The sequence below is a fragment of the Gekko japonicus genome, unplaced genomic scaffold (genome assembly GCF_001447785.1).
Source record: "Gekko japonicus isolate JY-2015 unplaced genomic scaffold, Gekko_japonicus_V1.1 scaffold933, whole genome shotgun sequence".
NCBI classification, from domain to species: Eukaryota; Metazoa; Chordata; class Lepidosauria; order Squamata; family Gekkonidae; genus Gekko; species Gekko japonicus.
In genome coordinates, this window is record NW_015165264.1 from 494,174 (window position 1) to 612,881 (window position 118,708).

The 118,708-nt window shown below is 44.9% G+C and overlaps 1 protein-coding gene across 1 annotated transcript; it reads right to left on the reverse strand.

Moving 5' to 3' along the window:
• Positions 1-15,281: 15,281 nt before the first annotated feature.
• On the reverse strand, positions 15,282-99,944 carry MYH9 (myosin, heavy chain 9, non-muscle). Its single transcript, XM_015410200.1, has 41 exons — positions 99,796-99,944; positions 75,991-76,343; positions 68,553-68,709; positions 61,278-61,305; positions 60,793-60,886; positions 54,448-54,540; positions 54,054-54,117; positions 52,555-52,653; positions 51,441-51,584; positions 48,297-48,392; positions 47,046-47,164; positions 46,046-46,198; positions 42,859-43,032; positions 41,173-41,346; positions 40,218-40,332; positions 37,456-37,649; positions 37,054-37,175; positions 35,806-35,875; positions 33,814-33,974; positions 33,255-33,363; positions 32,765-32,896; positions 31,228-31,434; positions 30,568-30,705; positions 29,270-29,393; positions 28,302-28,473; positions 27,586-27,798; positions 27,020-27,164; positions 26,223-26,429; positions 25,552-25,656; positions 24,331-24,483; positions 23,690-23,938; positions 22,989-23,201; positions 22,097-22,309; positions 21,740-21,901; positions 21,310-21,438; positions 19,495-19,583; positions 19,243-19,366; positions 18,297-18,505; positions 17,376-17,484; positions 16,811-16,983; positions 15,282-16,680 (listed from the first exon to the last, which is right to left on the reverse strand). The coding sequence occupies exons 2-41, from the start codon at positions 76,321-76,323 to the stop codon at positions 16,566-16,568; spliced, it is 5,880 nt and encodes a 1,959-aa protein (XP_015265686.1). The 5' UTR covers positions 76,324-76,343; positions 99,796-99,944; the 3' UTR covers positions 15,282-16,565.
• Between the last annotated feature and the right edge of the window lie 18,764 nt (positions 99,945-118,708).

Sequence of the window (118,708 nt, forward strand, 5' to 3'; positions counted from 1 at the left end):
GCCTTGCAGCTCCACTGCCGAGCCCCATGAGGGGCCTGACAGTGGACCTGCAAGGCCGGCGGGAGTGCAAGGAAGCCCCGCGAAGGCCCTCCCTGGCCCCAGGCAGGCAGGGGTGGGGAGAGGCAGGGAGGAAGCAACTTACCCTCCCTCTTCTCCTGCCTCCTCCTGGCTGAATGAGGGCCGGAAGCGGGGCAGCCGGAAGCAGGGGGCGGGGCTTCATCATGTGCCCCGCCCCCTGTACCTCACCAGGGGGAACTGCGATTCCCCGCGATCCCCCCCGAAATGACCTCTGGTGCTTAGTATTTTTTCTATTCTGTGCATCTTGGTGGATGCTGAAGATATCTGTAACCAGTAGTATCCTGAAGATTCATTGCTATGAAGTAATAGCAACCAACCAGGAATGAATGAGGATTTATATGAAAACCTCCATGCTTTGTTTATATAAAGAGTTTATTTTAAATGTTAAAGTGCTTTGGTTGTATTGCCTCTCTTATGTCTGTGTTTAAGTATACGTGTAGTTGCAGCAGTTACACATTCTTAATAACCATAGGTGGGAGTTCTGCTGTCAGAACCAACTGAACCTGCCCACTCTCCCTGCAGATATTAGGACCTTAGTGGGTCACAATAGCACAGTGGGTGCAGCCCACAGACTCGTAGCTACAAAATGGCTGCTGGAACTTACCTTCAGCCACACAGTGAAGATTCTTGTGCTGTGGTGTCAGCTACGGCCAAAGCTATGTTTTAAAAAAAAAAAATAGACACAGCCAATCAAATCTCTAGTGGCCACTCAGGAGCCACACCCACTTTCTAAAAACACTTGGCAGGCACCAGGAAAAGTGTTGGTGCATGCCCAGGGTTGCCAGGTCCCTCCTCATCACCAGAGAGGGATGGAGGAGTAGGGTTGCCATATCTAGGTTGGGAAAGTTCTGGAGATTTGGGGATGGTGCCTGGGGAAGACAGGGACCTCAGTGGATTACAATGCCATAGATAGGGTTGCTAAGTGGCACTTACCCTTCCGGCGGGGGACTCCATTTTGGCTCCCGGCATGTGCGCGCACGCCACGTGCACGTCAGAGGGAAGTGATGTCATGACGCCGGGCACGCTGGGGGCGGTGTCATGACCATACAAGGGAAAACCATAGAGTTTTCCCTTGTATGGCCATGGCCCCGCCCCCAGCATGCCCGCCGTCGTAACGTCACTTCCCTGTGACATGCACGCTGGGGCAGGGTTCCCCCCGGGGCCTGATTCCCCGGCGGCGGGGAACGGGCCTCTGGGGCGGGGGTTTTCCGCCCCCCGGGGGGATTTGGCAGCCCTAGCCAGGGAGTCCACCCTCCAAAGCATCCATTTTCTCCAGGGGAGCTAATCTCTGTAGTCCGGAGATGAGCTGTAATTCCGGGGGATCCCCAGGTCCCACCTGGAGGCTGGCACCCCTATGGGTGTCATGGCACCCTTGGGCACCACATTGGGGATGCCTGCCCTAAACATTTGTACGGGTGTCTGTGAAAGGGGAGCAAACATTTTTGCAAAGGATGGAAGCCACTTGGGCAAGCAAGAATGCACACTGCGGGGCAGGCACAAATAGGGAGGATACCTGTAGGTACTTAACCTGTCCGTTGAGAACCATCTTCAAAATCTCTCCTCTATCTGAACACTCATCCCAAGTACCCTGCTGCAGAACACCTGTATTACTCATCTGTCCCTTCAACTTTGTTGCTGACCTGTTATTACTTCAAGGGGAGCATGGGACCTTATTATTTGTTCAAAGTTCTTCCTTTTACCAAGTTCTCTATCCCCAAGGTTTGCAATTGTGTACTTGTTCTTCCCTGGATGTGACGGCAGAATTATTTGGCCGCATACAACACATCTTGATATTTGAACTGTGTTCTCTTGCTAGTGCGCTGTGTTTAGGCCCTGGTTTGGTGAGAATCAATGAGATTGGGCTAGTGGAACCCAGGGCAGGACATCGGCTTCACAGTAGACTGTAACATGAATGTTTCTGTTGGTATTGTATAACATTATGCCAAGTCTGGGGTCTGCTCTGTGGCTGAATCCTCTCACTCCAGGGGCCCCCGTGTCTGTGACACATACAGATAACTTATGTGGCAATGAGAATCTTTTAGTACTTATAGGAAACTCAGATCCATTGTGCATGTGTGAATTGCCGGAGGTGTTCCATCTAGATTGTTTTCCAGGTACAATAAGTGAGGAAGAGCCAGTTGTATTTGTCATCTTGCATTTTACCCTTCCTCCAAAAACTGAAAGTAGCATATTTATCCTCATGACAAATCTCTGTGTGAGACGATAGACTGAAAAGCAGCGCCTTGCCTAAGGCCACCCATAGTACATCAAGGCTCTCTCTCCCCCCTATGGGCAATCAAAGCTATATTCAGTGTAGCACACACCTAGAGTGTAGCTTATCCAGGGAATGGCTTGACCATGACTGGAAAGTATGAGAAGCAGAAGATCAACTTCTTTCAAAATGACAGTACATACCTGAATGTTGTTAGTAGCGCGTTGGGTTATGGCTGCAGTCTTGGCGTGTGAGTGATTCAAATACATTACCAGGACATCCCATGTTTGATGACTGCAGAAAAGCCATGTCTACGGTGGAAGGGAGTGTATTTTTTCCCTCTGCTTCCCCACAGCATTGTGGTACATGTGTGGGCCAGCCCCCCACAGTGTTTGTCTTTTCTCCAGTCTTTCCCAAAACTTCGCAGCAAAGCGAGTTTGGGAGAGATCTCAGGAAAGCCTGAATGGCTGGTGTGCGGGTGGGAAAGCTTGACATTTCCCAGCCCCCACCTACGGGGCAGCAGCCATTTTCTCCCTACCACCAGCAGGGGCCTTTAAAAAAATCAGTATTTGGATATCATAACAATATGACTCTTTGTATCTGGTTCTCTAAATTCCCAGCTTTCATTTTTTTAAAAAGCAAAAAAGAAAGGCTAGAGATTTACTTCTTTAAAAAAAATGGCTGCTAGTCATGATGGATAGCTATACCCTCCAGTACCAGAGGCAAGTATGCCTTTTTATAGCAATTGCTTGGGTCCACGGGCAGAAGGATATTGTTGCAGTCTTCCTCTTTGTGGGCTTCCTAGAGGTAGCTGGTTGGCCACAATGTGAACAGAATGCTGGACCAGATGGGCCTTTGGTCTGATCCAGCACGGCTCTTTATAAGGGGCTGTGAATTCAGAGTACCTGATACAGAGCTTGTTATATCATTAAAAACAATAACATTTGATTTTTTTTTTAAAAAAAACAGCCTTGGTGGCATTGGGGTGTGTGTGTGTGAGAGAGAATGGCAGCTGCTGAGGTCCTGGAGCAAGGAAACGGTGGGGGAAACTGCCATGTGGAAATGCAGTGCCACTGCTCTTGCTCAGCAGCCGAAGGTAAAATACCCAAACCTGTCCCCATGTGGAAAATACCAATCACCTTGCAGTAGGTGGGGAGACACAGTTGCCTATCTCCATCCTCAACTCCAGCGTCTGAAAGGAATTTGTGGCTTTCTTTTCAGAAGTGACCACATTCTTTTTAAAGCGATGCAGTATGGAACCTAAGTAGCGTTCAGTTCCATTTCTCAGTTGCTCATTTTGCTTGGAAACCTGGAAGTTAATCCTATAGCTTAGTTTAAACAACAGTTGTAGAAATAAAGTCATCCAAGCCTTCTATCCAGAATTCTAACTGTCTTGTAACATTTGATTGGCAGTCACATATTTTTGTAGCCAGACATTATGTCCAAATTGCAGAGCTTTTGCCAAGAACCGCCAGACAGGAAAGCTTTTTAATTTTCTTTTTCAGTGTCTCTCAAGCCTACGTAGAATGGCATGCACCCAGAGGAACCATACATACAATTTCTGTCTGCTGAAATATCAAGGTCAAACAATTGTTCCTGTCTCCTTTATTAAATTCCATTACCTAGCAGGGAATACTTATGACAAACCTGTTACAATGGCCCACATATTAGCTACTACCCGTGTGCTGAGCACATTTGGTTTCAGGAGACAGCATCCCCCCCCCCCTTCTCCAAGCATAACTGTTAACCGTGAAGGGAGCAGTGGGTTTAGGAGCTGTGCTCAAACCACGGTCATCTCCCTGGGTGGCCCTTAAACCACCATTGAAAGGGATCATGATTGTCAGGAGCATCACATCTGTCATCCCCTTATGTGCACCATATTGAATGGCTTAACCATGTCAAACAACCTGAATAGCCCAGCTTAGGCAAACTCATTCCAGCTTGGAAGCTAAGCAGGGCTGACCACCGTATCTACTTATTATGGGACAGATCAAGATGGGTAGCCATGTTAGTTTGACTGTAGCAGTAGAAAAGAGCAGGAGTCCAGTAGCACCTTAAAGACTAAAAAAAATTGTGGCAGGGGATGAGCTTTTGTGAGTCACCGCTCACTTCTACAGCTAGAGGTAGTGAGCAGTGACTCATGAAAGCTCATCCCCTGCCACAAATTTTGTTAGTCTTTAAGGTGCTACTGGACTCTTGCTCTTTTCTACTTCTTATATGGGAGACCACCAAGGAAGACATGGGCTACTATGCAGCTGAAGGCAATAGTAAACCACCTTGGTTCATCTCTTGCCTGGAACACCCTGTGGATGAGGTCACCATGAGTCAGTTGTGATTCAAGAGCATGTTTTTCTTTTTACCCATGAGAACCGCATTTTGCATTCACATATGTGTGGTGGTCCCACTCTGTCTTTGAGGGCCATGTGACTCAGTCTTTATTATTGGAGAGCCCATCTACACAAATGTTTTAAAAAACTCCCACCGCCTTCCTTTATTTGGGAAAAGGAATCTAGAGAACTACAGGTATAGGCCTGAGACTAGCATGAACGGGCCATTGGTACTTACTGTGAAGGGTCCTCCTCTGAGATGAAGGAGGACATCTTGCTGGGTGTTTTCCACCCTATCCTTAGGGAGGCAGGAACCAAACTTTCATTTCCTGTCCTCTTGGTGGGACACGCCCCTGAATTCAGTTAGGAACTCCAAGAAGCAGTAACTAGCTAAATAACTGGAAAATTCAACCACCATAATACAAACTTGAAAAACTATCAAGAGAACAGGAAAGTTGAGGTTAGCACTGAAAGAAATAGAATGGACAAAGATGACGATGAGATGGGAGGGCCCAAGATGTCCTCCTTCATCTCAGAGGAGAAGGACCCTTCACGGTAAATACCAATGGCCCATTCTCCCTCTGAGAGGAGGACACCTTGCTGGGACCTCCTAGAGCAGTGTCCGTAATCTTCGGGTGGGTCGTCTACTCTGTCATGACCAATGCTCCCTCTAAGCTATGGAGTCCCGTGAGCAAAAATTCTACTTTGTGAGCTACTGCCATTAAAGTTCTGAGCGAGCAATTGGGCTACTACATAAATGAGTTTGCTCTGGAGCCATACTTCCTGAGCTAAGACAAAAAATGTGTGAGCCGGAAGCTAAAAAACTGTGAGCTAGCTCACACTAACTCAGTTTAGAGGGAACACTGGTCATGACCTGTTGCAAAACTCGCCGGCTGAAAGCAGCGTCCACTGAATCAAAGACATTGATCCTGTAGTGTTTAATGAAGGTCGAAACCGAGGACCATGTGGCAGCCTTGCAGATTTCCTCCACCGAAGCTCTGTTTGAGAAGGCTGCGCTGGTGGCCACACTACGAATCGAGTGAGCGGTGATACCCGTCGGAGGAACCGGCTTTTTTGCTCACTAGGCTTCAGCAATGCATAGCTTGAGTACAGAAGTGATGGAAGAACTAGACATCTTGCACCCCTTATTGGGTGGAGATACTGAAATGAACAAGGACTCTGATTTTCTAACGTTGCTGGTACGATGAAGGAACGCCTTTAGGGCTCGGCGGACATCTAAAGAATGCCAGATGCGTTCCTGTGAATGGGAAGGATTTGGACAAAACGAGGGAAGACATATCTTCTGAGATCGGTGGAACTTGGAACTGACCTTAGGTCGAAAGGTAGGGTCAGGAACCAAGACAACTTTGTCCTTGGGGAACACACAAAGGTGTGGGTTAGCTGAAAGGGCTCCCAACTCCGAGACTCTACGAGCGGAGGTCACCGCTACTAAAAACTGGGTTTTCATACGGAGCCACTTGAGGGGAATGCCCTTGATTGGTTCAAAGGGCAGCTTGGTTAGCGCATCGAGGACCAGGTTAAGTCTCCAGGTAGGGAATCTGTGTGAGACAGGCGGGTCCGTAGAGGATGCCCCCTTTAAAAAACGCTTAATGTGTGGATGCCTGGAGAGAGACCAACCTTTGAAGTGTAGAACCGTAGACAAGGCCGTGACCTGTCTTTAAAGAGTAGAAGCTCAAAGACCAGAATCATGACCGTCCTGGAGGAAGGCGAGTAGGTTCCTGAAGTGTGGTTTCAGTGGGTCTATCGACTTCCTTTTGGCCCATCACACAAAGGCCTTCCAGGTGTAGTGGTTAAGTGTGCGGACTCTAATCTGGGAAAACCGGGTTTGATTCCCCACTCCTCCACTTGCACCTGCTGATGTGACCTTGGGTCAGTCACAAGCTCTGGCACACCTGTCCTTGGAAAAGAGCAGTTTGTGTCAGAGTTCTCTCAGCCCCACCCACCTCACAGGGTGTCTGTTGTGGGGAGGGGAAGGGAAAGGAGTTTGTAAGCCGCTCTGAGACTCCAAGTGAAGGGCGGGGTATAAATCCAATCTCTTCTCTTCTTCTTCAGGTGGTATTATAAATTCTGCATGTGGACTGTTTTCAAGCCGCCAGTATCGTGTTGGTTACCTTCTCTGAGTAGCCGAGGTTGAGAAGTCCTTCCTGTTCAAGCGCCAGGCGGTCAGACGAAGCCAGCCCGGATCCGGATGCCATACTGGTCCCTGAGACAGCATGTTGGGAGTTACTGGAAGGTAGAGGTGAGGTTGAATCGATAGGCACTGTATTTCCGAGAACCACGGCCTTCGTGGCCAATAAGGAGCTATCAGAATGGCCTCCGCTCTCTGTTCATTCAGTTTCCTGAGGAACCTTGGGATGACTGGAGTAGGAGGAAACGCAAACATCAATCCCGGTGGCCATAGAGACGTCAAGGCATCTGTCACCTCCACTTTGCGATGGTAAAACCTGGTGAAGTACCTGGTTACCTGGAAATTGAGGGTAGAGGCGAACAGGTGCACATCCGGGTGGCCAAAACTCTCCACTATCAGAAGGAACAGTTCCCATTTCAGGGACCACTCCGATTCCTGTAATTGGCAACGGCTGAGCCAGTCGGCTTGAGAATTCAGGGTTCCCTTGATATGTTCTGCCTTGATGGAGGCAACATTGATCTCTGCCCACTGAAAGAGTTTTAACGCCTCCTGACGAAGACAGGCCGATTTGGATCCCCCTTGGCGGTTTATGTAGGATTTTGTCGTGATATTGTCCATTCTGATCAAGACATGACTGCCCAAGACCTGGTGGTGGAAACGAGTCAGAGCTAGCCTGACGGCCCTCAGTTCCAAGACATTTATTGGCAGTTTGCTCTCCTGCAGGAACCAGAGACCCTGTGTAAGAGTGTTGAAATGAGTGGCACCCCAGCCTAGGAGGCTGGCATCTGTCACCACTTGCTTCCATTCTGTCACATAGAATGTGAGTCCCTTCTGAAGGTTCGACAATCTTATCCACCAGGTGAGGCTGTAACGCACCACAGGAGGGATGACGACAGGGATATCCTCCCAGCGCATGACCTTGTGTTGAAAAGGCCTCATCAATTGTTGAAGAGGTCTCGAGTGAAGGTGAGCCCAAGGGACTGTGTCTATACAGGATACAAAGAGGCCCATCGGTCTGGCTAGGATCATGAGTGAAGTTCTCCTGCTTCTGGCAACCTGCTGGCAAAGGCGGCAGATGGCGTCCACTTTGGGTCTGAGTAGAAACATCTTGTTTTGCACTGTGTCCAAAATTACTCCCAAGTGTTCTATGGTTTGAGATGGGGTGAGACAGCTCTTCTGAAGGTTCACCAGGAAACCACGCTCCTGAAGGCACTGTACCATTGCCACTGTATCTTGAACAGACGTCACTTGAGAGGCTGAGCAGATCAGAAGGTCGTCGAAGTACGGATGGACATGAACATCTTGTTCCCTCAAGAGCACGACTGGATGGATCAGCATCTTGGAAAAGACCCTGGGGGCTGTGGATAGACCGAAAGGCAGGGCCCTGAACTGCCAGTGCTATCCTTGGACACAAAACTGTAGAAAGCGTCAGTGACTTTCTATGATTGGCACATGAAAATAAGCCTCCTGAAGATCGACAGAAGTGAAGAACTCTCCCGGCTGGAGTGCCTCTGCAATCAAGCGAAGGGTCTCCATGCAGAAGTGTCTCAAACGTAAGAACCTGTTTAGGTACTTTAGATCTAGGATGGCCCTCCAGTTTCCGTTTCTTTTGGTCACGGTGAAGAAGATGGAATACACACCCTGTCCCCTTTGGGGGAGGGGAACAGGTTCGATGGTGAGAATGCTGGATAGATGCTGTACTGCATCCAGAGTTCTTTGTAGTGTTGATGTACTAAGACATAAGCTGTTCCAGATCATATGCATCTGCCTGACAGATGACAGCTCCTAATTAACAGATAAGACTGGAGCAAACTAGTTTTAGCCAGTGCTGGAGAACTGGAGTCAGAATGACTCGGCACAAGGACACCGTGTGGACAGTAGACTTATTTGGACTGGACTCTCTATTGCTATATCGATGCAGGCATTCAACACACTATCCTAACATGTAGCTTGATTGGGTTCTTTAAAGTTGGTGAGAGGACAAAGCGATCTGGAGGTCTGCACAGGAATTCGATGGAATATCCCTTTCTTGTGACCTCCTGAGACCAGGCATCTGCATGGGACTCGACCCACTTGCAATGGAATAGTAGCAGCCGCCCTCCCACCGGAGCCACTGCATAGTCCATGCACTGGGGTTTTTGTTGCCTCTTTCGAACTTGTCATCTCTGGAAGAGAAGAAACTGTGTGACCTGTTTTGGAAGGAGCCGCGTCTGAAGTTCTGTCTGGAGGTTCCCCAAGAGGGACGTCTGCCATCACGGTTGAATCTGAAAGATGATCTGGAGCCTCGAAAGGAAAAATTGCCAGGGCCCCTCCTGTCGCTTCTGCCCAGGGAACGCGGCATTGTTTTCTTTTTGTTCTTTTTTGTAAGTATTTTGTCCAAAGAGTCACCAAAAAGGCGGTCGCCTTGGAAGGGATACGCTGTCACAATCCCTTTGGCGTGTAGGTCAGCTTGCCCGGCCCAGAGCCATAGGGTTCTTCTGGCTGCTACTGTGAAAGCCAGGGCCCTAGAAGAGAAAATCATGGCATCGAGGGTGGCGTCTGCAGAGAAGGAAGAGGCCTGAAGGAGTCTATTCGCTCCCTCAGCCAGGCGCTTGTTAGAATCCGCAATCAGTTGGGACATCTTTTTGGACCAGGCAATAGAAGCTCTAGCTACCACCATGGCCGTGGCGGTAGCTCTGATGGCCATGGCTGTAGCTTCATGGGCTTTGCATAAGGCAACTTCGGCTTTCCTGTCTCTTACCATGCCTTCGCCATCTTCAGAAAGCAGACCTGAGGTCTGAAGAGCAGTAATAGGAGCGTCCACTAGAGGGACCTGCAAGAATTTATCAGTGAAGTTAGGCAAAGCATACAGTTTCTTAATATTAGGAGGGCAACTTTTATTAGCCATGGGTTTGGCCCACTCCTTAACCAGCTGTTTCTCTAAAAATTCGGGAAATGGAAAAACTTTTTCGAACCCCAGGGTTCTTGGGAAATAGTCCTTACTCCCTCTAGGTCTAGACCCATCTGCAGAATCAGTGTTAGAGAGGTCATCTGGTTTGGGTTTAGGGATCAATTCTAAGGCAGACATGGTCTTCTTAAGCAGGTACATATAGTCCTCTGATTTGAAAAATCACATGGATGGTTCAGGAACCTACATTTCCTCTTTTTCTTCATCTGAGAAGAACTCTCCTTCCTCCCTCTCTCAAATCTCACTATCCTCAGCTTGTGAGAGGTCCCACTGAGGGTCTGTCTGCATATGGTAAATGAGACTTCCTAGCAGCTTTGGTTGGCCAGTGTGGTCTTTCTTCCTCTAAACAACCAGAGACCATTTTCCCCTGAGGACTATGGCTGGGGAATGCATGGGGAGTATCCTGAAACCTATCTTCTAATTGGGGAGCCCTGTGTAGGTTAGTGAGCTCTTCCCTCACCATGTCTTTAAAGAATTTTATTACTTCGGGCGTTAGAGGCATGTTACCGCTCCTGACGGGGTTACTCACAAGTAGACCTGGCCGAGTCAAATAGTCTCCGCAGTTGGTTGGCACCTGGGCGTTTGGAATTTCGGGGACGTCGTCCGCGTCCATAATATGGCTTGTGGAAGCAGCAACAGCCGCCCCCGCAGCCTCCCAGTCCCTCCTCTGGGGATTTGTGCTTGGCCGCTAATTCCAATTCCAGGGCCGGAGAGCGGGGCCACTTTTTGGCACCTTTATCTTTTGGTGCTGCGGAGCCCGCCACGGCAGCGGAGGTGGAAGCCATGCCTTGCTTTTGCTTAGAGGCTCTTTGGGCTGATAGCAATGCCTCTCCCAACTCAGTCTTCGGAGAAAAATCCGTCTGAGTCGTCTCTCTCCGACATGCCCCGGCCGGGGTGTCGGGGGGTGGGGGGAGGAAGGGAGAAGACAGGGTAGAAGAAAAGTAAGCCAGTAAAGTCGGCAAAGGAAAAAAAGGGGAGGGGAATAGGAGACCAGGAAAGCAAGAATTAGAAAATGAGAGAAGAGTTGGAGGAAAAAGGCTGCGAATAAGAAAAAGGTTGCTAAACAGGCACGAGTGCTAACAGAGTGCTGCTCTCCCTATTGAGGCAGGAACGAAACTGGATTCAAGGGCGTGTCCCACCAAGAAGACAGGAAATGAAAGTTTTGTTCCTGCCTCCCTAAGGATAGGGTGGGAAACACCCAGCAAGATGTCCTCCTCTCAGAGGGAGAACTTAGTGCTCACCATTACAAACATTTTCACAGAAGTACCCCTCCTTATTATACCCCTAGTCCCACATGGCTTTTGTCCATGCAAACCCCATGGTCCTCAGCATTGCCTTTTAGGTGGTCAGGGGGGACCACAGCCTTCCCTTTTCACCAACAGAAAAACTAGTTGGATCCAACCACTCTTACAAACCTACTCGTGCTGGTTGGAGACAAGACACCCCGAATGCATCTCCCTGTCTTCTGGAGATTGGTGGTGTGGTGTCCAGTGTTCCCTCTAAGCTGAGTTAGTGTGAGCTAGCTCACAGTTTTTTAGCCCCCGGCTCACACATTTTTGTCTTAGCTCAGGAAGGATGGCTCCAGAGCAAACTAATATATGCAGTAGCCAAAGTGCTCACTCACAACATTATTGGCAGTAGCTCACAAAGTAGAATTCTTGCACACACACAGGACTCCACAACTTAGAGGGAGCATTGGTGGTGTCTAACACATATGTTGGCAGGGCTGTGACTACTCATGAAGCAGATTTATTAAAAATGACAAATGTCTTTTCATTATGTTAGACTGCAACTAATAGTGTTTATTTGTTTCCATTTTAAGTAATCTATTAACTTTTTTTTTGCAGACAGGGAGGACAGAGGCTAAGAAGAGATTCGCACTCCACGAAGCTTGCTCTGGGGTAGTCACCACAGCTGTTCTGCACAAACTGGGAACTTTCTGGCTCAAATAGAGGGGCTTTGGTGGGTCACTCCAGACCTGCCTCTAAAAACATATTCTGATGATAGGCATTGCTGCAGCAACTCAGTGATTTAGGGAACAGAAGGTGTGAGAATGTGCTTCTCTTTCAAGCCATTTCAGGGTTTTTCTGACTGTAGGGAATGAAGCTGGCAACTTGCATCCATCCCAAACTCAACATATATCCCCTTTACTATATAGAGTTCTAGGACTGGACACATTCCCTGTGTGATTAATTGCTCTTTAGTACCAAAAAAGGGGGGGGGGAAATGTCTGCCTACATCTAACAAGCATCTTAGTCTTCCATATATGGAGTGAGTGGCTAGTAGTCTAGTGAAAAAATACGCAAAGGTATGTCTATATTCCTTTTCCATATAGTTCAAAGCTTATTTATGAGCATTGTAGCTATGAAAGAAAACAACCTAATACTGTTCATGGTGCCATGGGCCACTAGAAACCGGGAATGCCCATGGTTCATGTCCTACCACAGGTAAGAATTTGCCGTGGAGCCCCAGCAGAGCCCCTTTGGACAGGGATTTAGCCACTCCTAAGAGTTTTGTGTACTTCTGCATCAGCCCAATTGAATGCAATACACATCCTAGAGACATATTTGTCAGGTAGCTGTGGATGGTGTAAATTCCCTGTTAAGCATGTACCTTGTGGTAAACTTGGACTAGCTTCTACATAATAAGCAAACTGACATACAGCCACCCACCTGTAGTAATGTGTATATTAGTGTAAGGCCCTGGTTGAGGAGCAGTGGTACGTGAAGTATCTCAGGGAACAATCTTTGAGAGCTCTTAAAGACCAATGCCAAGTTCAGGATTCCCCATAAGCTGTTAGGAGTGATAGTTCTCCAAAGGCCATGTAACAATGTCCACAGGAAACTGCCCCCCACCCCATTTTTTCATATTGCATGGGCTGTGAAAGGGGGGGGGGGAAGACTGTCCCCCAGGCTGTACCCCCACAATAGGGGGTTTCCTGTTTCCACTTAGCTAGTATCAGCTGTGCAAAATTTTAGGCATGCTAACAGAGCCTGGCAAGTAAGATGTACATACACTTTATCCTTCATCAGTTCATATTTACACAATTTTTTTCTCCTTTACTTGGTGAACGAACAGATATTAATAGAGGAAACCTTTTCACTCTCATCAGTCTAACCTTCTGGAAATTTCAGAGGCAGGGCAGATTTAATCTGGAACTACTGACAGAGGAAAACCTAGATCATGGAAAACGAGAAATCCTGCTTGAATAAGAGACCTGCTTTCCTCTGCCTTTTGATACAGACATGGTTGAGTGTCAACCTTGGTTAATAAATAGCTTTATCTTAGTCCAATTACTGAATGCCAAATTTCGTGTACAGATGGAGACAGCCTGATAGATTTATATGCATCCAGTTAGAATTACAAATTAATTGCCTTCACAGTACAAGATGGGAGAGGGAGGAAGGAAGACTTGGCTTCAGTGTTTGTTCTTGAGTGCACAGCATTCATTAATGTTGCTCATGATTCAGTTAGATGCTGGATATCCGTGAAGCCTTGGCTACAGGTCCAGTTGCATCCATAAGTGTCACAACAGCAAGTAGCATAAAACCAAACATGTAGTTTGCATTACGAGTGGAACTATGTATTTGTTAGATGGTCGTCCAAGGTCCCTGGGAATGCCAGATCATGTCTAGACTGCTTTCTGGTTTAGGCAAATGAGACCCTGATCAGCATTTATCACCATCAGGCTATTGCCAAATACAGCAGGTAGCCAATACAGAAAATGTTTAAAGCTATAATACCATACCAAAGCTTATCTCTAAGCATGCTTGTATTAAAAGCTTGATAATATGCCAAGCAGCTAATGTGAAACTAACGTGATTGCTTGTACGTGGTGCTACCGAAAGGATAACAGCACTTCATTCTTGCTCCTGCCCCAATTCCAATGATTTTTATAGCTGTTATCATAACTGTTTACCTACACTGCCTTAATAGACTTCCATATAGCACACCAGGGCCAGACTTGGGTTTTGGTAACAACCATGTGGCCTATGGACTGCTCGGATTCTCTCAGTGCCTGTTTTTATCCACATTGATTATCCAAGGATAAGTGGGACACAGTAAAGACAACTGGGAATAGCTTGCCTGGGGGCTTGCTATAGGATGCTGTGAGACTAGACAGGCCATGTATTTAACAAAAGCAGACATTAAGAAATATATTTCTGGTGGTAAAATAGTATGTGCAGAATTCAATAAGGCACCAATAGTAGTGGAAAGGGCAATGGACACAGCAATGGTAGAGAATTCCTGGTACCTGGAAATTCTTCCTAACTCATTTTCTACCTAGTTACCTGGCCTACGAGGAGATTTATATATATAAAGCTATTATTCCAGAGTTCTGAAGTTGCTGATACGATCCAATCCATAATTGCAGCCATAAACTTGGATGTGTAGAGGACTTTTTCCTGAAGCGTTTTAAGTACCATGTATCCCTTACCTCTCTCTCTCCAAGCTGGACTGCTTCAGTGCAACCTCTGACCCCAACAACTGCACGAAGCAGGCACACCAAGGCCATTGGTAGTAACTTTACCATTTTAAAAAATAGGTTTCTGAGAGAGATTCTCTGCTAATATACCACAGGAAAGGCTTTCAAAATTAGTATTGCAAGTTACGATTTTCAAATAACAATTCTTGATTTGCAATACATTTGGTGCATTTTTTTAAAAAAATAAGGAAATGGCATAGCCATAATCAGATTAGTCTCTGGCAGACACACCTTCAAATTGACATGTGCCACCTAGTGTTGAATGAAAAGTATTGCACTTCAGAATTGGTGCTATTCAATTGAACGCACATGAAGCTGCCTTACATCGAATCAGACCCTTGGTCCATCACAGTCAGTACTGTCTACTCACACTGGCAGTGGCTCTCCAGGGTCTTATGCAGAGGTCTTTCACATCACCTACTGCCTGATCCTTTTTGAACTGGAGATGCTGGAGATTGAACTTGGGACCTTCTGCATGCTAAACATGCTGTACCACTGAGCTATGGACCTTCCCCAATTCCACTGCACTGAATACTTATACAGAAATTCAGAATGCAGGCTACTCCATTAAATGTGAAATCTTTTTCACCATCTGCTGGTAAAAGATACAAAAACCCTGTCTGGCAACTCTTCTGGACCAGAAGATGTATTCCAACAAGAACCAAACCTGAATATTCATCTTTCTTAGAGCATAGTTACATGTTCTGAGCAATCCCATAATATAACCCCTTGGGACTGTACTAATTTAGTGTACAGGCAAGGTATTTCACAACTGAATACTCCTCTCACAGACACTCCGTGCTCAGAGAAAACTAACATACTTGCCTTCCAGGATCACTCCATCCCCAATAGACCAAAAACATTTATAAGTCACCAACAATTCACTTGCACCATAGAAAGGGGTGCTTCCAGTCAACCTACAGTAAACCACATGGCTTCCACATGCCTTAGGCATTCATATTCAACTTACCTGTGCTTAACAGGCAATCTCATTGTGTGCCCAAGACAGCAGCTTCCCTGCCTCTTCTCTTGCATTCAGGAATACGGAACATCCTCATAAGCACACACAGAAGACTGCAGCACATGGATAAACTTTATTGTTATCAGTGGAGCACCGGTAATCCATTACTGATTGTAGTGGAGACACAGCTGAGGCACATGCTAAGGCACTTATTATATTAAAAAAAGTTTGCAAATTTATTGGTGACAGCAACTTGGACAGGAGGCTCCCCAAACGAGAGCGCTAACCACATGGTATAGAGCTTCCATATTTTAATTTGTCATTTGCTCAGAAGTCTAAATGCAGCATATACAATATGGTTAAGTATACAAGTAAATCCAGCAACCAGTGTACAGTGTAGAAAAGTAAAGACTATCTATATAACCGCAGTCCCCATAGAAAGGCAGTGATAAAGACCTTTATTTTTCTTACTTATTACTTATAAACGAAAGATACAAAGGCCTTCAAACATATAATCTGTGCAGATTAAAAGGGGTTTTCTTCTTCTTTTCATATACTCTTAGTCACTGTGCAGAATAACTAAACCCATCCCCTGATTACAGAGAGCTAGAGGCCTGGACATGACAATAAAGGACTTCCTTGCCCACACTCCAGTCAAACCCACTAGGATTCTGTCGGTTACCATTAAATATATTTGGTCCCAAAGAGATTCTCCAATGAGCACATGAAAACTTTCTGCTTCCTTGGCCTGTCACTCACCACTGGTCCACACTACCTTAGACACAAGCCAGAGACACCAGACAGACACCATTGCACTTCAGATGTCCAGATGTTAGCCAACAGGAGGGATCTTCCAGGAGGAGCTCGGTCCCCTTGCTCTCTACCCAAAGACTTTTGGGAGCCACGGGATAGTCATCCCCTCCTGCTCAACATTACTCCCAAACTGGGCAGACAGAAGAGGACTAGAGTGTGAGGTCACTGAACATGATTGCCAAAAGCAAACAAGAGGGGGGGTGGGGAAGGGGTGGACCCTGCATCTATCAAACTCATTAATGGAAGAAAATAGTTGATTTAACAGCAACAGAAGGAGTCGCGCTCTCAACCTGTCACACCCCAAACTATGTAAAATTCACCAGGAGCCAAGGAAAGGACTATGCTACAGGCATCTGTAGCTCCCAGACTCTGATTGGACTGCAGAGTCACAACTCTTTGGCATTCAACGCAAGAGTTTGCAAGCTGGGCAGGATGACGCTAATGTCCGATGGCTCCAGGTATTCCAGGGAACAGTTTGACAGATGTGCTCCACTGTCCCTGGCAGGTTTTAGAAAGGGTGTGCAGAGGTCCACTGGGCAAAGGGAAGGTGGATCACTCCTCCAACACGTGCAGCCTGGACCAAGAAGCTGCTCTATTCAGTCGCTTTGGTATCACCAGCATCTGCCTTGCCGTCCACTTCATCATCCGACATCTCTCCTGCGCCCTTCCTGGCAATCCGGCGTGGCACAAATGGCAAATCCCCTCGCCTGTTTGGTGAGAAGAGAATGCAGAAATAAAGTGATGCACTAAGAAGAAAAAGACGTACTTTGAACACCCAGTGCCCAGACGCAGACATGGCCTAGAGATGGGCAGGGCTGGCCCTCGCCTCTATCTTACCTGAGTTTGCTCTTGAGGGAGCTGACCTCTCGGTTCATGGCATCGGCAGTTTCAGTGACATCCTCCAGCTCCCGCTGCAGCTTCCTGCGTGCTGCGTTGGATCGCTGCGCCTCCTCCTCTGCCTCCTCCAGCTGGCGTTTGAGCTGCTTCAAGCGCACGTTCACCTTGTCTGCCTAGAGAGGGTAAAGAACAACAGCTGTCACAGCACTGTTCTTTTTTTACATATAAACCTGCATCACCAACTGGAAAATCTTTTCTCTGCAGTACAGAGGTTATGTAGGCATCCAAGTAAACCAGAAAGTCTGCTCCTAAAATCTTCCTAGACGTGGATTTAAAAAGTTTCTCACTGTGATGTTTATGCTCATCTGACAGCCTACTTTTCTTATGCAACACACAGCCTCTCTATCGTGAATATCCCACAAACCAGCCTTTAGGAATCAAACGCCTTGGATGTTTTAAGGCCAAGCTAGAGCATTTCCATGAGCAGACAGGCTGAGCGCAGAGGAACAGCCTCCGATCACAAGGCCCTGCCACCAAGAGCCACCTCTCAGCACCACACAGGTACCTGATCCTTGTGCTGCTCAGCATTACGCCTCTCGTCCTCCACCTGCAAAAGGACATCCTTCAGCTTCTTCTCAGTACGTCGGACCTGCTTGCTGGCAGCCTGGCGCTCCCTGTAAAGAAAGGGGAAGTTAAGGGTCAGACAGATGGAAGAGTTCCCCTCGACAGGCAAACATCTGGTTCAGAGACAGAGACCCAGAGAAGCTATATATGAAAAGTCAAGGAGCAAGAGACTCTCAGTTTAACGGGCCAAAGAATCAGACCAAAGCTATCCATACAGATTTCAAGGTCAGACACGCTGTATAGTAAGTGCCAAAGACAGGAACTTCCATGCTCAGGGTACCTAACAGCCAAAATTGAAGAAAATACTAGTGGGTACATTACAGATGTGTGAGCGGCTTGCCATGGGGCAGTCACTGCACTCTTCATAGATTTTTTTTTCTAGAGCATCTTCTGTAAAATACTGAGAGACATATACAGGAGCCACTACAAAAAATATCCTGAGAGAAGGGCAAAGCAATCCAACAGTTCACAGAACACCTGGCACTGACGCAGAGTTACATGCCCTGAAACAACTAATTCCAAGTCCAGCTTTGTCAATATTTAAAGAATGGCTAAGCTAGATCATCACGAATTAGTTCATTTAGTAATGTCTGACTCTAGCCAACACTCAGTGTCCATGGGATAACTATGCAGTAATTGATTTCCAGTTCTATGACAGTAACACAATTCATTAAGACTTGGATTTGGTTCACATGAAGCGGCCTTGACAGTAAAGGTAGAGATGTTCAAAAGCACTCCAGTTCCTTTTACCCGTCCCACCGCTTCCCTTAATCAAAAGGGCTAAATAAGCAGGAGACTGCAGGACCTGTTTACAACCTTGCGAGAAGCAGCTAGCTCACAAGTAAGCACCGTCAACACCTACTTTGTCTCAGAATCCAGCTGCTCCTCCAGCTGTGCTATCTTTGCTTCCAGAGCAGTGATGGAAGACTTGTATTTAGACTTCACAGCGCTCTCCATTTCCTGAAGTTTGGCCTTCAGTTCCTTGTTCTGACGCTCAAGCTGCTGGCGAGCATTTTCATTCTTCTGGGCATTACTACGCTCGGCATTCAAGTCAGTGTTTATCTGGTCAATCTGGGAAAGAGAATTAGAAGTGCACAGATTACGTACACAGAAGTAGAAAACCAAGTAGGCCCAATCTGTTTAAGCAGCCTCCCCCACCCCAAGCACTGGGCCATGCAATTTAACACTGACCCTTTGGGTATAGATGGGGAGAGTATGATTTCTGTAGGTAATGTCAATTTTTCAGAAAACACAGCAACAAGTAGTGGCTAGAGAATGCCCAACATAAGACCAAATATCCAGGAGATAATAAAACCACATTTTAACATGCAAAAATCCCACAAGCTTCTCCCCCATCTGTGAAAAATCTGTCATGTTGCTAGCTAAGATGAAGCTACAATTCAACAAGACTACTCTGCCATCCCATCCCATAACATATAGGGATCTGTCTTGAACTGAGTCAAGCCATTAGCCCATCTAGCCCAGTATCATCTGCCTGAACTGGCAATGGCTCTCTTAGGCACAAGTTCCTGTCCAGGTACCCTATCCAGAAAGTTTACCTGGTGGTGCTGGGAACTGAACGAGACTTATAAGTGTAAGCACATGCTTTCTGTATGAGCTTGTCTGGGATTTGAAACTGCCTCTCTGATGCTCAAAGTGAGAGCTGCGCATTTAGAGCAACTACCCTCTTGAAAAAATTCCCAAATATAAAGCACTTTCAGAATGGGACAGGCATAGCCATTTTGAGGAATTTGAGGATGTTTTTCTCAACAAGGCTTGTCTGTCAGATGAAGTCCCCAAGCACTCACCTGCAGATTTGCTTTCTTGAACCGGTCGTTCATCAGCTCTGTATTGCTCTGCTCTTCCTCTAATTCTTCTTCCAGCTGAGCTATCCGAGCCTCCAAACGGCGCTTCTCCTCCAAGGCCAGAACGCTAATAAGGAGAAGGCATACACAGTTGAGAGCATGCCAATACAGGGCACTTCCACAAAGCATGCTTACCAGAGAGCCTCTTAAAACACGATGGATTTGCTAGAGGAAGGATGACTTGCCACTACTCACCCCTTGCCACTGCTGTTGGCGATCTCGTCAGCTAGCTCATCCCTCTCTTGCTGAGCCTGGCGCTTGGCACGCTCTGCAGCTGCAAGTTCCTAAAATCAGAGTGAGATGTATGCTAAGACTCCGGCTCAGATTCAAACTTATTGTAGGGATGGGACGGTTGCCATATTGTGGAGTACAGGGCAGAGTATCTGGAATCTCGCTGAGTGCATCTTGAGTACAGGAAGCCTCTCCGCTCTCAGCCAGCCACAGTCATGAAACATATTGTGTGAGCAGAGGCACAACAATCTTGAGCATCACTATAACTGTGGTGAAACGGGGACCTGCCCTCAGCCCTGGGAGACTGAGCAGCTGTTCTGTGGCTCGCAAGCCCCTGTTTTTGCCTTCCCGCCCTTTCCTGGTGGGGCTATTTCCCTTCGTTACACGCTGCCACCACTCACTGGATTTACACCGCCTTCCTAGAGGGACAGTGAGACCCCTCTGGCTGATTCCCCAACCCTGGGAAGTTGGTACCACACTATTTGGGCACCCCCTGGAGAGTTGGCACCTGTATGATTTGGGCCCGTTTGTGTTCCCTGGCCTCCCCTTGTCCCTGGTAATGTGCTGAGCAGGGAGGGCTAGGTGGTCAAGGCACACCAGGTCTTAGAATTCCAAAAAGAAGATTTATTTTAACTATTTACAAGTTAAGTGCAGAAAATAAACACGAGCACATTAACACAACCTGGGCAGAAAATAAACACGATTTAAAACGCCATTCCTCTGTCCCCTACACACACCCTCTCTATCTCTGGAGGTTGTAGAGAAACCCCAGCCCTTCACCGGACTGGTCACTGGCACTGTTGCCCTCCTGACTGTCCACCACGGTTCATAGTGGCCTGGATGCCCTGGAGTTTGAGGCAACAGGAGCCCCCGCCTGTCTGCTCCCTTGAAGCTGCCCTCCACGCTGAGCCCAAAGGCTGAAGACTGAACTCCCTCCTCAGGGCCAAAGCCTTTATCTGCCTGGCTCCGCCCCTGGGGTGTGTCCGTATTTTCCTGCTTTTTCCCAAGCCCTTCTGGGGAACTGTAGGCAGGGAGGTATGGCAGCTCCATTGTTTCCTATGGAGTACCTCCCCCCTCCTAAGACTACCAGGCTGGCATCCATTTTAAAATACACTGCTGCCTCTGCCTGGCAGCCATTTCGTCACAATAACCATCAGTCGTTCATTTAAATAGTTTGCAGTACTATGAAGTGCACAAAGAGGGGCTAACTATCTAAGCGTAGGCGTTATTCAAGCCAAAGCATCACAGGATTCTGCAGTACACAGTATTCTTTAAATAGTGATACCCTGCCTTTCTTTGTGGGTCAAGGTGGCTTACAAATTACACAATAAAACCCCTAAAGAGCCCCCAAGAGAACTCCGTGTTGGTTTGTATCTCTGTTTGTAACGGAAATACACTATGGCCTACTGAAGTTGACCCACAGAGTCAGTTTAGGAACCCGAGGGTCAAGAGAAGCCCTTCAGAGAACAGCTCGTCTGAGACCAGCAGAAACAAAGCAGCTTGCCTCCTTCAACATCTGGTGCCCCAATCCTTCGCCACCAAGGAGTTTAGATATGAAGTGGAAATTTATTTATTTATTTATTTAATTCCATTTATACCCCGCCCTCCCCGTACGGGCTCAGGGCGGCTTGGGGAAATGATGTGTCAGCCTCCCTCCCCAAGGACCGACCACCTCCACCCCTTTCCCAAAAGACAGCCTGTTGCATCCTAACTCCCATACTCCATTGGGTCCTCGAGGGCATGACACATGGTTTGCCTTGGTGTTCCAGATTTCTTTACCTCCTGCATTTGCATCATTTCTGCTTCCATGCTCTTCAACTTCTTCTCATTCTCCTTGGCTTGTGCTAAAATTTCTTCTCTAGAGAGACGTGTGTCATCCAGCTCCCGCATGTAATCCTTCATTTGGGCCTAGAAGACAAGACAACCCATGAGAACTCTCTTTTCCATCTAACCTATCTCTGCCCACTCCAACAGTGGGGCTCTCTCTCAGCAAGGGTCTTTTGCAGCCCTGCTATCCAAGAGTCTTAACAAAAAATAGAGCCGTGTTAAGAGTGTCAAATTATTGTCTAGACTTTTCTTACTCAAAGTAAGAAGTGAGATATTCTGTAGTGCTGTAACAGCAGCAATGTTAGTAAGTTATCCACCCCGCCACATCCTTGCAGATGTGGTGCTGGACAAAGCAAGCACCAAAGCAACTCAAGAGCCTCACCTGCAACTTTCGGAGCTGCTTGATGGCTTCATCGCGGTTCTTGTTAGCAGAGTCGATGTGGGCCTCCAGATCCTTGAGGTCCATTTCCAGCTTCTTTCTGGCAGCCACAGCAATAGAGCGCTGCTTCCTCTCATCTTCCAACTCCACTTCCATCTCTCGCACCTAGAGAGAGAGAGAAAGAGAGAGGGGGGCAGTTTAACCCCACGCAGAGTTCTTCCTCTCTCCTATCTAGGTATGCAGAAAGGGCAGAAGGACATTCAGTCTGCATTACCACCATATAGGTGGCTCATTCGTCTCTGTCCTCCCAATTAAGGACTTCTTGAAGAATGGAAGACTCCTAGCTTCACGGAATTTCACCTGTCTCATCAGCTGCTTTCTCTTCTCTTCATTCTGCTCATCGCGGGCTTGGAGATCCCGCTCAAATTGTGCCTTCATGGCTTGCTGGTTCACTTCCAGCCGCAGCTTGGCATCTTCGGTGGCCTGCAGCTCATCTTCTAGCTCTTCCAGCTGAGTTTTCATTTCCTCCATCTGCTGCTCCAAAGCTCGTTTAGACTTCTCCAGCTCATGGACCTGCAGCACAAAAAAATGTCAGTTTCTCCCACAGAGACAGTTTGAAGAGCTTTATTAAGAAATTAATAGCAAATTCTGGCACACACAAAGAGGGCACTGAGACAGGAATAAAGGTCACTGGTTTTTGACTTGCCAACCCTTCAAATAACCCTGGAAAGGCAAGCCCCTTTTAGCAATACTTCTTAAGAGAAATTGGCTCACGTAGGAATCCCTAACATCAGAACTCTGATTTCAATCAATTTACTAATTAGTGTTTGAGAGTAAGAGAGACAGAGGGTGTGTGTGCAGTTTCAGGGTGCTACAACCAATTTACATTTCACCAACATATTGGCATGATGCAAATAAAATCCAGTGACACCTCTGTCCTATCAGAAAGAATTTTACTCCTTGAAAATCGAGGGAACTGGTATACTTCAAACCTCTGATTATTCTATAAAAATGTTTTACCAGTCTGCACATACAGACAAACAAGCACCTCAGTTCAATACAAATGTTTTATGTAAGTCCCTCCACAACACAGCTTCTTGCCAAAAGCATTTCAGAACGTTAGAAGCTACTGGCATGAAACTCATTTTCTGTGCCTTACTGCAAGTGCACAGGAAGTCCATTTTAGGGGGCGTTTCCTTCCCTCTTCACCCCATCCTGACCGACACCAAGGGTAACAGAACTGTCCACTCACACTCTTGCCAACATCATCCTTTGAACTCATCAGATCTTCCATCTCTGTGCGGAACTGCTTATTGAGCCGCTCAAGCTCTGCTTTCTGTTCTATGGCTTCCTCAAGAGCTCTGGCCAAGGAGAGCGCCTTTGTTTCCTTTTCCCGGGCTTCTGCTTCAGCACGATCCCGTTCCTCGGCATATTTTGCAGAGATAGTTTTCTCCTCTGCCAGCAGCTAGAAAAGAAAATCAGTGTGTGATCAGATTCCCCAAGGAAAGCATTAACTATCCCCCAATGTTGCTATGTCAGGCATTCCCAGTGACGTGGACTGAACATCGAACACGGGCTCCCGGGCATCAAAACTCTGCTACCAATTCCAGCTTCTTGACAAGGATGTAAGCTAAATTCACTGGCTCCCAGGTTCCAAATCCAGGAGTCGCTTCCAATGCACAACATCCCTAAAAGGGCCCGCTGTATGCTCAGGCCTATTCCCAAACACAAGCCAGTGAAACTAGGCAAGATGACAGTGGGATAATTCATTGGCAAAAATCTTTGTTTGCCCCATTTGCCTCAATCTTTCCCCTTCAGTTATGGGACAAACAGGCACACATCCGCTATACAAGCATTTCTGCTCCTTTATCAGATAGATGCTAGTGAGTGAGGAGGAGGGAGGGAGGGAGGGAGGGAGGGATAATCCTGCGGTGAGTCTGCAAGTGAGCCTACCTGATCAAATTTCTTCTGCTTTTTCTCCAGGTTGGAGACTATCTGCCGCTGATGATCCAGATCCACGGTGATGTCATCCAGTTCTTGCTGCAGCCTTGTCTTTGTCTTTTCCAGCTTGTCGTAGGCAGCTGCCTTCTCCTCATAACGCTGGCTCATGGCCTCCAAGTCTTTCTGCAGCTTTTTCTTTGCTTCCTCCACTGACTCTAGGCAGCCAAGGCCTTCGTCCATCTTCTTCTTCATTTCCGCTGTCTAGGGGAACACCGGGAGTACGTAGGTAAGTGGACAGAAGTCAAGTGCTTCTGAAACATTGTACGGAGGGAAGCAAGAGATATGGTTTTGGGAGAGAAAGCCTAAAGAAAGTTCAAGGGATGGACAACAATGAATGTCTGGAGTGAAAGCTTCATACCATGCAACCTTCAAGAGCACAGACATGATCACCCTACTGACGGGAAAGTGCAGGGGTGGGATGCAAGCACAGGGGAGCTTTTCAAAATACTTGCTACTTGTCTTCAACCAAGCAGTTAATTTCTGCACTTGGAAGAGCTCTTTCAGGTAAGGTTACTTTGGTACCATGCAGATATTCCCCCAGGGTGCCACACTGCAACCAGATTTGGACAGTAAAACCTATGAGTAAAGAATACCTGGAACTGAAGGGCAGAAACCTGTTTTTCCAGGTTCCTCTTTGCCTCCTCCTCCTCTTCTAGCTGCTCTTTGAAGCTGTTCTTCTCATCCTCCATCTGTTTCAGCTTGGTGCTGAGGCTCAATTTCTGACGTGTTTCCTCCTGAAGCAACTCCTGTAATGACCGACATGTTGAACAATCAGCCTCTTATGCTGCTCAGTAGTTCTCTCCGCTTCACGTCTACTGTTTTGTCAACTGCTTATTTCACTTATAGGGAGTCTACACAAGGCCACCTGTCCCCTAAATTCCGCTGGAGTGGGCCTTTTGAGATTTGTCTTGTATGTACAAAAGCAAGATCAACTAGTGAGGGTGCAAAGACTTATCTTAAATAAGGCAGTTGTAAACCAACGAACAATGAGGAGAGAGATCTAAAAGTAGGACTGATCTGGGATTAGTATTCCTTACTAAGCAGGGCAAGTGACACTAACCACCCCCTCCATAATGACCTCCAGGAATTAAATGGTCTAAGTTCACTCCACTAGCATCAGAACAATTGGCCTGAGCCTCCCATATTGCTACTTTTTAAAAATATACCCTGCTTTTCTCCACAATGGGGACCCAACACCACCTGCATCTTCATTCTCCCCCCCCCCCTTTCATTTTCTTCACTACCACCACCCTGAGTGGGGAGAGAGTGTGTGACTTAGCCTGAGGTCACCCAGCAAACTTCCATGGCAGAATGGAGATTTGAACCTGATCCCAGATCCTACCCACACACTCAACCACTGCAACACACTGGTTTTCAGACAAGCTATGAGAAACAGACATGCCCCCATTCAGTGCCGTTGGAGATTTACAGCCAAACTACAAATACCGAGAAAACTAAACTGACCATTCTCAGTGCCAGGTACCTCCTAGGACTCCAGCAATATTGTGAACCTGTGCAGAATCAATTCACTTCCTATTGGCAGTGTTCCCTTACCCCTCCAAAAAGCACAGTGGTCCCCAGATGTCCTCCCAAAACTTGCAGCACCTCTAAAGCCAAACATAATGAACCCGCTGGGGGACCGCACGTTTGGGCTGGCTACCACAATCAAAGCTTGCACATCATTTTGCACTGTGTATTCCTCCCTTGCCAATGTTACACATCCATCACTATCAAGCAAGCGGACATGGTTTTAAATCCAACAACAAGCAAGTCAATGAGAGAAACAAAGAAGGTTGCTTCCTCTAGAGCCTCACCTGTGTATCTTGCAGCTGTGACTCCAATGTAGAGAAATCTTTGGTTAGTTTGATTGATTTACTGTCAGACTGATTCAGAAGGCCGGTAACATTGTCCAACTCAACCTGAAAAGAGCACAAAGACAGACCGTTAGGACAGAAGCTAATTAAGTAAAAGTGTCATTGCCCAACACTGGATGCTATCCCTTCAAAGAACAGGAGAGAAACTCTGAACAAGCAAATGCTTCCTGTGCTCCTTCACAGTGTAGTTAAGACTTCCCTGGTAGCGTAAGGTAGGCTTAAGTACCCACCCCCTTTGTTTAGCACTACTGTCTACTTGGCATTAAAAAACCCGGCAGAATGAGCAGCAGAATAGTTCATAGAAAAATGGGTTCTTCTAATTTTTACTTATTTCTTTAGTTTATAGCCTGCCTTTCTTACTGAGACTCAAGGCACATGTAAGCTGGGCAGAGATTGCCACTGGAGTGTGCATTACTTCTGAAAGAGGAAGCATTCAATCCACACATCCTCCCTACTCCATCCACTTGGGTTATTCTAGCCCTTCTCCGTGTGCTCATTCTCGGCAAAAGCTGCACACCCCATGGAAAGCCACACTGCTCTTCATTCCCCCATCCTCAATCCCCACATCCACTTCTGTGAAAAAACAGGGAAGGAAAACTCCAGTCCCTCACCTGGAGTTTGTTGACTCTCTCCGCCAGCTCGGTCCGCACTCGCTCACCCTCTGCGAATTTCACTTGCAGCTCTTGGAGCTGGGTGTCAGCCCTCTTCCTTTTATGCTCAGAATCTCCTTTGGCTTGCAGCAAGACCTTCACCTCATTGGAGAGCTCGACGCGTTCACTCTCCAGGGCCTGCTTGGCCTTCTCAAGGTTCACTTTCACCTTAAGGAAACAAAGAAAGTGTTATCCCCAGAAGTAGGACCGGCACTCGTTGGCTAATGGGTGCATTATTCCAAAATGAGATCCAAAGGACAGATCTTCTGTATGGGTAAAGAGCCCCAAATGTTAATGGGAGGAGGGAAATCAATTAACTTGTTTCCAAAACAGTGTCAATAAGACAAGTGCTATTAAGTCTATACTGATAAAGTGATCTGGAAGTACTCAGTGCAGTTGCCAGTTACGCTAAGAAAAGATCACCAATGTCAATATCTTAGGCAAGTAAAAGGCGGCTACCAGCTGGTCAGTTAGCTACCACCCTCTGAAATCATGCTGCTCCCTGTCACCTTCTCAATGGAACAAGTGTCCATGGAGGCTGCTTTCACTTACTGAAACATCTTTTTAGGCTCCAGCACATCACTTCTGAATCCCGATCATGTTAAAAAGTGAAAGGCTTTTTGTTTGTGTTTAAGCTCATAATCTGCCTGCATCCCCCCCCCCCCCCAACACACTACAGACACAGAGAACGGAAACATCGTTCCACTTGTTCAAGAGCCCTCTCCAGTGGTCCTACCCCCTTTTGATGCAGCACCTACCCGCTTGGTCTGCTCCAACTGCTCTGCCAGCTCCTCCACAGCCTGCGCATGTTTCTGTCTCATCTCCTGAATCTGTGCCTCGTGGGTCTTTGCCTCATCATCCAGAGTCTTCTTCAGAATAGTCACTTCTTGCTCACGTTTTGACCTATTTAAGAAAAGTTATTTCCCATTAGGTGGCAGATGGCTTGATCTTGCCACAGGTACTCCAAGACTGCCAGTAACTTGGAATGCTACTTTTAAACTGCAGCTACCCCAAACATGTCTCTGTGGGGATTTATTCCAAATGGTCAACAGCAGAAAGTAGCTCAACTCTCCATTGAAGTGCTCCATTGAAAAAAGCTCTGACGTTTGTCTGGGAAACCCTTGTTTATTTTTACTGAGTCTCGCCAGACACAAGAGTAGACAACATTAAGGGTTTCCACTGGACATCAAGGCAGCAGACGCTTTTGACAGAGGCTGATTGGAGACTGTAGTTTTAAAAGTCAGCTTTGCCTTGTCACTTTCCTAAACTCTGTAGAGGCAGAACTGGCTTTAGCTTTCCTGTAGACCCCAGATGTCGTGGTTACCTGAGCTCCTGCTGGGCAGCAGTTGAGTCTAGCGTGTCCTCTAGCTCGGTCTTAAGAGCCTCAAGCTCTTCACCCAAATCCCGTTTTTGCTTCTCTGCTTTGTTTCTGGCGGCCCGCTCAGACTCAAGGTCTTCCTGCAACTCTGTTAGTTGAGACTCCAGCTCACGGATCTTCTTCAGAGCCATGTTTTTCTGAGTAGACTCCTCTTCCACCCTGAGAGAGGGAGACAGACAAGTGTTACACACAAAGAAAATATTAAGTTCCATGAACCATAAGGAGGCCATCTACCCACACAAAAGTTGTTCAGATATCTAGTGCTCAAAGCAGCTCTGACAAACATTGGTGCTCTGTTTCTGCCCAGTTTCAGACACTTTCAAACAAAGTCAAGATTAGCTAGAGGCTTATGATGGCAGAAAACAGTTTCGTTACATGGGATTTCTGACATGGTCTACAGCGCAAACCAGCTGCTCACTTTATTGCTGCTGACCTGCTCTCACTGCTGACCATTCTAGTTAAAGTTCCTCTTCCACTGAACTACCTACCTGTTGCGGTAAACACAAGCACAAGGGCTTAGCGGTCAGAATCTCAGGGCCTAGAAACCTAGGCCCTTCAAATCACTTCAGATGATCCCCTAATTCTTCACTGGAAAGAGGAGACGCACAGGATAGCTGCCTAACTTCCAGACAGGACCTCCCCGCCCACCTGCCTGACCTCACCTAGCCAAAGCCGCTTGCAGCTCCTCCTCTTTTTTCGCCAGCTGCATTTTGAGCTCTGCTATTTGGGCCTGCAGTTCAGCTATTTGATCGTGCAGATCCGTCGAGTCCCCCTCCAGCTTCCGGCGCGTCTTCTCCAGCTCTTGCCGTTGCTTTTCTTCCCGCCGCAACCGCTCTGAAAGGGAGGACACATCTGGGTCAGCGGTAGGTACACCCAGGCGCTTAAAATGCTGGCTCCTCACGTGAAAGGTCAGAGTCAGGATGATGTGCATACACAGAGGTGACAACAACAGTGGGCTGAATCGGCAGTTCCGAGTTTTACTACTCATGTCGGAGAAGGGAGAAACCCCCAACTCCACAACCTCCGTTGACTCCCCACCCCCCTCCCCATTCATTCACCACCGCCGAACTGCAGGCAAGTGCCATCTCCACAAGGCTGCAAAACATCTGACCCACAGGCTGAAGCTGCCCCCGATCTTGGGAGTGAAAAGTTCAAATTAAGCAAAATTCTTTATACTAACATTACCAGCAACGTTAGGAGGCAATCGGATAGAGCCAGTAGCCCCCAAGATTCCCATGGTATACTAACCCCAGTATTCAAACACCACTGAAAATACAACCGCAGAGATATCCCCACAGCAAGAGGAGAAACGGAACCAGCTTCTCTTCTCCATTGGTCTGTTAGAGATTTTTCTCCCCTGCTAATTTAGACCAAGGCACAGCTGACAAGATGCATAACCTTCACCCATCCAGCTACTGAACACAGTTCTATCAGACCAATCAATATCTTTTCCATGCAAACCCTCTGCAGTTCCACTGATATTAACCCGTTAGGGCCTGGAAAGCGAATGCAGCCAGAGATTCAACCAATCTCACACACAAACAAGAAATCCTGGGGGGACGGGGAACAAATCACACGTGTTGGAGTAAGCCGCTACGCCCCCTCCACGCCACCACAGTTCTCCCCCTACCTTCCAGCTCTGTTATCATGGCCTCGTGCTTGTTCTTGAGTTTAGCTAAACTCTTTGACTTCTCTTCTTCCTCTGTTAAGTTGGTGGTGAATTCTGCAATCCTGTCTTCCAGCAGTTTCTTCTCCTGAGAAAACCCAGAACATATACTGTCAAATTTGAGTGGCATTTGAAAATGAATAATGATTGTACTCGTAGCCGTATTTGTTTACCCTTCTGTCTATATACAGCTGTTTGTCTGGAGGAAGTTTGTGAAATTAACTGAAGTGCAATCTAGTCAGCAAATCATTCTGAAGATAGTCACGATGGGAAAAATGCCATCCAGACACAGTGAAGAAGCTTTGACTTAGATGCAGGCAACTTTGTACAAGACGTTGTGGGCATTCTGAAAGGCAGCTCAATATTTGAAAATCCCAGAGCTAAACGTTTAGTACTACAGTCTAGTTTGCCTCAGAAGCCATTAGAAACTGAAAATTACGTATGTTTATGTAGTTCAGGAAAGATTTATTTGGGGCTGAGAATCACGCCTGTGCAAGACGCAAGGAATAAGTGGTCTAAGTAGAGAATGTCCTACCCACTGATCCCCTTGCTTTCGAAGGTCTTCCTAGTACCTGGCAAATTCCTCAAGAATGAAGGGGTCTGGCAAGAGTCAGACTATACCCAGGTCATACCAGCAGCGGTAGCATCTCAGGTGTTCCTCTGGCCTCAGAGGAGTTTAGGGTACTTCTCATCCATTAACTTTAATCCAATTTTTCTGTTCCAACAGCTCTGCCTTGACATTTTAGCCAATTGCTGCTATTTAGGCATTACCCTCTTTTCATTCTAGCAAGACGCTTCCTTCCTTAATCCAACCATCTGAGTTGCTAGGCGGAAGCACTTACACAGTAAACTGCATACTGCTAAATATCTGTCCCCCTCACCACTGTGACTCCAAGGCACTTTTGAGAATTTGACTGCATTGCCAAGACTTTCTTACAGGAACCAGTGGAAATATTATTTCTTTGGACCATAACCACATATTCCCAGAACAGAAGCTGCATCAGGAAGGCTCCCAAGCCGAGACTACAGATATAGGAAAAATTTCCAGACTTCTCAATATGCATTCTTCGAAATAGTTGTGTTTTTAATAAAACAAGAAGCAGTACAAGGGGCAAGAATAGCAATCAGCTCTTGAGAGCTGGCATTTGCATGCCACAACACAGGCAGCAAGAACAGCAGTCCCCCTGTTCCTCTAGGGTGTTCTGGTGTCTGTTTCCTCCCTTTCTACATCCTGCCATGCACGAACACGGCTCCTGGCTTACCTTGGCCAGTTTGCAGTTCTGATCTTCTACAACAATCAGATCTTCCTCCAGTTTCTTCAGCTTGGCTTCAGTGGTCACCTTCTCCAGCTGCAGCTTTTGCCTCGCACTTTCCTCTTCCTCCAACTGCTCTTCAAGCTCCTGCACAAGGAAAAGCATGGCGTTCAGTAGGCAGGCAAGCATTAGATTCTGACGAAGCCTTTCAGAAGATCACAAGCTACACACAACATTTACATCTAGTCATGCTTATAATACATACAGCAAACTCTATTAAGACCACAGCTTATGAGAGGCCACCACAGTGCACACTGCCAAATTTCCCCACCCCTTTACTACTCCTTGTAGCAACCCTAACAACCTATATTGGCCCAATTTCATCAGAGCTTGGGTGCTAAGCAGGGTTTCCCATGGTCAGTACTTGGATGAGGGACCACCAAGGAAGACTGGGGTTGCTCTGCAGAGGAAGGCAAAGCAATCCAACTCTGCTCATCTCTTGTTTTGAAAACCCCATGAGGAGGAACCTCATAGGGTCACCGTGAGTCAACTGCAACTTGACAGCACACTTTATCTTTTAATTCTTCCTACCAAGAACCCCATGTACCTTCATGTGGCTCAACTACCTGGTCTCATGTAAGGATGTACATACACACATGTATATATTACCTGAATATTCTGATGCATTTTCCTCTTCTCAATCTGCAGGTGCTGGCACCGTTCTTCCTCCTCCTCCACTCTGGCCTCCAAATCGTGACAGATCTCCTCCAGCTCCTGTTTCTTTGCTGTCAGGCGGGCTCTGATCTCCTCAGCTTCAGCACAGAGCTCTATCTCTGCTTGTAACTGCTCCTGCAGCTGCATCTTCTCTGCCATCAGCTACACAAAACAAGTCCATTGACTTAGACATCATTTTGAAAGATGCATCAGCTATAATGAAAAGTTATGTTTTTTCCCTTAACCCATTTTCCTTTAACCCATCCTGTGGCTCTTACTATTAAGTAAAGGCCAGAGACAGAAAAGCCATATGTACCATAGCGGAGTCAGCACAAACTATTGCATAATATATTCTCTACAGCAATGGTTCTCAAAATGTGGGTGTGGACCCAAAACTGGGTTGTGACTATCTCACAAGTGCATCACGAGTAGAGATGTAAAATTTTCAGAAATTTTAGAGCTGGGGGGGGGGATTTTTAGAAAAAAACTGAAATAGGGGGAGGGGAGGAACCTAGCATACACACAATACAATTTTATCAAACCTATAATGTATTTTACCAGTTTAACACAAAGTACATCAGTTATGATATAAAAGTTGTCCTACCTAGTATATTTACAAAATTAATAAATGCAAATCTTCCCAATACTATAGAGAGCTGCAGGCAGCGTCCTGCACTCTATCCTACCTCTGCACGTGTTTCTTAGTTTTTGTCATTTGAGAGATGGGGGGAAAGTTGAAAACAGACCATACACATTTTGCATTAAACAAATTACATGGGCAAAAATGGTCACAATAGAACTGGAAACACATTTTATATTACAGAACACTTTAATGGAAGTAAATACTGTGCTCTAATGCTGTAGATCATTTTACATAAGTCTTCATACTACCCATTTTGATTAAGCGAAACCCCATCTTAAGAATTTCACTTATTTCAAAGGAAAAAAAATATTTCAAAGGAGTTTTGCTCGAAATTTCTAATTTTTCTGATGGGAATTATTTTTCTAATCCTCAGGGAATTCCCCCAGATTCCTTCTGTCCTCCTCCTAGGCCTTCACATTATCTATTTGCAAGGCCAAGGGGGGGGGGGGGAGGAGGAACACCACAATGTGCTGGGAGAAGGGGCTTGACAACAAATCTGGGTTTGCCTCAGCATAATGTAGGAAACAGCCAAGAAACCGCTTATCCATCACTACTGGATGCAAGATTCATGCATTTTATGTTGGAAAGTGGAAAGTAAGGTAGAGGTACTTTGTAAGTGGGCCACCAAAACTAGTGTTTGGGGGGAAAGTTTGAGAACCATTGTTCTACAGCATTCAGTTGGAGAGGATTTGATCTAAAACATGCACTCCAAATAGTGTAGTACACAGATAAATCAGTACATGGACATGTACTACACAGAGAAATCAGTTAAAACTACAGTGCTTTAAGCCTGTGCAAACAGACAAACAGATCACCCAGCAGGCTGAAAGAAAAGCTGCATCTTTTCACCTGGCCCTGCATAGTTTCCATTTCAGTTAGCCTGTTTTCTGCGGCCAGTTGCTTTTCCTTGACTTTCACCAGTTCTTCTTCCTTGGCCAGCATCTCCTCCTCTTGCCTGCTCACTTGCAACAAAGGCTTGACCTGCAGGGAATCAATTTTATTTATTTATTATCAAACTTATAATCAGGAGAAAGGAGTTATATTCAGGAGAAAGGAGTTACATGCAGGTATTAGTCTGGCTTCTGAAACCTAGTGCAGGACAAAGTGTTCTCTAGCAGTCAAAGTGAGTGGTACATGAGAACTGCTGGCAGTCCCAGTTGCCAACGGGTGCCAAAGGAGATGTGTTTCTCCACACCCAGCTCCAGCATATAACTAGGAAAGTGACATGCAGTGCCATCAGCGCTATCCTAAGCAGAGTTCAACATTCTAAGCCCATTGACTCTATTGGACTTTGAAGGGTGCTGAAGCTCAGCCACTGAAACCTTCCCTCAATCAGTACCTTGGTAAAGAGTCTCCACCACTGCCAGTTGCGAAGCTTCAGATATGCAGCACAATTCCTCTGGAGAACCTTCATTGCAGTCAACTGCTGCTGACGCTTGGCAAAAGCCCTGTAGCAGGTAGGATGAAATGTGGAAAGGGTTAGGGCCAGAGAAGAACTAGAGACCCCTTAGATCCTACCTTCCTTACCAAAACATTCATTTTGCTTTTCCTACTGTAATTCTGCATAACGTAATGATGATGCTCTAACTCCATTGTATCTGTACTACCTAGTACAAGAGATCCAGAGCCTGTCAGTCAAGTGGAATAGCATTTAACTTTGATTGTAAAGCAACCTTCCAATTAAGTAAGAGGAGTTCAACAAGATTAAAAGGCAGGTGCTCAGATATTCCAGCTAGTGTGTACATGTATTTCAGTATCACACTTTAAACTGTAACTAAAAGTATACGAGCAGGAGCCAATGGAGGCTTTCTAAAATCATCTATAGACTCAGAATGCCAGTAATCTGCCACTTGATTCCATATGATACCAACAAAAACTAGCACTTATGCTGTACATACTTTCTAGCCAGGTAGCCTCTGCAGCATGCTTGGAACCCAATAATGACATCTGTGATTTTCAAGTCTCTTTCTTCCTCAAGGTGAGCAAGGACACCTGCTCGGAAAAACACTTTGCTCTGTCCAATTCGGTAAAGATTTGGATCCAGCTCTAGTGCTTTAATCTGCAGGGGAGAAATAGATATTTATTGAAATATTAGTATTTATCACTTCACATGTAAACCCATCCACGCTGACTCAAAACTAGTGTCAACAAGCAAAGGAGAAAGAATAGTTTGTGGGACATCAATGACTTCATGCATGTTACACATTCCAACAACCCTTTTTTAAAGAAATCAGAGCTACTCTTCCCCTCCCCAGGGATCATATCCACATAAACCATTTAATCTAGAGGACATAATTTAAAACCCAGAGAATCCAGATGACATCACTCTGAACACAGTACATTCATTGAAGCTTCCCAGGGCAATTTTCTTCTTAATTTTCATCCATTTGCTTTGGTTTATTAACAGTTTCCAGTTATCTAATGTGGCTTTGGCATTTCTGAATCAGTCTTTAATTAGTCAGTTGGAGGAAAGGGGGAGAAGAGAAGGGTTGGGCAACCTCACAGTCAAAGCAGCTGGTCATTTTTCTCCTGTTTTTTCATGATCACAGTTGCATAATCAAGCAATTGTGCAAAAAAAAAAAAAAGATGAGAAATTGCTGCAAAGAATAACCCACACAAAGTGGAACAGGGAGTAACTAATTAAGGGCCAATTCAGGAATGTCTTAACCATGTGGAAGTACCTTTTTATTTCTACTTCTACTTGACTATGGAAAAGGGAATTTATTAGCAGTGCAGAAGGGGTACCTGCAAAACATTTTAAAGGCAGTTTTGAAATGCACATTCTGGGAACTACTGCTACCAGAAAAACTTAATGAGCACAAGATCCGGCTACTGCAATAAACAGGGCCACGTTTTCATAAGAATTTAGGCTCAAGAATGCTTTACCCTTAAATTTTGCCTTTCCTTGTCACTTTCCACGGTGTCAAGGAACATGCAACAAACGGGAAAAGTGGTAGAAAATCCACTAAAACACTTAGATATGCACACAAATACAGTCACTTATGTATTTAGATACGATATCAAAATTTACAAATTTATATGCAAGGCATATTAGCGATAACAATACAATATCTCAGTGCTATATAATAGAACAATACAAATTGCAATGTTGCTAGCCAGATCATTAGAATATTGCTAATCCATTACAGCTAAGTTTTTTACAAGTTCAAGTCTCAAGTTTACAAAGCAGCCGGCTTTCGCTTGTTTTCGTGTCAAACCTTCATCAGAAGCAGAACTTATATTGTGTCATAATATTTGATAGTTTGAAATTGCACCTTTCTGATTTCTAGAAGCAACTTCTTCTCAAGGGTTGCTACAATTAGTATTGGGACTAGCCCTCAATTCCCATGAAGACTTCTCATATTGGACCTGTCTGTATACTGCTAAGCTTTGAAACCAAGAGAGACATTCTAGAAATCAGAAATGTGCAATTTCAAACGATAAGATATTATGACACAATATAAGTTGTTCTGCTTCTGATGAAGGTTTGACACAAAAACAAGCGAAAGCCGGCTGCTTTGTAAACTTGAAACTTGAACTTAACTTGAAACTTGAACTTAACTTGAAACTTGAACTTGGAAAAAACTTAGTTGTAATGGATTAGCAATATTCTAATGATTGTTCTGGCTGGCAACATTGCAATTTGTATTGTTCTATTATATAGCACTGAGATATTGTATTGTTATGGCTAATATACCTTGCATATAAATTTTGTAAATTTTTATATAGTATCTAAATATATAAGTGACTGTATTTGCGTACATATCTAAGTGTTTTAGTGGGTTTTCTACCACTTTTCCCCAGTTTGTTGCTTGTTCTTTGTCTTAGTACTGGGAGGTCTACTTTTCTTGTTTGGGTTATCGATTTTCCACAGTGCAGCTGAGACTTACCATCAGCACACAGGCTTGCTTTCCATCCATAAACCCTTTGGGAATGGCATTTGGAGTCAGGATCTCATACCTGGAAGAAAAAAATTGAGTCAGAATACTGCATATGATCTGAAACAGACCTTGGCTATCCTAGGCATAGATGGCCCTGCAATGTAGGTGTCATTACCTGCATTTCTCCAAAGTTGTGAAACAGGCAAGCTACTCTGGAATACATGAACATGCTTCATATCAAGTGAGCCCACTGACTCCATATTGTCTAGTCTTGCTGCTAGCTAATCTCCAGGATCTCAGGCATCGAAAGCCTTAACTGGAAGGGATCCTAGGGACTGAACTGGGACCAACTGAGTAAAGATTTATGTGCCTGGGGATGGTCTTATTGATTCTGGGGCCCTAAAATCACTGGGTGCAGTGGGTGGGGTGGCTTCAGGGCAATGGTCAGCAATCATCTCCCCCCCCCCCACACACACACCCTATAGTTGATTGTCCCAATGCTGTTTGATACTCAGACAACTCAGCTATAGGGCAGTAGGATGGGTCCTCCCACCACCCAACAGCTGATTGCCCTAGCCACCACCTGAGACTCAGGCAGTGAATGGCAACTGCAACCAGCTGCAGGGCAGCTCCCCAGCTTCTACATAGCTAAGCCCGCCTATGCATGCACTAATCCACAGCCCCTTCCCAAAGTACTGGTTTCTACTCCTTCTCTTGTCAAGGGCTTGCAGTGGTCTGCCACCCGAGGGGCTGATCAGGTTCACTCCTGCTTAGCTTCCACAGTGACTCGGTTCCAAGATCACTCGCTGAAGTCACAACCTTAGATTTCAAATTCCTGTGCAGCCTGTCCTACAGAAAACATTTAGCGGATTTTAATCCAGCAAGTTAAGTCAGCCAGTCACAATTTCTACTATCTAACTCAGCCTTGACATGTGGGCAGATGCTGGAGGCCAAACTGGAGTTCTACCTGTAAACACACAAGAGTGTGGCGTGGACAAGGTTTACCGGCAGGCTACACTAGGGGTGGAACCTTGGCTCCAACGGCGGCTAACACTTTGTGAAACTAGCTGTTGAGTAGGAACGGCTTTTTCAGTGTGGTGGTTGGAGAAAGTTTTCCTGTTTTACTATTTTTGTCAATTAAGCCACCTACTAAGAATGGGCTGTTTACTGACTTTAGCTGCAGGCACAGACCTTTGCCTGTCTAAGAGAACCATGGCTACACATTCAGAACGGACAGAAATAATCGCTGAGCTTTACCTTTGCCTGAACTCCTGGAAGACCACTCTGTTGGGGAAGCCTTGCCTGCAGATACGGATTCCCTCCAGTACTCCATTGCAACGGAGCTGATCCAAGACTAGGTGTGGGTCCAGTTTCCCAGCCTGAGGAAGATGGACAGGTCCTTGTTACAGAATCCCAGCACAAAAGTCATCTTGACCTTTTAGAAAAACCCTCACAAGCTTCTTTAAGTCAAGAGCTTGTGCCCGAAACAAGAATGCTTTTGAAAGCTACAAATTAGTATATGATTAAAAACCCTACTATCTCAGGCCTCAACCCCTACAAAGGAGGAAAGTTCTGTATTTGATCTTCAGAATCATCTTTAAGTCATTTCCAAAGCAGAGATGTACAGCATTATGTCGACGGGCAAAAGGTTGCACCTACCTTCTTTTCATGGTTGGGAATAATGCAACGGACAAAGTTGGGGTTGGTGTTCCTCAGGGTAGCCATCAGCTTGGCCAGCTGTTCTTTGTACAGCTGGCCCACTGTTCGGAACATGCCCTTCCTGGTCTTAAAGGCTCCAGGCAGTGCTGAATCGGACATGCCAGCCACTTGATCCAGCCCAACTATGCGGTCGACTAGAGGGAACACATGAGATGGTTACATTTTCTCACCTAGGCTACAAAAGACAATGCGTAACACATCTGGAAAGAGCAGGATAAAGAAAGGAATTGGCAGGATCCATTTGCTTCATTGCTATACAGGTGCGGAAGTCCAGTTTGTTATTATATTGGGACAACAACAGAAATGGGGGGGGAAGCAGCCACCAACTACTAGGTCTAGGATCTGTCTCATGCCTGGCAGATCCAAGCTGGCAGCTCAAACAGCAATTTCTATGCCAAAGAGAAAAATGAAACTGGCACAACTGGTTCGAGTTAGCTAAGATTCACGCTCATATTTTGCCTGCCAACCAGGAAGATGATGAGGCCTCCCTTCTCTAAGCTAGCACCCAAAAATTCAGCTTGAGATTTTTCTTTACATGCTACTGACTGAAGCTCTGGCACCATCCAAGTCATGGTTAGAGCAGCTGACTAGTAAGCAACTGGCATATTTGCAGAGATGCTGCTGAATGAGCCACCTCTTAAAAATCCGTTTGTTCAAGCCTGGTGTAGAACCCCAAACTATCTTAAAATCCATTTTTCACTACGAGTGCAGTAACTACCCCTAGACTGTTAAGAGGAGATTCTTACTGTCCCTCGCATGCACATGTTACTTGTATACTGAGCTCTTGCTCTGTGTCATATCCCATCAGTGCATTTCTTTGGAGATTCTGCATAGGAGGACTACCATGCAGTCATCCATCTTCCAAGTTTTCCCTGCTTCTCCTCTGCAGCATCCCAGACATGCTTTGGTAGGCTCTCTCCTTAAGGATATTACTTAAAGTGGGTTTGGGGAGCGTAGGGACAGGAAGGTGTGCATTTCCCTGCCCACACCCACCACCCTTTCTTCCCCATTTCCTTTTGCGCCTGCCATCCCCACCAATCCCCCATCACTCGTAGGCATTCTGCCTTTTTAAAAGAAACTGGTAACAGATAAATCGCTATAGCATAGCGATATACCTACTAATGATTAACAAAAGCCCACTGGAGGTGTGGGGGAAGAGAGCAGGCATGGGACGAAAGCACAGAGAAAATCCCCATCCAACAGCAGTGAGAGCCAAAAGGGGAATCATCCCCATGCGGAAGCTCTGCCAAGTGACTCAGGATGAACTGACTCTGCATTTTAATTGAAACTGCTTGCCTAGTTAGTGACACAATGCAAAGGGAGTTCAGTGCTGATATATGGTAACTACCCAGTACAAAAGGCCATTGAACTGTTTGAGACGGGTCAGATTTTGTAGCCTACCAGTTGCCTGACAGCAGCCAAACCAGCCACTCTCTCTTGGACTATAACTACTTTGAATCATCCAAGGCTTTTAAAAAGACATTAGCTATTCTCAGAGAAAACCTTCAACCTGCAGGGCTAAACTAGGGACAGAGAGACAAGATGAGTATTGCCTATATGGCCAAGAGTTAAGATGCTGCTTCTCCCCCCAAAAGTAGCTATTCACTGGAGTCAAAGACTACTTTAGATAGACAGAAGTTGTGTTTCTGAATGAGATAAGAAAAGGTTCCCAAAGATCATTAGGGACTAGCAGGAAAATTCTCTTAAACAGCTTAATAAATACCTGCAATCAGACAGCAAAATAAGAACAAGACGCCTCAAAGACGATCAGCTGCATCTTCTTGGCCAATGAAGAGGACTCTTGCTTTAGCTACTAGAGAGCCTACTAGAAAGCCTAATCATCACCCTTTTTGTACAAAACAGCCATGCTACAGCCACACGCGGCCCTCCTGGCCAACAGCTACAGTAATAGCACCAGTTCTGAAACCACTTCCCCTGGGCTCCAGTGTTTAAGAGGCCACTGAATATTTGAAGAAGGGATAGCTATTCCCACAAATCCTTAAACCAGTACCATCCATATATGGCCTGCCGTTGTACCTGTGTAACCACATTTGGGTTAAAAATCTTTTTTCCCCTAATCCTAATGGTCTACGAGCATAAAGCAGAAGGACTGAGACAGACAAGCGGGAACAGTAAGAGGGAAAGAAGAATTAATGGAAGCATTTCTTGCATGGCTCTAGAAGGAATCACACACGACACAACAGCCGGGTTTCTCAGTCACCTGGTTCTAGATGAAGAATAGGAAAGTGTTGATAGAAATAGGCTCTCTGAATGTTCTGCATCTCTGCAACAGAGACGTCAAAGAAAAACCCAAGACAAAAGAGACAGTAAGATTCAAGGCAACAGATAACCTAGTGTGCAAGACACCTAATGGCACTGGAGCAAGCAAAAAAAAGTCCTTGGAGGGTTCAGTTTCACCTCATTAACGCTCACATCTGGAAATGCCAAGTACACAGCGTACTCCTACTTGAATTTTATTCTGGGATCCTGCCCTGAAAAGGCCATTCAGAAAGAGACACTACTTCAGCAGTAGGAGAGAGTTCTTCTATATATAAAGATGAAGTATTATGCAACTGCAAGTTTTGGATCACGTTGGTCATTATTATTTTAAAGGCTGGAAGAAGGGCAGACACCCATTATCTGCAGACATCTGATACAGTGATTAAGAGCTTTCAGAACTGATAAGGAATCTCATTACATACCATCTTTCCACAGATCAGACACAAACTTATCAGAGGATTGGTGCAGGAGGGTAGCAACATTGTCATTAAGAGGATCCATGTTCTTCATGAGCCACTCATCTGCTTTGTAATCAACCTGGAGAAGGAATTAGTAACAAATACTGGATGTGAAAGGCTGCTTGGCATGTATTGACTATGGGCCAAACCAGACAAGACACAGGACAAAGAACTCCCTGCAAGCTGCTGCTACTCCCCCCCCCCCCAAATAAAAGCAGTGTGTGTGGGAGTCAAAGTCAGGGCTGCAGTACTAATGTATGTTTTAACCCTTTCCCCTTCATTTGACACCCTCCCTCACAATGCTAATTATATCCCATCCCATTTTTACAAGGGAACAAGGGAAACTGATTCCCTATGTGCGACTCCGCAGGACAAACAGAAACTTGGGGCTGGGGGAGAATTTGAATCACCATGGGACTAATTAGAGCTAAACCTAAACATAAATCTCCCTACACCAAATCTGGTTTGGTGCCTTCAGACATCAAGATCTGATGCTAAACTTCACCGGTACTAAAAAATTTCTCAGATTGCCTGCTACAGAGAAGTAGACCATTGACCAAAATTAATATTCCTTTCAAGTAGATACCCATTTTGAAGGCTATGCAGATTACCCAGAGTCCCTAAAAATGCTAGCTGGCCAATACAGACTGTTAGCATGGGTAAAGATTGACAAATTGATGCCTTGTATTATGGCAAAATTCTCCATCACAGGCAAAACTCTCCATCTAATCCTACAGAATCAGATCTTTATGGATGCAACAGTTTCTGGTAGCTACATGCTTCCTTTCCTGCTATGGGACAGAATTTTACACAGCAATTTATTCTGCTAATCTGGAAAAAGTCCCCAGGTCACTAGAGCTTTCTGACAGTTCAGTTGCATCCTTGTTGGTTTCTTCATGCTGCTGTCCTGCACACTTACCTTGCCAGCATAATGCATAATGCAGAAGTCAGCTTTGTCTTTCAGCTGCTTTGGCTTCTGGAATTTAGGGTGGCTCCCTTGCTCCTGCACCACTTTTTCCACAAAGCTTTTATCAGTAGCCTTTGGGAACCAGCACTCTTCATCCAGCAGGGCCAGTATGCCTGGGGGACCAGCCTGGGTACAAAACAGCTAAATGTCAGAACTTCTGCCAAAGTTAAATGCTTCAAAAGCAAGCAGAAGATGAAACGTAGCACTATTCCTTGCAAGTCAGGCTTAGCGTGGGACAGCTTTCTAGACAGCCACTTTTAAAGAACACTATGAATGCATCACTGAAAAAAGAGTTTATTGAATACAGCATGTCCAAAAGACAGGTCTAGTTTAGATGCTGTGGAAGTGACACAGTTTGGTTTAACTCTACCGAAGACCAAACATAAAAGACCACCACCTCATGGACTGGCTTTAGGAGTTCTCAGCTTCACTCCAGGACTGCATCAACTAAAGTTCTGAGCAGTTAATGGGGCCCAGATTGCAGTGACTAGACAAGTTTTTAAAAGCAGCACTCAAATTTCAAATACAGAGGTTAGTGAAGCATCTCTTTCTCTCTCTGATAAACCCAGCCCTTTGAATGACTAATGTGCAAGCCCAACCTGGTTAACAGAAGGACACTGTCTTGCACAGACCCCAATCTGAGAACAGCTGCGTGAAGTGCCACCACGGCCATTTCCAGCCTGCTAAGTTGTGCCCCTCACTGGTCCTGAGCCATTCTGCCTGGCCAAGCTTGCCTCTAGCCTGGTGGACGGAGGCAGTGGCAGCTGTAGGGCTGAGAGACAATGGGAAAGACACCCACCCGCTATCAGTTGCTCTATTCCGCACTGCTCATCTGGGCCACATCTTGACAGAAGAGCACATGGAGACTGGGACAAGCTACGGTGCTAAAAGTTCTTCGAAAGGGAGTTAGCTCTGGACGCTGCCTGACCTTCACCTCCAACATTTGCTGATGCCATCTTGTAAGACATAAACAAGCTAACAACTCGAACACGTCCGCAGCAGTAGCAGTAACTGAAGGTTAACAGGGAAACAAAGCAGGTGGCCAACATTTCTCCTTCCAGGTGGTCAAAGGACGGCACTTCGCAGAAGAGCAACCCTGGAGCCTCTGTTCTCTCACCAAATAGAAACCCCGAAGAGGTGAGTATTTCTCAGGAAACACTTCAGTCCTTGGCCACAGTTTTTAAGTAATGGTTCCTTGGAAACAAGTTCAGCAGGCCTTACATTTCCATGCAAGCAGTGATGGAAATGATGCAGACCCAGAGCCACAAGCAGCAGTCTCTCACTACCCCAGTTCTGGATCCTTGTACTTTGACACACCAGTTTCAGTGCAAGGATTTTGCCAGCTTCTATGCTAATGAGAAGGGAAGCAGAAGCCCCTTCTCAACACCAGGAAGGTTATGCCAGGAACTAGAGGACCTGCTGATTCTGAACAAAACCCATGTGGAATGGAGTTGAGCAGAACGGCTGGTAGGATGCAACAGATCTCTTTAAGGATTGAGTTCTGCAGCCACCACACTCACACCCTCCCTTCCCTGCAAGTAGTTCACAGGTGCTTAACATACACCAAAAGCACAGTGGGCTTAATTCAACACTGTAGCGGTTCCCTGCTACTCAGACAGGATGCAGGAAATCACTCACTGGTTTTTCTATAAGATCAATGCAGGGCTGCAAGTCCAGGCCAAAGTCGATGAAGTTCCATTCTATGCCCTCACGCTGGTATTCTTCTTGCTCCAGGATGAACATGGTGTGGTTGAAGAGTTGCTGCAACTTCTCATTTGTGTAGTTAATACACAACTGCTCAAACGAATTCAGCTATTAGGAAATAAAAAGCAGCCATTAGCGCACAGGACCAAAGGGTCAAACATTTGTTAACCTGCTTTCAGCAGCAGTTTGTTTTTCCCATCTCAGTTTTCCCCTCTCCTCTTGAAAATATGATTCTTTATGTACCTAGTGGAGCTCACCTGTGGATCAACCCCAAGCCCTTGAAAAGCATATGAAAGTAACTACTAGAGATGTGAAGGCCCAGAAAGAAACCAGATATACTTGGGACAACCCACCCACCCTTCCCCCCCAAGGCCTTTTCCCAATTTTTCCAAGTGAAAAAAACAGAAATTTGGGGGAATACTGAAAAAAACCCTCCAATGAAATATTTTGTCCTTTAGAATCAGTGAAATACTTTTAAGGACAAGGTGGGCATGATGTAGACATACACCCCTCTCAAATAAAAGATGCATTTCTGCACCTAGGAGGAAACCTGATCTTTTTCTTTCTTTCTTTCTTGTGGCATTTTTGCATTGTGTGTGTGCACGTGTGTGGGCACTGGTGCCTGGAAGTCATGGCAATTTCTGGCGATTCCTACTGGGGCATGGAGGATGTTCAGAGAAGTGGCTAGATAGTCTGCCTCTGCCTCCTGACCTTGTATTCTTTGGAGATCTCCTATCCAAATACCTGTCAGAGTCAGCCCTGCTTAGCCTCTGAGATCTAATGAGATCTGGCTTGCCTGATCTCCATGAGGGCAGCATGCAGGGCTTTCATTGATCCTGTGGCCCTTTTGACCTGACTCTTCTCTTGCAGTTGATGTTTGCATCTCTTCCTCAAGCCACTATGACCCATATGTTCCCAGACTGTGTATCAAGTAGCTTATTTCTTTACCTTGCGGGGGGGGGGGGCGAGATCAGAAGGAGGTGGGGCAGAAACTGACCAAACCCTCAGAGGGAAACTCTGAAAGTTTCACTGACAACTGAGCTCTATCTATTCAGTAGCCATGGAAGGAAGACAGCAGCAATTAGTGGGAAAGACATCTAGCTGTGCAGATGTTATTACTCAACCTTTGTGTGGCCTTTTTTCCTGACCTAATAACATATTTTATGTTGTTTAACACAAAGCTTATGTTTTTTGTTTAACTTTCAGATAGCAAAAATTAAGATATATGGGCTAAGGTAGCACAGGATTCATCAGCTTGCAGTTTTCTCTAAGTATATATGCAGTTTTGCTTGTAGAAGACTAAGGCATTTATACCTTTTAAATTCCGTAAATATTTCAACTATTGCAATTTTATATGCTAAGTAAGTTATAAATGATGCATTTTAGGTTGTTCAAGTGGTGAAATTAGTTTAGCTTTGATAGGACAGCAAGTACTGCATGTATTTCAATTTCCCTCCAAATTTCCATTTTCTACCTGGAAAAAAAATCAGGGGGAAAGGTTCTTTTCTGTGGCTTCAAAACTGCCAGAAGTTTCACATCTCTAGTAACTACAAACAGTTTCAGTTGCCTTAGACTGAGCTAACACATAGCTCTGCATATCCATTAACTCTCTACTTCACAGCAACCAGGTCTGCCAATTTTTTTCCTTGAGTGGCAAAGGCGACCTGATAACAAAATTCATACTGAAATTTAAACTTTGTTTTGTTCTAAAAAGTAAACAGTAAGTTGCTTTGGATGAGTTTAGCCCCTACACATGTTTAGTTTCTGAAAAAATAAGGGTACCAAGATCAGGTCACGTCAAATGTTGTAAACTTACGTTTTAATTAAGAATTTATCCCATTTCTCATCCCAAAAATTCTGGCCCTGCTTTTGACAATATGGGACCAAAAAAAGGTTCTGTGAGGCTTGATCTCTTTTCATGGACAAGAAGGGTATCTGCCTTGGAGGGGTGTTACCTGGGCCTCACTGGGACCTCCTCCCCAGCTGATCTACTGCTAAGGAAAAGCAACAGCCACTCATGCCCTTCCTTCAGCCATGGCTCCCTCCAGTCCATAAAGCCCCTCAAGTAAGTCCCTCACCAAGGCTCATGGCCTTGGTCTCATTCTCCACCCTGCGGAGGGATACCGCCTTCACTGCCCAACTTAACTCAGGGCTGCTGTTAATACTAGCTGCCCCTCCCCCAGGCAACAACAGGAAGTTGGCTTCTTAGCAACCTTCTTCCAAGGGGCCCATCCAGTTAAACCGCCAACTTCCCTGACATGTCCATTTGAAGCATCCATTCCTTATATGCATAAATGCGAACACAAATTTTCTACTTAATTTTAGTAAGTTCATCATTATGACCTTCCTCTAATGTGCCCCAAGGTTAGACTAAGAAGCAGCCATGGCCCAAGATTACCTAGTCACCTATGTGGCTAAACTGGGATTTGAACCCAGGAACGGAGATGAGCACCGCAACCCTAGAGTCGGATTCGACTGGCTTTCGAGCAAGGGAACCTTTACCTTCTCAGTGAAAGTCTCCCCTTCTCCCCTTTTGATTAGAATTGACAGGAATTTAAGGCTGCCAAGGGCTATCATTGGGGAAATGCATGCACACATTGTCCTATCAACTAGTGTGGTGTAGTGATCCGAATGGTGTTCATAGTGATCAGAAAGGTGTTAGTACCGGGGAGATCCAGGTTCAGATCAGGCCCAATACCTTCAATACACTTAGGAATATTGTGGAGACTGTATCTTTATGAAAAAAGGCATCTAGAAAGGGAAGATCTGGTTAGGTGATCTGAACTCTTACAAAATCTAGTTTGATCTGGTTAAAAAAAAAGAAATCAAGAAGTCTCACAGATATTCCAGACAAAGCATGCTGGGATTAAAAGATACTTTTTAAAGAGAGCCGGTGTGATGTAGTGGTTACAGTGTTAGACTAGAATCTGGGAGACCCAGATTCGAATCCCCAATCTGTAATGGAGACTTCCTGGGTGACTGTGGGCCAGTCACAAACTCTCCACACAGGGGTTTTGCGAAGAAAAAATGGAGAGGGGGAGAATGTTGTAAGCCACTTTGGGTCCCCCCACTGGGGAGAAGAATGAGGTATAAATGAACTGAATAAATAAATTTCACTTACCTCAAATATTTCAAAGCCAGCAATGTCAAGGATGCCTATGAAAGATGCTCCTTGTCTCTTTGTCTTATCCAGGGCCTTGTTGATACGCATCACCAGCCAACGGAACATGCGCTCATAAGTGGCTTTAGCCAGTGCCTCGATGGCAAAGTCAGCCTGCAAAACAGAGGGGAAGTCACATACAATAGCCAAACCAAGTATCACAGAACACGTGGACAGACTGCAAGATTCAAGGTTAGAGATATGGGTTATTGTCTGGTCAACAATCCTAAAAAAACCCCTAAGAATAATTTCTGATGTGCTCTCATTTACAGAGTAATGTAAGAGGCCATCAAATATTACTAGACGGGCCTCAAGGAGGAAGTGAGACATTCCCTCTGGTCTAAAAGCAATATGCTGAGCTTGTTTAATGCACTGCATACTAGAATCAGCTTATGAAAAGCAGGGTGAAGACCTTTGGGAACATCAAGCAAGTTCTGACTTCCATCTCAAGAAGCTTTCATCACAGAGAAAAAGACTATGAATACAGAGCATTGTTGGGGACATGCTGACAGCATGCCTCACTGCTTACTTCTTGGCAGGTACCCAGGCAATTCCCAAGACACTCTGTAGCTTAACAACTGCCACTCTCTGCTTTGCAGCCATATGGAAGTAGCAGCTTCGCATAATAAGCTAGTTAAGACTAGTTGGTAATTCAGGCTTTAAAGATGTTAATTTTTCATCATGCAGCTCATAAAACCATCAGCATTTCTAGGATGATGTCCATACGCTGTTTGCCTTGCCTCAGAGCCTTTACAGATCCATGCAGCCTATCACTTCTGCAAGAAACAGCTTATTTATTTTCATTCAGTGAAGATCAAGACATGTTTGGGAGACATGCAATGCAGCAACCTTGCTGAAGCTAAGCAGGTCACCACCTGGGTGAGGAACTCTCGTGAGCCCTATCTAAGCTGCCATAAGTTCTGTGACGGAAGAAAAGTAGAAAATACAAACTTCTACACACCTGCTCTTTAGTTTGAGCCTTTTGGACATAGTCCCGCCCCACTTTGATGCGAGGAGTGAGAATTCCTCTGGTGAAATCTGTCACATTGATACCCAGAAGATGAGAAACTTTCTGAGCAGCTACAATGGAAGACAAGAGCAAAAGGAAGTGTTTAGGATTTTCATCTTCTCCATTTTCAGCGTGAAATGTAAGGCAGTGTCTCTAGCAGAAAGTCAAGTAATGGAAATCAATGGCTTCTCAACAAACAGCACACCTGTGGCAGAGGAAGAGCTGAAAATGCCGATATTCATTTTGCTGTGTCACATTCCAAAGTAACATAATGATGACAATCAAACAACATATATGAACACAAGAATCCAGGTCACTGGTCTCTGGCTACTTTTGCTGGCAAGCAAAGTGACCTTTATTACAATCATTTGAGACAATTTAAGCTCTGTCACTTTAATAAAGACTTCTTCCATCCTAAGAGTCTTCCAAGAGTTTACAGTTAGCTCCTCACCATTTCATGCATTCCAGTATCCACTCAATCTCCTTAAGTACATACCTTCCAGGGTCAGACAGAAACAACTCTGCCCTTTTAAAGCTGAGTTACATGCATTAGCCATTCACATCTCTCTGATTTTAATGCTTATGCAAACAGATACCAGATACGAAGACCAGTTTCAGATTCAGCCAAGTATGAATCAAAAATTACTAATCCCTTCTGCCTTGAAATTTCTGGAACACTGGGGTCAGTCAAATCAATACACTTAACAGTCTGACCCAGTTCAAACCCCAGAAGTCAGGAATTTCAAGCTTGAAATTCAATCCAAGAGAGATATTTAAACTAACACCACCTACATTTGTTTCAGACCCAACCTGGGAGGAGAGGCAGCTTCCACAGACAGCAACTTTCATATTCTAAACACATCTTCGGACTGGAACCGAAGTTCTGGTGATTCCCTCATTCAGCATCTGCTTGGCTCATTAACGCATCTACCCACAAGTGGCTGTAACTAAAGAGCGGATGAGCCAATATAGGCAGAAAATATATCTGCCACCAGGAGGCACTACCACTGATCAGCTCTAGAGGTCTCAAGCAGACATGTTGCTAGTCCGCAGTTTACACCAGAGGGGGGCTGCATCAACTCCACTATAATATGCATCCCCACTGAACTCTGCCTCCATCACATGCAGACATTTTAAGTCATGGGCTTCTTTGGGGAAGGAGAACCCTTGCTTTCTAGCTCATACCTAAAGACGTTTCTTTACCTGTATTGTCTGGCATGGAGGCCTGGTCTGTGTTACGCTCCTTCTTGAAGGCAATGTTGCCAAGCTGAAGAACACCAGAGATAACCTTTAGGAGACCTGAAAGAGCAAACAAGGTCACCAGAGAGCACTCAAGGAATGATTCAACACAGGTGACTGACTCCTGTTAGTTTCATTGTATGACAGTGATTACTACAGAAAAGGCACTTGGCAGTTCGTTCTTCTCCAAGGCAAGTAAAAGAGTGCACAGCTACCACTTCTACAATATTTAGTTTCACAGTCCACATCATAGAGCATGCAATTCAGAGTGATTTACCATCTCTTGCCTAGCATTAAAATGGGAATGGTGTGCATTCCAGGGTTGTTCAGCTACTCCATCTCACATGGCTGCTGGGGGTCGTACAAGTTCAGTGCATCATGCAACTACCAGCAGCACTCCTTATGCTGCACAGGCATGATGGTTCTTTTCAAGGTCCTAAACTTTAAAAGTACAATATGGTAGGTGTTACTATAGGAGCACAGTAACACTTTAGTAACAGAAGTGGTAGACACTAGAGACATCCACAGTAAAGTTAATATTTTCTATGCCACAGTCAAGTCTATCATTTCTGTGCCACCAACTTAGAACAGTTTAGATGTGAAGTCTGATTTGCCCACCTTAATGGAAGCAAGGGCCAATGCAGCTAGCATAGAAAGGGGAAAGCAGCCAACCCCTGACTCAAAAATGACTTAAAGGGACCCTGGTTTATTATAAATACTGTGACCTGGAAACAACAATTCCTGCAATTTCACTGTGAGCAGTGCAGCTACCTCTATACACATGAGGGGGCTAGATACTTGCTCTTAAAAGAATGAATCAACATCCTGTGGCTTTCAGGCACCACATCAGAAGCTACAGTTCAAGACTGGCTCCATCAGCCCATGTAGTGAACCAAGATCCTTATGTAGGGGCAACCTAGTCCTTCAGGTCATCTCATATGAAGTGTCAGCGGCCATGCAAGAGTTTCTTTGCTCAGCATCTCCAGTTCAACTTGCATGTTCAGAACAGTCTCAACAAGCCATTCCAAAAGTGAAGGAAATGCCACACATTCCCACTGTCTGTTTGCCGAATCAGGTGAAAAAAACTTTCCAGCTAAAAGGTTACTTTTATTATCCTTTTTTAAATAGAAACTGTTTAGAAGGTTTAATTCCTTTTAGCTTGATCAGACTTTCAGACCAGCTGGCTCCCAGATGTTTTTTGTTCACATGCTATACATATTATATTTAAGGTACTTTGCAAATGAAACTGGGAAGAAAAGGCACTTTGGGCTCATTTACCAATTACTCAGCAGACCACCTTGATATCCTATTTTGGATGTTCATGCATATTAGAGCAGGGAATTTAGCCAAGTTGGCAAGTGGGTTGAAGGGAGAAAAAAGACTTACAACACAGAGGACTGGAAATAAATGTTACACCAATTTTTAAAAAGTGGCCTAGAAGGGAACCCGGAAATTACAAGACAGTTAGCCTAACATCTGTCCCAGGCAAATTACTAAGAACTGTCAAAGGCAGAATTATTACATGTACAGAAGAACAAAGCTTGTTGAGGAAAAATCAGCATGGCTTCTGCTCAGCAACTTTTTGGAATTCTCTGAGAACATCAGCAAGCATGTGGATAAGGGCAATCCAGTAGACAATATGTACTTAACCTTCCCAAAGGCTTTTGCCCAGGTTACCTCAAAAGCTCCCAAATAAGCTTAGCAGTAATGGGATAACAAAACAGGTCTTCTCATGGAGTAAGAACTGGTTAAACAGCAGGAAGTGTAGAGTATGAATAAATGGACAGTTCTTGCAATGGAGAAAATGAGCAGTAGGGTCCCACAGGCATCAGCGCTATTTAACCTGTTCATAAATGGTTTGGAACTGGGAACTGGGGGTGGGGATGGGTAGTCTAGTGGCAAAGTTTAAGGATGATGCCAAATTATTCAGGATGCTGAAAACCAAGACAGAATGTGAAATCCTGCAGGAAGATCTCTCTGAATTGGGTGAGCAGGCAACAATCAGGCAAATGAAGCTCATTGTCGATTAAGTGTAAGGTGATGCACACTGGAACAAAAAACTCTCATTTCAAATATTTTCTGAATTGGTTGAGACTGAGAAAGGAAGATATTTGGGTTGTAGTGGGATGAAAACACTAACTCAGTGTGTGGAAGTGGTGAAGGAGGGGAAACACTGTGCTGGGGATTATTAGCAAAGAAACTGAAAATAAAACTGCCAATATTGTAATATCCCTGTATAGATCTATGGTGCATCTGCATTTCAACAGTTGCGTACAGTTCTGTGTCACCATATTTCAAAAAGAATACTGCAAAGCTAGAAAAATCATAGAAGAGGGCAATGAGTATAATTAAGGTGTTGACATACTTTTTCTACGAGGAACAGCTGAACAGTCTAGGACTTCTCAATTTAGAAAAAGCACAACCGAGAGGAGAGGCGACAGAGGTTTAGAAAATCATGCATGAGAAAGAGAGAGTGGATAGAGACAGATTTTTCAGTAAAACACTTGAACTTGGGAACACCCCATGAAGTTGACTGGCAATAGATTCAGCACAGACAAGAAGAAATTCTTCTTTCCTAAACAGGTAATTAAACTGTGGAATTCACCACAGGACAGTGATGGCCACAAAAGTGGATCAGACAGGTTCATGGGTGGCTATGACGCATGAGTAACTATTTGATCTAATGACTAACAGCAACTTCCACATTCATAGGCCACAAATGTACATAAAGACAGTTGGTGAGCAGAGGAAAGGTAGTACACAGGGGTTTCTTATCTACTTTGTAAGACACAGGGCAACTGGCTATCCAGGATGGCTAAAAACACTGCATCATGACAGGCAGGTAGCATCTTTTGGAAGAGACACAAGATGGAGAATAGGAATGAAGTTTTGAAATTGCTTTCTTCCCCCCAAAAGGGAGCCATTACTGCACTGACCCAAATAAAACTGAATTCAGATAGGCCACTATTTGATAATCCATATTTTAGCTTGAGATTCCAAGACAGACATGCACACAGGTAATCAGTAATTATCTTCTGTTTGCTTTGAGGTTTTTATGGTTCCATGACCATCTTTTTTCCTATTTACAGCACTTTAGCAGTTCCATACCCATCTGTTCATCATCTGGAATGCCCATGATCCTCATTGCTTCCATGGTCTCCTGAAACATGTCCTTGTCCTGCTGACCTGGGATTGTAACGTGTCCATTGGAAAGGAAGCGATACTTGTTGTATGACTCCAACAGCAAGTCATCTTAAAGAGAAAAATATTAAGCCATTATTGCAGATATTGTTTAAGGCAGTGGTCCCCAAATGGGGGGGCAGGGACCCCAGGGGGCCACAGAGTTATTGCAAGGGGTTCGCAAATCCTTATGTGCACTAAGCATTGTTATTTTGATTTTTGTTGTCCTAATGTATTTTCTCAATCAACCAATAGTAGTAGTACAACTACAATAATATGGGGAGGAAAGGGGTCTGTGAAAGTTTTGGATGTTAAAAAGGTGCTCTCATACTCAAAAAGGTCGGGAACTACTGGTTTAAGACAAACCTCAAGGGCAGACTGACATTTACAGCCTCCAAGACAAGTTTGGCAACTTGGACAGAAATTTAATCCCGGGAGGGGGGAGGGGGAGAGAACCCTGAATCGTTGTGTTTTTTAATTGTCTTGTTTATAAACTACTCCTCTAACAAGCCCTAGGACAAGTATTCTCGCTTTCAGTAATAGACAGATCTAAAATATTAGGTCACATATTTTATGGGAGACTAGTTCCTGCCTGCACAAGGCTTTCATCTGGTTTGTTTTCACTCCTTATCTAGAGATTGGAACATTGTTCATGCAACAGTAGGGTATAAACAAGGAACTTCACCTCTCCCTTCTTAAGCAGTCAACAGAGTTGGTTCTTCATTTAAGTAGCCTCCAGTTCTACAGTGAATTCCTCCTAGCAATACCCAAAAAACGCCAGGCATCATCACATTCCCAGCCTGATGTGTCTGACTGCCTAACCTAACGTGAAGCATCCGTGCAGATAAAGAAGTGAAAGTGGCGGCTTCACGTACGAGACCAACAAGGCTGGCAAGATCACTAGGGCAGATGGAATTTGTACGAGGAAAGGATTAAAAAGGTGCGGATAAAACCAGGATGGCTGTACTGAGCCAAGATTACGTCGTATGCAAAGGTCTGCGTGCAAAAGATAAGCCCTGCTACTTATGCATTCGGGACTCACTCTTCAGGTGCTCTCCTGCCCCAGTCAGCAAGTAGTAGAAGATATGGAATGTCCGCTCTTCTTTGGCTTGGCGAATAGCACGTGATTTCTCCAACAGATCTTTACACAAGTTAAGGGAAAAAACAGCCAGGGGTGTTCCTCTCTGCACACAAATATGCATATAATACCTGGTAGCAGACTTCTAAAAATCTTGGTTCTTCTCCCTTCTCCCACAAGATGCATTAATGATGCAACAGCAGTACTAAGTTGTGGAGGGATGATTTTTGGAAAAGATGCCAGGATTCAGACAGAGCACCTCTACACCCTGCATACTCTCCCGACTACTGCCCATTTTATTTTCACCTTGTGTCATGATACTACTGTCAACTCCCTGTGTCCCCCCCCCAGTGAAATATTCTCAGTCTTTCGAAATATGCAAGGCAGCTCATCTACCCATGTTTACCCCACCCTTCTTCCAAGGAGTTGGGTGGTGTCCTTAATTCTCCTCCCTTCACTATATTGTCCCTTCAAGCTAAAGAGAGACTGTGGCAGTGGTGAAAGTGGCCCAAGGTCACTCAGTATCATGGCATTGTCTAGATTTGAACCCCGGTCTCCTCAAACCTACTATGACAACCGCCACTAACACCACACCCCAAATCATGTTTTAGCATGAGGTTAAAGGTAAAGGTTCCCTTGCTCGAAAGCCAGTCGAATTCGACTCTAGGGTTGCAGTGCTCATCTCCGTTTCAAAGCCGAAGAGCCAGCGCTGTCCGAAAACGTTTCCGTGGTCATGTGGCTGGCATGACTAAACACCAAGGCGCACGGAACGCTGTTACCTTCCCACCGGAGTGGTACCTATTTATCTACTTGCAATTTCTTGCTTTCGAATTGCTAGGTTGGCAGGAGCTGGAACTAGAGACGGGAGCTCACTCCATCATGTGGCACCTGAGTCTCGAACTGCTGAACTACTGACCTTCCATAGCCTGCAGTTCAGTGTCTTAACCACTTGAGCCACCGCAGCTCCAGCATGAGGTTAGATGTACATAATTTCAGCAGCACAGAACTTAAATGTCCTTCTTACTTTTCAAGCATAAGGCAGCAAGCAGGGGGTGGGGGTGAGCTCAGATACTGCTCTACTGTATTCTGGTGTTCTTCCACAGGCAGACACAGCATGGCTCTCAGCAATCCCACCCACAGAACTCTTGAGTTACACAATTTTCACAGTGGGCAGCAACGCTGAACTGCATCACAAATATTTCACAGTGCCAGCGACAGGAAGAGAGAAAAAGCTCTCATTCGTATCTGGAAATGCACGACGACAATCAGGAACTCAGCCACCCACACCCATCTAAGATTGTGAGCCTCTTGCTCAAATTAGGCTGTCACTTAAGAAGTCAGTTCTTCAAAGGAGAGTGCCTTCCCTAAGCCACAATGACGGCTTGTGGGTCTGCGCATGCTTTATCACCTCCTTTCTTCTTGCACAACTTGTTCAGATTCTCCTGTTTACTGGCAAAGGATACAGGTCTCGATATTAGCTCCGACAATGTAGCCATTCACGTCAAAGTTGATTCTGATAAATTTTCCCTAAGGGAACAAAACCCCAGAATCGTTAGCCAGAACAGCAAAGAAGGCACACCTTCACTCTTCCAAACTCCCACAAAAACCAAGTTCCTTCCACCCAGGAGCACCCACAGATCAGAAGGAACTGGATATCAACTAACCCTTTAACAGCATGAAAAGACTCTTAAGTTAAATGGATTTAAGAGAATAGCAGAGAACAAGGGCTTAGGCGGCATTGCTATCTACACCTTACTTCCAGGCGTTATACACCAGACATTGCAGTGTCCAGCATCGCCAAACTATGCACATTTAAACCTCCAGGTGTGATTCAATTATAATGAGACTGATACTCACAAATCGTGAAGAGTTGTCATTCTTAACCGTTTTGGCATTCCCAAAGGCCTCCAGGATAGGGTTGGCCTGAAGAAGCTGCCTCTCGAGCTCCCCCTAGGAGCAAAGAAACCAGCAGATGACACAACTAGCGCTGCCAAGCCAGTTGTCCGGAAGACTGAAGCTACTGACTAAATACTGTGTTAACTCCTGCCTTCCTCTTCCACCATAGTTCAATGGATTTGCCTGCAGAAAGGACAGCCTGTCTTCTAAAGGTGGGGTTGTGAATCTCATAAAGAACCATTCTAAGTAATAAGCTCAGAGTGACAAAACTGAACTTGCTTCACAACTGCAGCCTTCACTGTTCACTGCAACAAGCAGCAGTAATATTTTATTACTTATATGGCATTGTGTGTGGTATAGCCAGGAAATCCTAAGATTGTCTGGCAGCCAGAAGTTCTAGCTCTTTTAGCGTTACACACAACTAGGTGGCAAGCTAGACTTGTTTTTTAGGCTGAGAGAGTTTTGAGAGAACTGTGGCTGACTCAAGGTCACCCAGTTGGCTTCATGTGGAGGAGTGGGGAATCAAACCTGGTTCTCCAGATTAGAGTCCACCACTCTTGACCACTACACCAAACTGGCTCTCTTACAATCAGCAGTAATAACACCACTCGAAACTTCATTGAGACAGATAATTTCTTGCAGGGGCTTTTACTAGATTCTTGCCTAGGCAGGCAGATAGCATGCCAGTTGCTACAGTCACAAGAACACTGTTGAAGCTAACCAACTATGGTGTGAACCTGACAGTTCAGACTGGTCTCACCCATCTGACTGGAGTGCAAAAGAAAGGCCTTTGTCCCATTGCTATTAATGTTTTACACAGCCTTTAAAGTAGTCCATGTTCTTCACATGCCCTTTTACATTTACAACAACCTCGTAAAGCATGCCAGTATAGTTCTCGTATCACAAGGAGGCAAGCTAAGAGCTTATGATTGCCCAAGGAGCAGCTAAGATTTGCACCACATGTTCCCATCTCATGCTCTGAAACACTGCAGTTGCTCCCTTGAGAAGCCACCAAAAGTGCCCTTGCAGCACCACAAAAAAAATATATATATATACCACACCTCTGGTGTAAACAGAGGGGGACTATTCCACTTCCAACAAGGAATGCAAACAAGAGCATTCAGATAGCAGAGATCACTTGAGAAACTACCATTTTCACTCCTGTTCAATGTGCCCCCTCTGAAGAACTTTACAAGGAGTGCAAACATTTCCATAAGAAACAGAGCCCCCCTCCCCAACTTTAACTTGATGGTTTATTCAAGAAATGCCTTTGACATCTGGCCTGGAGTTCTTTATCAGGAACAGACAGGGTTGTCAAATCAGAGCTGGGAAATTCCTGGAGATTTGGGGGTGTAGCCTGGGGAAGGGAGGGAGCTCAGCAGGGACATGACGCCATACTGTCCAGCCTCCAAACCTGCCATTTTCCGGGGGGGGGGGGGGACTGATCTCCATTTTTTGGGAGATCAGCTGCTATTCCAGGAGAAATGGCAATGGAAGTTGGCAACCCATGCTCTCTGCACATATAACTGTAGCGCTCCATTACAGTTCTTTAACTCAGCACATATTACCTACTAGAACTTCCCACTTCACATACTCCCCCCCCCAACATCTTTCAAGAGGACTGGTGCCTTATGGCATTGGTCAGATATTGCTCTTCTTGTGCTTCCTGGGCAACAAAGAGACTACTGCTAGAAGAGCTAATGGATTCAGGCTTAAAAATATAACATGAAGACAGCACAAACTTCTACTGGTCTTAAGCTGCACACAGGGGGGGGGGGGGGGGGGAGAAAGAGGACAATCATAACCAAGTTTATTCATGTCACCAAGGACTGCTGTGCCATGGGAAAGATGCAGGCTAGGACAGCTGCAATCCATCAAAGACCACCCCCATCAACTGTGCTGAAAGCAGCAAAAACTCTACTGTGCTCTAAAACAGTTTATTTTGTCGGCAATGTAGATTTTCCCGGCTGTAGAGCTTCCTGGCTGTTACGCATGTATGTGTGGTAGAGCAGCCCCTGCCCTCCTCTCCCTCCCCAGATTCTCCTGTTTGATCCTGCAGTGGAGTCCTAATCCTTTGTTTGTGACTGCAGTCTGTTGCTATGGCAATGAGTGATGTCACAAACTGAAACTTTACAACTTCAATGCAAGGTCAAGATCTGAAGAAAGGGTGCGTTTAGGCAGCAGCTGAAATATTTCAATGCCACCATCCAGTTTTCGGCTTAACAATACAGCCATGTGGGCACTGACTGCCCGAGTTGCCTTATGCAGCCAGCATTCACGTCACTGTATCTTCCCCCCTTGAAGAATGGAACAAGAGAATTGGCAAGAGACATGAACTGGTCGCGGCTTGGGCCAAGCTGCAGAGGGTGTGCTTCTGAAGGTGGAGGCAGCACAAGCAGGGGCATCCCTCTTGAAAAAGGCAGTCAGTGAGGCATCTGAAGTGGCAACTGGCTGCCAAACAATAACCAGATTAAATGAGCTCACAGCTTCTCAGTGCAACTTCATACTGCGATAGCCACTGCAACTCTAGGCTGAACATCATACTTTTTCCTGATGCACGGCTTCTGCCTGTTCTATAAAGAGACTCGGAACAGGCATAGCATCTTTAAAGGGGAACCCCATGTTCAAACTACCTTGGGATCTCCTATCTGGAAGCTCAGTGAGGAGGGCAAGAGCCAGAATCCTGTTCCTGATCTCATACTGACAATCCCAGAGCGAACACAACATCCCACAGCCTCCAGCCGACCTTTAACGGCAACCCAAGCTTCCTATGCAAAATGTTCACCAACGTGTCCTGGTATTAGTATTTAAATAGCCAACTTTATAAAGCAGATGCTGCTTCTGTAAAACTTTAGCTGTACATAATTGCTAAAGTAAACAGTACCGGGCAAAAAATAGACTGTGATAACTCTTAATGCAGGAGCATACAGAATTCTATAGAATTAAGGACAACCTAATTTTCACACATTTTTCCAGAGTTCCTGCAAGGGCCAGAGCACTAACTGCAATTGCCAGAAACGACTCTCTTCAGTGGATGGCTCCATGCATCAGATGTCTTCATAAGGTAGCAGTGAAATCTGGGCAAATCTATGGAACAAACCTGTCCTTTGCATGGTGAGAGGCACCACAGGCAGCTCTGCTCTTCCACCCCTTCCCAGGTGGCAGCCACTGGATCTACACTGGCCCTCAGGGTGGCCCATTAAGCCTTTGCTGCTCCACCCATATGAATTCAGAGAAAATAATCTCCATGCATTTTAAAAATGCTCTGCGCTGGTCATGCATGCTGTTGCAGCCACAGACTCTGTCCTTTCAGCCTCACTGTGGGGGTGTACAGACCTCTTGGCCTTTCATGGTTTCAAAAGATTTTACACCAAGCATCTTCAAAATCTGGTCACACAGCAGGTCCAAAGACTTTCCCTCCAGGAAAGAAATCAGAAGCAGCACCACTCTTGGGAGTCTTCTCTCATCGTCCAGAAAGGGCTTTAAAACGACCTTCCCTTCTGACAAACCAGAAAGGGGGGGGGGAGGTTTCAGGGTGCCTGAGGACAGTTTTAGATTTTCACAGTTCGAAAAAAGATTCAACAAAATCTATTGAAGCAGCCAGTAAGACTGAGGCTCTTCACCAGCAAGGCAGCCCCACTGGTAGCAGTAAACTTGGGGGATGGAGGAAAGTGCCGTCAAGCCACAGCCGACTTACAGCGACTCCGCAGAGTTTTCATGGCAAGAGATGTTCAGAGGTGGCTTGCCATTGCCTCCGTCTGTGTAGCAATCCCAGACTTCTTTGGTGGTTTCCCATCCAGGCACTAGCCAAGGTCAACCCCGCTTAGCTTCAGAGGTCAGGTGAAACCCAGCTTGCTTGTGCCATCCAGGTCAAGGCAACCAGCAACCTTTAGAAGTGCGAAAGCTGTTTGACAGTTCGCCCCCCATCCTCCGCCCCAGGGCAAGGGGCTTTGGACGCCTCTTTAGCAGCCAAGGAATTTAGCACAGGACCCTATACTTGCCTGAGGTAACAACCAGAGCCTGTTCCCCCCCTCAAACAAAAAAACACCACCCACTACTGCTCTTGAGAAACCCCTTCTCTAAAAGTTGGGTGACTGATTCAAAAAGCCACTTTACATTGACAAAAGAGAGCCATTTCCAGCAAGCTGGCCTTTTCAAAGCTCTCTTGAAAGTTCCTTGAGAATTCCTAATTCTTACAGCTGACTCCAAACCAAAAGAAGAGAGGCGCTCAGGTCACCCAAAGTAATCACACACAAGGGGGAAACAGCTATATTCAGATCCCTGGATTATAACATGAAATATGAACATAAAAATGTTTCTAAGTATAGCCACTGACAGTTCATGGAAAAAAGCTCTCAAGTTTTGGCATACAGAAATCTCTATGTTTGTTTACTTCCAGAAACTACTCATTAGAATGTGTGCACGCACATAGACACACCATGCACAGATTATCTATATAGTTGAGTGCTATAATTTATAGACACAGCATGCCAGTATCTTAAAGTATCAAGACCAAGATTTTATGTAGAGATTGGGAATACCCTTGCCATCTGGGTTTAATTATAAAAGTTGACAAAAGATAGCCAGCATTTCCCCATCTGTTTAAGTGTGGCACAGAAGTTCCAAGCTGGAACATACAGTCTGTGCAAAGGCTGTTTCTTCTTGACCTTTCCCAGAATCCTGCACCCACAGCTAGTACTAGTACGCTGGGTGGGTTGCAAGGCCTGGAGAAAGTCAGCCAACTCCATCTGGCCAGAACAGCAGGATACCAGATGCTGTATACCATTCCAGAGACGTGTCGCTGTGCCGCACTCAATGCGCTTGAGAAATTCTTTACAACAGATCTAAAGCAAAGTCCACAAGCATAGTCTGTAAGTGAGCAAAATGGGATTAATCTCCCATACAGAAATTCTGTAAAAAAGGAGAAGAGCCTGGTGCAAGTCAAACTGTGAACTGGTTTACACAATAGTTCTAGTGAGGAAAGTGACACTGTGGGAGTGAAAAGCTGCTACCAGAGGGGGGGAAAAGTCACACAATGGAGCAACACACGCATTCTTGGTGCAGAACGTGCAGTAAACGTGCAGCTCACCTACAGAGTCCCAACTGATGAGTTCGGACATAATCCATCAAGAGGAGAAGGGGAAAAAATAAGTGAGAATACTTCACAGATATCCCTCAGTGCAAAAGGCATACATGTATGAGGTCAGAGATCTCCTATGGTTGCCACCCGTATAACCAAAACAGAAAACTCTTGTGATTAAGTGTACAGTCTCAAATGGAAAAAAAAGATGGTCACAGCTGTACCAGTAGGGATAGTAAAAGGGTTTCAAGCTAATGCTACTATAAGGAGTAAAGTGGCATCAGCCTATGGGGGACTGCAGCATCCTCAGACCTTTTAGCAGATGAGAACAAAGCCAAGGTAGACTTAATTTTAAATCTGCTAAAACTTCCCCAAATTAGGTGGAAGCAGATTAGGAAGGTTATTAGACCACATGATGCGGTGCACCTATGAATTCATGAATTCACATTAGTACAAATTTGGTGCTTCGCTATCTAAAGTATCTCACAGAGTTAATTTATATGTACAGTTCGAATGCAGACGCAAAGTCCTTAGCAAGAATTCAGTACTTAGTTGCTGTAGATTTTCCAGGTTATGTTCAGCCACTGCTGATTTTTCAGGTTGGTCAAGTCTGCAGAAATAGCCTAACTCAAACAGGACACAGTATTTTGTCCCAAGATACTGAAAGGCTGGACAACACTTCCAATTACCATGTCAGATTACACAGGGAAGCCATTGAAATTCATAAACACAAACACAATTCCAACAGGAAAGAAGAGGGTTTAAAAATAAATAGGGCATGGTTTCCTGTCCTGAAAAACACAAAGGGCTCTACATCTGACAATAGCACTACAGATAAGATTAGAATTTCAACAGCCAATCCACATACAAAAGAACCTCCTCAGGAAACAGGAAACCTCCTCAGGAAACAATCCATATACAAAAGAACCTCCTCAGGAAAGCTCCTCCATTAGCATGTTCATAGCCTGGGGAACTCCTACAAGATAATGACTCAGCCCTACCCCACCTTCTGGAGGAGATATAAATTACCTGCCTACCAATTTCTTCTCACCTTGACACAGAGAGTACTCCATCTTTCTGTGTTATACCTCTGAGGATGCCAGTCACACTTACTGGCAAAACGTCAGGTTCTACAATGTTAAGACCACGGCCACATGATCCAGAAGATCTACAGCAACTAATGAATTCCGGCCGTGAAAGCCCTCGACAACAAATTCAGTACTTACTTGATCTTTTTTGGTCTTGTGTGATGAAGCAACATGAGCCAGATACTGAATGACTTTCTTTGTGTTCTCTGTCTTTCCAGCTCCTGATTCACCTCTGCAAGAAACAAAACCTACTAAATATATATATTTCAAAGTTACCATTTAGGGAACTGGGTCAACACATTACCCCAAATCCCATGCTACTGTAGTGAATAAGGCTACCACCAGTTATTTGGTTAGCTCCCAGTTCTCCAGCAATTTTCCTTTGAAAGAATACTTCTACTGGGGGGGCCATGTCTGCTCCTCTTTACCTGCTGTCAATCTTTCTCCAGTGAGAGGTAAGCTCATGAAGAACCCTGCAGACACCATTCAAAGTGCTACAGAGACTCAAGAGTGGCTTTCATAGAGCGACTACCCTACGCATCCTATGCATCAACGACCATTTCGCAATATTTTAACTGCAAATGCCTGTAATCAGCAACAGAAAAAATTATGCAAACACTTACGTGCAGAGAATGGACTGGTCCTCTCGATCTGAAAATCAAATCACAAACAAAGGGTAAGGTATTTATTTACTTGGAACATTTTTATATGCTGCCTTTCCACCCAATATAGACTTAAGTCACTTTTCATCCCTAATATCTTTAACAGAGAGCACACATAAGACTCTTTACACCCGAATCTGAATTCTATTCCATGATAAGAGGTTCAGCACGGGGAGATGGTAAACAGCCTGCAGCAACTTTGGTCACTTCAGATCACAGAAAGAGCTGAGCCTAGAATAGCCAGTTCAGAAATTCTGCTGTTGTTTATTGCCACCCTATTTTTCTGCACTCCTTTCCTGTGTATGCAAATTCTTCCAAAGTCCATGTAGGCAGCACTGTCACTCATTTTTGAACTTCAATTCTTCCTCTTATACTTACGATGTCTGTAACTGAGCATTAAGCTACATTTGTGAATCAAGATCCATCTTTTTAGCGTTAAGCCATGTGCATTCCCTCACTACAATTAGGATGAAAAGTCAAGCCAAAGAAGAACTGGGGATCAAGGTTTGTAATGTAGCCATGCATGTACATATAGCTCACACACACTACATACCCAGCAATTACTACCAAGATAAGGCTATTGCTGTAAAAAGAATACTTTCTTTGTTTCACTCACTGTGCCTGAAAAGTGACAGGTATGTTTTTGCACCCCTGAACCATTCAGATGGCCACGCCAGTTAAGGTCTCTCAGCGGTCAACAGATCACAAAGACTCGTGCCAGAAGGCTTCTGCATGACTGGGCATTTAGAGGGAGGATCAGGGGACTAACTAATGATTCACTTGCACATAGCCCCAGGAGATTTATTCAGCAGCACAGACACAACTGGGTGGTTCTATATCATGCAAGCAATTTCAGGAAGATTACTGGTTCTCTGAAACATCAGGACTCAGATTAGATCCTATGTCTCAAACGTTTATTGCATATCGCCATTGGCCATCACAATATAAAATATAAAAACAGTACAGAAATTGGCAATACAATGTAAAGAAGAAAATATGTAAACAAAGTAAAAGTATAAGTATTAAGATCAGGTTTCTTAAATAACATTCTAAAAGTACAATCATTCCATAGACCTATCTCTAGTTTTCCTTGCAGCATGGGCATAGAGTGTCATTCTATAGGAAACAATGGGACTGACATTCGAAAGCAAAAAGGTTACTATATCGGTGCCTAATTGTAAAGTTGTTAGAATTGGGTTAAAGAATTTAATTCTAGGACCAGTATACAGAGGACATTCTAAAATGTAGCGTGATAGATCCTCAACCAAAATTCCACACAGATACGTTGGTCGTACGGAGTTTTGAGATATCATCCATTTAGCAGCTCAGATGGCATGGTCTGAAAACGAAGAGCAGTAAATGTCCTTTGTATGCTGTAAACTGTGATAAGAGCCAGATAGGAGGGCTCTGGAGTGGGGCAAATGTCTGTTGACTGATTAACGATTTGTCAATTAGAGTATCTTCATTGTAAACCCGATTCCGCAGATGTGAGTTGTTGCCTGACGGGAGTAATAAGTCATCCAGGACTGTATATTTAGCAATGATGTTGGATAGTGTGCTAAGGTGGGCTGGGTTGTTAATTTGCAGGATATCGAAGCTAGAGTTGCTAAAGGAACTTGTATCAACTAGCTGATGTTTCTTCCAGAGTTTTAAAATTATAACGTGTGCACAAACCCTTATTGAGGGTAAGCTAAGGTCGGCTCGCATCATGGCTGCTGGTGTCCCCTTATCAGGACTCTTCGAGGCCAAAGGCGCTGAGGAACTATTGTTCCTCTACAAAAGGCAGTTTGTGTGTCACCACTTTCTTAAAAAAGTAAAGGATTATGCAGCAAGCTTGAGCAATACTTCAGGTAATGTTATATGGGAAAAGATAGATTCCTTTGCTCACAGACTATAATTTGAGCCAGGAGCCCACAGTTCTGTTGCATGCACCCCCTTCAGCCTGCAGGAGGAGTCATCCTTCATGGGGCAGAAAAGGCTCAGCATGAGCCAGAGAAAACATGAGTCAGCAGCCATGAGTCAGCAGCCTCCTTAGCTTGAGCTCCCCTAGGGGGAAAAGTAAACTCCTCAGTCTTTACAGGATCCTACCCATTCACAGAGAAGTAATCCGAGAAACCCCCCACCACAAGCATTCAAGCGTGGCAGTACCTTCCAGCCCTTTATTGCCCCCCCCTCCTATCTGTCTGCTGCAAGGCTGTTAGTCACCTCTTTAAGCTTGAAGGAATGTACCTGCAAGTATAGGCAAGTCACATGGCAGCATGCAGACACTACCATAAAAGGAAGCAGTCTTTTTGGAATTGGGGGGGGGGGATTTTCCCAGCCCTGTAGAGCACTCATCACTGAGATAGCTGGAATTCTTCTGTACTCTGACAATTGAGAAATGCTGCGTGGTGTCCTACTTCCTGTTGCTCAACAATCAGATTCCCCTTCCCCAAGCACATACCAGTCTAATGAGGTGTGGGAGGGGGGCAGTTGTCTGGTGCTTTCTCTACCTTCGACAGAGCAACTAGACATTCCAAAATATTACATTTCCCTTTCTAACGCAGCCTCTCTGCATCACAGACAGAATTACTGCTAGGATACCAAGATCAGAGGCACCCATTTCCAGAGGCTAAGCTGGCCAGGAGCAGAGGCAGACTCTACCTTCAGTATCTGGTTTGAGTGACAGACTTCTGCTAACCTGGATTTTGGGGTGGGAGGGGGGAATACATGCATCCTCAAGTGTTCATTACAGAAGGCAATTAAGAGGTAATTGACAGGAATCTACATCTGCTTTACATGCCCAGAGTTACATCTCTCAACTGCACATTTAATAAGTAACCCATTAAGTCTAATTATAGCAGTGATTCCATATCACAGAGAGCAGCAAATAGAAAAGCTATTGCCTGCGAGCCTAACCAAACCCCTTTCCGAGTGTTCACAAGACTTGTCTCAAGCATGGAGAGATTCAAGTAGAGAACACGAAAATTTAAAGACGCGTGGTTCTTACTTCTGAAGTAGCAGCAATGTTAGCTGGGGTTTGTTCTTGCAATAGCAAACAAAGAAGACTGTTGTGAAATGTGCTGGCCTGGAAGCTCTTTGAGGGGATACCAATATCTCTGATAACTGGCTAACAGACTGACTGTGATTCGCGCCCACTTCACCAGTGGAATCATCTAGGAGCACTTGAGGTAGACTGCTTAGCCTAACAAGCCTTAGCACAGTTCTATCTGTGAGGGCCCCAGGAGCCAAATCTGCTACATTACTCCATTCTCTTAAGCAAATACAAGTGCCAGATGCCAGAAGTTTATTAGAGACCTCTTAAATGTAGGCTATTGAGGCTCCCAAGTGCCAAGTAACTCTCTCAGGTGCTACTGTAAGAAGAGGACTTGATTTTTTTTTGGGGGGGGGAGGATATGCAACGTGCAGTTCAGGGCTACACAAACTCAGTTACAGAATATCATAACCAAGCCTTTATCACCCACTTCCTCTGCATGAGTTGAGGCTGCTTAGTGCCATAAAAGGAGAATGTAGCACTCACACAATGGTGACATCATCTCTCCAGCTAAGAGGAAGTACAGCTAAAAAGGCAAAAGGTTTGACCCTGGTTTACAGCCGTTTCACCAAGGCAGGCAAGCTACAGCAAGATGGTCAAAGTCTGCTTCCTAACCACAGGGGGGGAAAGAGAGGGCTCCCTGGTCAGCCAGACCCTCTGCTGCAGCTAGGACCTGCAACTGTAACAGAGGCAGACTGACAGACTCTGTGAAGGAAGATAAAAGTTATTGAGGGAGAATACAAGGGAGCAGAGCACACTGCTGAGAGTCCCTTCAGCCATCCTTCTCCCAGAACGTTTGCTATCTTCTGCCTTACCACCACCACACACGCCCCCCGGGGGGGGGGGGGGGGGAGATCCTGTTTCTTTGTCAGCAAGCCCCAACCCCCTTCTCTCTATCTGGAAACAACTTTTCAAGTGAGACTGCAGTGCTGACACATTGATATTTCATCCTTGACATCTCTTGCGCCTGGATAATAGAAGAGTATCAAGCAGAGGTGAAGGAGCTAATAAAGCAGAAGAAAGGTTTGAGAGTCAGTTTAGGAAAATCAAAGTCCATAACTGTGTTAGGGCCAAGGTGCTTAAAGCCAACATATGTGCACACACACGCACAGAGTCCAGAGGAAAATTACAGAAGCCTTATCCTGCTAGCGGCACACCACTGCAGAGGCAACATTTTAGAGCTTTAGATAAGTCTCCTTCACACCCCAGAAGTACTTGCAGTGGGTAGTAAAATGGATGCTGGCGGCTGTTCTTGTCAAACGGCCTTTGCCACTAACGGATGAAAACTGTTTTTCACACCACCCCCTCCCACTATGCTCACTGAAGACAGTTTAGAACCATTTTACAGCGCTTTAAGACCTCATTCCATTTCCTGCTGGAGGCATTTATTCAGAAAAGCAAATTAGTTTAAAAAAGGTAGTACTTTTTATAAACCACTGTTATCAATGTGTGTTTGTATATACTCTGGGTTTAATTATTTAGTCTGAGAACACCACTACAGTTGTTCATCATGCAATACAATGACCTGGAAAAAGATACGGAAAGAATGTTAGAAGAATACAGTTCCTGTCAGCGGGTTGGTATGTATTCATTCACTCTAGGTCATGTCCAAGCCAAAGCTAATGGGACCGCATCAGTTCTGTCTGCCTGACATTTAGAACCCACTATTAGTATGCAATGCGCCTTTTCAAAGAGGTGCAAACTTCTCTGTTATCACTCAAAGCAATATAAAAACACATGCCTAGTGAAATCCTCATACTAGTTCCCATGAGGGCTGCCGGGGATCAGTTGACCTGATCGATCTTAGCCTTCTGTTGCAGATGTAGCCCACAGGAAGAACCCAGTAACTCAGGTAAGCTCCTTTCTACGTAATCTGTGGCAGTACTGGAAGGGTTTTTCCTGTAGATGCATAGGTTGCCAGCAAGAATATTCTGCAACTGTACAAGTTATTTTCAGCAAGAATACCCAACTATGCTTTTTTCAGACTCTTGGGAAGACTTCACAATGTAGAGAAAAGCCGCAGTCAAGTGAACCCAGGGATGAAAGTAACTTGGATTTCTCAACTTGTACTATCATCCACCCCCACCCCCCCAAGAGAGAGAGACCTCAAAACAGAAGATGGGATGTATTACTTTGGCCACTTCCTTACCAGAGCAGCAGCTTATTTTCACCCTGAATGACCCCTACCCACACCTCCTGAGTAAGCACAGCTTCCCTGGCATAAGCAGACACTTGTTGCTACTGCAGATAACAGACTGAGATGGACAAGGTTAATGTGACCAATGCGGTGGACTGAAGATCACAACAGCTAAAACCACACTACAGTGAAGTGCCATTATACAGATATTTCCCCACTTTCAACAGAAAATGTGCAACAAGATGAATAATGAAAAAACAGGACTCCTGAGTGCTCAGTGACTTTTTTTACTTCTCATTCCTCATCAATACTCAAGGCAACACTTCACATACAAACAAGTTTACTTATGCTAGCTACAAAAAATACGTTAAATTAGAACAGAGGGACTACTCAGGGAGCATAAAATTTGGAGGAAAAACCTGAAGAATAATTTCTAGTATGCAGGGAACTTGCTGTTAGTGTCATTGAGAAGGTGACATCTTTCAAAGGCAAGCAGAGATGAACATTCCCTGCCTTAAGTATGAGGGGAAATGCGGGGAAATGTATACGAAAGTCATGGGTCACTGACAGCTTCTTATAAAACAATGTCCCATTAAGAAGCACTCTTTATGAATCAGCTCAAAACAGAAGAGCAACATAAACAAGCCTGGTTCGAAGGGATAAGGAATGCTACTATGCACAGCACACAGAACATCTCTGGCCACAACTTCATATGCAAGATTTGCAATATTTACGGTACATGAATAGAAAAAAGTAACTTTGAGTCTAGGTTCCAGAACCCTAAGGGCATAAAGGAAATGCAAGTTCAGTGAAGACTCTCCCCACTGCACGCTGAAAATAGCAAAACCCACCATAGGTTTCTTGTTCATCACTCTAGAGTTACCTCCCCCCAGTCTGCTGGCTTATGCCACGAACGGAAAAGAAGCAGACAAGAGGTCCTATGCCAGTGGGGTCTGAACTATTAAAGGAATGTTTTAGTACATGTTTAGGATTTAATTTTAAAGCATGTTCAAGTTATGGAATTTATTCAAAACATGCACAGGAGCCATTTATTGCAGTGCTACTGTACACTATTTCCACATTGGAGCAGCAGTTCCATTTCAAAGAGGGGAAAAGTGAGGAAACTGCTCTTAGTCACCCTCCCTCACCCATACACGTACAGACACCACAGACAGGCGACCTAGGCTTACTGTAAATATCCCACCCTTCTAAACAAAAGTTAGTGTACCATAAGCACAGCAAGCCAAGTGGGCAAGCTACAGCACCTCAGGCTCTAGCAAAGCCAGAAACACAACTGCACTACAAGACTTGTGCACCCAACCCTTCCCCCCTGCATCAGTGGGTCTCAAGTGGGGGAGTTTCTTCATTAAAGAACAGCTCCACTAGGCTGCCAGCAAGATGCCAGTTCTAGAAAATAAAGAGGCTATAGCTGCATTTACGAAAAGGTTCGAGCAATTCTGGTATTAGTTTAAGCCAGAACAAAAGCAATCCCCTTCTTCTCCTACACAGGCTGCAAATTAGAGTGCCTTAAATCAAATGCTGGAATCTAACCAATTAACATGCAACACTCCCTGCTCTGTCAGCTCCAGGAAACAAGCGCACCCCATGCAGAGAATAGGTCAGAGTCACTGGGCTTGCCATGCATCTTTAAGAAGGCTCAACACCAGGGAAGATTTCCTGCCTGTTAGGCTCTGAATGGAGACTAAGGCACGAAGGCTAATCCTGAACCTCTCTACTTCTTGCAGAGAACTTTCATCTTCTGTGCTCAGTGCAGATTCTTCCCATTCCACTGGCTGCTGCATCAAACCTCCCCCACGGATTAAGCAGGACTCAAAGCAAAGTAAGAATGCGGCCTGCTAGAGGTCAGAAGACTGTTGTAACTTTTTTTTTTATTCCAGCCAGACCTCCACCCCAACACAAAACCTTCACATGCTTTTCATCCACACTTGTTGACATTTCAGGGAAGCAAAGTAACTCTGGAAGATTAGCCTGCTCATTTTGGCACAGCAACCAACATGGCAAGAGTGTTGCTTTTTTTTTTTTTAATTGTGCTGCTTGTACTTACCTTGCATCATACTCCTGTAGGCTGTGTCTGTGATGGCATAGATGTGAGGGGGCATCTCATGCCTCTTTTTGCCTTTGTACATGTCCACAATCTCCTCAGAATAGATAGGCAAGTTCTTGTAGGGATTTATGACAACACAGAAGAGGCCTGAGTAAGTCTGCAAAATTAATTTCATGAAGAATTAGCTCAACAGTATGTGAGGTTTTATCATTTCTTCCATGCAGCTAGCTGTAAATCTTTACTCCCCCTCCCATCACCAAATAAGAATAATTACACCTAGGATAGATATGTTTATCTGGAGGAAATGCATTTACACGACTACCATAAGGCAATTTACACGACTACCATAAGTTGCCTTCCATTAACAAACATTTGAACTAACAACCGTGTCTGCCACTCACTACATGAATATGGCTCATCATCTTCCAGAAGACTGGAAGGCGCATTTGACTTAGCAATTTACTAATAAGATGAATGCAGAGGATCTAAGTTCCCAGCTCAACGATACACAAAGGAATAAGTATCATTTGACATTAAGATACAAAAAGAAAAAAGGCAATAGCTTATTTTCTTACATGCACAAGTTACATGTTAGCATGTATCTGAATATAAGAGAATACCCTAGCCCAGGGTTATAAACCCTGCACCAAAGTAGTTGAAGTAATTGTGACAAATTGGTTAACCAAATGTGCATATAGCTTATTTTGCAAACATTTTTCCAATAGCTGGGGGGGGGGGGCTTACTAGCTATTGAAGCACTCTTCCCAACCACCATGAAGCCTGCTAAGCACCACCACTAGACTATCAAGATTTTCTCAAGAACATTCACAAGTTTTCAAGGCTTGCTGCAGCTGTCAAAGATAATACCTTTTGATATATAAAAAAGAGGCTGAAAAACACAACTGTAAGCAGATTTAAATGTGAATATTGGATCCTTTCAATTTCTTCTCCTGCAGCAACTCCAGATAAGCTAGCAGGGAAGACCAGCAACTATAGGTTGGATCCAGTCATTTTCATTGATTACCCTTCCCGCTGCAGTGAAGACCATGCTCATATGTCATTCCTTAGGGTCAACCAGGAGCAGCGTTACTTGGAGATCAGTGGTCTGCAAGGGGGGGGGGGGGATTCCATTGAAACATTTAGTCCAAGATAGCCTCTTGGCAGAACATCAGTACAAATCATAATGGCATTTTTACCCTCCCTTTGCTCCAAGGAGCTCAGGGTGGCATACAAGTGTCTTCTTTCTTCTGCTTTGTCCTCACAATGACCCTGTGAGGTAGTTCCAGATGAGTAGCCATGTCAGTCAGCAGCAGCAGCAGCAAAATAAAAACGGAATCCAGCAATGCATCTGAATTGAGCTCCACCTCAAGTATTATGCTGGTATAAATTTTGTTGTTCTAAGTGCCACTGGATTCCTGTGAGGTAGGTTAGACTCATACAGCTGGGTCTCCCCACTCCTCATTAAAATTGCAACCACTGTACCACACCAACCAACAACTCCTGTGCATAACTGTAGCACACCAAGCAGACTTGATTCAGCACTAGTTAGCCCAGCATTAGAAAGCTATTGCCCACTATATTCATGTAGCCCTTAGAAGAAGGGGTGAACTGGCAATGGGGAGAAATAACCCAGGCCAGCAGCAGGGAAGAACTAAGCTCAACTCTGTTATCTACTCATTGCTCCAGTGACTTGGTAGCTAGCCAAAATGTGTGGCAGCCATCCCCAACTCAAGCAAGGTCTCTTCTCTGATGAGGCACAGACTTCCCAGGTACTCAAAAAGCAGGGTGAAGCATTGCCTCAACTCCCAAGTCTCTCACCAGTCGAGCACAAAATCAGACATGAGCCCCACCAGACTAACTTTGCATTTGCTATGCTGAGACACATTTCATCTTGGCAACAATGCCTAAAGTGGTGGTAGCCTCCTCTGGTCACTTGCCCTCTATGCTTGACTGGACCTATGACGAAGCGTTATTCAATGTCTGTGCTAAAATTCACAGATGCAGCTACCAGATGTAAGTGACAATCTGCATTCCACACCACACGCTCATGAGTGCTAAAGGTGTAACAGCACAGATTGTGTGCCTCCGCAATTTTAGAGGGTGCATAGTTTTCTCTTGCCTCTGAATAGTCATAGACCAGTACCCATTAAGACAAAAGGTCTCCCAAATTATCAATAAATAGTTGGCACAAGCAGCCAATCAGGATTCCCCTGAGACCTGTGTCGCTAAATTTGCTATGTAAGTAATACCGCTATTCCCAGGCAAGGATCAAAGCATCAGCAGAAACAGTTACACAATCTTGTCAACTCTTGTGCACACTTACAGGCTACACAAAGTATAATAAAGGACCAGCGTGGTATACAGCCAGAAAGCGGGATTAAAACCAGGTTCGAATCCCCCATCTGCCCTTGGGCCAGTCACACTCAGCCTAAGTGACCGCAATGGGTTCTGAAGATAAAACAGCGAGGAGAATATCTAAGCCCCTTGGACTCCCCACACTGGGAAGAAAAGCAGGGTATAAAATTATAAACAGAATAACGTAATTTTTTAAAAGAACATGGCACTTCAACAAACTTTGGAATCCCATGGATATTGAGCAGCCCAAACCATGACCAAGAAAGCTGTGTGGATCAACTCCCAATTTCAGGACACCTCATAACATTTGGAAGAATTTCCATCTTGAAAGCTGCAACACTCCTGGAAAAGCATGTGAAAAGAACTCCATCGGCTGCAATGAGATTTTGCATCTGTTCAAGCACTTGGAGAACTACAAACTAAGCATTCCCTATAGTAACAGTCCAGAGGATTTCCTCTCAGGGTTGTTTCACCAAAACATCCACCCCATTAATGAGATGCTGAATTTCAGCTGCACACGTACTTACTAAAAAGCAAGTCAGTTAACATGAATTGCTAACTCTGACCTATGGAAATGATGGTGGATAGTGAATGGTAAATGGAAGCAATGAGCCAAGACTCTGAATGAAAACTTGTGGGCACTCAATGAAATTGCCGAGCAGTCAGGTTAGAACAGATAAAAGGAAGTACTTCTTCACCCAAAGAGTGATTAACACACGGAATTCACTGCCACAGGAGGTGGCGGCAGCTACAAGCATGGGCAGCTTCAAGAGGGAATTAGATAAGCATATGGAACAGAGATCCATCAGTGGCTATTAGCCACCAGGTATAGATAGGAACTCTCAGGCTGGGGCAAGTGATGCACTGTATTCTTGGTGCTGGGGGGGGGGGACAGTGGGAGGGCTTCTAGTGTCCTGGCCCCACTGCTGGACCTCCTGATGGCACCTGGTATTTTTGACCACTGTGTGACAGAGTGTTGGACTAGATGGGTCATTGGCCTGATCCAACATTTGGCTTCTCTTATGTTCTCTCTTAATGCAAAGCCACCCCAAGGAGGATCTCTGGAGAGGTGGCACAGACATAATAAATATCCCAAAGAAGATGTTGGTATTAAGGTGGGCTTGCATCAAGGTAAGCCGAGTATTTATTTCTACTACAATACTACACAGAGGGAAAGTACTCATTTTAAAAGATTAAGGTTAATGAGACGGGATACAAAGGAAAGGGTAGAAAGGAAACGTAAAGTTAAACACGACATCAACTTGATAGTGAACAGCTGCCTTAGCAGGGAAGAGAGGTTACTATAATTCTTGTCTAACTGACCTTCAGGAAAAAGGGGGAACAAGATTGTTTCAGAAGCTTCTTGAAGGAAGCAGGTATCAAGGTGGAAATGAGCAGTGGGTACAGGGAGAAGCAGGAGAAAATGCGGTGGAAAGTATGTGAACAACTCAGAGGGCCAGTTACCACTTTATGGTGGCCGGTATCTGCACTATGAATGATGCCCATCTCCAAGTGCATAGAACACAAGCAAGAGAGAGCTCTAACCAGTTCCCACTGCACATCCATCATAGGTCCAATTGTATCTCTGATGTCTTGGGAGATTTTCTTGTCATTCAGTTATTGCACAGGTTTTCCTATAACTCTTGGCCTCTTCCAACCGTCAAGTTTTCTCCCTTCAAGTCTGGTCCCCTGATACCTCATGTTCATGTCTAGATGGCAACTCCACCAGCAGGGGGTTATGCATTTTACTGCAAGTAAAGACCCTAGTATTCTCTCAGGTGCTTCTAGCCATAGGAGAGAGTCTCTTCTCACATGGTGTGTTCCAGGTTGACACTACCAGTGAGGAAGCAGCATATGTAAGTATCATAAAACTGAATCAGTTTCTCAAATCAGAATGGAATTACACTCCTAAACATTTCTATGGACTGACTCTAAAGCCTGCTAAGTGTCATCCAATATCTGTCATCTGGAAGCTTGAGCAAGGAATTGATGGACATCAGGCATTATCCATGGAAATATTTATGTGGGAGTCTTTTGGAAAAAGCCTGCACCCATGTAGGCTTATAGCAAGCAAAACAAGCAATAACTAAGAGTTATATTGCTTCCCCATACCCAGCAATATTAAAATAGGTCCTAATGATGTGAAAAAATGAGAACGGCTCATTTGAGTCAACATTATTAAAGCCAATTAAAGAGAGTATTGCATACAAATCTGCAGATTAGCCCAGAATTACCAGTTTAAATATTTTTAAACATTTTTTCATGCTTACCAGACCAACAAAGCCAAACATTTTGATTTAACAAGTCTACAAAGTGACAAAACTATGCAAAATTGTCTAGTGGAGTCCTATACAAAAAATACAGACTCTGGAAAAAACAGCTTCTCAAAATGGAAAGGATATATTAAGAGCCTTAATTGTGCCATGACTCATGACCTGTGAAATTCAACATGTGTGAAAGATTAGACAAAGCTTAGTACAAGTCACAGGCAGCCAATGACTGCATATACAGTAAAGACACATGTGATTTTCTGACAAGGCAGGATACATTGGTTTCCATCCATACTTCTGTGCATGCAAATACAGTGCATGAAGCAACCTACACTGGTCACGTCTTACAGGGATCAACAGAAGGACTGACCAATGAGAGAAGACGCTGGCAGCAGAAAAAAAACCTCTTGAAGGTATTTACTGAATGGCATTGTTGAAATTCTTGAGCCTACTGAAAAATACTTGTATATACTATGTCAAGCTCAGCTGCAGAGAACACAGATCATTAACTGGCAGCCATGACATCTGCTTTCATCCAATCAGTGTACTGAATATACAACTCTAACTGGTATCTAGCTCATTTCCCTTCCCCTGGAACATTGGCCATTTCTGAACCACTTGTCTGTTGTTAAACTGATTGCTGATTAATGACCTACAATAATCTAGCAAGATTGCCACAGCCCTCCTCTTATTCTTTGGGCAGGGAAAAATCTGCCTACGAATGGAAAATGAGCAGTTTGTCAAAGTTAGATCTGTGCACACTCCAGAGCTTAAAGCGGGCAATAACTTTTCTATACCAGTGTCTGAAGAAAGTGACAATTAAGAAATGGCTGACCCAAGTTTCCAAAGGGGCAAGTATAAGCATGTGTATAAGAGAAGACTGCAAACACCGTCAACAGTTCTTGGACTACTTCTAGCATCAGCTCATTTTAAGAAGCAGATACAACAAACCCCTCCACTGTGACTGGTTTATTCATTTCCTTTATACCTGGTAATCTGCTTATATCACCTGGATGCATAAACACATGTGCAAGTATGAGGTCCAGAACATGGATGTAGGAGAGGCTCCTAAGCCCCAGACATCAGCCAATGCAACCCTATTCCATGTACTAGTCTACACATATGTACTGGTCTACAAAGTCTACACATATTGGTGGCTGCAGGGAAGAAGCCAGTATTGCACCCAGAATGGTTTCTCTACCAGTCTTCCTAGGCAGCTCAGGAGGAAGTTAATTACCAAAGTTTCTTCTAGCGTTGTAGCCCAGTTAACATGCAAAATGCATATATCATGAAGATTTCCCAGTGCAGAAAAAGTGGCATAAAGTTTTGCCATAATAATTTCATGTGAAATTAAAGTAATAGCCTCCCAAACCATGACAGAGTTGTGCAAACACAGGGGCAGAGTGTAAGCCACACCATCATCAAGGCCCACATGGAACTTTAATTTATTGTAACCCTTGCTGACATTGAGAAAAAGAAATCCTCTGGCAATGCACTTTAGAAGACTATGCACAAAAAAATGTGCTTCAGACCAACTTGGGGGATTCGTGTTATCCAGACAGACATACCATTTAATATGGTGACAGTAGCTGCTCCGCATCAGCAGAGACCCAGAGAAACCACAGCTTTTCTGGGATTACAGATCCCCAAGAAAATTTAGGAGATTTCTGTTCTCTAGGATGAAAAGTCAGGGAACCCCAGGTGAGATGGGCAACTTGAAACTGGGCTGGGAGCTACATTGCCACCACCCACAAAATGAGACAATATGTGTCCCACATCTCTCCCTTATTTCTTTTTTATTTTTTGGTGTGTATTTTGTGTGTGTATGTGTATATTTGTGTATGTCTGGAAGTGATGGTTGGCTTCTGGGGACCCCTAGTGGGGCTTGGACGTTTCAGCGAGGTGGCTTACTACTGCCTGCCTCTCGGCCCTGGTATTCCTTGGAGGTCTCCCAACTACTTGCCAAGGTCAGCCCGGCTTAGCTTCTGAGATCAGTCTTGCCTGGGCTATCCAGGTCAAAGCACCTTCCCCTTATTTCATGCCACCTTCTTCCAATTTTATTTACAACTCACCCTCCTACCAAATACACAAGACAGTATATAAACTAAAACTAAAACAAAAACAGAACTACAACAGACCCCCACAGTAGCATAAAAATCATTTGAGGTGACGATCCTTTCTCCATAGAGTCATTGAAGTTTAAATTTTGGCTTAAATGATTCCATTGAGGCAGGCTCTGCATCTCCTTCCATTCAGAAGAAAAGGATGGTGAACCAATGGCTCATGCATCAGAAAATACATAAGATTTAACACTTTCTATACAACCATCAGCTTGAACAAGCAGTGCAATGTCCTTGTTTCTATGGCAACAAGTTCATGAGAGTTATGCTGCCACTTTCTTTGGTGGGGAGTGACCAGAAAAGAGTAAAATCCAAACCACCTGCTCAGGATGTGTTTTACAGCAGCACATTTTGGAAGCTAGAACTCAAAAAGAGTGGCTGGCTACAAGAGAAGGCATGGATACAAGAGACAAGTCAGATGTTTACATCAAAAGAACACTGCATTTGGGGCTCTTACAACATGTTTATGGTACCTAATGCCTCTTCCAAAAAGTATGTCAAAATAAAACACATAAGAAACATGCAATCACTGCAGTCCAATAAGCTGCTAGATACCTTTAAAAGACTTCACTAAAGAGAAAACATAGTGGTAGTAATCAATGGGTAAATAAATACTGTAATACAAGATACATCCTAGAGTACTACCCAGCATCTAAATGGACCCTAAATCAAGCAGAGAAATTTATTACTTACATATATGAGCCCCGAGTAGTATCGCTCCTTCAGATTGTGTAGCACGGAGGCCTCATTCAAGCAGGTCAGTTCTGCCATGTCTTCCACTTTAGAGAACTTGGGTGGGTTCATCTTTTGGATATCATCTTTGTTTACTCTCACTTTCTTTCCATTCTCAGCAAGCTCAACAATTGCTTCATCTCCTACTTCTTCCTTCAAGCTAGCTGGCTCAAACCCATTTTTCTCTGATGGAACCCACACCAGCTTCTTGGCTGCCCAGTCAGCCTGAGCCAATGGATTGTTGATAAGATTTTTGTCCACATAGAGGTATTTGTCAACATCTCTCTGAGCCATGGTGGTTTATAACCAAGGACCTGTTAAAAGAAAAAAAAAACCCTGTTATTATCATTGGCACCACTGACAATGACATTACAGCCATCCAGAATTTACACAAGTTCAATCACTGACATCTTCAGAAATCTACAATTTAATATTACATTAGCAGTCAGAGTCCACTGAAAGCATTCCCCACTCAGGACATTAGAGAAAACAATAGAAGCAAGAATAGTTTAGATGAGTAAGCTACATGAAGAATTAACCCCTGAAGTTCTTGGGATGTAGAAAATGGAGTTCGAAGAGACCAAAAGCCTGTCTTAGAACAATGTCCCTACCCAGCACCATGCACTATGGCCTCCCACAAATCAGCCTCTGTGAGCTACAGGCATTACTTTAAAAGCTATCCTGCAAGCATGTGAAATGCTCCCGACAACAAGCAATGAGTTTAAGAGAAACACTCAGGATCGCCACCCAAACTCTAACCTCACCTTACACAGTATATTCTGTAGAGCACACATTCAAGAAGGCTACTGTTATTTACCAGTATCGTGCAACCAATTCTCATGATGGCCCTACTGTGCAGATTTTAAAAAATCCACACAACAGCTAGGAAAGATGGTTCTGCAAATCAAGGAAACCTCCAGGTTTTGGGGGGGGACTCCAAAACTAAACAAAAAATTAAGTAGGGGGCTAAAAAACCCAAAGAATATCACCCAAACACAAAATGATTAGGTGACATTTTGTTCTGCTATAGTATATATTGTCACCTTGCTTATTTAATATATATGCAGAGTACATCATGCGAAATGCTGGCCTGGATGAATCACAAGCGGGAATTAAGATTGCTGGGGAAAAGATCAACAACCTCAGATATGCAGACGATACCACTCTAATGGCAGAAAGTGAAGAGGACCTTAAGAGCCTCTTGCTCAGGGTAAAAGAGGAGAGTGCAAAAGTGGGCTTGAAGCTCAACATCAAAAAAACTAAGATCATGGCATCCGGCCCCATCACTCCTTGGCAAATAGAAGGGGAAGTCGTGGAAGTAGTGACAGACTTCACGTTCCTGGGATCCCAGATCACTGCAGACTGTGACAGCAGCCATGAAATTAAAAGACGCCTGCTCCTTGGGAGGAAAGCGATGGCGAACCTAAACAGCATGATAAAAAGTAGAGACATCACCCTGCCAACAAAAGTCCGCATGGTCAAAGCAATGGTATTCCCAGTAGTCATATATGGCTGCGAGAGTTGGACTATAAGGAAGGCAGAGTGCCGAAGAATAGATTCTTTTGAACTATGGTGCTGGAGAAGACTCTTGAGAGTCCCTTGGACTGCAAGAAGATCAAATCAGTCAATCCTAAAAGAAATCAACCCTGACTGTTCCCTGGAAGGCCAGATAATGAAACTGAAGCTCAAATACGTTGGCCACCAAATGAGAAGGGAGCACTCCCTGGAGAAGACCCTGATGCTGGGAAAGATTGAAGGTCAAAGAAGACGGGGACGGCAAAGGATGAGATGGTTAGACAGTGACATAGATGCAACGAACATGAAATTGAGCAAACTTCAGAGGACGGCGGAAGACAGGAGGGCCTGGCGGGAGCTGGTCCACAGGGTCGCGAGGAGTCGGACTCGACTGTGCAACTGAACAACAACAAAAAGTAATCCAAAATGGCAAGGTAAGGGGACGGAATCAAGGAGAGCATTTGAGGGCTACAAGAGGAGAGGAAAACTGAAGTGGAAGCCAGCAGGAGCAAGGAGACAGTGAGTGGGGTTCCCCTCTGCAAAGAGTCCTTGCAGGTCCCCCACTTGTTCTCTCTATTCTAGAACAAGTTATAATATAGCAGCGTAAAAAGTTTCACTTACTAGTCTACCACTATTTGTACCCATAGGCCACAAGCCTCAGTAGAACTTCTTCCTCATTGGGAAATGTGCTCCATGTTTTCTTTCTTCATTATACCCACAAGTCCATAACTTACGAGAAGGCAACCCCAGCTCTCTGTGATATCTCTTAAGAGTCAACAAGGTGCTCGGGATGGCAAGAAACTCATGACAGGAAGAAGAGTAAATGACTGTTTGGCAATCATTGTGTTTCCCCGAGGATGAAAATATGGGCAGGGAGAGAATGCTTCACAAGTCCCCAGTACAAAGCAGCAGTGCCGCTGCATGAACCAACACCCAACTTTTGCAAAGTGCATTAGTGTTGCACCAAGCATCAAATAATTGTGAGCTCCTGCCACTGGACAGACAGAACTAGCTCCAACAGCGTTATACTACTTAAAATAAAACTGAAGCCATTAAAGAATCAAGGCAAGGATTTGGAACTTCCAGCCAAGCCAAGTATTTCCACTGGCACAGTGTTAAGGGTAGGATAAGCTACAGATCTCCGGCCTAACAGAGAACCAGTGATTTTGATGGCTGAAGTTTGGCACGCCCTAGTGAAGGGAGGGGAGGAGTACAGGAAACAAACTTCTGTTCATTGTATTCAAAAGATTGTGAAGACTGGCAAGACAACAGCTGCAGCAGAAGTCTCCTCTACACAGCTTCCTGCAAATGCAATTTCCAAGAATTTAGCTGCTTGCCTTTTTTGGCCATAATAGAGCAGGACACACCAGAGAATGAGAGCATCCAGCCGAATTAGGTTTTTCAGGAAATGACGAAACTGAAAGTAACCAGACTAAAGGAGCCTAAAATATTTGTACTCCCTTAGGCCCTTTCTGCTTAGAAGACATGCACTTATATAATTACTCATGCCCTTCAGAGAGAAAAGGGAGTGATTCGGAAAGCCTCTAAGAAGTACAGCATTCTGGGAAATCCTCCTCCTTTGCCCCTTCCACAGCATTACCTACCTGTAACAGCAAGGAATCCCTGACCTACATAAAGGTGTGTCAGCCACATGCCAGCCTAGGTTCTGCCAGGCCAGTCTTACAGGTATGACCTTGCACATCACACTTCTGGAGAGGAAACTGGAAAAAGTCTTTTCCAGCAAGGGTGTATCCATGCCAGCAATCTTGTCATACTTGACTTCACTTTGCTCCTTCACTGTCCCATTACTATTTATGTTTCCCGTGTCCGTTGCACACTTGCTCAAATTCAAATACCTTTAATGGCATATGTGGGTAAATTAGAATTAGATACAAACAGGGTCTAAGATAAATAAAATCAGATAAAAAGTACAACCTAAAAGGATAATTAGAGTCACTTGCTCTTTCACAAAGCTTAAATTCTGGCTTCCGTGCAACAGACTTTGTTCAGCTTTGACTACAGCAGTGGTTTACAAACTCCATAGCAAAGAACCCTGAAGCTACCTGCAGATTCATATACATTCCCATCAGATGCTGCAGGCCCACAAGCAGGACGAAAGGAAAACACAACTTGGGAAGCTGGATTCATTTCAACTATGATTCGTAAACTGTGTTGCAGAAGTTCTGTAGTCCCCAAAGCACTCTCAAACATGTTCCCCCACCCCCGATGCATGCACACATGAATTGCTCACCATCCATTTCTAATATTATGCAATTACAGGGGACTGAAAACTATGTATGTGATGAGGATACAGTGATAAGGCTCCAAAAATGTGGGCCAGCATTTTGCATGAGCAGAGCAAGCGTCTTAGAATACAATCCAGGATCCTATTCCTGGAACAGGGCTTCCATGACAGATTTTCCTTGATGGCTGAAAGTCTGTAGACAGGCATACTAAAAGAAAAAAAGGTGTCCAAGTGTAACCTGAGCATCAAAATATATCTGTTAATTGAGTGCAAGCTTCCCTCCGGGTTGTGGCTCAGTGGAGGTGCCACAGCTCATTGGTAGGGCACCTGCTTTACATGCAGAAGGTCTCAGGTTCAATCCCAGACATCTCCAATTAAGCGGATCAGGTAAGAGGGGATGTGAAAGACCTCTGCAGAGACCTTGGAGAGGGACTGCCAGTGAGAACAGACAATACTGGTCTTGACAGACCAATGATCTAACTTAGTACAGGGCAGCTCCATGGTCTTGTTCATAGTTACAATCAATGTTCCCTCTAAGCTGTGGAGTCTTGTGAGCAAAAATTCTTCTTTGTGAGCTACTGTCATTAAAGTTGTGAGCGAGCAATTTGGTTACTGCATAGATTAGTTTGTTCTAGAGCCCTCCTTCCTGAGCTAAGACAAAAATGTGTGAGCCAGAAGCTAAAAAACTGTGAGCTAGCTCACACTAACTCAGCTTAGAAGGAACACTTGTTACAATTCACTCAATATTGGCAAAAAGACTGAAGCACCAATGGTTTGACACTGGAAAGTACACCCTATTACAAGCTGTTTGAAACTGACCTACAGCTGAGATTCAGAGAGGGAAAACAAGGTATACCAGTAACAAATTTTTCAGTACGTGGTTAAGGAGAAAACAGCTCCTTGGCTGGAACTATTTAAGAATTAACAATACAATTTATATACTGATTCATAATACTTATTCTAGCTTTGCTAAAGGGCTTAGTTCTTCCTTACTTTCATTAGGTAACTTAATACGTGTTTTTGTAAGCTTTAATGCACAAGTATTAACATACAGCTGTTAACTGCAATATGTTTTATATATTGGTGTGGTGTTACACTGCCCTGATCTGGATGGCTGAGTCTAGCCTGATCTCATCAGATCTCAGAAGCTAAGCAGGGTCAGCCCTGGTTAGTATTTGGATGGGAGACCTCCAAGGAAGTCCAGGATTGCTATGAAGAGGCAGGCAAAGGCATACCACCTCTGAACGTCTCTTGCCTTGAAATTCCTACGAGGTCACCATAAGTCAGGTGCGACTTGATGGCACTTTCCACCACCAAAGTTACACTAACAGAAGTTTTTAATTACTGTTCAGACTAGTTCTGATTAAGTTTGGCCTCCTTAGTGAAGCAGAATGTTTTGCCTGCTATAACCCAAAGTGTATGCACTTCAACAGGAACTGGCAACAGACCACACAAAAAGTGATGGAAGCTACCGCATCCTCATACAGTGGCACACACAGTCATGCGTCTTAAACTGATCCTGTTCTTCTTCATGCTGTCAACAGTAAAGCCTAATCCACTGAAGGTGCCTGAAGAAGTGCTAGCAAAGTTCGTTCTATAGCACCAGAAAAAAGCAAGTCGTTCACCACCTGGAAAAAAACAGAATTGCACTTTTTCTAAATCCATGGCTGTAACACTGTTTAGGATTGCACTGCAAAGCTATTTTGTATCCTTAACATGATCCGTGTATTATTGTCATCTGTGCTACAGCTGAAGTCTGGCACCAAGTTTGGTCAGTTCTTGAACGTCTACCATATGAATTCAGGAAATGCTTGTTTTCTAAACATTTCTGCTGATCAGTACCTTAAGATGAGGTTTAATTAAAAGCAGTGATTCTTAACAAGATATCAGAGACTGAACAGAGTACCTCTGGATTCTACATGCAAAACGTCATTCTGCAAGCAGCACATTCTACACTCAGTAACCCAACTTATTTTGACACTTCCTACCCTACAGGAAGATGCTGCAAGTGAGCAGAAGAGGACTTAAAACAAGACAACCCTGCTGCGAAGGCAAGTTTGCTTCCACTGTGCTGAATCCAGCTTCTTCCTGGAGCTGACCTGGTAATTACAGCATCAGCCTATGCAGTCATGCTTGAAAACAGTAAGAGTGTTGGGCAGGTGGCCACCCTTTGATGTGGGAGAAGGAAACACACACACACAAAGAGCGCAACGAGGTTTTCTGGAGCACTTGCTATAACAGCAGTTTGAGAGAAAGTCTTCCCTGGCACATGCTCACACTGGCTCTCACAGCTCCATTTACAGCTGAGTTATCTCCATCTGTAGCTCCTGTCATTATACCATCCACATTTTTTCATTTTAGTTACCACTGAGACCCAGAAAGCAGCTTTAAAGAAGAGAGCACACAGTTCCATTCCCTTCTCACTGAGCAGTGCTACATTCTCCATATTTCCTTGTTGCTTTAAGTAGTGTAACAAACCCATAGCCGTCCCAGGAACACACTGGGATGCAGAAACAGGAGCAGTTAAATCTCAGCCAGGCTGTGCATGCAGACATTAGAGAATAAATAAATGCTGCCTCTGCAGCTTAGATTTGGGGTACATACATTATGTAGGGAAATCTGTCACTACATTTTTAAAGAGCCATAATCATCACTCTGAACTGGCCTAGCTTTTAGGAAGGTTAAACTATTGAAGAGTCATGGTCAACCTTTTAAAAGTCTTGTTCCTAATACTATTTTTTTGTCATTAGACTACAAGGAAACATTAAGGTTTTACCAGTTCCATGGTAGAGATGCAAGGCAGATCTTAGCCACTGCACCTTACTACATATGTACCAACATGCTTTCAGATCTATCTGCACACCACCATTTGGTGCAAGTGAGCCACAAACATGTTAACTTATATAACAGCTGATTTCCCCAGGAGCAGGCACTTGGCACAAAGTTGAAGGACAAAGGAAGTAAAGTTCACCCACAACCACAAATACTCCAAGCTGCTTCTAGGTTCCTTTCCCCAACTTAGGGTACATACGCAGTGTATGCCACTGGCCCTCCTCCAATCTCCATTTGTTGCCAGACCAGAACTGTGACCATCTCTCCCAACAAACTCTACATCACATGGAACACCACAGCTTGAGAATTAAATATCATTAAAACCTTTGATATGGATACTGATCATAAGGATGTGCAGAGCTGAGCCATAAAGCTTTCTATTTTTTACCTGTGAACTAGACTGGATTCAAGGGGTTGAGGACAATGAAGAGCTTACCTTGTAGTAGGCCATTTGACCAGAAGGCAAAGAACAGAAATGCTTTTTCATGTTTAAGATAAACCAAGCTGGTTCCATTCAAGCTGAATAAGAGATATATACCCAGCTCCATCTGCCTATCCACTCTGTTTCCATTAATACCTAGTAGGCACACTGGATTATGTCATAAAATGTATCTCTAATTCATCTGCAGAAGTTCCTCCCCTAACGTACGGCAGAAGACTGGAGTAGAAGTCAATCTATAGCTCACTTGCATGATGATGACCTATTGCTTTTTTTCTCCAAACTGTTTCTTCTCACTGGCACAAAACTGATTTCAGCAATTACTCATGTTCTCCTTTTTCCCCCTCGGAATAAGCACTATCAAGCCATTCCCCTGCACATTTTATTCAACACCTAAAATTCAGGTCCTTCGGGTGCCCAGCTCACTCTCTAAAATGACACCAGATCCTAGACAGCCCATCACTCCATGTCCTACCACCCCCACTATGCCTCCAAGTAGCAAGAGATGGGCTAGGGAATCCAGTCGGACCCAGGCAAGCTGTGAAGGAAAGGGGCAATGAACTATTTCAAATTTATCTAAGCAACCTGTGCTAATGATGTTAAATAGAATGAAACCTGAGAAATATTCCCTGCACTGAGCAGCTGGGAGCTTGAAAACCAGATGCTGCATATGGCAGAGCCCAAATGTACTCCTGTTCTCTGAATACTGGACAGCCAAGGAAGAACAGTTGCCTGAAGACCAACCTATATTTCACAGTAGCAGGCTTCACCACAGAATCCCTACACAGCAGAAGACCAAGTAAACTCATGATGAGCTACACCAACCTTCCCCTGACAACCATTTTTCTCCTGGTGGGTTTTTGAGACCAAAAGTAACCCCTCCTGTTGGCAAAAGAATCTAGTGCATTTTTATCCCACCCTTCCTCAAAGGGGCTTAAGGCAACAGACATGGCCCTTCCTCCATTCAACATACCCTTTCTGCCCTTTAAAGCTGCTGTACCACCACATACCCAGGTTTTTAGGAACTGCTCATGCCTTGGCTATGAACCAGGGAGGTGGCCAGGGACTTCCCACTCACTATCTACACACTGTTGCATTATGGAGTGCACACTGCAGAACCCACAAGGATGGAATAGGAGAATATTCTGGAAAGCTATTTACTGAATCTGGACAGAAGTGACACACTGCAGTAGATGGCATGCTGTCTCTTGGAAAATCTAGAAATCCCATTTACTAAAGGTTCTGCACAGCCGCTAACTTTTTTTGGGGGGGGGGTTGGGGGGAGGAACGTCATTGCTTTCCTCCATACCTTTGGCATCAAGTCATGTCCTCTCTGACTATTAAGAATGGAAGGTAAAAGAAGCAAAGTGCATGTAGGTTGTAGGATTATCTGGAAAACAGTACTTTCTGCCTGCAATCCTTTTTCTCCAGTACTATTTATATTATCCCCTTAGCCTACTGTTTACTTTATTAGTGCACATCAAATTGTTTTTGTGACTTGTGATTGCTCAACAAGGTCAGCATACTAAACATAAGACTGCTTCAAAAAGGAATTTTGTTGGAAAGTGACTAGAATATGGTACTTATGCGTACTTTGCTAAAAGAACAATGAATATTAAAGCCCACATGGTTTTCCTTGTTAGAGCTTCATATGTTATTGCTAATAGGTAACTGCACAAAATGTCCTATGGTCAAATTGTTGGAGAATGAAAAGACAATAAACATTTCAGTTGTAGTTCTACAAAACCTTCTTCAAGGAAAGACACCAGGATTTAATTTTTCACTATTTTGGAGTGCTTCAGGAATCCAAAGACTGAAGCTTCCTTGAATGCTACTAGCCCCCCCCCCCCCCAGCAGTCTGTTCCTTGGATTAGGTGAAGCCTCACCACAGAGGAGCTCTGCCGGAGTTTATAATGCTGCTTTTAGAAGAAGTGATTTGCTGGAGCCAGCCTTAGTTCTGCTGACAGGACTTTTTCCCAGGCTGCCTGAGCATGGCTTGTTCAAACTAACAACAGAAAAATAGCCATAAGATGTAATTACACAGCAGATGCTGCCTAACTGGTAGGAGCAGTGTGTCAGTTGAGCAAGGGGTGAGGTGGTTAAAACACACTTATAGGACCATAAAGTGAAAGCTATAAAGCCCGATTCATTGGGCCACCTCCAATTCCGCAAAGAAACTGGGCCTCTCGTCCTACACACCCAGACACTTGCTCTCTAAACACGAAGCATGAGAACTGCTTATAGACTGTTTCTATAGCTGATGCAGCTCTTTGAGAGATTCTGTTGACAATGGCAAAAGCACAGATGTGAAACATGGCTGTTTGACACCCAGGTCTATTCCTGTGGCCTTGTTGACATAGATCTTTTGGGTTCTACAGCATTTCTGTGATGGCAGGGGCTGAAACAGAATGACTAAAACTGGCTACTGGGGGAAGTACTACACTAGCTCTCCATGTACCAGTGCATTTTATCAAACAGAACATTTGAAGATGACACATTTGCAAAAAAGCACTAAGCTGAGGCGGTGATTAACTGAGGTGACACGTTCAGCAGTATACCAACGGACTTTGGAATTCTGAAAAGGGAGGCCCGCCCGCCCTCAGTTTGCCAAAAGGACAGCACTACTGATATTGAACACAAGAGAGTTCAAAGCAATTGGAGAGTACAAATAAACAGAGTCCAAAACTTCTATCTGACAAAAGGAAATTTGATTCTCAAAAGCTTATACCCCAACAATCTTGTTGGTCTCTAAAGTGCTACTGGATTCGAATCTAGCGGTTCTACTGCAGAGCGACATAGCTACCCTCTGAGACATGGCTACCCTAGCTCAGGAATATTCAAGTTCCTCCTTCAAATGTAGGCATGAACTTTCTACCTCAAGTCAGCCTTTTTTTCCCAAATAAAGGTTTCCCCCTCCTCAGACAATGTACTTAAACAGCATGTTTAAAATAATTTAGACACTTCTGCTACTGAGAAAACACATATTCCATTTCATTCTATAACGTAACTGTCTAGACTGTCTGGCGAACTGAAAAATACAATCGTTCCAGTTCCACTTATCCTATTCTGTATTTCACACACTCCAAGTCAATGGGAAAATGCGATGAACAGGACTGAGTTATGGGCTTCTTGAGAAGTATTATCCATGCTGACAAGCCATTACTATCTGGAAGGACATTGGAGTGGGTGGGGAAATAGGCTTTACTCTCCAAAAGGATTTGCCATTGACCAGCCACCACGTAATATGTAATAAATATAATGCACTTTTCTGACAAAGAAATAAAGATCCCTCTGCAAATAAGGTTTATGTTCTTGCCTGGGATGTGGAATATACTACTAAGTTTGCTAGCTTCCGATGCGAGTGACAGTTGAATGTTGCACTTGAAAAAGTGTTGCCTCTTCAAGATCTGTTATCACCCCCTTTTCAGGAGTTATGGTTTGGAGACACACATTACTTCTATGTACCATCTGCTGATGCAACTTACTGCTGCTATTCCATTGCAACAGAGACCCCATCACAAAAGTCTAGTTTGCAGGGAAGGCAAGAGAAAAGAAAAGCAGCTGGCTATCCCTGTCATAACATGTCAATTGCAGAGTTAGGCCCAGGACACATTGCCAATTGCAGAGTCAGGCACAGGACACATCGCACTCAAGAGTGAAGCTGATATTAATTAGCTCCACTTAGAGTACAGGAACTGGTGCATGGAAATAGCATCGTGCTTGGGAGGTAACTCTGTGTGTGTCAGACTCCATCGTTAGCACACTTAAGCTCAACTGGCAGCATCCCAGCATTTAACTTGGAATAAGATATTCCAAACTTTAAATCTAATAAAGCATGCTCAGCAACTGTTGTTTCCTATTACCATGTGCACAGTACATGCCTTCTCAGCAGAGGCAAGAGACAGTATGCCCACAAGGAAAACATTCCAGAGGGAGAACACATTCTTCATGACCACTCAATAGAATAATCTCACTTTAAGACGACAGCAGCGGCTTAGGAGACTCCAACCCATCCCTGCTGCTCAAAGGGTTTGGTTTAGAGTTCACCATGTCTCCCCAGGCAACAGGATCTTCAAGACAGGCACAGGACATTGCTCAAGACTTAAGCAAGAGAGAGCTCAGCATAAAACACAGCCAACAATACCTCCAAAGCATGCTACAAATCAGATCACATATCTATACTAGCCCTTCTTGGGCCATAGTTGACTTCAAGGATTCACTTTTACTTACAGTTGAAGAGGGGAAAGGTTCAGTATTCCTTCTGCTTTGGTATCCCACCCCTATCTGTTGAAGAGCATCTAATTCATTTCTCCCAAACAGCTGTGGTCATGCCCTAGACTTCTGGATCCTTCACAGGCAATAACTTTTCCACTAAATTCTTCCTCTCTAAAGCATTCTACTGCTCCTCCCAAAGCAGAAGCTTTTATATGGTTATTCGACTTAGGATCTCCAAATGCAGGTTGCCAGTAGTCAGAAGTCAAGCAGAAAAGTGGGGCACGTGACTCCTCGTAGTGAAGCAGTTTGGAAAAGGGCGCACTGAACCATTCCCTCCTATTACTCCCCCCCCCCCCGCACCCACCAGTTTCCCACATACAGAGTTCATTTCTGATCTTGAAGCTCAGGGGGAAGAAACAGCTGAAGGTTTCCATAACCATTCCATTACTTATCTACTGTAAACCACTCATATTGTTATCCTCCACTGCTCAATAATGACCTCTATTTGAAGATACAAGAGTGCTGTCTTCATGTACAGTTCCACCGTCACACTTGGCAAAATCTGCGATTTTTATTAGAGTTACCCTTCCAATATCCTGGCCAACATATAGTTATCACAGATAGGACTTCCTGCTAAAAGTTATTTGACAGACCATTAAAAAAAAAAAGACACAGAAAACTGAAATATAGATCTTGTATTAATCCTGACCACAGTGGAAATAAATTGGTCATCATTGCAGGATTCCTCCATTGCCTTTTGATGCTGTGCAGAGACTTCTCCCCATTTCCTGCTCCACAATTTGTTTTACAAGGTCTGGCAAGCTTGACTTTAAGCAGCAACTAGTTTTATAGCACAAAGCAAGATAATTTCTTGGGAACTAACAACATCACTAATCGAGTCTAGTAATAGTAATGTAATAGCAACTACGAACATTTTCAGCAAATTGTCACCCAGCATCTTAAATAGGAAACTATTGTGTAAAGCACCTCTAGATCAGGAAGCCCTCCAAAAATTCCAGTCCAAGGGTGCCTTTGTGTAAAGTTTTACTAGCACTCTGCAACTCAGATGTCTACCCATGCACTTCCCACATTCCACCCTACACAGGAAGTGTAACAAGATGTGGCTTGGAGCTCGGAGTAAACGTGGAACACCCCACCACCAGCCGTCCTGTGGAGGTTCTACACACACACAGCCACACCTATAGACAGTAAGCAGAAGCGCCACGTGTGGTTCTTAAGAAAGCAAGCTTTCAGTGAGCCTCCAAGCTGTGCTCCCCTCCCCTCCCCACTGGCTAAAAGCTGCCCCTCATACAGAACAGCACAGCAGCAGGAAAGGCATACCAGTTTCACAAATGTCTTTGCCATTTCCCTTCAAATATGTAACCTCTTTTTTTTGCAAGCACCTATTACTCAAAAAGAGATTAGGAAAACCATTATCTTAAAAACTGTGAGGAAAGTTTACACAGGCCAAAGAGCCATGGAAGCTCTTGAGACTGCAACGTTATAGTGCTTTTGTAACTCAAGAGAGAATAAACAGACAAGTCCCATGTAGCTTTAGGACTGGAGCACAAAAGCCCTCTCCTCTTCTACTGCGGCGGTCCCAGGGAAGCTAAAATACATTCTTATTTGTGCACATAAATCCTTAAATTCTCAGCCTTACAGCATCAAATTATGCCACACACACATAGGAATAAGTCCCACAATGCAGTCCAGCAATTATAACTTTAGAAGTGACCTTAAACTGAAGTAAACTAGAATGATCATGACCATGGCTCACTTACCAAGCTACTTGGGTTGGCTGCTTTTCTGGACTGAACAGAAAGTATGATAGGAACCCACCCACCCCCCAGTCTTATTAGAGGTTAAACTATGATGTGTTCACCACTAATGAGGGTTACAGAGCAAGAGTATCTCAGGGCCAAACTAACTGTAAATGGCAGTAATTTTGTGTTTAAATGTGTAATTGCTCCATTATGTATAAAGGAGGCAGGGGTAAAAGGACACATGGGTTGAGAAAGCTGAACACACACACCCAAAGCTGCCTATCCACATCCCTCTCAACAGCTTATCTCTGAGTCAAAATAACCTCTAGTACTGAAGCTCTGCAAAGAAAAAAGCCCTCAGGAAGAAATGCTGAGGGGAACAATCGGCCAAATACGGAGACCCCATGTTTATGGTGGTTAGTGTCAGCCTAGGACTGCAGAGACCTGAATTCAAAGCCCCACTCAGCTATGAAGCTCAAGTGGGCCAGTCACTCTCAGGCTAATCTGCCTCACAGGGTTATTGTGAGGGTGAGACAGGGCAGGCGGGAACCATATCAGTCCCAGGAAGAAGAGTGGGGTAAATGTATAGACTACATGCACTAGTGGCAGCTGATTAGTTTGAGCCTTAAACCAAAGTAGAACAAACAAGAAACTGCTATCATATTCAACAAAGAAAAACTCCCATCTTAGCTCAACAGCCAAAGGAAATAGTTCATTTGTTTAAAACCAACAGCAGCATCACGAGAAAATGAAGTGTTCCTGTGTTCCATGACTTAACAAAAACATGCACTGTTAGCCCTAATAAGCCAGTAGTTCTTGCTAAAATGATCCATATTTACCCAGTTCAAAAAGCGATAAACATTTCTTAAAACCAGTTTCCTCTACTCAGTTTACTTGAAACAGTTTCTCATTTAACTATGTCTGGTTATCACAAATTCACCCAAACGCATTTGGAAGAAATCTAGATTTTTAACATAACTTACTTGGAAGTCAAAATGTTTAAGATGCTGCCTTTGGAAGACAGGATTAAACCAGAAAAGATGCCAAAAGATCTGATTCCTACATTTTTTAAAAAAATGGAAAGAGCTAGTACAGGGCCCCTGTTTGGAATAGGCCACAGTGACAGTACAGAGGAAAAATTGGTGCTTTAACCCTTCTCTTAAACACACCCATCACGGTTTTACTGATCAAGTCACAAACACAGTGATCAGATCTTGAAAAGAAAGACATGGTCCCTCCTTCCTACCCTATTTCCCCGAAAATAAGACCTACCCAAAAAATAAGCCCTAGCAGGATTTCTATGCATTTGTGGTATAAGCCCTAGTGTGTCGTCTTCTTGAGAAAAAATAAATATAAAACAGTGTCTTATTTTCAGGGAAACACGGTACTTACCTGTGCTAATGACCAATACACACACAGCTGTGTCAGCAAAACTGCATAGTGGTATTTTTTTTGTTTTTTTATTTGCATTTTTACCCCGCCTTCCCCGCGAACGGGCTCAGGGTGGCTTACACAGGGGCATAAGCCCATACATAAAACAATATAAAACAGTAAAAATCATTAAATCACAACAAACAGATAAAGTGCTTCATACAGACAAGATGGTCTCTGAGGATGGTAACAATCATTTCCTTAGGTGAAATTGTCCTGTCGATGGTCCAAGCCAGTCCAGCAGCAACAGTGCCATGCAAATTTATGGCCGTTCTTCCGGGGACCACTCCCAACCCCGTTGTTTCAGTGGTGGTAGTAGTAGAAGTGGCGGCCCCTATATAAAAGCCTGCCAGAAGAGCTCCATCTTGCAGGCCCTGCGGAACTGCATAAGGTCCCGCAGGGCCCTGATCTCCTCTGGGAGCTCGTTCCACCAGGTGGGGGCCACCACTGAGAAGGATCTGGCCCTGGTCGCAGCAAGCTTTACCTCCCGGGGGGCTGGAATCACCAGGCGATGTTGCGTCCCTGACCGAAGTGCTCTTGGGGGTATGTATGGGGAAAGGCGGTCCCTCAGGTAGGTTGGACCCTGGCCATATAGGGCTTTAAAGGTAAGAACCAGCACTTTGAAGTGGATCCGGTACGCTATTGGCAGCCAGTGCAGCGCTTTCAGCCCAGGCTGGATGTGCTCCCATTTGGGGAGACCCATCAACAGCCTGGCCGCCGCATTCTGCACTGTTCTCCACACATACATTGTGTCGCCCCATTTAACATTGGAGCCCCAAACAGGTATTTCTGTTTTAAAGACACTAGGATGATCCAGTCACAGCTCTTGCCCAGTATGTGCCTCAGTTGAGCAAAGTGGTGGCTTGGTACAACAGTCAGCAGAATCACAGAGGATCGTTTCTCGTGTGGGACTGTAGCAACACACCTTAGAGAACAGAAGCTCACTGAAGCGTCTAAGAAGGGTCAGTAGACTACTGAAAATTGGTATTGGGATCAATATTTGCTTCAACATGCAAGTTTTTCTGTCCAGAGGGGTCCACACAGATTAAGCAATTTCACTTAGTTTCTAAAAGTGATGTTTACATTTATTTATTTATTTTTCAGCCTTACATTCCACCTCCCCACAAGTGGGCTCAGGGCAGATCACAAAGTATGATAGTATTGTATTGTTTTTTATTGTTATATGTAACTGGTAGTTATGCCTTCTCAAAACTTTTTAATTCTACCAATAAAATGTTAATGATAAAAAAAATGTATATGGTATAAACATAGTACTGCATTGTTTCATTCACCACAACAACCGAGGTGCAAACTAGAACACTAAAGGCTCTTGTAATGTAACAATATTATCATCTGGAACCTTCCAGGAAAAATGGAACAATGCAAGACTCTTAAGTGGGAGTTTCTGACAGGGAAGGCAGGTCAGACAGGTGGACACCAAAGCAACACAGTACTGCTGGCAGGCCAACTTGCGTGTTTAAGACAAGGTCAGGGCTTTGAACCATCTGGATCCCTCGACCCCTCCTCATTCACAGTACATGCACTGGCAAGTACACAACAGCCATATTAAACAGACTGTGCTTCATGCCATCTTACCAGTCAAAACTGCATGAAGGAAGGAATGGTGTGATATCTGCAATTTCTTCAAAATATAAAGGGAGTAACAATATCAAATAAGCTCTTTAGTGTGAATGAGAGTCTGGCTGTGGCATACGCTGCAGAGTGAATATAATTTGGTAAAAATATCACAACGGTGCCATGCAAATCAATATTAAGGACTAATATTTAAGAAACCATAAGCATGCCCCCAAAAGGATCACAGGACAAGGTTGTTGTTCAGTCGCACAGTCGAGTCCGACTCTTCGCGACCCCATGGACCAGCTCCCGCCAGGCCCTCCTGTCTTCTGCTGTCCTCTGAAGTTTGCTCAATTTCATGTTCGTTGCGTCGATGACACTGTCCAACCATCTCATCCTTTGCCGTCCCCGTCTTCTTTGACCTTCAATCTTTCCCAGCATCAGGGTCTTCTCCAGTGAGTGCTCCCTTCTCATTTGGTGGCCAAAGTATTTGAACTTCAGTTTCATTATCTGGCCTTCCAGGGAACAGTCAGGGTTGATTTCTTTTAGGATTGACTGATTTGATCTTCTTGCAGTCCAAGGGACTCTCAAGAGTCTTCTCCAGCACCATAGTTCAAAAGAATCTATTCTTCGGCGCTCGGCCTTCCTTATAGTCCAACTCTCGCAGCCATACATGACTACTGGGAATACCATTGCTTTGACCATGCGGACTTTTGTTGGCAGGGGGATGTCTCTGCTTTTTATCATGCTGTTTAGGTTCACCATCGCTTTCCTCCCAAGGAGTAGGACAAGGTTACATAAGAATAAATCCATAATTAATGTTGGTACAAAAGTAACCATGAGCAATACATTAATTTAATGGGATACATCCATGTGTCCTTTGAAGGGATGAGCGACTGTATGCAGCTCATGTAAAGGTAGAGGTTCCCTTGCTCAAAAGCCAGTCGAATCCGACTCTAGGGTTGCGGTGCTCATCTCCATTTCAAAGCTGAAGAGCCAGAGCTGTCCGAAGACATTTCCGTGGTCATGTGGCCGGCATAACTAAACACCAAGGCGCACGGAACGCTGTTACCTTCCCACCGAAGCGGTACCTATTTATCTACTTGCAATTTCTTGCTTTCGGACTGCTAGGTTGGCAGGAGCAGTTCATGTACTCACCTCATTAAGTTTTTAACAGCTCTTTTCCCACATCCTTTAAACAACAAATGCTACATATGGGCTGTGGAGGACAGTCCTTCAGGTAAAGAGAAACTTAAGGTCCAAGTTCACCTAAAGCAAAGTGCAAGTAGTTTTAACACCAGAAATAACTCTTGCTCCTGCAGGAAACCCAGAATTGTTACAGCTCTTCCTCTTCACAAAGGAGGCTGTAGAAACATTAGGTAAGACATTTGCCTAAAAGCCGACTGCACACAGGAAAAGAGTTTGCATATGAACGTGGCTCTAGGCCCTCTTCGATCTGTTCATGCAAAGAATTGCCCCAGTTATGATTAGCTCTATGAAAGTCATGAACCCTTTTAAGATACACCCATATCATTTTCCAACTAAGTTTCAAAGCTCTGCTTGTGAGCTGTGTGCACACAAAATCCTCTGGCTCAGAGCTGCCTTGCACGCATATAAAGGTGACTACATGAGGACTTTGTGCTATATGAACTTCTCTTTTATAACTGCTTTTCAGGATTAGCAAGGGTTCTCTAAGAAAGTCCAGTATTCTCCAAGGAAGTCTACTAGTCACACAACTTCCCTACTGCATATGACTGGCCACAGCTGGGAATGTCTGTACCTCCCAAGGGTCCATCCAGAAATTTCAGCCTGTCTAGACCTAACAGACAGGAGATCAGTGCAACTCTGTACAAAATGGGAGAAGGGGGATCTCTAACCTAACAGCTCATATCTAAACAGATGATAAATGCCAATTCAGATAGCAGACTGACTAAAAAGTTGTAAGACAGAAGCTTCGTACAGATGAGAGTTCAAGATATGCCATGTTGCAAACATGCCACATCTTGTCTACAGCTCAGGTGCACACACCAACTGCATTCTAAAAGGGCTCACTAAAAGCTGGTAGTTATTCTGAAATATGGTGTCATTTACTAGTATTTCCAGAAAGGACAGTACTTTAGCCCGTCAGCTGCAGCAACACAAATGCCAGCCCCAAAGCAAAATGTTTTCATGCCTGATTGCTTCTGACATACCTGAACACCTGTAGTGTCTACATACACAAAGCAAATTAAACACACACAGCCCAAAGGAGTGCAAGCACTCCCTTGTTATATCTGGAGGCAGAGCCCAGAAGTCTCATTCAATGGACGTTTCCAGTCCAGGACTGTTCACAGAAACCAGAAATATTACTATGGCCTGCAAAGAGAGAGCACAGTTTTGATGGTTAGTATGCAAACTGATATAAGTGGGTGTTCTGCTTAGGGTTGAAGTTGCACACTTTAAGAAGCAGCCCTTTATCCGCCACTCCCCCCAGAAAATAAGACACAAAAGGCTGTCATTACTAAAAATAAAAATTGTCTCTGCCCCATCTGCACAAACAGAAGTGCCTTCCACTCAATCACAAGACTCTCCAACGGAGTTGCACAGTCTCCAAGAGATTGTTTCATCAAGCCACATAGCTTACCAAGCTACACCAGTGGCAAAAAGCAACTGAGACATGGTCCTGTGCAGCTAAAAAGAGGAGGTAACCAATCAACCAAAAAAATGCAGTGCTAAAGGGTTTTCCAGCATGTTTCCAAGACGCTCTCTGAGGGAGTATCTAGCAGCATTATGCAACTCAACATTTAAGAGATGCCAAGTATTGCTGTTAATTAAACAATTCTGTGACCCTCAAGTGGGTCATATCTGAAGTCAAGATGAAATCCTTAAAAGGAAAGGAACAAACAGAAGGGGAGGGGAAAAGAAGGGTACACACAAGGGAGAAGAATCTGTACTTATATTGCACCAACACTATGTTTTTACTGCAACTTTTATAATGGAACTTAGCTTCTCTCTCACTCAGGCTACACACTGCCCAGGTGCTCTTATCAACAGGTTAAACAGGGGGGAAGCTTTGTCAAGGCTAAAAACATCATCATTTTAAGTGAATGAAATATATGGAGGGGCACTGTTGCAGCTGACTTATGGCAGCCTCATAAAGTATTCAAGGCAAGGGATGTTCAGAGGTGGTTTGCCATTGCTTGCCTCTGCTTACCAACTCTAGGCTTCCTTGGTGGTTTCCCATCCAAGTACTAACCATGGTTGACCCCACTAAGCTTCTGAGATCTGAAAAAGCACTAACCGGGGTTATCCAGGTGAGGGAATATGTGCTCACTCATTGCTTCTAGTTCCAAAATTCTTTGTTTCTAGTTCCTCCAGATAATTTTCTGTAAACACATCAGCATCTATCTGGACAGCTCTTTTTGGTGTTATAACTTCATACAAAATGAGAACAATACTTTTTACTTTGAGTAACGTCTCATGGATTCTGGGATGGAATAGCATATCAAGACAGGCTCTTCGCCTACCTCCCTAGTTCTCAAGACCAATGCACGCACACAGTTTATACCAGTTAGTGAACAGGCTTTGTGAATGCTTCAATATATGCCAAGGGTAAATTTGAACGATGCTCTCCCTGTACCCCATACCAATTTAACAAATTACAATCAGGATGCACAACAAAGCATTGTTACACTGCATGCTTGCAATCATTTTCTACTACCTGTTAAGTCACCCTGTGGATGGCCATTGCCTCAATGACGGCTGTTTGTACACTGCCATATGGAGGTTGCAAGCACAAGTTTTTCAGTGTACTTCATGGTCACAAAGAGCTGCTGGTTACAGATGAAAACCGTGTATGTAGCTTCCACAACAGGGCCTTGAATTATTTATTTAGAATATTTCTATGCTGCCTCTTCAGAGCCCTGCTCAAAGTGGCTTACAATTAAAAAACATAACAGAAAAACCCCCTCAATCCATTAAAAAAGTCATTGGGCATAAGTACTACAAGAACTACCCATAAAACAGAAGCAGACCTTTGAAAATCTGATAAGATAACCCCCCTAAACAAAAGTCTAGGTAAAAAGATACTTTTAGCCTGGTGCCTAAACGAAAGTAAGTGCCACACAAGCCTTAAGGGAGAGGTCATTCCAAAGGTGAGGCGCCACCAGAGAAAATGCCCTCTCTTTAGTCACCACCTGCCTCAACTCCAAAAGCGTGCATACAGAAAACAGGGCTAGAGAGGCATGTGGGGAACTATAGGGGAAGATGGTCCTTCAGGTACCCTGACCTCAAGCCACTACGGGCTTTAAAGGTAAGAACCAGCACTTTGAATTGTACCCAGAAACAGATGGGTAATTAGTAGATCTCTCAGCACAAGGGTGATACAATCCCTCTGGCCAACCTTTGTCAGCAGCCCGACTGCCATATTTTGGACCAAATGACATTTCTGAACTGTTTTCAAAGGCAGCTGCTCATAGAGAACATTATAATAATCTAACTTCGAAGTGATCAGAGCTTGGATCACTGCGAACAGATCATGCTTTTTGAGGAATGGCAACAGCTGATGAACGCAGTAGGATGAAGGCTATGTGTGCAAGTGCCCCTGCTACCAGCCACGGGTCCAGAGGAACATTTGGGATTGTCCTGCAGCAGGAGTGGAACTGCCTTGTGGGGACGTTCTTTCCTAAGTTACACTAACAAGCCCAGTTCTACTTCCCACACCCTGACAGAAACAAGTCAGCTCATGCTGGCTCCCAACATATAAGTTACATTAAGTTACCCTTAAAACAGCTCAAATGGCATGTTATGGCTTCCAAACCATCCAACTAACCTAATGAGCAACTAAAAATGTTATTTCATTTCAATTGAGCACACAAGTATAGAGCCCCATCTTCAGACAACAAGCCTATGAGTCAGACAGTATTAGCCTGTTCAAAGGTTCGCACTTACCAGCAAAGAGACAGCGATAAGTAACCCACAGACTTTTTCACCTGATGACTAAGACAGAATGTAACTTTCTAGAAGGAGTAACTGAGGGCACAGTCATTACTTCGAACTCAGTTTTTGACACACCTATGCTGGAGGGGGGGGGACACCACTGCATTTTACCAAAAGCTGGAGCAGCATGCTAACCCAAGACCTTTCAGAAACCTCTGCATAACTTTATGCAGATCAGCCTCTTCAGAAAGAAGAGTAGAGACATCAGTCTTTTTAAACCACAGTTCTCTACACAGCTCAAAATGGAGCCAGTTTCAACAAGAACGTCCAGGTAGAATCTCAAGTCAGAGTAGGGTTGCCAGGTCCCCCCTGGCCAATGGTAGGGGGCAGGAGGATAGGGCTGCCACCTCCACGTTGGAAAACTCCAGGAGATTTGGGGATGGAGCCTGGGAAGGAAAGGGAGTCTAGCCTCCAAAGCATCCATTTTCTCCAGGTGAACTGATCTCTGGAGTCTGAAGATGAGCTGTAATTCCGGGGGATCCCCATCCCTAAGTCAGAGGACCTCACATTAACAGTTTCCAGCCTCTGCCAGAACTATGTGCTCCCCCCCCTTTATATAAGGGTCACTTATGGGTGGTCCATAGGGTATGTTCTGCAGATGCAAGTCTTTCCTCCAAGTCTGAGCCAGACAGTTCCATAAAACCCTGAATGCAGTTGGGATGCCATATTTTTCAGGTGTGTCAGCAACTCAAAGCTTCATAGCGCTATAATTTAAGTTACAGTTATCCATACAAGCAGATACAGGAATGATGCTCCTATCCACAAAATAGCCAAGGAAGCCTTTAAAAAGGAAGTTTCTTTTAAAAGAAAGCCTATACCATTTAGATGTGCAGAAAGGGCCACACATCAGAGGGCCACACATCATAGAACAGGAAAGGATAACAAAGATCTGGAGAGGCCCCGGTCACACGGGCCGGATATCGCCGGGGGGGGGGAGGCGTGGCTGTTTGCCCCAGAGCGAACCACCGCGTGGCCGCCGGATCAAACATCCCGCCGACGTCCCCTGGTTCGGGGGTTGTTGCTGATCATACGTCAATCCTGCGGCGCGGCAGGGGTGGGGTTTTTTAAACCGAAGTGTGCGCATGCGCCGTTGGGTGCTTGTGCGCATCCCATGGAGACTTTTTCTTGACGGGACATGGGCGGGCGCCGGATGCCACGAGCTACCACTGGAAACGTGATCAGACGCCTGCCCTTGCCTCGCGGTTTCTGGAAACTAGGACCTCAGAGGTACTAGTTTTTTACGGCGCATCTTCGGCGGGAAGCCTCGGGTTAGCCACGGGAGCTCTACGCTTCCCAGATGTTGTGGTTTGATTGCGCTCGGAAAATCCACCTATCTTCCGTCTCTGTAGCGTGGCTAATGCTCCATGTGACCGCAGCCAGAGAAAGGCAAACTATAGCAGCATGAAGATCTTGAAACTAGAAAGTGTTGTACACGAAATGGGGAGGGTGTGACAGACAGGCAACTGTTAGAACATGAAGACTCTCTTTAGGACGTTCTAACGCTAAATCGCACCAGTCTGAAAATTAAGACAACCATACTCAAGAAACCAGGAACAAGAAAAAGGATTCTGCACTTTTTAAACCTTGCTTCATCACAACCAACAGCGGCCAAATAGGAATATTTCTTAAAGTACCCTCCCCCACAAATGCATCATTTCCTACACAGTCTAGCAGCATATCGCTAACAACGCTTGCAGCAAACCACGAGTGGAAAGTCTGCAGCTGATTCCCTCCCCTCTTTTCACGTGGGCGCACCCTGCCTGCCCTGCCTGAGACTGGGGAAAGTCTCCCAGCAGGCTCGCAGTTCGAAATCAGGGGAGGAAACCCGCCTAAGCCAGGGCAGGCCGACTTCATTGCCACCGACAAGAAGTGAACGCTGGCAAGAGAGAGAGGGCGCGTTCGGTCCAAGTGGAGAAGAGGGGAGCGATAGGAACTACGAGAGACCGTTTTGCAAGCTTCGTCTTGCCCCGTCACTCCCTCCTCCCCTCTCGCGGCTTGGCTAATACGGAGCCAACTGAATGAGGAAGTCGAGCTCCGCGGGCGGAAGCCAAGCCCATCGCAATGTCTGCAGCAGGATTGTCAGCCTGTGACTCAGGGGGGGGGGGGGGAGTCCTGACAGCTGCCAAGCGGTCCTTCTCCCGCTGTTGCCCGTTACTTCCCGGGAAGGAGCTCAGAGAGAAAAGTAAGGGGGGGGGGGAGAAGAGGGGAGCAGGAAAACCCAGGAGCACGCACACTCCCCAAAGCAGCCAGAGAAGAGGAAACAGAGGCAACGAGAGATCAGCTGCTTCCTCTCCCTCTCTCACTTTGTAGGCTACAATCCTATGCACACGTCTATGGGAATAAGCCCCAGTAAAAGAAGTGGGGTTTCTGAATAAACATGCACAATGCTGGGCTGGCTTTTTTTAAAAGAAGAAGAAGAAGATGGGGGGAGGGCAGGAAACGAAATACAACCCTGGTGCACCGAGAAGAAAAGGAGAAACGTTTAAGTGGCCTCAAGCATGGAAATGCCTTTCCCCTTGCAAAGCAGTCCCCACCCTCCACCCGCAGCCAGAACTGAGAATCAAGCCTCCACTCTTGCCCAACAGCGGACGGCCGAACAGGCGGCAAAGAAGGTACTTCCTGGGCCCCAGCGCACCTGGCAAGAGGAGGGCACTGCAGAAATTAAACCACACCCGCCCGCGCCCCGATGAACCTCATCCCGCCGGCGCCAAACTGAGAACCAAGCGTCAGTTTTACGTTTCCCGTCCCGCACCAACCCCAGGCGGGGACTTCACCTGAGTCTGGCCAAAGCCTGTGGAAATGCCGCCGCTCTCGCGGCTCTTGCTCCTCGCGGTGGGGGGAGAAAAACAGACTCGGTAACCGGCACCTTCACAGATAGAGAGAGAGTCCCAGCGCCCCACCCGCCGCGCTGTTCTCGCTTCAAACGCCTCCAACTCACCGGCAACAGCGAGGTTTCAAGCCGGGAGGGAGCGGCCGCCGCTAAGGATAGTAACGCCCTCTCGCTCTACTCTTAGCCAATAGGAACACGAGTTTACGCTGACTGAGGTCCCTTTTCCCCCAATAGCAATTCAAATGTGGGGCGGGTGCTCCTGGGAAGGCGGTGTGAAGGGTTTTTTTTTTTATAAGCTCCTCAACTGACGCTCCAGCCCCCGCTCTTCTATTAACCCGCCTCCCTCCTCATAGAAATGAGCGCCTCAATGGGCCTTCTGCCGGGGAGGAGCGTAGATTGACAAGCAGAGTAACCAATAAATCAAAGGAGACTGGGTAGGGCTCTTTGCAGGCCTATCTTGAACGTTTTACTGATTGTCTGAGGCGTGGCATCGAGGAACGTAGTAGTGGGAGATGAAGGAAGGAATCTGTACCATCCATTTTCAGCCCGATTCACCTTTCTTGGATAGGAATCAGACCTTATAGTTACCCGCTAACAGGCTACTAAAGGCAGTATATGGATATGGGTAATTAATTAATTAGCAATGCTTCGTTTTCTTTGATTGAAGTCAAGATCGGAGGCATGATCTCCATGATTTTTATAGAGAGGCACTCAGAACCCACCATATGATCACTGCACACTGACCCACTGGTGGATGAGCAGATTGTTCTGCAAAGATCATGCATTCAGCACATTATGGCATCAGTATGGTACCAAAAAAAACCCTATATTTCACTATGATCTTTATAATTTTTACAGATAAACATCCCAAATCAGTCATAAATGTAGCCAGCATCCAAGCCTGTAATTTTACAAACTTCAAATAATCATGAGACTTTTCTTGTGCCCAACAGTGGCAACATGAAGTGCTGAATAGGGGGGGGTTATATCCCCAAGTTACAGCTTGCTTGGTTCTGTCGTGGATAGGGAACTGAACAGTAATTTAATGGAGGATTTTGGATGCCTGCGTAACAACCATGAGATTGGTGCCTTTGATCCATGGTTCTGTACCATAGTTTTTACACAGCCCTGAAAAAAAAATTGGGGGGGGGGTGGCAGTCCCTTTTTGGGGGGTGGCAGTTACAGGTTTGAGTTATTACTGGGTGATGGAATGTTGTGTTTCCATCTAAAAACAATGACCCATCCTGTCGACCAATATTTTTGTGCCATGGCAGCATCATAGAGTGCTGGATCCATGCTGATGAATACATACTGTGATTTGATGGTGCATAAAACCAGGAGGATGTATGCTTCAGATCCATGTTTTTTTAGTCACAGAATGCTGGCTCTGAAATGTTTATAGTGTCATCCATGAATATGTGCGTAGTCTGTCACATGATGGTGAATATGGAGGAATCAAATCACGCCTATGCCTGCAATCCATGTTTTGCATCATGACAGTACCACAGAGGGCCAGATCATTATTTTTACAATGCAGTCCACTGGCACATATTTGAACTGTGGTGCCATGGCTGCTGCTCTTCTTCCTCTTCCTCCTCCTCTACGATGGATACAGCCTTTCCCTGTTATTTGACCTGAACATTTATGGAACTATAGTTCAAATCCAGAACAGAACATTTCTCAGAATGCTGAGAAATATGTCAATTTCAGTTCTCTTTCTGTGAGGTCTCCAGTTAGCCCCAGATCTTCTGGAATTAAAACAGAGAATTCATGGATTAATGATCGCTTTACCTTGGGAGGAAAAAAACCCTCGTCATCATGCAGATGATAACAAGTGTGCAGGGTTCCAAGGTAAACAAAAGCTCCAGGGGTAAAGGGGCACAATTCAGCAAAAGTTAAGCACTTTCACGTCCCAGTAGGAGAGAGACAAGCATAGCCTTAACTCTCAAAGCTATCATTTTGCTGCATCATACCCAAGGCCTTTTCCATATCTGCCTAGAATGCTGATTTGTAGGCACAGCAGGTGTGAGATAAGACAATGAGTTAAGCTTAGGTTCAAGAATTCTGAAAGGCCAGTGACAAACTTCAGCTGAAAACGAGCAGAACAGTTGAAGGTGTGTATATATAGACAAACAGACTGTCCCAAAGAAAGCCACAAATTTGTTTAGTGAAGAAGGGTGGGGAGAGAGAGATGTCACCATTGTTGCTGAAAGCTGTATGCAACTGAGTATCAGGGATGTAAACATGAAATACTATTGTTAAAAATTAATGAGAAGTGATGCAGGGGGGAAAAATAGAAGGACTAGGAAGAGCATTTGAGGACTTTGTATGTTAGGGTCCTTGAAAGGTGAGAGGTGCTTGCCCACTCCAGAGCCGCTGAGTTCGGGAGGGGTGTTGAAAGACCTGAGTCAGATTGAGGTGACGAGAGAGGAGGTCCTAAAACTGATAAACAACTTAAAAACTGATAAATCACCAGGCCCAGATGGCATACATCCAAGAGTTCTGAAAGAACTAAATTGTGAACTTGTGGATCTCCTGACAAAAATATGTAATCTCTCCTTAAAATCAGCCTCCATTCCTGAGGACTGGAAGGTAGCTAATGTCACTCCCATCTTTAAAAAGGGTTCCAGAGGAGATCCGGGAAATTACAGGCCTGTCAGTCTGACGTCGATACCGGGTAAATTGGTGGAAACCATTATTAAGGAAAGAATTAGTAGGCACATAGATGAACAAAACCTATTGAGGCAGACTCAACATGGGTTCTGTAAGGGAAGATCTTGTCTCACTAACCTGTTAATGTTCTTTGAGGGGGTGAACAAACATGTGGACAAGGGGGATCCAATAGATATTGTTTACCTTGACTTCCAGAAAGCTTTTGATAAAGTTCCTCATCAAAGGCTCCTAAGCAAGCTCAAAAATCATGGGATAAAAGGACAAGTCCTTTTATGGATCAAAAACTGGCTAATTAATAGAAAACAGAGAGTGAGTATAAATGGGCAGTTCTCCCAGTGGAGGGGTGTAAGCAGTGGGGTACCACAGGGATCAGTACTTGGTCCACTGCTTTTTAACTTGTTCATTAATGATTTGGAGTTGGGAGTAAGCAGTGAAGTGGCTAAATTTGCGGATGATACGAAGTTGTTCAGGGTGGTGAAAACCAGTGAGGATTGTGAGGCACTCCAAAGGGATCTGTCAAAGTTGGGCGAGTGGGCGTCAACATGGCAAATGGGGTTCAATGTGGCCAAGTGCAAGGTGATGCACATTGGAGCCAAAAATCCTAACTATAAATACACGTTGATGGGGTCTGAACTGGCAGAGACAGATCAAGAGAGAGATCTTGGAGTTGTAGTAGATAACTCACTGAAAATGTCGAGACAGTGTGTGACTGCAATAAAGAAGGCCAATGCTATGCTGGGGATTATTAGGAAGGGTATTGTAAACAGATCAGCCAATATCATAATGCCGCTATATAAATCAATGGTGCGACCTCATCTGGAATACTGTGTGCAATTCTGGTCACCACACCTTAAAAAGGATATTATAGCTTTGGAAAAAGTGCAGAAAAGAGCAACTCGAATGATAAAAGGGTTGGAACACTTTCCCTATGAGGAACAGTTAAGGCGCTTAGGGCTCTTTAGCTTGGAGAAACGACGACTGAGGGGTGACATGATTGAGGTTTATAAGATTATGCATGGGAAAGAGCAGGTAGAGAAAGAGGTACTTTTCTCCCTTTCTCACAATACAAGAACCCGTGGGCACTCCATGAAATTGCTGAGCGGTCGGGTTAGAACGGATAAAAGGAAGTACTTCTTCACCCAAAGAGTGATTAACACTTGGAATTCACTGCCACAGGAAGTGGTGGCAGCTACAAGCATGGACGGCTTCAAAAGGGAATTAGATAAGCATATGGAGCAGAGGTCCATCAGTGGCTATTAGCCACAAGGTATAGATAGGGACTCTGGGGCAAGTGATGCTCTGTCATCTTGGTGCTTGGGGGGGGTCAACAGTGGGAGGGCTTCTAATGTCCTGGCCCCACTGGTGGACCTCCTGATGGCACTGGTATTTCTGGCCACTGTGGGATACAGAGTGTTGGACTGGATGGGCCTTTGGCCTGATCCAACATTGGCATCTCTTATGTTCTTATGTTCTTGAAAGGGAAAAACGATCAAAATATGCTTTATTTTAGCAAGAATTTTACTTATGTTAAAAGAGTGGGGAAAGAGAAAAGCTTTGTAAACGTGTTGCTAAACGCTAACCACAGTGACTTTGTGGTTTTTCTTCTTCAAGCACAGAGCGGCAAGCAAACATTATAACATGGTCACATGATAAGAACAACCTCATCTTTGGTTCTGTTTTGAACTGTGCTGACGGATTAAGTAGCTGGGATTTGAAACAGGGATGCCAAAATTAGTGTTGTGTCTCTTCTCACGTGCAGGTCTGTTTGTAAAGCTGGGGGGGGGGGAAGCTAGTTGGAAGAATAAGTTACAACATGACTTCAACAATGATGAAAAGGGGAGAATGAAAAAGAGAGAGAGAGAGATCCCCCAGAAAACCAAAAGACCAGTGCAAATGGCCTAGCTGCAGCTTACAACCCATCTACTTGGCACACTTATGCCAGATGTGTCCTGACAACTGTATGGATAGGTGGATAAAATGTCATCTGCAGGGTTGATCAGGCAACTTCAGGTTACTCCCTAGAGCAGCAGTTTGTAATGGGAAGGACAGCATATTTGTGGCAGCTTATGAGGGAAGGAGTCTTCCCTACCAGTGCTGTTGTAGTACACACATTTGTGCTACTGAGGACAAGTAGCTGGTAACAGAAGGAACAAGCAATGGAGAAGAAAATCTAGGGGCTGTGTAAAAACTCCAGTACATTTTAGACTGAAGGCAAAGTTTTGGAGATCAACAGCAAAGCAGTCATGGTGAACAGAAGGGGCTCATTGAGAAGCATTGTTGTTGTTCAGTCGCACAGTCGAGTCCGACTCTTCGCGACCCCATGGACTAGATCCCGCCAGGCCCTCCTGTCTTCCGCTGTCCTCTGAAGTTTGCTCAGTTTCATGTTCGTTGCCTCGATGACCACAGCAGGGAGTGCCTGTCTGGCAATCTGGGTTTGAAAGAGGTTCTGTTGAGGCCCAACAATTGACCAGGCCAGCACTGACTAGCAATCTCCTCCCTCTTCTCAGTGACACCAGTAGAGGAAGGATGTACCCCTCCTAGGAAGGAGGGAAGAACATAAGATAAGTCAATGTTGGATCAGGCCAATGGCCCATCCAGTCCAACACTCTGTCACACAGTGGCCAAAAATACCAGGTGCCATCAGGAGGTCCATCAGTGGGGCCAGGACACTAGAAGCAGGGTTTATGTACAAATGAGACTGTGTTATTTAGATCCAGCAGGCAAACGATAGTTTGTTGCAGAAATCATAGTTGATCATGATGTCTGAAAGTTGCCTGTTTGGTGCGCGTTGTATTTATGTGTAGCTGCTTACAAGATACTCATCTTGTACAATTGTAATATATTTTCCTCCCACCCAGCTTCAAAATTACTTAATCAAGCCTGTGTTCCTATCTCAGTTTTGCTTACAGATTAACTGGGCATTATGATTTCTTCAGAACTGATGGGATTACGGCTACATGAGAGGCACACTCAAAAGACACCACATTCCTAATTTAACACACTGACGGAAATATTTCAGAACACATTCACCATCTGATCTGCTCAATAGATTTTTAGTGTGCTGATCACCATAGTAACTAACTCAAGTTCAATAGGGTGTGGGCATGAGGAGGAAGACTTGTGGTTTACCTTGGCTGGGTCTCTCCCTATTTCCTTTTTCGGTTAATGTTGCTGTATTGCACTGACATTTTCCTACTTGATTTCTACATTACTGAAGAACTCAAAGCAAGTGAAACGCCTCAATTCAGATACAACCCATTGCTGGGGGGGGGGGTTGCCATCAAGGCGTAGCCAATTTATGGCAACCCGGTAGGGTTTTCAAGGCAAGAGACATTCAGAGGTGGTTTGCCATTGCCTGCCTCTGCCTAGGGACATTAGACATCGTTGGTGGTGTCCCATCCAGAGAGTAACCAGGACCAACCCTGCTTAACTTATGAGATCTGACGAGATCGGGCTAGCCTGGGCTGTCCAGATCAGGGCATTGTGCTCTTACCAGAGGTAAAAGCATCTCATTTCATCTGCTAAAAGAAGTCATTGCTCTTCAGTGCAATCATAAGCAGAGTTTCTCCCTTGTGAATGGGCTGATTTCAATAGACTTAGATGATGTTATTTACCTCCATGCTATAAAACATTTCACCTGGCCATTCCCACACAATAAGCTTCTATTTAAAGGAACAGGACATTTTTCTCTAGGCCTGCTGGCAACCCTGTTCACACATGCATCTAACTTCCTTGTCATTCTGTACACCTAATGAGCCGATTCCATTGGAGAACACTGCGTTTTAACCGAGATGATGTGAACATTCTGCCTCTGGTGTTCTATTCTTCGTATATTCACACATCTGAGTCATCTCTTGATGTTGCAGTTATCCAGTGAAGGACATGTCCCTTTGAAGCAACCCTGTAATTTCCTGTTGACTGCTAGTTGCAAGTTTTCAAGCACTGCCTAGAATGCTACCTTTCTCATTCTGTGCTTCCATCAACCCACCCCCTTGCTTGCCCTCTTGCCTCCCACTCTTCTCTAGCGCTGCCAGCATTTGAACCCTGCCTTCTGTCCCTTTAACAGAAGCTTGATCTGCAGCAATTAGCAGGTGCTAGAGAACCTTTCAGCTGCACATCAGAACTCTGTTAAAGGGACAGAAGCAGGTCAGGTTACATTGTTTCTGATCAACTTCACTGACCCTGACCCTAGGGACAGGGACCTGTATTTATTTTTTTATTTTTGGGGGGGTTGCTTTTAAAGCATTGTATGGCACCAAAGTACCATGTAAACAGTAATAAAAAGAATTCTTTCATCTCTTAAGGCTATGAATTGGCAGTGGTAAAAGTTTCTGGGTTTTGTCTGTTTAAGTGGTTCCAGAGCCATTTAGTATACTGAAATATTTTTGGCATTTGAAATGCTTTTTTTTTTAAGTGGTAAAGCCTGGAAGTCATAAGCTTGTCAAGAAACTTAAGTCAGCAGGCTGGAGGAGGTGTGATCCTGCATACTATTACAGTTGCACTACTAGTTTGAGCAGGGATTTGAATGCTGGTCTCCCCAGACTAAATCCAGCACTTGAACCACTACACTGGATTTCTGATATGGTGCTGTGATATGGTACACTGTTCCCATTTGATGCACATTTTTTTTCTGAGAAAGTCCTATTTAACTCAGAAGGATTTGTTCTGAATAAATATGCACAGGACTGGGCTCCATGTAGTCAGAGTTTTATCATAATATTTTTGTTTGCCCTGATAATAGCCCTGTGTAGTAGCTTCCTGATTGTTCCCACTTTACAGATGGGAAGTTGAAGCAGGAAAAAAGGTAACTTTCCAAAAGTAACTCAATGAACCTATGACAGAGGTGGAACCTGAAATCTGGCACCAACTCCCTAGCCACTGGATCACACCAATGCTCAGATCTCCTGTTAAAAAAAAAGCCCAGACATCTAAGCTCTCCCCCAGAGTTCATGGCTGAGAAACAGGGCTAACTTCAATAATTTTGCCACCCCAAGCAGGAGAGCATGGCAGGATGTACACACACACCTGTGTTGTTGATGCCTGGTTCCAAGGTGCCATTCCTGGAAACCAACTACAAAAGATCTTTGCAGCCTGTTGGAGCCAGGCAGCAGTAGTTGCAGCAGGGAGGGAGTGCATAACTTCTTCCATGTAGCTCCATGGTGGGTTCTGCAGCCCATCTTGGACCAGGTCTGGGTAGTGACAGCAGATGGAAGTCATACAAATCACCTCATCCCATATGCTCCCCCACCAGCCAGTTTGGCACCCCAAGCAACTGTGTGGGTCCTTGGGAGGTAAACTGGCCCTGCTTTGAAACAGCTTGTTCAAATTTGTTCAACTCCTAGTGTGCTTTCCCCCCACCCTTAATCACTCTGGGTAGCCTTACTGGTTTGGTAACATTTGCTTTTAAATCTCAGTTCCTCTATTCTGGGGTCACTGATTTAAAAAGCTAAGTAGAACCTAACTGCTGGGACCATTTTGTGAGGTCCAGAGTGGTGAAGTTCCCACAGAAGGAAAATGAAATAGTAGCCATTCAGTACAGTACCTCCATTTCCCTAGATTGCCATCAGCCATTTAGGCCTCTAATTTCCTCTCTGTTTCCATTGTTTGATGTTTACCTTGGGTTTAGGCTTCAGTCATACAAAGCCAAATATTTGCTTAAATTTAGATTGTGGTTTCCATTCCACTTTCTTGGCCGAGGACAAAAATAAGATGTAGTCTGGAGCCTTCCAGTGTACCTAGAGAAGCCAGGAATGAGGAATTTGCCAACACTGTGACAGCATCCAGAGTCTTAGTGGGGTACACCACCAAGGACTGTAATCCCGATCTGAGGGAATAAGCAACAAAGATTACCTCAGTTAGAGCCATTTTTGTAATCTTTGGGAGCAAAACCAAATACAAGACTCCTCCTTTGGCTGACAGTGACTCTGTGCAAATGACTAAGGAAGGAACTCTGAAGCTATTTTTGTCGAAGACTTCTTTAGAAATCCAGGTCACTTGTCCTTTACCTCAAGTAGCACTTCTGAACATCCCTTCTGATTTCCTTCAACCTTTATTATATAAAAATCTAATTATAACTATCATCAGTGAAGGACTCAGCGTTGGGATGGCCTTGGGAAGCTGACAGACTTCCAGTCATTGCTGTTGAGTGCATGGAACTGGGCAACCAAGAAAACTCTTGTTCATCACATTGGGATCTCAAAGAGTATGGCCATACCTTATGCCCCATTACACTGTGGGGTCCTTTTGTTTGTCTTAACAGAAGTTATTCTGTTGTAATGTAACCTCCGTTACAATATGCTTTCTGTTGGTATGTCATTCAATATTGTATCCATGTTTTAATGTATGATTAATTTACTTATGAGTGATTCACCTTTTTAAATCTTGGAATATTCTTCTCTTCCTTTGGCTGCAAAGTTTAATTATTCTGTTTATCCTCTCCATCTAAAATATGAAAATTCACCACTTTGCAGGGAGTCTGCACAACTAGACAAAGCCCTGTTTTGATTTCTTTCCTTCCATTTTGCCAGTGACTGCTCAAGCCGTATACTGATTTATTTGCTTAATTTATATCCTGCCTTTATCCCCAGTGGGAACCCTAAGCAGCTTACACCATTCTCTTCTCCTCCATTTTATCCTCACAACATCCCTCTGAGGTACGTTAGGCTGAGAGTATATGATTGCCCCAAAGTCACCCAGCAGGTTTCTATGGCAGAGTAGGGATATGAACCCAGATTGTAGTCCAGCTCTCTAACCACTACACCACAGTGGCTCTAGTCTATATAGATTCAACCAGGATCGAGACAGATGATGGTTACAATTTGTTCAGCTGTTCTTGCCCCCACTCCACTGGGGATGCAGGGGTGTAGTCATATCATATGCCTTTGTTTGGAAGCCTTGAACTGCGGAATGTCATCCTCAATGTCATCAAAAGATTCTTTGCGTACCCAAACATGCTTTGAATTTGGACCCTATCTGAGGATGCCAAATATCTTGTCAATGTACATTTAGGGGATTTTTATCACTACAAATGTGTAGAAGTCTGAAACCAGTAGCAGGCATGACTTCCCTCAAAAGATCCTGGGAGCTGTTAGTTTGGTAAAGTCTGAGGACATATACCCCACTCCCACCCCAAATTACCATTCACAATGTTTCTTGGAAAGGAGGCCATTTGGGAGTTGAGTTTTTCCTCAGAGGTTCAATCTGTCAGACTTGGCAAAAGTCCATTGTTGATTTAAGTAATCCTAAATTCCATTTATCTGGTCAGAAGATCCAAGCTGCTTCTTGTCTCCTCTTTCGTATTCATCTAAACAATTAGCGGATGTTAGAGATAAGCTTTTAACAAATATTACTGAAGAAGGATAATCCCAAACATATGATAATATCAGATTTAAATCTACAAAAATAAATGATACAACAATAAATCAAGAGGCATCCAAGTTACAGTCGCTTGCTAGTTAAGTCAAAGAAACCCATTAAAGTAAAATAAGAAGTCCTGTCCTGATCAACTAGCCAGACCGAAAAAAGGAAGCAACTCGTCCCAATGTGTGATGGTGAAGTTTAAGTATCTTCATAACAGAATATAACCGTTGCAGATCTCTGCACCCTGCAAGGCCTTACAACCCATTGGATAATATAAATCACACATGCTGCAAATATGGTTGCCAACCTCCAGGTGGGGTTTGGTAGTCTCCTGGAATTACAACCACTCTCCAGATTACTGAAATCAGTTTCCCTGGAGAAAACGGCTGCTTTGGAAGGTGTACTCCGTGGCATTATACTCTGCTGTTGTCACTCTCCTCCCCAAACCCTGCCCTCCTCAGGCTCCACCCCCAAATATTTATTAATTTCACAACCCAAAGTTGGCAACCTAGCTGCCAAGCCATCAAAATTTGTTTTGTTGCCCTTAATCAGAGGTCATTTCGGGGGGGATTGCGGGGGATCGCAGTTCCCCTGGGTGAGGTACGGGGGGGCACATGACGAAGCCCCGCCCCCTGCTTCCGGCCGCCCCACTTCCGGCCCTCATTCAGCCAGGAGTATGCAGGAGAAGAGGGAGGGTAAGTTGCTTCCTCCCTGCCTCTCCCCACCCCTGCCTGCCTGGGGCCAGGGAGGGCCTTCGCGGGGCTTCCTTGCACTCCTGCCGGCCTTGCAGGTCCACTGCCGGGCCCCTCATGGGGCTCGGCAGTGGAGCTGCAAGGCCGCCGCCGGCAGCTGGGACCGTTGGGGGTGGGGTGCGTGGCCTTATGACACACTTCCGGTGATGTCAGGGGGTGTGGCATATGCTAATGAGTTATGCTAATGAGTTCCCCTAGCTCTTTTTCTACGAAATGACCCCTGCCCTTAATAAACAGAAAAATCCAAAATCAGCACTGGCAGATAATACAGTCTTCTTCTTTGACTAGCACCCCCAGTTCTGGCCTGCGATACTGAAAGAACACTCCTATGCAGAGTTCCTCTAGTCTGAAACCATTGATTAAGGCTGGGATAACTCTGCATAGGACTGCACCGTGAACTGCTTAGGCCCTGCACAGTTCTGTAGCCTCTGCCAACGAAAGATGGGGCTTTTGCAAACCTTCAGTGATTACTCACCAGGTTAATGAATCCTTTAGCACAGCTCCGGGCACGGACTGTGCTGTGTTGCCATGCCAGCCTCCTCCCAATCAAAGCCAAGGGTACAGACACTCCGACTGAGACTCTCATCATTTAGAGGCGAAAGCATCGTCACAACGGGTGAGGCAGAAGAAGAATAGCAGCTCTGGGGGACAGGTGACTGTTTCGATTATAACGTGAACTGGCGGAGCAACACCAGTACTCTTAGCAACCTACAAAGACATTTGTCAGAACAAAGATATTGAATACAGAGCTTTCAGCCTGCGACCGCCATTCTCCTTGATCAGTCCGGAACAAGGGATGCAGTTTTCAGTGGCTCCTTGCCGCCCAGGTTTTCCAGCCTCCAGAGGATAGACGGAGATCTCCCACTATTACAACTGATCTCCAGCAACAGAGATCACTACTTCACATGGAGAGAATGGCTGCTTTGGAAGGTGGGCTCTGTGGCGTTATACCTCACTGAAGTCCCTCCCCTCCCCAAAGCAAGCCCACCACAGGCTCACCTCCCCAAATCTCCAGGTATTTCCCAAACCAGACCTGGCAACCCTATTTCCGCCACCAGTTTGCCTCATTATGCTGACATGCTACTTCTTTTTGATCATCACTCTAGCATCTATGAGCCCTGGCACCTATCTATAGCCTCATCTGTTCCTTTCTGGTGCCACACGGTAACACCAGGTGGAATACTGGTAGGTCTTCGTATTACGCCTTGCCATTTTTATGGCTGATGGCTATGTACAAAGAGGACAGGCCATCAAGTTATTAATTTCAGGCCTGAAGGGACATTTTCTGAGCTACTGTGAATAAATATATATTTAAGATGACTTCTCCCCTTGCTTTGATAGGAGGCCACCAAGGAAGACCAAAACTGCTATGTCAAGGAAGGCCATGGCAAACCACCTCTGCTCATCTCTTGCCTTGAAAATGCCATGAAGGGTCACTGTGAGTTGGTTGCGACTCAGTGGCGACTCAGTGCTCTACTACCTAGAAATAATAGGTGAACTGTTTAGTCTGAACTACAGCAGAGGGGATGGAGGGCAGACTTTCTAATAAATGAAATCCTTATTCAGATCAGGAGAGGGCCATGTTAGGCCGGCAGCTGTATCCTAGAGAGCAGCATTGCAGAGTTCTGTGCGACTGCAGGTTAAGTGGCATTGCCAACATGGCAAATGCAGCACATGCTATACAGCTGTCATCTCGTGCACATTTAATGGGGAGGATACCCTACTGAATTAAGTTAACTCCCTTCTGATTAAATGTTCATGGTGTAAGGCTAACATTATACTAAAAGCTGGGTGCAGCACTGTGCCTGCCTGGGGGTTCTGAAGTACTCTTGTTGCCTCTGGGATACTATGTTCTTGGGCCAGGTCCCAGCATCAATAGAAATGGACAAGATAGGCTAGTCTTTCTGTTGGTAGTTGGCCTTTATTGTTTGACCCTATGAGCTTTTAGGCCAGCACAATTAAACAAACAAACAAATGAAGCCATGCATTTATTTTGTGCCAAGTCAACAGACATTTACCTACAAATTCTCAAAAACTGGATGTACAAAAAGGAGTTTTCAGTTTTTGGTTTCTATTATATCTTTAGCCCGCCTTTCTTTCAGTGAGCTCAGGGCAGTATATGTGGTTTTACCTTCATTTTACCCTCACAATAGCCCTGTAGGGTTGGATAGGCTGAAAGACTGACTGCCCCAAGATCACCCAGGAAGCTCCACGGCTGGGCAGAGAGTTGAAGCTGGTCTCTCCAGTCCTAGCCTGGCACCCTAACCACTATACAATACTGACAGTGCACTTATTTGACATTGTTCTTGTATATGATAGGCCCTGCTGAGTCTCATATAGCCCACCATGGTCTATTAGGGCCTCCGTTCACAGCCCCAAGCAGGGAGCAAAAGAGAAGTTTATCAAGCTGGAACTGCACAGGGTTGCAACTTGTAGGTTGGACCTGGAGTTCTCCCATTATTCCAACTGATCTCCAGACTAGAGATATAAGTTCCCTTAGAGAAAATGGCAGCTTCAGAGGGTCGACTCCATACCAGAGGTGTCGAACTCATTTGTTATGAGGGCCAGATCTGACATACATGTCACTTTGTCTGGCCAGGCCATGTGTGCCATAAAATGCAATGCCAGGTACCGGAGATATAAACTTTATAAAGGACACAAGCAAACCCCATTAACAATACTGTTTTTTTTACTCAAAATACAAGCATGCTTAAAACATTAACACTCTTACAGTATTTCCTTACAGTCTCTCTCTGACGCCTGCACTCCCACTTCCACCTCCCGTTATGCATTATCACTGGGACAGTATGCAGGGACATAATGCACAACTTCTGTCATCTGGCAGTAAAGGTATGGCCAGATAATAGCCCTGGATGGACCAGTTCTGGTCTGAGGGCCACATGTTTGATACCCCTGGTCTATACTATCATACCTCTGCTGAGCCGTCCCCTCCCCCAAACTCCGTCCTTTCCAGGTTCTATCCCAAATCTCCAGGAATTTCCCAACTTAGAGTTCACAACCCTTTGGATTCGTGAGTCATAAGATATGCAGAATACCAGACTTGCAGAAATATCTGCATGCTTCACACGGGAAAGCAAATGTTAGGGAAAGGGCACTTGTCATACAGGGTAATTAGGCAAGTCAATTTATCCTGTGCTGCAATAGACCTCCCTCCTGCACAGCAGAGTTTTTAACAAAGGCTTCCTTTTGGAGCCGTAATTAGGCAGTAGAGTTAAAGTGGTGGTAACCAAAATAAATAAACCCTAAAGAATTCCAATTAAGCAGTGTGGGCTAAGAATCCTTTCCTCTGTTAACAGTTTGAAATGCTTACTCTCCTGATGATCTGACAGTTCTCCTGTTGTCATGGGAATCTGTCCATAGCAGAACAGTTTCTACCTTTCTAATTTTAAAAAAAGACAGTTTCATAAACAGAGGATCATGTCCTGGTTGTGAATGATAATTAGGAAAATTATATAAAATATCTGCATGCCACCTTTAAGACAGAATCTGATGCTATTGTAGGGATTACCTGTGGATATAAGTGATTGTGGGAGCAATCCTAAACAGATCTGGTGGTGGTGGAAAATGCCATCAAGTTGCAGCTGACTTATGGTGACCCTTGTAGGGTTTTCAAGGCTAATAGAGGTGGTTTGACCATTGCCTGCCTGTGCATAGAAACCCTGGACTTCCTTGGTGGTCTCTCATCTAAGTGCTAACCAGGTCTGACCCTGCAAAGCTTTCAAAATCTGATGGGCCACATCAGGGCAAAAAGATCTACTGAGTAGTAAGTCCCATGTTACACAATGGGGCTTATTCCCAAGAAAGTGTTTCTAGAATTACTGCCTGCGATACCTAGTAACACCTTCCTGGGAATAAGCCCCATTGAAATAACTGGGACTCACTTCTGAGTAAACATGCATAGGCTTGCACTGTGAGAGAAGCAAGAGACACCTGAACACAATTTGAAACAGTATAGATTCAGTGCCTGAGTGTCAAGAGAGAACCTTCTCAACTGAAGACAAAAAACCAGGAATGACTATTTCCTTCTTCCTTTCCCCTCTACTTATCTGATTATGTAGGCTGAGTTAAGATCCTGCTGGGCTATAACGTGTCACCTTTATCTCCCCACTTTCCTGCAATGGTTACTCAGCCTGCCCTGCAGGTATATCAAGCTTCAAGGAGATCCTACTGAGAAGGGAGTGGCCTCTGTGCTTTGCCCCAGTAAAACAAACTCCCAGTTGTCCTGATAGCATAATGAGCTCACCGCTTGGCATCCGATTCCAGAGAAGAAGGGTGCCATAAACCATCATACTAACAACAATTCCTCTAAGCAAGTGCAGAAATCATAATCCAAGAGTTGCAGAAAGTGGTGGAGAGGGGGCACTAGGAGCAGGAAATGGAGGGACACCCATTTTACACTGAGAATACTTCCAATTTTTCAGGCTCCCCAGGACTTTGTACATCCTAAATTATTCTGAAGATTACTGACATACCTTATGCCTACTTGTTGTATTTCCAAAATGAATGTGTCCTGTATAGCTTTCCCCTGGAGGACACTTGTGTAACATAATTTAAAACCTTATGGTGTGATCTATTTGTAACCTAATTAATTCAGCTCCATTCCTCTGTCTTGATTCTGGAAAATCTGCCTACATGGTGAATAGGGCTAGCTTGGGACAAATTCTGGCTCGCTCCGCCAGCCAGCCCTTTGCATGTTCTGGGGCTGGAAGTGTGTGGCTGGCCGGCGCTGTGATGCCCCCTGTCACCCCGGGTACTTTGAGCCAGTGGTGGGCAGTGGGAGAGGAGGGAGGGGGGACCAGGAGATGGGGGCGATGCAGATTCGGAAGGGGGCGCCACCTGTACCACCCCTGCCTAGCTATGGCCCTGGGATGAACCCATAAGATGGCACACAAGCATGTTATTTTTGTTTAATTTCCCTAACTGCCCAGACTAACAATAGCGCTTTGTGAATCAAAAGCTGGCTTCCAGCATTTTAATTGAATCAAAGCTAAAGCTAAAGATAGCTTGGTGGGTCCAGAGCAGCTATCCTCCCCCCCCCCCCATCTGATGTAGCGACTTCCAAACTAGAAAACATTGCATAAAGAATTTAGGCGTTCTTAATCCACATGCTTGTATTTTTGATGTCATTACAACCTAAATCTGGTTCCCAGTACTGTGTTGGATGACTTTTGAGAAGTTAATTGAAAAGCAATTGTGTGATTCACTATGAGGTGGAACGCCGTGTCCTATTTCTCTACAGTCATGTTGCCAAAAAAGTCTTGATGTCTGACCCTTGTATTGTAATCCCTTCAGTCATACCCATTACATGGTAGGGGTGCTCACTAACAAGGTATTTCACACTTTCCACATTTCATAAGTTAAGATGATCGCAATGCAGGAATATATATATATGTGATCATGATGCAATTTTTTTGTTTAATTTGGCAACTCGGCCACACAGAAAACATTAATGGCTGTGACCCCACCCGTATACTCTGCGTCAGAGGGAAGCCTGGTGCATCAGCATTTATTGGCACCCTCATCCCTAAACCACCCCAGGGTCCCCCCCCAAAAAAGCATTGCTTCTGAGTCTGTGGACAGTTCATGAGGGGACACACATGTGATCATGGGACCGTGTCTAAAACATGGACCCCAGAGGCTGCTAAAAACTAAGCATCTGTCTCCTCTACATGCAATCTGCTCCCTGCCCCCGGTAAGTATCAGCTTTCTCAGCATTCCAGCACATCCCAATATGGAGATCTTCCTTCTATGAAAACTCCTTTTATCTCTCTCATGTGTAAATTTCCTTGACATCTACGTATGTCATTTATCATTCTCTTCCTGGGTCATACTTCCTTTTAAATGTAAAGATTTCTTCAGAAAGCAGGTTTATGCTTCTCTTCCTGGGCTATTCTCTGGGATACCAAAAACATATTATCGGATCGTATCAGCCATCAACTCATGCACACGCAGGATATACCCACTAGGGTGCCATCACACATTTCTGATGTAAGTTTGTGAAAAACTCTTGGGTCTTTTGTCCAGACCCATAATCCTGCCCCACAGGACACCTCTAGGGTAAAAAAATGGCTGCCCAATAACAGCTCCATGTGTTACTCTAGGGAGCCTAACAGAGTAGCACCCCCCAAACTCACAGTTTGGATCTCCTTTGTTCATAATACACTGGGCATTCATGATCTTCCTTCAGCAGACTTCTGAAGGAAGCCAGTTTGGTGTAGTGGTTGGTGTAGCCAGTTTGGTGTAGTGGTTAAGTGTGCGGACTCTAATCTGGGAGAACTGGGTTTGAGCCCCCACTCCTCCACTTGCACCTGCTGATGTGACCTTGGGTCAGTCACAAGCTCTGGCACAGCTGTCCTTGAAAAAGAGCAGTTTGTGTCAGAGTTCTCTCAGCCCCACCCATCTCACAGGGTGTCTGTTGTGGGGAGGGGAAGGGAAAGGAGTTTGTAAGCCGCTCTGAGACTCCAAGTGAAGGGCGGGGTATAAATCCTATCTCTTCTTCTTCTTCTTCTGCACATCTGGATGGTAACATCGAGTGGTGGAGTCCGGGTGATGATGAAATCATGGAGGCATGTCGGCGCGGCGGAGCCAGAAGGACGTGAGCCGGAGCTGCGTCTGGCGCGGGGCCGCGCACCGTGATGGGTCCAAGCAGAGAGAGTCACCGACTTAAAGACCTGCTCCGAGGCACCAGGAGAGGAAAAAACACCGAGAAAGAATACCATCTGAAGCCCACCTGGAAGACCCATGTAACAAGAGGATTCCCCTGCCTGGGTGCCGATAGGCAGTCACCCCCTACAAACAATGTGGCCCTAGATAGGAAATTAAATTATCTGCAAACCGCTCAGAGACCCTTCGGGGTTAGAGCGGTATATAAGCTGAAAGTTAAATAAATAAATAAATATCACCTCATAACTCCGTGTATGTCTCTAAGCTCCTCCGTTTCTCTGTAGCCTTGTTTGTGTGTGTTCTTTGATTGCCTTCTGTGTATGCTTTACATTTAATCAGTATTTTTCAGTAAAACAACCTTCATTCAAACTCAGTCCCTATCATTTCGAGAGCCTTCCTCTTTGAAACTGAGCCTGGTATACACAGGCGCAGGATCCCTTCTGTCTCCCCACCAATTCCCCCATTTAAAGGGAGACAGGCAGTTCAGGTAACATGGCTCACATTGCACATCATGGTAAACATGTATTTTCCTACACAGTGGTGATCTTCCTGTAGGAAAATTGTAAAATGTGAATTGGCACTCAGACAGCATGTTATTGCTTTCACTATCCATGAACAAAGTTTGAGTCCGGTGGCACCTGTAAGACCAACAAAGCGTATGCAAGGTATGAGCTTTCATGTACATGCACACTTCCTCAGATACACTGAAATGGAAGTTAACAGTCCATACACATAGGCAGACGGTGAACAGCAAATTAGCATACAACATAATGAAGATGTTTTAACAGACCAAAGACCAAACAGGAATAACAAGCTAAGTTTATATGGTGGCTTTGCATTAAGAGAGAACATAAGAGAAGCCAAATGTTGGATCAGGCCAATGACCCATCTAGTCCAACACTCTGTTGCACAGTGGCAAAAAATACCAGGTGCCATCAGGAGGTCCATCAGTGGGGCCAGGACACTAGAAGCCCTCCCACTGTCGCCCCCCCCCCAAGCACCAAGAATACAGAGCATCACTTGCCCCAGACTGAGAGTTCCTATCTATACCTTGTGGTTAATAGACACTGACGAGTGGGACCCGCGATACTCGCAGGGGGGGGAGAAGAGCTCCGTCTCCTCCATCCCCCCCCCACTCTCCCCGAGGCTGCTGCAGCGGTGAGACGGTCCTCCAACCCCCCGCCCGGCTCTGAGGCGGCGGCGGAGAGGCCGGTCCTTCCCCCCCCCTTTTGCCGGGCTCGGCGGCGGCGAGGCCGGTTCCCCCCCCCCCGCCTGCCGGCTCCGGGGAGGAGGAGGAGGAGGCGGCGGAGGCGAGGCCCGGCTTCCCCCCTCCCTCCCTCCCTGCCCGCCCGCCCGGCCTCCCCGGCTTCCCCGCCGGCCGGCTCCGGG

Excerpts from the sequence above, each read along its gene's own strand:
- MYH9 (XM_015410200.1), bottom strand. The coding sequence starts at position 76,323 with ATGGCTCAGAGAGATGTTGACAAATACCTCTATGTGGACAAAAATCTT. Across the intron at positions 48,393-51,440 it reads TCCAGATGATGAACAGATGG|GTCTCCTAAAGGTTATCTCT; the intron begins GTATGGAACTGC and ends TTGCTCTTTCAG. Across the intron at positions 27,799-28,301 it reads CTGCAAGCGGCTTTGGCTAG|GGTGGAAGAGGAGTCTACTC; the intron begins GTGAGGTCAGGC and ends TCCCTCTCTCAG.